The sequence below is a fragment of the Schistocerca serialis genome, unplaced genomic scaffold (assembly GCF_023864345.2).
Source record: "Schistocerca serialis cubense isolate TAMUIC-IGC-003099 unplaced genomic scaffold, iqSchSeri2.2 HiC_scaffold_1451, whole genome shotgun sequence".
NCBI lineage: Eukaryota > Metazoa > Arthropoda > Insecta > Orthoptera > Acrididae > Schistocerca > Schistocerca serialis.
The window spans coordinates 769,361-913,539 of NW_026047682.1; the positions used below are offsets into that span (position 1 = coordinate 769,361).

Sequence of the window (144,179 nt, forward strand, 5' to 3'; positions counted from 1 at the left end):
AAAGCTACAAGACTCTCTCTGTGCCACGTAATCCAATAGATGTGACTTGAATTATAATGAATGTAATCCAAACAGAGATCTACAGGGCGAGTCAAAAAGGAATTTGCTACTTTAGAATGATATAGAGATGTATTGAGATAACTTATAGAATCGGTAGGTGTATGATTATGCAGCAAACAACCTGCATGTACTTGAGTCCATCAGTGCCCCATTCCACCACCAGGAACGCCAGCGTTGTGCACACTTAAGACGGCTGCTTTCACTGGTATGGAGCGTGCCCGCTGTGTGTCCTGGTACCATGAAACGAACTCTGCAAAAACTGTTCGGTGGTTTCATTAAAGACCGCGCGTATGTTCCTCCCGTAGCAAACAATTCGGCCGACCCGAAAATCGAATCTACGCTGCTGTTGCACAAGTTTCGTAATTTTTGCTACAGTGAATGTGGGAAGGGGAAGTCGACTACCAGTGGGATGTGTCCCGCATCACAGATGGTATTCACATCGAAACGAAATGAGACTTTTAGGTGAAAGTTGAGGTTCTTTGCTACAAACTAACACGTCAATCGACTCTGCAAGATATCTCAATGTATTTCTGTATTTCGAAAGCTACAAAGTCCTTTTTGACACACTCTTTATTTTTAGCGTCATCAGTACGCAGTTTTCCAGAATCCTACCTTTGACCAAAAATAAACTCCGTCCAAATGCAACATCTTTGAACCTTAGCCTCAGCCACACTCTTTGGTTTATTTACACCCTGCAGAACAAGTGGGAGTTGTTGGCTGTGCCAAAGTTTGTGTATTGCTGTGTGATCAGTCCAACTGGAGAACATGAACTACGTTCTCCAGTGTGGCTTGTGAGCAATGGGTAAATTGGTGGATGGTAATTACTGCAAGTAATACCATCAAGCCGACCTTGGAGGGTAAGTAATTTTGGATACCTTGCCACATTCTGTGCTTCTTTCTATCGTCTTTTCTGTCCTTCCTTGGACTACATTTAGACAGTAGAACAGCTATGCCAGAGATGACTGGTCCCGTGACATTCGAGGCGTGAAATATCTCATGTGGTAAACTAATAATGGGAGGCGCTGCCCAGGGAAGTCGGTCTCGAGGACACGTTCTGAGACCACATTCCTCACCAGCGTTGTTGAGGCCACAACTACCAATCATTCCCACTTTGCTTTTTTTTTCTTCTCAAGAATTAAAAATTTTATAATTTTCGATCTGTAAATTTGATGTATTGTAATTTCGAGAAGTGATTACAGCTGTATCCTATACAAAAAATGACAAAAGACCTCCACGCGGCAGTGCACGGGTAACGCTGCCCGTGACGTCAGCTGCGCAGCCAGACACCGCGGTGAGGCGGGGGCCGAGTGCACTGAGTGGAGCACCGAGGTCCTGACTGTGCAAATGCAGGCTCGGAAAAGAAAGAAAATGCAGCCTTTGCTGGAGTCACTGATAGCTCGGTTAACTCCCGCCGGTCTTCCAGGACGCTTAGCACGATGCCGCAGCCGTGGCGGCTACCTCGGCAGTGAGCGGTCAGCCCCCACTGCCTGAGAGGACAGCGCCGGCCGCCACCGTCAGCTGCCGTCAGCCTCCGAGGCACCCACTACGTGTTTTCACGCGGCTGCACAGACAAGTTGTTGTACTGCATTTGCGGCATTCTTAGTGGCCTTCCCTGCGCGGAAAGCGAGCTGCCAGTAGTTTGTACCGCTCAGAAGCCGGTGAGACGACTTCTGGTGCCACCCAGCTTTTCAGATGCTTTTTACAGAACAGCCAGCAACCAACTAGATCTATCGGAGTTCCTTGATTATAACTACCTCCGCGATTTTCCGTGGCCACTTTATAGACATCGATTATAAACGAGACATAAACATGGAGTTACCTTTGGCGCCAAAAGTTATATAATTTCTTCTGATAATCCGTTAGGACATTGACCTGTGCCTCAAACAAGACTATTTAAGAGTATGGCGACAACCTTATGAATACATGTCAGCAGGGGACCGACCGTTCGAGGGGCTGGAGGCTCAGGAATGGTGTGGAGCGTTTTCAGTTGCAGTGACATGGGACTCCTGATATGTCTATATACAATTCTGATAGCTGACATGTACATAAGCATCCTGTTTCATCATCTGCATCCATTCATGTCCATTGTAAAGTCGGACTGATTCGGGCAATTCCAGCGTGGGGCAATGCGGCAACCCACATGTCCAGAATTATTACAGAGCGACTCCAGGAAGTTTCTTCTGAATTTAAAAAATTCCGCTAGTCACCAAACTCCCCAGACGTGAGCATTATTGAGCATATCTTGGACGCCTTGCAACGTGCTGTTCAGAAGAGATGTCCACCCTCTGGTTCTCTTACGGATTTATGGACAGTCCTGCAGGATTGAAGGTGTCAGCTCCCTCCAGCACTACTTCAGACATTAGTCAAGTCTGTGGCACATGAACCAATTTCTTTTACTCTTCAGTGCCTACATGTGTGCACGTGTATATGTGTGGTTCTTTTTTCACCTACGCATATTATGTACAGGCAAAAACGAATTACAAACGAAAAATTGGTTGACTGGCAAAACAGAGTGCTTATTATTAGTTTTCAATTTGTACATGGAATTAAATGCAAATGTGGCACATAATTAAACGGAAAAAGCAGATAGTTTATTAATTTAAAAATGTATATGGAATTAAATGTGAAATTATATATGTGATTAAATGGTATAAATGGTTCAAATCGCTCTGAGCACTATGGGACTTAACATCTGTGGACATCAGTCCCCTAGAACTTAGAACTACCTAAACCTAACTAACCTAAGGACATCACACACATCCATGCCCGAGGCAGGACTGGAACCTGCGACCATAGCGGTCGCGCGGTTTCAGACTGAAGCGCCAGAACCGTTCGGCCACACCGGCTGGCTTAAATGGTATAGAAATTGAATATAGTAAAAAATACACATCGATCTTTTTTTTTTACAAAAAAAGATTCTTAACAATATCATTGTTATTTCATAGAAAAGAACCTAATCACTACAAATGACTAGCCAGATGTAAATGGTGAAAAAGGAGGATTTCCTAAAATCAATATTGTAAGATGTGGCTACTTATTTACAGTGTGCTGCATTACACATGTCTTTTCTTCAAAAATAGACAGCTTACATATCAGCACAAAGTAAACTTCAAGGTAAAACAATAGGAATTAATAATATCATGTACAGTCACAGCTGCTTCATAAAACACTGCCGCTGAGTTACAGTAACTACACGTAATTCATCATGAACATTAAAGTGCTGACTGCTGCGGGCCACACGCTGTGGCGTGCGACCCCTCTGGCTGCCCTCCTGCGTGGACCACCAGCTGCGGCGCCAGCACTGCTGTGGAGGCCGTGGCTGGCTGGCTGCGGCCCCGCCCCTGCAGGTCTCCTCTGGAGGCGGGCTGGTAGGCGGGCTGGCGGCTCCCCTCCCAGCCAGCCAGTGGCCACGTGGGGCCCGCGGCGGCAGCTGCCACAGCACTGCCCGGCCGACACGTGCGCCACAGAGGCGTCTCGCGCACACTGCTGGAGACTCCCGAGTAAGCACTGGCTCATGGCACGTTTATGTGCAGTACAATGGTGCGGACTGGGATGCGGTGGGACAGAGAGAACAATTTATTTTGTATTTTCTTTATTTATACATTGTTGTGTTGAGCATTGTTTTCCGGGAAATTGCTTTATATTAGCGTTAAATTCAGCTTGTACAGTGTTCAGTCCAGAAAGTAGCACATATATGAGTAGATATACCATCCCTAAATTCTGCTTCAATGGACTTGATACTAATGGCCTCTCCTGGCACAGGGAGAATACATGAAGTTATAACCTGCTCCTCCCACATTCAGATACCAGCATGTTAGCCCGTCTGTAGCAGTCGCTAACACGTATTATAAAGCACCCAAATTCCCCACACCCAAATGTTTTGTTTAAATTCGCATATCCCCTGAAGTTGATTCAGTCATAGCTTCCTATTATATATCCACTATTAAAACTCTCCTCCCACACATTTCAATGTCGGTTGGTGGTTTAAATGCACCACACTCTGTTGTCATCTACTTCTTCGAATACTCCCTCATGCTTCACAGATAGTCTTTTCGTGCCAAAAACACTTGGAAAGTTTTCTACTTCTACAGCCATCCCAAAGTCACTGCCGGGTTCTGGATCTACATTCACGGGTTTAGATAGACTAACAGTCAAATTATATGTGTTGGTGAAAAGCGATACACTTCTTCAACTTAACCGAGACTTGGTGAGTTGAGGAAGCTCTGATGTCTGAGTATAATAATAGAAAGACTGCCGGCCGCTGTGGCCGAGCGGTTCTAGCTAATAGTCTTAGGCATAGTATAGGAGATGTTAAAAACAAGATGCTTCCTAAATCAGGAATTTATAAGTTGACTTGTAAAGACTGTAGCAAAATTTACATCGGGCAAACAAGGAGAAGTTTTAATACCAGATTTAAAGAACATACTACTGGAACAGCACGTAATAAGTCACTCTTTGGACAGCATTTAGATATGGAAAAACATGCAGAAATCAATATAAGGGATAATCTGAAGATACTGCATGTAACTCGAAAAGGTCCTATGAAGGATATTCTAGAGAGTCTGGAAATTTTTATACATAATAAACGGAATCCGGAGCGATGCTGAAAGAAAAAATAGAGCCACGATAAAAAAAATTTCGAGCTATTCGAAAACAGTATTTGTACACAATGATGATACTTTTCCTTTTATTATTTCAATAATTTAATTCCTTTGATCGGTACTACAAACGTACCATAAACTTTTATCCTATCTTTAGATTTTTTAGGTTATCCTTGATTGTCGATATTTCCATAATCTCAAATAGGTGACAACTTCTCTGTGAATGAAGAGCCATGACATACCTCTACCATGGCAACGGACGCCGTGACCAGGGCGAAGATAACACCATATATGCACACCCGCTGCTACCATGACGACGGCGTCCTCGCTGCACAGACTAGAGGGTGCCTGATGTACGCTTTGTAATCCATGGCAACGGCGTCCTCACCACAAGGAGTAGAGGGCTCTGTAGCCCATCCGTATTGGCCGTTTTAGTAATTGACTCAAATGCTTTCTACGCACATCTACGAATAGATATATTATAATACAAGACGACACCAGTTTTTGTGTGTCACAAATTGTTTTACATTATATTATGGCACATAATGTAATATAGTTTTACGAATTTTACGAGTTGGCTACTGAACATACGTTATTATTTTATGATTAACAGTATAATTGTAATTCTTTTTAAATGCAATGGTTCCGTTTTCTGTTATTTACTGTCACATTTATGTTAAACCAAGGTGACTAGTATTTACATATAATAAACTGTATTTATTGCCGTTGGTCGCCGCTGGGGGTGTTACCATCTATTCACGTGACCTCAGCACGCTATTTAAGCCCATACGAAGGGTTAGTCTCGCATAGTTTCCTCAGTTATGTAGACAGGAGTGACACCACCAGCAGTCGACCAATGGGTAACGTGTTAAAATTTACGTAATTTCAGTTGTTGTATAATGGAGTCTTTCTGACGGATATCTATAATTTCACGGTGTAGACGCCCAGAAGATGACCCCTACGTCAGCTTGAAACCGATTGGCGATATAATAATAATAAATGCTATTAAGACTGTTTTTGAATAATTGCTTCAGTCTGGAATCGCGCGACCGCTACGGTCGCAGGTTCGAATCCTGCCTCGGGCATGGATGTGTGTGATCTCCTTAGGTTAGTTAGGTTTCAGTGATTTTAAGTTATAGGGGATTGATGACCTCAGATGTTAAGTCCCATAGTACCCAGAGCCATTTGAACCATTTTGAATAGAAAGACTGCAGGTCTGATAAATCTGGAAGGTAGTCTGTGGCCTGCTGATACATTTCAGCTGGAGTTTGTTACCCTGCTGAAAAAACACATAGGTGTAATCGAATATATTTGGTTTTTGGCCCATCCCTGATGATAGCACTTCGCAACGTTCTTTTCACTACTGTATACAGACCTGAAGCGATCCTTAATGGGGCGAGAGCAGTGTGGCGGAGGGGAATGGAGGGGGATTGGGGTGGGGAGGGAAAGGTGAGCGCACGTCTGCTGTAATACGACACCGGAAGAAAACTACTGACAGATCCTGAGGCAGCGATTTGGCTCGCAGTCCACAGTGATTAAATGCTAAGGTGCCTCAGTACAGTCTGTTAACGAATGGACGAGCGTATACAATAGGTTTCTAGATATGTGAGTGGTAGAAAAATTTCTTGATAACAGAACCTCTTACATTGCACTCGAGACAGCTTGGCGTGCTGCAGAACATAATCTGACAGACAGAATGAACTGATGATGCTGTGGTGTACGGGGAGATGTAATTCTTGAGTGACTGTGGGACGGTACAAGTTGACTTACACAAAATTTCTAGATGGTGAGATGAATGGTAGTTGGATCTAAGCGTAGAAATAGTGGAATACAGCATTAGCAGTCACATCGATGAAATATCTCTGTGTAAGGTTGCAAAGCGAGATGAAATGGAATGAGCATTTAAGAATGGAGCAGAGAAGGTGAATGCACGACTTCGAGTGGGAGAATTTTAGGAACGTAGTGTTAATCTGTAGAAGACAGAATATAGGACAATAGTACAACCCATTCTTGAGTGCTGTTTGAGTGTTTTGGATCCGCACCAGGTCCTATTAAAGAAAGACATCGAAGCAATTGATAGGTGTGCAGCTAGATTTGTTACCTGTAGATTCGAACAACACTCACATGTTGTAGAGATGGTTTGTGAACCCAAATAGGGACCCCTGTAAGGAAGACAATGTTATTTTCGAGGAACACTGCAGAAAAAATTTAGAGAACCGATATTCGTAGCTGACTGCAGAATGATTTCACGGGCATCAACGTCCATTTGGCGCAAGAAGCACTAATACAGAGAAATTAGGGTGTCCGTGGGGGCAAATATACAGTCGTTTTTCGCTTGCCGTATTTAAGAGCGTAACAGGAGAGGAAATGACTAGTAGTGGTGGAAGGCAGCTTCCGTCATGCACCATATTGTGACTTATTGCGAGTATAGGGAGATGTTCATGTAAATCTACAACAATGCTCAGCATGCCAGCAAGTGGTGTGTGACGGAGCGTGCTTCTAGCACCCCTAGCTGACAGTCTCTTTAGTGGACTTGTTGCATCTTCTACGTGTCCTGCAAACAAAACACAGACTTTGGCTCGTCTTCCACTCAAGATTTTCTGCTTGATCGTTCCTATATAAGTTGGTCCTAATTCTAATCCCTTGGCATTAGCTGAAATGGCTCCCTTTGAATTTGTGTGACTCATCGAGCAAAAGAAATATAACGGAGTCCTTCTAGTTCGTATGTGGGTGACACAAGACTTTTCATTGTTTAGAATCAGCTGCCACTGCCGCGCGGGGTTGCTGCACGGTCTGTGGCGCCTTGTCACGGTTCGCGCGGCTCCCCCTGTCGGAGGTTCGAGTCCTCCCTCGGGCATTGTTGTGTGTGTTGTCCTTATCATAAGTTAGTTTAAGTTGGGTTAAGTAGTTTGTAAACTTAGGGACCGATGACATCAGCAGTTTGATCGCATAAGCTCTTACCACAAATTTAATTAAAAAAGTTAATGTTGAACTGCCTCTTTGCGTACCGCACCGATAAATTCTCTAAATCATTTTGCTATTGCTTTGCTCTTCTGATGACTTTACTAGATGCTAAAAGACAGCATCACCTGCACACAATGGCTGCTCAGATTGCCTCCTAAATCGTTTTTATAGATTAGGAACAGCACAATGACTACAACACTTCCTTGTTTTACTCGACGACTTTCGCGAACTCTCACCAGGCAGACAGGAATACGGCGGTCATCCGGAGGAGAGGCGTTACGCCACGCTTCCCGTGGTTTGGCCGTCCTGCGGCAGACTTCCGCTGCGCCCGCCGTCATATTGAGCGCGCGCTCCCTGCGGCGCGCACTGCTTCTGTTTGCTCCCCAGTGTCGACAGCGGACAATGCAGCCGGCGGGCGTAATTGCCACAGTGGCAGCTCTGCTTGCAGGAAATGCGACATCGGTGATGGATTGCCTCTGCTGGCACCTCATCAATGGCAGAATCTATCAAGTCAGGCCCGTTGAAGATTTGGTGCGATCGAACTACTGTGCTGATAAAGGTAAGTGCTTTTTCGTGCAGTACAGACTGACAAGACGTTATGCACAGGGCAGTTTTCACTCACGCACAGGCGCCTTGGCTTACATATGCTCTTATCAAAGGTTATACGTTTTCTCCCTGACAGTGAAGGACCGCCTTGGGGACAAATTGCACTTCATTTTCACCCTTTTCGGTCAATGTACTTTGTAATAACCTTTTGCATGTGAAAAATATCATAAAGTACGATTTGGAAAGACGGTAAATTAAGCATCTATATTTGCGAATTGAGCCCAAAACGTTTTTCATATGTGTGAGAATAGATAGAAGTAAGATGTTGTGAAATACAACGAGTAGATTCTTTAAAACCAAAGCACCTTCTTGCATAATTTCTGCTGTACCTCGTCATAATAGCACCCTTTACGTATTTTCCATAGTTCTGTATTCTACATAATCGTGGACATTGATATTACAATAAAAAGCAATTCACAATGAATATAGTGATGTCAAACGGATCTTAACTACTTAACGTACAGCGATACATCGATAAGGAAGAGAATAAAATACAAACCAAGAACAAAATTTCGATCGTTGCTAAGCACAGTGAGGAGTGGAAAGTTCCGAGTGATAAGAGAAAACGGTGGGCTGTATTCTGCGCTTCAGAAATTAACATTCGCCATTGTGTCATCGCGGTGCAGAGGACGTATCCCTAGCGGCACAGCACAGACATCGGTGGCTGACGCCTGACGTGGCTGGCACGGAGTTCACTTCCTTCACTGCAATGTTTAATTTCCTAAATTAAGTAAAATATTTTTGTAGTTCTAAAATTACCCTACAATGAGCCTGACAACGATCGTAGGGTTGAATCGCCTGTAGACGTATAGAAAAAGACCATCCTCCTTTCCTTTTTCGTGATGGATCTATGACTCTGTCGTTGAAATTTGGAAACCTGTGAATCGTTTTCTTTGCAATAGATAGCATGGCAAGATGAGACAGCCTATCTTCATCTCTGGTACTTCTAAGAAACTGTTTGATCCGCGACAACGTGCGGAAACACGTCTCTGCTTCACAGCTTCTCATGGGACAGCAGCCGCTGATTTCAGCAGATTCCTGACGTCGCCAAAAGGTTCTTGCAGATTGTTTTCAATGACAAACTTTATAAGGGCTCCTGCGCTTTTTTTTTCTTGAAACCTATTTCGAGAATAAATGGTCTGTAGCTCTGTTTTTAACTCAGCTTTACTTAAAAAATTGATAGGACTGCGTAACAGCAGATAGCACATTTTCAGGACACTAATTTTTCAATGAAAGAAAGAAGCGGTGTTTCAGTAAATTAGAGGGCAACAAGTGGCTGCAGAATTCAAACCTCTGTTTCTTCTGTGATATCATTAACATTGTCTCTAATTTTAAAAATTTCGTTTCGGAATGATGCTGCTGCTTGCTTTATTGAGACGCGACCAGTGGTATATTTTTGGAATTGGCTGTACTAGATGTTCACGTAGGGCATACATACATATTATAAAAATGGATGTGTGTGTGTGTGTGTGTGTGTGTGGTTTGCAGATGTACCACATCCCCTCCTGAACCGATTTCAACCAAACTTCTTACACACATCTCTTACCGCCAAAAATGAATTGCTGTGGGCGTAATAACTACTCATCTATCATAGTTCAGGACACATAACGTCGTAAACAGTGAGATGCACGACAGATTGCCTCATAGTGCATGACGTCTAAATTTACTGCTTCTTCCCTACCACCTCTGTTCGCAGCACATTCTGCACACAGTACCGTCGTACACCAGCGAATGTACCTGCAAAGTCGTGTCATTGCATGACGCAAGGATCAGGAGATGTGGCGTCATGTATGAATTTTTAATACATTTATTCGTTAGAGCTGAGACACACACAGAGTCGAGTCCACTTAAGAGAAATCCCCGATACCTGGCAGAGATTTCATCATCTTTCAGCTGCGAAGCGCAAACGGCTGTAGGCGAAAACAGCCACCTGTAGGGCTGTGAAGAGTCTATGCAGACGTTTACAGAATCGCGGTCCAGACATGAAAATAAGCTGTGCTTACACTTCTGGAAATTATACATATTTCGTTTCGTAATTTTAAGTGTTTTCATGAATACATATAAATGAATTTCTTTCGATATTACAGAAAAACGCAGTTCAATTTTTGTTTTCATTTCTCATAGAAAATTGCCAAATGAATAGCTGTACGTTGCTGGGTTTGTCAGCTATTTATTTTTATAAGATATCCCTAACCGAAAGGAAATTTTTGTGTTATAGAGTTTTATCCTTAGGCGACATGTTTGATTTACATTTGTTGTCTGGCTGCTGGTATCTTCAACGTGTTTAAGACATTCTGGAGTGTCCTCTCTATTCACATTAACTGTGAGCACTTTTCACGATTTAAAGTTCTATGTAATGGCTGATCCATGTGGGATTGTTTGTTTCACAACTGCGTCTGGAACAGCCACTTTTCGAGGTGAATGACAGAAAAGTATTGCTACCTCCGCAGTAGTTCTGAAAAACGGTTTCATTTTTTTGTTTCGACTTGTCACTTGCGCAAAAATTAAGTTCAGTGAGTGTTCATAACAATGTACGTAATACACGAAATTATGTCCTTATATTACAGTTGATTGTATTTCTGTATGATGGTCATGCATGACGCTGGCGCCATCATAAATTTCAGATATTACGTTTTCTTTCGTTTCTTGGACAACATGGGCGAATACATCTTTAATTGAATCAGCCAAGGAGGTACCACTGATACGCGATTGATTTGAAAACACGCAAAATCTTTCAACCGGCTCTTCAGCAGATAACAGAAAACGAAATACTACCAGTAACTGAAATTTAGAAGCTACATCAGATGTTTCATCTGCTAACAGAGACACAAAATCTGTCTTCGTCCTGACACACATGTAACGTACAGTCCAATAAATTCTTCTGTATACCACTGGGTGCACCTAAAGACAGCAGAATTGTTCACGTGCTCTTTCACATCCGCAGCTGACGCGGAAGTGAAATTTACCCGTTCCCTAAGTATTCTAGGACTGTTAGATTCTACTGTTTCATCATGTACACGTAGCGCAAGTTCAGACTCACTGCAGAACTTTATCTTGGAAAGAACATAGCGAGTTTGTGTTATATCGCCGTTCTGTCTTTCTGTATTTTGCCTGAAAGCTAGGATGTTGCATAATTTGTGTTTTTCCAACGACTGATAATGCTAAAAAATCATTCTTATGTCCAATAGATTCCCCACGCTTCTTAACCTTCTCTGTTAGATGACTTACAAGGAAACTGTTAAGTCCGACGTCCCAGGAACAGTCTTTAGTAAGGCTTATTCGAAAGTGAAAATTATGACCAGAAAAATATTAACTGGTGATGACGCACCATGTCCACAGAAAACGAGAGTCTGGGATGCGCAGAGATCAACCTTCTATGGGGTGCATGTATTACACCTCACAAAATGGACATCGTCGACATCCAAGAAATGTTAGAAACAAACCATTAACTTGGACCATGGAAACCGAATAAAAATGGCGCGTCTCAATGATCACAAAGATTCGCACCATCGAGATCAAAGACGAGCTCCTTGGCAGCTACGAAGCGTGCAAGGCATCCACTCTTGAAGAATGCATACAGAAATCACATTGGAGTAACAGGGTGACGGGAACTGATGGAAAGTGATGGCGTGCAACCGAATGCAAAACAGCTTACCGTGAAACTGGCTGTCCTTTAAGGCGTTGATGCAGATAGTGCAATAATTTGTACGCACAGAAAAGACAAACATGTGGAGGTTGAATTAATCTGGTGGTTCCAGGTGGTATGAACTGCAATGTCCAGGAGCGATAGTTTGTTCTTTAGGAGTATGACTTATATACGCAGACTACGAATGAAACAAAAGCAACTTATTTTGACGAGCTATTAGCCAAATGCAGTGTTCATACCATAGTTGCAGTTATCTAACGACCGTTCTCCCACTCTTGCTTGCTATGATGTAAATATCCCCTACTGCCCTTACCAAAGTCACTCACATGAGAAAGAATCGAGGGGCGCAGAGCAACTCTTAGTTCTTGCAGAGCAATGAATAGCGTTCCAGCATATTTACCATCCGGTTAAAGAGTCAGTTAATTGTATACGAATTGATGTTCCATGATCTTGACAGAATTCTCTTGATACCTTTAATTTCCAGGGTCCCTTTCATATGTGTTTCCTCTTCAAATGCAGATTGGTTGCAATTGAAAACAAATTCCTTACTCAACGATAGGGTAAGTTTGAATACCGCCCCTACAAATTTCTGGGCCGATTCCGTAGTATGCTGTGCATCGTCAAGCTTCGTTTGAAATTTCATTGTCCTACAATTCTGTAGCACAGTTTGACGTTAAGCAAGCATCCACTGCTTCTTTTGAAATCACTATATGTATGTCGCGCGCAGTTTGATGTGGATGACGTAGTAGGTCACCAGCATCTTCATCCCGTAAATTGTATCGAGCATCCTTGAAACGCGAAAACATCAGTTTTTGTGACAAGTGCGTCTTGTCTGTTCAATAACCGTAGTTTTTCTTATGCACTAACGGTCATATTTCTGCGAACTTCTTCAAAATATACTACGGGCCATTAAAATTGCTACACCGCGAAGATGGCGTGCTACAGACGCGAAATTTAACCGGCAGGAAGAAGATGTTGTGATATGCAAATGATTAGCTTTTCAGAGCATTCACACAAGGTTGGCGCCGGTGGCGACACCTACAACGTGCTGACATGAGGAAAGATTCCAACCGATTTTCATACACAAACCGCAGTTGACTGGCGTTGCCTGGTGAAACGTTGTTATGATGCCTCGTGTAAGGAGGAGAAATGCGTACCATCACGTTTCCAACTTTGATAAAGGTCGGATTGTAGCCTACCGCAATTGCGGTTTATCGTATCGCGACATTGTTGCTCGCGTTGGTAGAGATCCAATGACTGTTAGCAGAATATGGAATCGGTGGGTTCCGGAGGGTTATACGGAACGCCGTGCTGGATCCCAACGGCCTCGAGTCACTAGCAGTCGATATGACAGGCATGGCTGTAACGGATCGTGCAGCCACGTCTCCATCCCTGAGACAACAGGTGGGGACGTTTGCAATACAACAACCATATGCACGAACAAATCGACGACGTTTGCAGCAGCATGGACTATCAGCTCGGAGACCATGGCTGCGGTTACCCTTGACGCTGCATCACAGACAGGAGCACCTGCTATGGTGTACTCGACGACGAACCAGGGTGCACGAATGGCAAAACGTAATTTTTTCGGATGAATCCAGGTTCTGTTTACAGCATCATGATGGTCGCATACGTGTTTGGCGACATCGCGCTGAACGCACACTGGAAGTGTGTATTCGTCACGACCATACTGGCGTATCACCTGGCGTGATGGTATGGGCTGCCATTGGTTACACGTCTCAGTCACCTCTTGTTCGCATTGACGGCAGTTTGAAAAGTGGACGTTACATTTGAGATGTGTTACGACCCGTGGCTCTACCCTTCATTCGATGCCTGTGAAACTCTACATTTCAGCAGGATAATGCACGACCGTATGTTGCTGGTCCCATATGGGCCTTTCTGGATACAAAAAATGTTCGACTGCTGCCCTGGCCAGCACATTCTCCTGATCTCTCACCAATTGAAAACGTCTGGTGAATGGTGGCCGAGCAACTGGCTCGTCACAATACTCCAGTCACTACTCTCGATGAACTGTGGCATCGTGTTGAAGCTGCATGGGCAGCTGTACCTGTACACGCCATCCACGCTCTGTTTGACTCAATGCCCAGGCGTATCGAGGTCGTTATTACGGCCAGAGGTGGTTTTTCTGGGTACTGATTTCTCAGGATCTATGCACAGAGATTCCGTGAAAATGTAATCACTGTCAGTTCTAGTATAATCTATTTGTCCAGTGAATACCCGTTTATCATCTGCATTTCTTCTTGGTGTAGCAATTTTAATGGCCAGTAGTGTATATTCGTGATTGTTGTTTTCGTATGCCACGGATGATTTTCCAAATACAAAATTACGTTTAGTACCAACTCCTAGGACAGCGACTGTCCTTCAGTACGTTTCACTGGAAACGGCAACTGGGGCTCCCTGTCCGACAGTGTCGATGAAGTGCCCCACACCTGTTTCAGTAACACTTTCTTTCTATTGCCGTGCACGTATCATCAACACTATATGCCTTTTGTACATTGTTCGTACGACACCACCTATTCCACTGACTCATTTGCAGAAAGGCTAATCCCTCATCCGCCACTTCTTTCTCACTCAGCGAAATTTCTTGGGTTTCTTTCTGACGGAATCTCAACTTCGGCTACTGTTACTGAAGATATAACGCAATGTTTACTTTGTTTATCGTTGCCATTGCTCTGCTTTGTATCAACACCATTAGCACTGTAGCACTACCGTGAGTTACTCGTCAACTAAGCAGTTCAGCTACGCTCCGTAGCCTCGTGCTGTCGACAGCATTTGATAGCTCCAGTCCCTCCCTCTGTTGGCATCTGCAGCCAGTGTTGTGTTAGCACGGTAGGCAAAATGTGGGGCGTCGAATGACGTTAGATCTGACATGCCAACGCATGTACAGCTCGTGCCTTTACCCTTAGCTAACAGCAAACACGGAAAACAAAATGGGCTATTGGTAGGAGTGAAGCAGGCAATGCAAATGTTGCTTTTACGTCCATTTACATTAACACGGCTGGAGGATGCCTTACCTCGGCTTGTTTACGGTTGCCTTAACTCGAGCTGAGGCGGCGGCCTCTGAATTTCATAATTCCCTTCGAAGCTTTAAGGTGTTTCATCTAGAGATATGTACTCCCGCAATTTCATTACTTCACACTAATTATATTTCTTGCGCTGCTATTCTTTTCCGCCAGTATATTACTGGCGATCTTTCCCATCACTCCTGTCTGCTGTAGGAATGCCCATAAACTTCCTCGCGGAGGTTCAGAAGACAAAGTGAACCTTAACAGTCCCCGCGTAATGGTTTCAGTCATACACTTGCTATTTGAACAAGATAAAATATCACACGATAAAAACTAAATATGAAGAAAAAATGATCACGTACGAGGCAGAATCGAAGTACGATTGTTTCATTACATATATTTATAATCTGCACAACCAGCGCTTTTCTGGGGCATGTAGAGTTTCCAGACTTTAGAGGTTCCTGGCTGTGGCTGGAGTGTGTTCCCACGGCCGGAGAACGCGAGCGGCCCGCGGCGCGAGTCGTCCAGTGCGGGGGTGGGGGCCGTGGCCCGCTGCGTGGGAGGCCGGCCTGCCTGCAGCCAGACACACAGGTCGTGGAGTACGTGGAGGAGGCGCGCCAGTCGGCCGTAAACACACTTAATGGTAACAGGGGTAGTTTCCTTTGGTTACAGTGATTGTCGGGGAAAGTCCCTGAAGCATTGGCCGTAACTGAGGCATTATTCCAGTACGGGAAGCTTCAAGTATCGTTACGCAGTTGACGGGGACAAGCTCTCGCGAGAATACATCGCAGGTTACGGAGAGCGCAGTGGTTAATTACAAGTGGCATACCGCAATGGCATCCCGATTTTTCGGTTAACAGTAGCAGCTGCCCACAGTCCCATCAGAAGCCACTGTTTGTATGTTTACAGCCCGGTAGCCACACCGACAGCGAGAGACGTGATCAGAATTAGCAGTCTCACTAGGCGGGTACGGAACTTTCAGAATGTTTACCGTCGAGGTCAGCTCACCGCCGAGGTAGCCTCAGCTGGACTCCCTTAGCGAAGCGGATCTGACGAGTGTAGCTGCGCGGGCTAACCGTCTGTTCCTTCACAGAGACATTACGCTTTCTTCTTTCCTTTTGCTTCATTTTGAACTCACTGAGGGTTTTGTCACGCACTTGCTCAAAAAGACGTGAGTCCCTCGTGAGGGAATGAGCAGGCAGAATATCTTTTGTGTGTCCAGAGATTCTGCCGTAACCTTTCTGGCAGGTGAGAACAGATCAGCGCTTTTTAGTGCAAAGCCACTCTCCGCCACTCAGTGCCTTCATTGTTGCTTTATCTGCGGCGAGGAACCGTATGTCAACCGCACTCGCATATCGGTCGACAATTTCTGTTCGATTATTTCTAAAAGGATCTCAACATCTGATGAGTACTTAGCTATTACATTTGTTTTCTCCCTGCTCCGTAAGCGCTGAACGTTCCCACATAAGTACAAAGGGACAGAAGTGCAACTACTGGCTCGGAAGTGTACAGATGTTCAAATGGCTCTGAGCACTATGGGACTTAACATCTATGGTCATCACTGCCCTAGAACTTAGAACTATTTAAACCTAACTAACCTAAGGACAGCACACAACACCCAGTCACCACGAGGCAGAGAAAATCCCTGACCCCGCTGGGAATCGAACCCGGGAACCCGGGCGTGGGAAGCGAGAACGCTACCGCACGACCACGAGCTGCGGACGGAAGTTTACAGAACAACGAATGGCAGCGCCTCTGCTGCTTACCTAACGAGATACCCTGGGTAAACTCGGCTACAGCTAAGAGGAAAATACAGCTCAGAGGCGGATCCCAGAGATTAAAGCGAGAGGAGAGTGGTATGCCGATTACTTCATTGGGAATTCCAGCTTTTCCGGCTGCAGTTACTTGACAGTGATGCAGTACTTGGCGGGTAGACTGTGATGAGACAGGCCAAGTGTGCGGCGCTCCACGAGATGAGAGTACAGAATGCCCGGGGTCGTCATTCACGGCCCAGCCTGGACTGGAGATCTGAAGTCGCCAGGAAAGGCTCCCACCGGCTGCCGCTCCAATCTGGAGCGCCCTGCCGCCTGCAGCCCAGCTGCGTCTCGGCCAGCCTGGAGTCTCCTCTCCAGCCCCGCACTGCCAGCTCTGACACCAACGTGAGACCATATGTCTTATTCCCAATCTCGCCAATCAAACCAGTTAACGATAAGTGTGATTTTGTCTTAAATAATACTGTCTACGCCTAGCCAGGTACATCGCACGTTCCTGTGGTAGCGGTGCTAACTCTGTCAAGCTGGGGCATAACAGCATGGCTGACATGCGACATTAAATTATTTTGTTGAAAGGATGTCGAAAATATCGCAAGCGAGCTGTCTCAAGGACTCAGAAATGTAACAGCTGCGACCAGTGTAACCAATCACGTATTGTATACCGAGTGGCTCCCCGTGAGATGGGCGAGAGTGCAACGTGGCATTCTCCGCTCTGCTCAGGGCGTCGATGCACGGACCGCCCACACCGATGCTGCAGTCAGAACTTGGGCTCATACGGAATGACGGCACAGTGTCCAGTGTTGTACTGTCGGCGCAGCTCTTCCCGCTTCCTCGTCAAGGGGAGCCGCAGCAGTGGCCGCCGTGCTGACAGTCAGCTGACTTGTTGACCTTTTGCTTGTAGAAGTGTGCAGCACACCTCACGCCGTGTCGATTATCGTTGGCTGCAGCTCTCTTAGTGTTTCACTTTCAGTAGCTGCTGGTACTGATGAGCATATGAGTAGCCCGTGGAAGCTCGTGAGTCAGAGTGCAGACCTCGAGGTGACTGAAGAACGTTTTGCAGATTGGCCACCGCGGTTCGCAACGTGCGACAGCCCGGAGCAGCCCCCCGCGCTCTCAGCTGCGCGGCGCCTGGCAGCCCGCCTCTGGGCCTACGGACTGCCGCCGCCGCCAGCAGCTCGAGCGGGGGAGGGAGGGGGGTGCGCCGGCGCCCTGGCGCAGCTCCGCCGCCTCACGTTGGTCGAATACTTGCAACTCGTCGAGGAGCTCGAGTGCCAAATTGCTGACGACTGTATCGACTCCTGCTCTGTACCGAGGTATGTAGACCACTCGACGCCATTACTACTGACCGTACAACTAATTCTTTCTTTAAATTTATTCTCAATGCTGTCACCTACTTTTCCTATTTTGCGATACTAACTATCTGTCAATAAGGGCACATTTATGAGACCCAAAGACGAAGCGCGCTAATACCTTCTGCCGCCGCCTCTTCTGTTGACACTTTCCACCGAGCAGTCAATGGAATGTGCCTCGTGGCACACGTCTCTCTCCGCTCTCTGTCTCCGCATGTCGCTACAGCAGACAGTAAATGATCTGATGATGACAGTCACAGACTGAAAGCGGTAACGAACAAAAAAAGCTTTTCATCGAGACTGCTTGCCTTACTAAAATTGAATTTATATTCCTATTTCCGAACCGTATTATCAAAAATCAATAACAGTACAGCGTCGTTTGAGATGACAACAGCTGTAGCCCGGTATCGTTGTTAGTTGTAAATTAGTTCAAAAGTGAACAATAAACACTGCAAGTGGCTAAATTAATTACTTTTCGAAAGAAGGAATTATAGAGCCGACACCCTGCACCACCAGATTACAGTAATACTCCACAACATTTGCTGTACATACGTAGTTAAAATCTCTAACATGGCAGCAGTCAGAAACAGTAAAACTATGGAAGCCATAGGAATCGAACAGCCAACCAGTGGCACGTCAGATGTTTATTCACTCTTTTACCTTGCTTTACTGTTCATTAAGCCATCTGGCTATACGTTAGCATTTATATGGGTCATTTTAGTGTTGACTGAGCTTTATGACCTGTTTTCTCTTTTCACACAATAAGTTTACACACGTTACTACTTCTTCCAAGGAAGAAAGGCTTATATCTGTTTAAACCTAGGTAAGGATTCGAATAAACTTGTCAAGTACAAGTAGCTGGTGCATGATTCCCATTCATTCCGTACGTCATTAACTTATAGTAAGACAGTCACATTCAAGCCAACTTTTGCTTCAAGGATCATGAAATGGCATCACGGTATTACCGCCTCTACCCTCGAAGACTTCGTCAACGCGGCGGGGAAGAGAGTTCCGGAAGTTTCTTCAGATACGCAGCATCTGCCCGAGGCCTCCCACTGACGCATCAGATCCCGCAGAGCTACCAGTGTGTGGGGATGTCGGCTGCCACGCCTCAGCCGCTGTTCCAGACAGTACCGTGCAACGTCTGCGGCTCTGAGACCGGGTTGTCTAGAGGTCGCCTCGAGGTGCTGTAGGGCGCCCGAGTGTTCGTGAAACCGGGAGTGTATGCACGCAGCCCTGGGAACACGACTGTGTGTGTCATCTTCTACAACGCAAGTGTCCAGAGAATGGGGCAATACTTCGTCACCGACAATGTTGAAATAAACGTGCTGCTTCAGGTTCACATTAACCTTGGTGACTGAATCCAAGTCACGGCGACAGAAACACCCCTATGACACCATGCAACCACCAGTGGCTTGAACTGCATCCTCTATAGGCCGTCGGTCCCATCGCCACCTCCATAATTTCAGAAGAGGCGAAATCGCGCGACTCGTGTGACGCACCTCCACCCAGCCACTCTCCGTCTCTGTGTGGTTTGGCCCACTCAAGACTCGCAGCTGTGTGTGTCTGTGTGAACGACGGCCGCCGACTCCAAATGTCGAGTCTGTGCAGCCGCCTTCCGAACAATTGCTAGGCAGCTGGTTCAGATGGAGCTGCTTTGCCAGGCATCGGCAATTTGCGTCTGGTTTGAAACCGATCGCCAGTCACTTGGAGTGACACTCGTCAACAGCCCTGTCAGCTAGAATCTTTTTACGCCACTGCCTCACATCACTACGAGTGGTTCACCATTCGTTGCAGATACTTGGACAGTCCACATTGGTAGACCAACAGATCGTGTAAGCCAGCAGTCTGGCTTTAGCTGTCGCCGCGGTCGCACGCTCCTCGAGTTTGCTCCGTGAACGTTCAGTGTTTACGCCAGTGTTTTCGTGTTTCGTGACTGTTTATTGGCTATTGGTCTTCGTTCATGTTGTCTTTCTACGTAGTGCTGTTGGGATTTCGGCGTTGTCCGAAATTTCTTCGCTGCAGAACACCGTGGCAAACTGCGTGAGAAAAAACACCGTGATTTTCACCTTCGACAAGTGCACCCGTCGAGTACAGCCCTCTGCACTGGAAATACACGACTAGATTACCGAGGTATTTGGGCTTCATCCTGAATCTGCTCATACCATGCTGCTAGACTCTGATGAATACTGCATGTTTGTAAAGTTTAACGATTCCGTGAGTGTAGACCGCTTTCTGGAAAAATTTGGTTATGAAACGGAATTTATACACCGTGATGGTACTACAAGTACTGTAAAACTCAGGAATTCCGAGTTTGTAATTACAAATGTTAGGGTTTTGAATATTCCGGTAGAAGTAGACAACTCGAAAATTAAAGATGTCCTTTGAAAGTGTAGGGTTGTCAGGCAAATAGTCAACGAAAGGTGGGCTTCGCATTTCAAGCTGCAGTGCTTTAACGGCATTCGCTCCGTGGAGATGGAAGTGAAGGCAAACATTCCCTCCCACATCGTTGTTGACGGGCACAAGGCGCATGTTATGTACTCCGGGCAAACCCCTACATGTCATGTATGTAACGAGTCTGGTCACCTCCGTCAGGACTGCCCTCGCCGTGTATTTGTGCTAACAAATAACCTTACGTAACGCCGGAAATTGACACTCAACGATTTGTTGCCAGCCAGTAATACAACAGAGGCGACGGCTGTCGTGGATCCTGTTACTACCTCTGAAAATGTTGCACTTAATGTTAATGACTTTCCGCCTTCAAAACCTGCATTATCTGCTGAAATTCCGTCCCGTGACAGCGAGACTCCCACTAAAAAGCGTCCTCTAGAGGACACTGAAAAAAATGTTGATGAGGACTCTTCCTGTGAAACACCCGTTGCCAGGAAGCCGAAACCAAGTCCTGTTGGAAGTGGTAAAAGGAGATGAAATGCAGGTCGATTTGGCTCCCACTTCCGCACAAGGAGTTATACCGCCACGAGCAGATAGTGACGCAGCTGGTAGTGGCCTTTCACAGAAATGTGACCCTGAGCCTGAGGTCACAGCTGCAATAACTGCATCGAGTGCACAGCCCATACAGTGCGAACAGTACGAGGAAGTACCAAGTAAACAACCTGCTGGCTCCGAAGCGCAACGCCGCGCCGAAGGAGGAAATAAACAAGCATCACCGCCTCGCCAGCAAGACAACGCAACTGACAACACCCCGGAGCCAAATATTGACGACTCGCAAGCCACAGCCGTTGCGCAAGACGGCCACCGTCGGAGGCTGCGACCGAAACAAGGTCTTGCTGTCACGCGTCATCGAGCGAAAGCCGCACCAGAGAAGAAAGACGTCAAGAAAAAGAATATTAAATATGAAGTCATCAGGGCCACCACTGACGAGGAGAAAGAGAAAGACCACAGTGACTTATAGCAATGCATTGTCAGGATTTCAGGATAATTTTCTTTTCAAGCACTTTGTTTAAAAGCAGTAAAATTTTTTCTATGAAGTTAGTGCATGTAATGGGCACACAGCTTCTAAGGATCGTGACTTGTAGAGAAGGTCGTTGCTGCTATAATCATACCGATCCTCATCCCAAATAGCTTCTTCTGGTATGTCTGTGATGCAAGTTTATAGCACTACTACTATTAACATTAATAAATACAGTCACCCTTCAAATTGGCAATATCAGAAGAATTCTTGTACTAGTCTGGGACAGATATCGCGTTGCTACAAGAAGTTGCGATGACGGCATTTCGGATCCCAGGCTTTTTTGGAATTGTTAGTGTTTCTACGGAAGCCATATCGGTACAGCCGTTCTTATAAGGGAAGGCATTCCGGTGACTGAAATCGAACGACTAGAATCAGGAAGAGCCGTAGGCATAAAAATTTTCGATATGACCGTGCTTAACCTTCACGCCCCATCAGGAAATTCCCATAAATTGGATGGTGCGATGTTTTTTCAAGATGAACTAATTTATTTATTGAGGAAAAATCCGTGTTCTCTTATATTAGGTGGACATATTAACTGTGTTTTAAACCAGAAAGATCAACAACCCAATTTCAACTACTCGCCACAGTTAAAAAAGTTAGTAAGTGATCTACAACTCAGAGATGTATAGGAACTTCAGCACCCGACATCAGTCGACTCCACGTATATAACCAGCCACTCCCGCAGCAGACTAGATAGAATTTACGTGTCACCAAATTTGCAAAATTTTTTATTAAACGTTGAAACTGTTCCCGTGTATTTTAGCGATCACAGTACACTTTTAACTTGCTTTAATTTAAGTGTACAGCCAACCCGTCGATTCAGAGGGCAATGGAATTTGAATATGTCTGTTTTAACTGACGAAGAACTGGAACAGGAAATAAGAGTAGCGTGGACTATGTGCCTCCGCACAGCAGACAAGCACCCAACAGTCACTGACTGGTGGACTAGGAGGGCTAAACCAAGGTTGCTGAAAGTTGTCGTGCAGTATAGTGTAGCGAGGCGCAGGGAGCTGAGGAATACAATGGAGTTTTATTATAAAGTTTTAAGAGACTTTTATCAAGAGGCAAATGATGACGTAATTCGTCTGAATGATATCAAAAAACAAAAGCCAAGTTATTAAGCATTAAACAGCAACAGATGGAGGGACTAAAAATTAAATAGAAAGCCACATCAGTAGCAGCTGGTGAAACTGCTTCTCTGTATCACTTGGTGCGGCATGCTGAAAACAGACGTCAAACTTTTATTGATGAAGTCCAGACGCACACTGGTACAAGGTTCACATACCAGAAAGAAATACTGGACCAAGTCCACAGGTACTATGACAACTTATATGCCCCTACCACAGTGGACGATGCAGCTCTGGACGACTTTCTCACTATTTTAGGTCCACAGTTGTCGGGAACAGGAAACGCTGACATCCTGTCACCTATTACTACAGATGAAGTGCATGAGGCAGTGCGTAACTCACCTCTCAAAAAATCTCCGGGACTTGATGGCCTCCCTGTGGATTTTTATGCCCGCTACTGGTCTGTAATTGGGGACAAGATCACTTCCATGGCGAATGTGGTCCTGACCGGAAAAGCGGTCCCTGCAGAGTTTAAGGAAAGTAAAATAGTACTGATTCCTAAGAGTAAAGGCAAAACCAACTTAAACAATTTTCGGCCGCTTTCGCTACTAAATTCTAATTACAAAATAATTTCGCGTATTATCAACAAAAGATTCCCTGCCTTTTCCAACAAAATATTGAGTCATCATTAATCTTGTTCTCCAACCAGAACGATATTCGAAAGTCTATCTGCATACAGAGACGTCATTGCAATTAAGTCAGTGGTAAGTATAAAATGTGCTTTAATCTTTATAGGTTTCAACAAAGCTTTTGACCGCGTTAGTCATAGATACCTCTTTGCGACGCTGTCAAGAATGGCTTTCCACCCTCAGATTGTCAACATGCTAAGAAATATTGCAACAGGTATAAATGCGAAAATAGCAATCAATGGCCAAACATCTAAACCCATACAGATAAGGCGAGGGGTTCCACAGGGCAGTCCCTTATCTATGTTTTTATTTTCCGTACGTTTAGAGTCCTTTCTCCGCAGTGTCCACGCAAGACTAACAGGCATAACATTGAGTGGTGAGAAAACCGTCATACGAGCTTATGCTGATGACGTGGGTGTTGTAATAAGAATAAGGAGGAGACAGTTACACTGGAAAGAGAAATCCAAAAGTATTGTCTAGCGTCGGGAGCGACAACCAATGAAAACAAAAGTAAAATATTGAATCTGCGGGGCCTAGATCACCTCCGACTGTCATGGGCAAAACAAGACAACAAACACAAAACTTTGGGAATAACCTTAATGACATGTCCGATGAGGATGGCTGCTTTTAACTGGACGGAAGCTAGGAGGAAAGTTCATGGTGCTGTAATGGAGAACATCCATCGAACTGTGGACCAGGTGCGAAAAGTCAGATTCATGAACTCCTGCATTTTGTCTAAAACGTATTTCACTGCACAGGTATTTCCAATCCCCAAACTAGTATCGAAAGGGATCATGTCCACTGTTACCAATTATTTATGGCGAGGAGATATATTCAGGCTCGGTGCGACTACCGTTATACTGGATGTCAGAAACGGGGGCCTCGGTTTGGAGGACATTCGAAATAAAGCGTCTGCTCTGTTCCTCAAACGGACTTTCCATGTACTCCGAGAACTTACACAATGTATAACCGCAAAGCTCTTTGAGGCTGTGACACCCCATAGCCTGCAAGCACCGATTGATGTGCGAAGGATTAATGCCCGTCTGCAGTATGTGAGGAACTTTTTCCTCGAAGCAAGTTACCTTAGTGACGAAATCAGAAGCAACACATGTATCACAACGCGCGACATCATACTTGAAAGGAAGTTAAATGAGGGCACAAACAAAACTGAAAAGAAATTCCCTAATTGTGACTGGAAAGCTGTATGGCGGAACATCAACTATGCCGGGCTATCTGCAGACGCTATTTCCGCATGGTACAAAACAGTTAACAATGTCATCAGCACCAACGAGAGACTATATGGGATCTGTTTAAACCAGACACACCTTTGTGGAAAACGCAATCTGGCGGATACACTCATCCACAGATTCACCTGTGGCGGCAGTGTGAATAACAGGAATTGGATCAGGCAACAAATCGCCTTTGTCGCCAAATCCTCGGCCGAATATATAACGCAATCGCTCCTCCTGAGACCAGACATGACATACTTTCCGAAATTAAAAACCAACGCCATTAGCTGCTTACCGGGAAAATATGTTAGTTATGTCATCAACAAACTTGGGTCGGACAACGAGATAGAATTCCGCGTTTACATGGAGTGTGAATACGCAGAAATCAGCACGTATCGCAACCACAAGAAGCACTACGGCAACATGCTGGAGATCATTTTTGAAAGAATGGGTGTCGGTTAAATATGTGGAACTACAACACCTTGGACGAGAACGAACAGAAGAAAATTAAAAGTCAGTTGTGTTATTATTATTTACTATTACCTTGCTTCCGAATCTTCTATGTTACACGAAGAGTTTTCTCAAAACATTTTGTTCAGAATTACTCGTGTTCGACTTCCAAAGTATTTGTGTGATTCAAGAAGAATTGTTAAGTTTTTATAAGTGTTCAGTTTCTACTCAGAGAAGAGGTTGCTTTGTGTTTCTTACATCGGAGAATGGGAATTTTCTGTTAAGATTTCTGCACACTTAGTGCTATGACCCAACTGGGGACATGAGAAAAGGGGTGGGAGGAGTGCCGTGGAGAGACCCCACTGCTAGTGCGGCGTGCACCACGCCCTGTGACATTCCTTAAAAAAAAAAAAGAAGTAGTTAGCGCGCGGGAATAGGATACGGAAGCTCATGGGTTCGCGCGTGGGTGGATGCGAAAAATTCTTTTCCTCTTCATGAAAAAAGAAAATAAAAAAAGTTGGTAGAGCTCTTGCCCGCAAAAGGAAAAAGTCTTGAGATCGAGTCTCGGTGCGGCACACAGTTTTAATCTGCCAGGAAGTTTCATATCAGCGCACACTCCGCTGTAGAGAGAAAATTTCATTGTTGTTGTTGTGGTCTTCAGTCCTGAGACTGGTTTGATGCAGCTCTCCATGCTACTCTATCCTGTGCAAGCTTTTTCATCTCCCAGTACCTACTGCAACCTACATCCTTCTGAATCTGCTTAGTGTATTCATCTCTTGGTCTCCCTCTACGATTTTTACCCTCCACGCTGCCCTCCAATACTAAATTGGTGATCCCTTGATGCCTCAGAACATGTCCTACCAACCGATCCCTTCTTCTGGTCAAGTTGTGCCACAAACTTCTCTTCTCCCCAATCCTATTCAATACTTCCTCATTAGTTATGTGATCTACCCATCTAATCTTCAGCATTCTTCTGTAGCACCACATTTCGAAAGCTTCTATTCTCTTCTTGTCCAAACTATTTATCGTCCATGTTTCACTTCCATACATGGCTACACTCCATACGAATACTTTCAGAAATGACTTCCTGACACTTAAATCAATACTGGATGTTAACAAATTTCTCTTCTTCAGAAACGCTTTCCTTGCCATTGCCAGCCTACATTTTATATCCTCTCTACTTCGACCATCATCAGTTATTTTGCTCCCCAAATAGCAAAACTCCTTTACTACTTTAAGTGCCTCATTTCCTAATCTAATTCCCTCAGCATCACCCGACTTAATTAGACTACATTCCATTATCCTTGTTTTGCTTTTGTTGATGTTCATCTTATATCCTCCTTTCAAGACACTGTCCATTCCATTCAACTGCTCTTCCAAGTCCTTTGCTGTCTCTGACAGAATTACAATGTCATCGGCGAACCTCAAAGTTTTTATTTTTTCTCCATGAATTTTAATACCTACTCCGAATTTTTCTTTTGTTTCCTTTACTGCTTGCTCAATATACAGATTGAACAACATCGGGGAGAGGCTACAACCCTGTCTTACTCCCTTCCCAACCACTGCTTCCCTTTCATGTCCCTCGACTCTTATAACTGCCATCTGGTTTCTGTACAAATTGTAAATAGCCTTTCGCTCCCTGTATTTTACCCCTGCCACCTTTAGAATTTTAAAGAGAGTATTCCAGTCAACATTGTCAAAAGCTTTCTCTAAGTCTACAAATGCCAGAAACGTAGGTTTGCCTTTCCTTAATCTTTCTTCTAAGATAAGTCGTAATGTCAGTATTGCCTCACGTGTTCCAGTGTTTCTACGGAATCCAAACTGATCTTCCCCGAGGTTGGCTTCTACTAGTTTTTCCATTCGTCTGTAAAGAATTCCTGTTAGTATTTTGCAGCTGTGACTTATTAAGCTGATAGTTCGGTAATTTTCACATCTGTCAACACCTGCTTTCTTTGGGATTGGAATTATTATATTCTTCTTGAAGTCTGAGGGTATTTCGCCTGTTTCATACATCTTGCTCACCAGATGGTAGAGTTTTGTCAGGACTGGCTCTCCCACAGCCGTCAGTAGTTCCAATGGAATATTGTCTACTCCGGAGGCCTTGTTTCGACTCAGGTCTTTCAGTGCTCTGTCAAACTCTTCACGCAGTATCATATCTCCCATTTCATCTTCATCTACATCCTCTTCCATTTCCATAATATTGTCCTCAAGTACATCGCCCTTGTATAGACCCTCTATATACTCCTTCCACCTTTCTGCTTTCCCTTCTTTGCTTAGAACTGGGTTTCCATCTGAGCTCTTGATATTCATACAAGTCGTTCTCTTATCTCCAAAGGTCTCTTTAATTTTCCGAAAATTTCATACTAGAAAGAATATATTGTTACAATGGGAAACGTATAATTTTAGAATTGTACATTTGCATTCAAAACGCTCTCAGAAAGATGTATGCGTTAATGGCACAAGCTGTTGCTGATGTCCCTGTCTGCTATTTCCAGTTTGGTTGGTATCTCGGTATTGCAGATGACGTCCATGTGTTACTATGGTTTACATGTCTGTTATAACGTTCTGAGCAAAAATAACACATTCCCAAAAATATGCGTATCCCAATGCGATAGATTACTCTTTACTCTGCAAAAGAATAAAGGAGACCCGCTGGTGATAATGTAATATGGCCGAAATACGTATCGGTAAGAAGGGAAGAAACCGTGTTTGTTCAAGGTTGAATCTTTTCAAATTTTTGTTCTTAAATCAAAGACGAGATAAAAAGTGAGATTTCATGTCGAGAAATCACCTCAAGATGAATACCTACTCACAACATTCCAAGAAGTTGTATGAAGCGAAGAACCTGAGGATACAAGACGGATGCCTGGCTGTCGCTCTCGTAGGGCCGGCATGTAGTATCTGAACTATCGTTGTCGGAGTTGGTTTGCTGTCGATTGTGATAAGCGTAACTGTATCACTGAACTGTTCACTGTAACACACTCTCTGCTCTACCTTCCTAAAGAATCCGACTCCCGTTATACGGTTTTCTGCTACTGTTGATATTACCATAAAAGCAGGCCAAAATACGACAGTCCCGCCCCGCAGCAGAACCCGTGGATAGAGAGAGACCTGCACCGGTGCCTGGTCACCTACACAGCCTTGTACGCGGATCCCCAGTCGACGTTCGAAACCTGTACTCGCCGGTGAACACAAGCCCACTCCACTGATCCAGGTTCCGTTTCACGTGTCCCCTTAGGCAATTTCTTCGCACTCCAAGGTCCCAGGTAGTTTGTTATTGTTGTTCGTAGTGGTCGCCTAGTGACCAAATTCATCGAGTGAAACTGGCTACTTACTGATTGTGCCGACGAGCCTCCGAGTTGACACCAAACTGAGGGAGTACTTTTACAGATAGAGACTCGAGCAAAACACAAGCGGAACTGAGACCACAGAGTTCTACCTCCATGATACAGAGGCACACAGGCAGTCATATGTGCCCCTGGATAGGACCAAAATTTCCTGCAGCTACTTCCTTAATTACCTTGGTGTCTCCCTCTTCCTGTCACTGTCATTTATGCAGCACTGCGCGGACGTGTGAAAGTCGTTTGGTTCTATTCTAAATCAACTGCACTACATTCCTGCAAAAAAACTTGGGAGCAAATATAGACAAACAAAACAACGCTGCAATTTCTGTTGGTTATTGAGCTGTTGTATATTGTGCTAAAGCGTTAAGGAGCCATGTTGACTCTTAATGACATTGCTACAACAGCTCCCACTTAGGGGTTGCATGTTCTGTCAAATTTTGTCCCTGCTAATCTCACAATCAAGGATGCCAAGGTGCTAATTCCTAAGACAGGGTTCAATAAATATTCAGTCCAACTGAGTAAGGTAGAGCAGAATGGGCTTTCTTGTCACGAAAGATCAAGATTCAACCTCATCCAAACGGCACAAGGGAGACATGGCAGCGTCTTGAAAACGTGGTCTTATAGTGGAAGTGCTGCTCGTGACTATGGCGTCAAGGAGCAGACGGTGAGCCATGTTGTGGGGGAGCGCCCACTACATGCCTTTGAAGGCGGTCTGCCGTGCTTGTCCAATCATAGTTCTGGCTGCATGTTTGTATGCGAATTCTTGTATTTCATCAGAAACGATCAGTTCACCAGAATATGTTAGCAGACTCGCATACCAGCCGTAATTTACGCCAGAATTCCTGTCTGACACCTCGATTCGTCTCTAAGGGGCTGGCGACCTCTATCAATGGGAAACGTAAAAGCTGGAGAGGGGAAAGTTCAGTTTAGTTTTCACTATTCTAGTCTACAAAATACAGTCAAGTTTCAGAATATCATCTGTCACATAAGCTGACTCCATTTTATTTTGAAAGGTTGAACAACATGGAATGGAACATGACAACGCTGCAAGCGGATGATCTGAGGCATCATATCCTGTCCCAGTCAGTGCGTGCTGTTCGGCGCATCACAATAGCCACGGTCAGCAGGGTGAATTGTGAGGAGCGGCGTCGTGTTCAGTTAGTGTGGTTGGATAAACCTGGTGAGTATATTATTTGGAAGTTCGTTATTGTTAAATAAAGCGTAATGTGCTCATTTAGGTTTTCTATAAAAACTCTCGTCGAAGTTAATCAACGCATGGTGATGGAGCTTCACCACATTTGAAAATTCTGTCCTAATTAAAGTGCACAGAAATAAAAACATAAGAACTAAATAATAATCACACTGAAGAAAAGAAGCAGTTATCTAATCACAACCGATTGCATCTAACAAGAGAAGATCACCAACCTGGTCTCACATACAAAACGCTCACTTGCAAGGTGTGAGCCCCAGCTGTCTATGTCGCGCGGAGATTTGGACGATTGTACGCAGTTAAGACCTTCTCAACACATAGCTTTTCAACGCTCGTGTACCACTTGTTTCTGGCACGCTCCGCTGCGTTCGCCCATCGTCGGAGCTCGAACTACTGTACGGTACGGTGAGTAAGAGGTTCGCGTTTATAGTGCCGGTGAACCGACAAGCGACAGTGTGGCACCTCCAGGAGCAGTATACAGTGACGGTCAAATTGCCACGTTTAAACGTCAAAGCTCGCGACAGTTGTGACCGGTAAGCGTCGTTATATGTGGCTATTCGACTAACTCTTACACGAGGCAAAAGAAACTCTATGAGCGTTTCTTTGTGCTACTATTTGTACCTTGCGATTTAGTTGCGGCAGTCATAGAGAAGACCCGTTAAATGGAGAGAAGAATAGTTGATTGACGTTAGACTATTCTTTATGAGAGGATGGTGGTGACAATGATGACGATACCCTTTCACCACGATCATTTTCGTCAAACAACTTCATTGGCACAATGCGACGGAGACGTAAAATCACGAACTGACTGTTTAGGAAGCTTGCTTTGAAGAGGTAATATTGTCAGATTTCACCTTGCCTCTGCCCGTAACAGAGATCTGTGTGTGTGTGTGTGTGTGTGTGTGTGTGTGTGTGTGTGTGTGCGCGTGTGTTTTATAAAAAACTGCTGCAGAATATGTCCTAAAATATTGCCAAACAGTGTTAACCATACATGCGCATGGCATTGAAATACTATCTGCTCATATTGCTTACCCGTTTTTCATGTTAAATAACATGTGTTCTACTTGAAGAACAAAGTTTCGAAGCACATGGGGCAGACGTGACCGGCTCCACGCACGTCTTCCCACACTTGCGACATGAAGCGGGTCTGAGGGCTCTGGACGTCACCCCGCTGCACAGTACTCTGCACTCGTGCATCAGGCAGCTGCAGTGGGGCGCAGGCAGTGGCAGGCAACCTGCACCTACAGAACTCTAAAAACTCTGCATTCAAGACGTCTAAAATGAGTATTATCTTAAGTATGGCCATTTATTTTAAGAGAGGGCGGGTGTTTGGCATCTAGGATTGAGATCTCGCAAGTGTACGTTTTTCTCGTTACAAAAGAAGGTCGAGTTAGTTATGTTTACGTGGAAGGTTACAAGTAATAAACATGAAGGTTGAGGACAGATTTCATTCGATGTCAGATAAAGAGAGATCATGCTGACACAGGAGTAGAGCACACCGCCTCTAGCCTCGACAAGGGCCTAAGTTGGCCGACAAAGAGAGTCCACGAGTCTCTCGTGTCGTGTTCATCTGACGTCACTCAACAGGTCCCGTAGAGCCGCCAGATCGCAGCGACGTTGAGACCGCCGCTGCCCACACGCTGGTCGCAGACATTTGCTGTAAGGCTGAGACCGGATGGCTTAGCGGGCATGTCGGGATGCGGCAGGACGGCCGAGTGTTCGGCCGTCCAGCCAGGAGCGTGTCCACGTGGCCCTGTGAACACGGCTGCTGTCTTGGGAGCGTCCCCAGGGCACTCAGCATGAAGGTAGCGCACAGGTCCCGATTAAAAAATCACTATGCGATGTGATGCGATCTAGACTGCTCGCTCACTAAACTTCAGCACAGATCTCTGACACGTGACGTTTTAAGACTCCCGTTCATTGTCGTTGCGATAAAAGTGACAATGCAGGAAGGTACAGTAACTTTTCCGAAATTTTTGGACCTTTAATGCTACACGCTACAGAGCGTACGGGGATCCACTAAACGATGCGGACCCCAGCAGAACAAACAATACGAGTCGCAAGAAACGACAGAGCCCGTGTCCTTAGAAATAGTGTAAAGTGCGTTATAAAAAGTAGCGGAATTTGGCACATTGTGTACATTTATTTACTTCTTTATGCGTGTATTCCACCTGATAAAATTAAGGCATTAGTGCACTCTCTTACATATAACCTGACATCTCAATGAGTCAACATTACGGCATGCGAAGTACACTGGCAGCACACGGTAGTGATAACTATACTACTTCTGCTAATAACAACAACAACAATGGAGACACATTAGAATACACGTTTCTCTTGATGGGACATGCAGAACTGTTGATACACATCCCCAGTGATAAAATCAACTGCTGATGTAAAATGTTGCAACCGTAGCAGGTATTATCACTGATGACAGAAATTAATATATGGGGTTTCATAAATTCCACATGCTATGCTTTATATCAGAATACACATACTACAAAAATTGTAGCTCTGCATCTTTAAGTTCACTTAAATGTAAAACAGTGTAACTGTTTCAAACTGTGGATGCATTACTTTTACATGTTTGTTCGCCTTTCTTTTAACAAATTACATAATGATAAAAATATCAAAACTTTACCTACTGCAATTACATAACATTATTGCTTCAGTACAAACAGTCATGATTGCACACGACGTTTGGCCTTGGAGCGGAGTGGAAGAGGGGGGAGTCCCTTTCTCTCTCCCTCTGTCGCTCTTTGTTTTAACTCGCAACCGTCGGTAGCTACAGAAAACTCTCGCTTCCCCACGGGAGGTATGCTTCGAAAAGGATCGAGGCACAGGAAAGTTCCATCTGAGGTTACGTCCTGGTGAGGCTCTTGTTAATACTCGTACTTCTGTATTTATGGGAAGAATTTTCCGATTATCTACGTCTAGAAGTCGAAATCTATCGTTTTCTAAATCCTGCTCTTAGATTGTGTGGCTCGCCTAGGGCCAGATATAAGCTCAGATCTCAATTGAATTGCGATGAAGAGTGGATAGGAGTTTAAGAGAATTGTCTGGCAGGATAAATGCGGGAAGGAGTGGGACACTGAAGTGGAGAGCATTCATGAAATGCCTCTGAATTTCTCTTGGGCTGTAGATACTACGTTGATGAATACCACACAGGCAGTTCATTTGAAGAGGAATGGACGTCTATGAAAAGGGCATCACAGAAGTTGGACAAACAAAGTTAATAACTGGCAACCAATGCTCTACAATCGCTATAAAGTTAAGAGATGTTCACTTGACTCTTTTATTAGAACATGTTACGCGTTTCAGGTTTAACACCCATCTTCAGATATATGTTACAAACACGTACAAAACATAAGCGAACAGCACACTCAACGCGTCTCAACGTTACAGAAAGTGAGATGTAGTCATATGAGTTACATACCACAAACTTAAACTCCTTCCTACCCAACCAGGCGTACAGCCTTGACAACTCAAAGAAAGTGTCGAATAACATATGACTGCGGCTCGAGCAGTCTTGAAGCAGAGCGTATACTGACGCTAAACAAGTCAACCAGCAGCGAAGCGCCCTCAGTAGGGGGTGCTGTATGGTTTACATGTAATTTAAGAATAATATACTCAACATATAAATCTAACAGGGTGTAATTACGACTAGCAGTCGGAATAGTACTTCTGTACACGTTAACACTAAAAGTTTTAAAATTTTTTTCTAAACTCCAAATTTTTTTACATTGCCATACTATGCCTATAGCCAGTAGTGGCACTAAACACTACTCAAAACATATGTCAATATAAAATAAATAATAGGGAGAGGGGGTCGGAGTTCCTTGGCGAATAAACCTTTCAACCTCTCAAATCTCTAAAAGAATACCACCAAATTAAATATAACCAACATTATCCATCATAAACTAAATCCCTGTGATCAGCTCGCGTACACAAACGTCTTAGGCGCCATCTGTTATAGCCAACGGCAACCACATCGGCGGAAGCCATCCGCTTATCGAGTTACAGCCAAGTGATACTCATGGGCCATGATTGCCCAAACAGAAGCCTTCAAACAGCAACTTACACCCCTCTACCACATGGAAAAAGTTTAATGGTGAGAGGAAGAGCATTTTCATAAAATCCCAAAAGATACGTGGGCTATACCTCATTCATTCCTTATATAAACTAGTGGCACGACAATTGCCCGAGTCCTACCTATGCTGTCTGGATACCGGAGAGCTATAGATTTTTAAAAAACAAATACAAAACATTAAAAGTGTTAAAACCTTAGTCTAAAATCAATAAAATAAACCATGGTGTCACCAAAGAGCACCCAAAGGGCACGGTGGTGAACAAATCTGTAAATGCTAACCTATACGCCCATCTAACGTTCCCTGTATGACGTTAAACTAGCCAACCACTCGGCAAAAAACCTAGCTTATCATAACGCTACGTGGACAGAACACCACCAACTCCTATAAAATACACAATCATACTTCTAATGAGGGGATAATAGATACCAAGTTCAAAACAGTATCCGTTCAAACAAGTCAGAAAACCAGTTGTTCCCACCGGAAGCCTGTTTATTAAATACTGGGTGTGCAGCGTGCTGTATACGCGCGTAGATCTCCATATCTTCAAAGTTATCTAAAATCTTCCCTTTAGGTTATAAATGCTGAATTCTTAGGCTATCTTCTATCAGGGCCCGCTTTTGGCCAGTCTCCCTCATATGACACCCCAGCCCACTATTATTACTATAGTTATGTTCTGTAAACCTTGTGGCAAAATCCCTATCCGTCTGGCCAATGTATGTCCCAGCACATCCCCCACACTTAATTTCGTATACACCGGATTGCTTAAACTTATCTGTTTTCCCTTCGTCCGTATGTACTAATATTCCTCCCAACTACTTCCTTGTATGGAAGCCTAGCGAACGCCAGCCTTCCTAAAGGCTCTAGTTGTTTTTTTGGCAACATGGTCCAACATATTCCATTGACACAATATTACTATTTAATTTTTGGCGGCCTGACTGCCGCGTCTTGTTAAGAATTTTAGCTCCAAACTGTCGTATAAATTTTTCCGAGTACCCGTTAGCCCGTCGTAATTACACCCTGTTAGATTTATATTCTGAGTATATTATTATTGAATTACATGTGAATGCATGGAGCACATGACCATGCAGCGCCCCGACACCTTCTTTGAGTTGTCAAGACTGTACGCCTGGTAGGGTAGGAAGGAGTTCAGGTTTGTGGTATGTAACTCATATGGCCAGATCTCATTTTCTGTAACGTTGAGACGTGTTGAGTGTGCTGTTCACTTATGTTTTGTACTTGCTTGTAACATATGTCTGAAGATGGGTGTAATCCCGAAACGCATAATATGTTATAATAAAAGATTCAATTGAACATCTCATGCGATTGTACAGCATCGATGGCCAATTATTAACATAAAAATGATTGCAGGCCTCAGACGGGATTTTATGTTCCATATATCAAACAAAGTTAGATATAAGGAGCTAAAGGAAAAGAAACCTTGGCAAACAGAAAAAAACACTGCAACTGATCGGTAAATGTAGAAGGTGCAAAAACGTTCAGAGGAACACAGGAATACAGCAGTATAAGTCCCTTGGGAACGGAGTAGCTAGGGGTAGATGTGAAACCAAAGCGAAATGGCTGTTGGAAAAATGTGAAGAGAAATAATAACACATGGTCGTCTGAAAGATTTATTCATTGTACAGATTACTCAAAAGAACATTTGACGTAATTAAAAGTGAAGACGTCATCTTTAAGAGAGCATTGGGAATTCCACTGTCAAATGCAGAGGAGAGTGTAGGTAGGTGGAGAGAGTAAACTGAAGGCATCAACGAGGGGAAAGACCCGTCTGATGACTTGACAGGAGAAGAAATGAGAATCACAACGGAAGACACTGGAGATCCCACATAAGAGTTGAGTTGAGTTGTTTGGGGAAGGAGACCAGACAGCGAGGTCATCGGTCTCATCGGATTAGGGAAGGATGGGGAAGGAAGTCTGACGTGCCCTTTGAAAGGAACCATCCCGGCATTTGCCTGGAGCGATTTAGGGAAATCACGGAAAACCTAAATCAGGATGGCCGGACGCGGGATTTAACCGTCGTCCTCCCGAATGCGAGTCCAGTGTCTAACCACTGCGCCACCTCGCTCGGTGACCCCACATAAGAGTCAGAGCTTAACACAGCTTTGGAAGGCAGAAGCGATAGGTAACATACCTTCGGAGTTTCCGAAATCATTGGCGAAAGTGTCAACCAAGAACTACTGAAGTTGGCGTCTAGAATATACGAGAATGGCGCTATACCATTAGATACAACCCTGAAGATATATGCAGATACTTGCGAGGCCTGTCGCACAATCAGCTTAACACCTCATGTATGGAATTTGTCGACAGGAATAATATATACAGAGGAATGGAAAAGATAATAGAGGATATGATAGATGACGATCATTTTGACTGTCAGAAGGCTAATAGCACAAGAGGGCGGCACGTCTGACATTGTAACTGATGCGGGAAGCAAAACTTGGAAAATAAAATGGACACATTCATAGGCCCTGTAGACCTAGAAAAAGCATCCGGAAATGTAAAAGTCTGCAAAATGTTCGAAATATTGAGAAAAATAAGAGTAAGTTGCAAAGAAAGACGGGTAACACGTACAAGAACCAAGAGGGAACAATAAGGTTGCATGACCAAGAACAAAATGCAGTCCCATCGTCCTACCAAAGTATTTGGTATGTTCCATTCTTCACCGATTCTGATGAGAAACTCATCATTTCTTTTCTTATCAGTCAATCTAATTTTCGACATTCTTCTCCAGCACCACATATCAAACGCTTCAGTTACCTTCTGTCCCGGTTTTCCCACTGTCCATGATTCACTTTCATAGACTTCTGTGCTCCAAACTTACACTATGAGTTACTCGTATTCCAGCTAAAACCGACATTTAATTGGATAGATAAAAAAAAAACTACTCACCAAGCGGCAGCAGAGCACACACATAAAAGACTGTTGTGATTGGCAAGCTTTCTGGCCAGTGGCTCCTTCTTTAGGTAGGAGGGTTGAAAGGGAAGGAAGAAGGGTGAAGGAAAAGGACTGGAGAGGTCTAGGAAAAGGGGTAGATTTTGGAAAAGTCACCCAGAACCGCAGGTCAGGGGAGACTTACCGTACGAGATGAGAAGGGAAGACTAATTGTTGGGGACTGCATCGGACGAGATTTGAAAACCTAAGAGCTTAAAGGTAGAAGACGAGGTGATATGTACGACAGAGATTACTGGTAAGACATTTATCACAAGTTATAAAGAGTGAGAAGCTAAGTGCATTGTACATAACAGAGGTGGGATGGGGCGGTGAAAAACAGATGGAAAAGACAATGAAAGATGCAGGAAACTGAAACGGAGTGAAGCAAAGAGTAGTAACAGTGATAAAAAGCTGGGTGGCGAGAACGAAGGACATGTTGTAGAGGTAGTCCCCACCTACAGAGTTCTGGGAAACTGGTGTCTGGGGGAAGAATCCAGATGGTGAAACAGGCACCGAGGTCACGAATGTCATGCTGTAGAGCACGCTCTGCCACAGGATATTGTGAGTTGGCAGTGTATTCCCTCACCCTATACCCATTCATGCTAACTGATAATCTGATGGTAGTCATGCCTATGTAGAAGGCTGAACAGTGTTATAATAGCTGGTATACGACTTGTGTCGTTTCGCAACTGGCTCTCCCTTTGATAGAATATGTTTTCCTAGTTACGGGGCTATTATAGGTGGTCATAGGAGGACACACTCTTATTAACTTGTGATCACTGTTTTAGCAGTAATCTCTGTCTTGCATGTTACCCTGTGTTCTTTAAGCTCTCAGGTTTCCAAATCCTGTCCGATGCAGTCCCCAACAATCAGTCTTTCATTCTCATCTTGTACGGTAAGACTACCTGACCCGCTGTTCTGGGTGACTTTCCCAAAATCTACCCCTTTTCCTAGACTTCTTCAGTCCTTTTCCTTCACCCTTCTTCTTTCCCCTTCAACCCTTCTGTCTGAAGAAGGTGCCACTGGTTCCAAAAGCCTGCCAATCACAACAGTCTTTCATGTGTGTTCTGCCGCTGCTTCGTGAGTAGATTCTTTTATCTATCCTATTAAATACTTTTATCAATAATTGTTTGTTTTCGTTGTTACAAAACTGACATTTGATGTTAGTTGACTTCGTTTGGCCAGGAACATCCTCTTTGGATGTTCTTCTCTGCTTTTCATGTTCTCTTTAACTTGGCCATTATGAGTTACTTTATTCTCAAGGTAGCAGAATCTTTCAGTTGGTCTAGATCCTCGTCTACAGTTCTGACCTTAAGTTCAACACTGATCCCATTTCTGCTAGACTTCATTCATTTAGTCTTTCTTCGGTTTAGTCTTAATTCACAGAGTGTACACATTAGATTGTTCATTCTATTCAACACTTCCTACAGTTACCTCTCCCTTCCACTGAGAACTGCAATGACATCAGCTATTCCTGTCATTGATAGCCTTTCAACACGAATTTTAATTCCATTTCTGAACCCCTCGTTTATGTCTGTCATTGCTTCTTCGATATACAAATTGAATGGTAGGGGCGATTACATGTATGTCTTCCACCTTTCCTAATCTGAGCAGTTATTGGTCTTCCTATTTTTTCCTCTTGTTTGATGTACATATTGCACGTAACCCTTCTTTTGCTAGGGGTTACACTCATTTTTATGAGAGTTTCGGAAATCCTGCATCATTTTAAATTATCGTACGATTTTTATCTAACTACAAATCCTACGGACGCTTCTAGATTTTCCTTAAGTCTCGCTTTAATCATCAATCGCCAACCCAGAAATCCTTCTCTGATGGCTTTACCTTTCCTAAAACCAAATTAATCGTAATCTAGCACTTCCTCAATCTACTTTTTCCTCTTATATACATATTCTTGTGAGCAACTTGAGTGTGAGAGCTCTTTAGGTAATTGTGCGGATGTCCTCGCACTTATGTGTCCTTGAACATACAGAACTATGTGAATGATATTTTCAAGAGATACTGATTGTTTATCTGGAGAACCAGTTCGAATAATAATTTGGCTTCCAAATTTCTGAACAATTTTCGAAATTCCTAAGAACTCTTCCACATGCCTTCCATATGATTTGATCGCGAGTCTTCCTGACCCCTGTTTGTTTCTGTGGACTGGGGAGGTAGGCCCCTCGACGGCCGCTGCTTCCCGTGACGTCTCACGAGGCCACCTGAGGACAGAGCAGCGTCGACCTGACCGCCACAGGCAAAAGCGACTCCCGCCGCTGAACACCACAGAACGCCCTACACTATGCTGCTTGTGGTGTGGTGTCAGTGGTAGCCACAGATCTCAACCCAGGTTACAACGGTCTGTCTGTGATGGCTGGCGAACTTCTCCCAACCCGTTGCTATACATTCTGCAGTCGTTGCCCTACAGCCAGATGCCAGTGTAATGTGTCGGTACGATGCTCTCAAGTCCCTCATGCCGATGATTCGTTTTTTTTTACAAAGTCGTAAAGATGCACGTTCCTTGGACTTTCTCTTTTGCGATTTGCCGCTGAGTAATTCCAATAGCATTAGGAACGCAATAAACATCGTGTACACACATCATTCTCCATCTTTAGCAATGTCTTTTCTGTACTGAAAATAAGCTCGCATAAGGATGAAATGCGAAAAATAATGCAGTATTTTTCTTAAAGACGTCGTATCTGCCATTAACTGTAACATTATTTGTTTTCACGACTACATTTTCAATCCTATGCACTTTATACAGGTATACAGCAATAACCGAAAAGTGAAGTGCACATGGCATGTATAGAACGCCACTATCCTCCCATACATGAGGCAGTTATATTACAAAAAATGCTAAAAACACCACATCACTTGCATCGGGCCACTGGAGGTGTCAAAATTTACGAATCTTCTGACGTGTGTATATCTCACTGTTGTCTCTGTATGTTGAGCCTCCTAACTCCGAGTGTACATCAACTTTAGATGAGCGTAAGGATCATAGCAATGGCATCAGGTAAATTTATTGTTACTGATGTTAACATCACTAACATGAATCTCCTCAAATCACTGTTCATGATGTTTATACGACAACTGAGGTGGTTGGTGGGGAACATATTCACAAGTCGTTTCTTCTTTGCATTGATTGTACATGCCACAGTAAACGTTTTATACCAGAGTATCTTAATATCGTGTTTACATTTGTTAACAAAATTTGGCATTCTGTTTACGATACAAGCATTTGGTGTAAAGAAATAAGATAAGACATTTCTTTATTGTGATAGTGCGTAATAGTACATATGGTATCCATCGTCAAAGGCTTACAGTAGCTTGGCTGCTCATAAAAACATGGCAGTAATAATCATATATATATATATATATATATATATATATATATATATATATATATATACATGTGTATTCTTTGTACCATATTAACATCACAAAGGCATAAATCGCCTTCACAACAAATTTCGTACATGAATTGATCCACTGGACAAATAAAAAGAAAAAGGAGTACAAAAATGACGTAAAGACATGTGATGAGATATTTCTCACAAATTACAGAACATTATATGTATCACCATGTAATTGCAAAATGTACTGTTAATATGTAAGGTACTGTACCAGTACAAATGTGGCCATACATTTCCATGGCCCTTAGAACGTTTAGGCCGAGAATGGCTTTTTCAGCTACACTTGCAAAACACATTATTCATTTTTTTACTGAATTATTCAAATATATTACTTATGTTAAAATAAATACACCCTAATTATAAAAACGTGTATGAGTGGACATAATTCATTCTCATTTCCATACATATCATACAACTCACAGGAAACGTCGTAAAGACTACTCATATTATAAAACCAGCATAGACACGATCCTGTGCAAATCGTTACGTCCTATGCTTGTCAGTAAGTCAAAGTCAAATAGCTAAACTATACATACTCATTTATGTTGCTTTCTATTATTAGCACGTAAAACTGACTGGAATTTATCTCGAGGTCTCTTATTTCTTAAATCTATCTTATTGTTGGGCAAGCCGTGTGGGTGATTTTTGAAATAGTTGTATATTTCCACTTCTTCAGATATTTTGATACTTCTACCCTTAGGTTAATTTTTATTACTGGATCTACGTTAGGTGATGGTACTCCTCTCTCTTTGCTTGATGTGCTCTTTAAATTTGTCGCTGGAATATGAGCTTTGTAACGTCCGGTCAAGGTGTCCGTGCTGTAACTCATACGATTACTGACATTGTATATTGATCTAGTTTCAAAAGGTAAATGCTACCTGCTTACACTTTGTGGGGGCAGAAAGCGAAAGCTGTGCTTCCTACAGAAGTCTGATCCACTGGCTTGTTCACCAGTCCGTCGTCTCCCGTCTTGTGCAGAACTGCAGGCCCAGGCGGCTGTTTTGCGGGAACGCCTCTCCAGCTACTGGCGGGACGTTGCGCAGCTGCTCTCACTCAGTGCGACGCACGCCTCACAGCTGTTGGTTCCCCTCGCATTCAAAAGTATGGTAAGTGGAGTTTTTTTCTCCTCTTATAAACTGTATTATACGTACAGGGGGTGAGAAAATGACACACACCACCTGGTCAGTTCTTGGGGAGTGTTTCCCAGTTTACCTTCTTCACACTGTAGCTATCTTTGGCTCTCCAGTTCTAATACTAACCATCTGGAAAAATTCTGAACCAACCTCTACTTCTGTGAGCCTTTTGGGGCCATGATACAAGGAGGCTAAGCTCGAAATGGTTAGAGATCGAAGAAAATCTTCTGTATCTTTCTTTTCTCGTATTTGCTAGCTACTTCTCTTACAGATTCAGATAACTTTGCATCCAATCCTGCTTTACAAGCTGAAGCATGTTAGCTTCATATTTAGTGGAGAGTGGTCTAGAGTCTCAGTGTGGCATTTAAAGTCTCCATCAGCATCAACCTGCAGTTGAGGTCCACCAGTTAGCGCGTGTTGCGCCAGCGAGTGGCTTTGTTAAAGGCACTGTGCTGCTACAGTCACAAGCGGAATATCTGGTGAATGCGTCAAGGCCAATGAAAATCTGTGCCAGACTAACCTGAAACCGGATGCTGCTTTCTGAGAGCATCCATCTCAGTCGTTAGCCTTTCTGCACGTGTCTCGTGGCCTAACTCGAACCATTATCGTGTCTGAATTCTCTGTCTGTGATTTATGAACACCACCACCAGTGATTTTCCCACTACCGAGGATAAAAGCTATGTGAACACATACACTGGACTCGCATTTCGTGAGGACGACGGTTCAATCCCGTGTCCGGCCATTCTGATTTAGGGCACGGCCGACTTCCTTCCCCATCTTTCCCTAATCCGATGAGGCCGATGACCTTGCTGTCTGGTCTCCTTCCCCAAACAACCCAACCTTAACACATAGAATGGCCACTGCACATTATGACTGTTTGGATTCTGAAAGTAGTATACATGGAAAGCAAAAGGACGCAATATGATCTGTGTCTTTGTGTAACTTTTGGTGGCGTATGTAGCAACGTGCCAGTCCCTACAGTATCGTGTGAGCCTCAATTTCGATCGTTTGAGAAGAGAATTAGGCGATACCTGTTTTAGTGAACTGAAAAGGTTCTGAGTAGATTAAATCTTTTTCCTATAAATATTACGGATGTTTGCTGGATGGTAATTTCAAAGATTGATAGTTGCGGGTTCCGCATTTAAGGATGGTTTCTGCCGACATCGTGTCATGTCCTGTCATTGCATCTTGTTTTCGTTACCATCATCTATGCATTTCACTGCAGGAAAGGCAATTTACCTGATACGTATCCAATATTTTGTAGAGTTAGTACCTCACAGCTTGCGAGAATGTTTAAAGGACGACTTCTTTATTACATTTGCGGTGCAGATACGCTTCGTTGATCATACACTGCACCTGCTTAGGAAAAGTGTAATTGCGAAAAGTTATTCCGTGAAACCAATGTTGTACAGATAGTTTCGATTTAAAGACACACTTTGCTTTCTGAATGAAACTTGAGTCTTCAGACAGCTGCAGCAGTCTTGAGGTATTCGTATTCGAGATAATTCCTCTCGTGGTTCTTCACTACAGCCCTGCAGAGTAGTTCGGCAAAGCGTGCTGTGGCCCAGGTAAGGACGCAGCTCACGATTTTGACCCTGTGCCCGTGCTAACTGGGCTCTCACATAATACTGTGTACAAATATGTATGTATGTATGTATGGTCAGAATAGTTCAAATGGCTCTGGGCACTATGGGACTTAACTTCTGAGGTCATCAGTCCCCTAGAACTTAAAACTACTTAAACCTAACTAACCTAAGGACATGACACACATCCATGCCAGAGGCAGGATTCGAACCTGCGACCGTAGCAGTCGCGCGGTTCCAGACTGAAGCGTTTAGAACCGCTCGGCCACACCGGCCGGCATAGTTTAGGTCTAGATGGCAGAAAGCGCAGTGGCGCCATGGCAAGGACGACGGATTCAACGTTTTGGAAGGTGCCGATACAAAAGTGTGCAGCACCTTCCAATTCACTGCTCCTGCACAACGATGGAAATTCTGCATTTTATTTTTCGTTTTCTGTACTGCTTATCGACGTACGGGTAAGAGTCGACTGCAGCCACGTGCCACCACTACAGTGATTTTGGGTTTGTCCGTACGCCGGGCCCGCTACTGGGTGGACTCGGCCCGTGTCGCTCGCTGGCCTCCCTCGCCCTGTGTTGTTGTGACGCCCACAGCCGGGCTGTCGGAAGCGCGAAGCGGCTCAGAACACAGATGGGATGTTAGCTGCCCGCTGACCGCTAACCGCATGCTCTCACAGCGAGGACGTGACGCACGTCCCGCACACACACGCGCGTAAACGCGTGCAGTATTCCTGGCGCACATCCGCAAAGCTCTACTTACGCAAATACGAATTGGAGGCGATAAATCGCGATCCCGTCTAGAACCGGTCGGCCATGTATGTATGTATGTAAATTTAAAAAATATTGTATTCGAAAAGGATTTATTTTTCTCTGGCGCCTGCCATCAATATAAAACTGATAAAGGAGGTATTTCATTCAAAAAATATGAAAAAGAAGAACAACTGTATTGTGAAAACAACTGAAAGCTTTTTAATTTCCATTTTTTCTCGTATTTGTTATATACGTAACAGTTTTGTTATTTCGTAATTGATTCATTACAATATACACATTCTTTTGTGAATAAGGTAATTTTTTAATTTCCTGTAGAGACAGTTTACATCCAGGTAAAGGATGATACTGAAATCGTCAGACAACCTGTACTCCACCTCGATCATTTGCAGGTTATTTGCCTTGGCATACCTGCGCACACGTTGGCATGTTCCAGGAAGACAAGCATGTCAACGTTGGTCAAGAATTCGATGCTGGCTTGTGTCTTTCTTAACATGGCATCCCACGAAATCTCATCCCCATGCTACAGAACTTCTCGATGTTGTCGGTCAGATGTACATTGGTGTTCATCATTTTACATGTTCTGATAAATCAGAGATGCCGTCCTCCCATTCATTCACCAAGTGCCCGTTCTTTGCATTCATTATGGAAATGCCTCTTATTTTACTAGAGAGTCCAGATTTCGTTTGGAAAGACCCCTTCTCCATCACAAGCTGAAACTCTACATCATAGAGATAAGTGGCTCCCTTTGCTACGAATATCTTCAGGACGCGTTGGTTCAGCAAATTTCTAAAGAGACGTGAGCATGAAGCGTTGTGAATCCAGGAAGTGGTGTGATCCTCTTTGAAGCGGCATGTATTTGTCATCCTACAACCCAGACTCGTCAAAGTGCTGAACTAGAAAGTGGGCATCATGCTCGCTGAAATTGTGGAAAAGATGGCTGTGTGCTGTGGCAGTTGGTACTTACAGTTACATGGGTTGTCAGCTGCACTCTGGGACTTCCCCGTTACGTGGCCACAGTCTCTACAGGGAGCTTCCTCACCTCTGTCCAGTCACAGTCCCCAGGTATAACGATCAGCTGCCTGCTTGTACAGTGCATCATGCTCCTACACGTTGGTCATGAGGACGTTTTCACTATAAATGTTATAAACATCCCGTACAAGACTTTCAAGCTCAGTGAGCAGCCATCTCGCACTATTCCCTTGACATAAGATTTTAATTTTAGAGTTATACGTGCTCAGAACTTGATGGGTAGCCACATATCGTATGCATCATTTTGTGACAGTGATATGGGAGGCAGAGGCACCACGTTCACACTGTACCACAGGAGCTAGGAGGCGCTCTAAATCGACGTAAACGACGAAGGGACAGAAGTGTTGGTGGGAGGCGTTCTTAAACTTCGGGAACCGTTTATCCTTGATAAGCATTTCCACACGTATTGTTTCCTGGCTCTAGCAGTCAATCAGGTGTCTTTCAAGATACATGCTCTTGGTAAACGAGACATCCACAGCAAAAATGTCTTGCACCTTTTCTGTTTTCATTTCAGAGGAACGTAGGTGGGACATGCATTTGATCCAAACGCTGTGTTGCTTATCGCCTTCAGAGATTAGCAGCAGGTCTACACTTTTTGGATCTTTCTCAGCTAATATGGACAAGAAGAGGGGACCACCTAATTTACGCTTGACTTCTTTGTTGATGTGCCACACAGTGTGTTAATGTTTGTCTTCTCCTTATGGCTTTCCAACTTCCGGCCATATACGAGAAATTAGATCGTCAGTCGATATCTGGTGTTTGTTGTGTATCTGTATGCCCTGAATTTTTTGGTTAATTTCTATCGCTAGTGAGAAGCAACCATGGAAATCAATTTAAATTCCTCTCATCATGATTCTGGGCATTAGGACATGCTTTTTGTTAGCAGTATATACTTTTGAAGAGAGATGCAACTGGACCCCACAATAAGTTGATCAAAATCTTATGAACATAAATCAAGGCAGAGCATACAGCTGAGTGTCTTACAGGACTCCCTTTCCTGCACCTCAGAAAAGTGACTCAGCATGACCACTCTGGTATCGACTCACCCCATGATGTCACGACAGCTCTCCCCCTAACTTGGACAATGCTCTTCCCCTCAACAACACGCTGAACTCCTAATAATTCTGCACACGAGAAGGAGAAAGAGACGCAGTTGTTAAGTATCTAAGGAAGGAGAAATAAAAATCCGTATTCGTATAATAATAATAAATTCTGAGTACTTACACACAGAACTGTTGTTGTGTTCATTACTGGAATACACTTCCAGCAACTCATCATCAGCAGGCATGTTTGTCATTAAGGGCATATCCAGCATGGGTACTAGAGGAGCTGCATGACGTCGGCAGGGGAATGTGTCTGAAAGAATATGGACAAGCCCAAACGAAAACACAGGTGCAAAAGAACTAGTAGCTGGTGGTCGCGTCAAAACAGCGATAATCGCATTGAGTACAAACTAGAGCATCTCAAAAATAACAAACAAAAAATTTAATACTGTAGAATAAGCGATATCTGCCTCTGAACAATCAAAGTCGTTCCCCAGAGATCATCATCATCGTCATCATCATTATCAGCTGCTGGGTTCAGATCCCACAGCGAGTAACGCCTGCTCACACCTAGAAAAGGAGAAGTGGAACCCATAAGAATCACTTACACTACTAGCCATTAAAATTGCTACACCAAGAAGAAATGCAGATGATAAACGGGTATTCATTGGACAAATATATTATTCTAGAACTGACAGTGATTACATTTCATGGAATTTCGGTGCGTAGATCCTGAGAAATCAGTACCCAGAACAACCACCTCTGGCTGTAATAACGGCCTTGATACGTCTGGGCATTGAGTCAAACAGAGCTTTGATGGCGTGTACAGGTACAGCTGCCCATGCAGCTTCAACACGATGCCACAGTTCATCAAGAGTAGTGACTGGCGTATTGTGACGAGCCAGTTGCTCGGCCACCATTGACCAGACGAATTCAATTGGTGAGAGATCTGGAGAATGTGCTGGCCAGGGCAGCAGTCGAACATTTTCTGTATCCAGAAAGGCCCGTACAGGGCCTGCAACATGCGGTCACGAATTGGCCTGCTGAAATGTAGGATTTCGCAGGGATCGAATGAAGGTAGAGCCACGGGTCGTAAGACATCTGCAATGTAACGTCGACTGTTCAAAGTGCCGTCATTGCGAACAAGAGATGACCGAGACGTGTAATCAATGGCACCCAATACCATCACGCCGGGTGATACGCCAGTATGGCGATGAAGAATACGCGCTTCCAATGTGCGTTCACCGCGATGTCGTCAAACACGAATGCGACCATCGTGATGCTGTAAACAGAACCTGGATTCATCCGAAAAAATGACGTTTTGCCATTCGTGCACCCAGGTTCGTCTTTGACTACACCATTGCAGGCGCTCCTGTCTGTGATGCAGCGTCAAGGGTAACCGCAACCACGGTGTCCGAGCTGATAGTCCATACTGCTGCAAACGTCATCGAACTGTTCGTGCAGATGATTGTTGTCTTGCGAACGTCCCCATCTGGACATGGCTGCACGATCCATTACAGCCATACGGATAAGATGCCTGTCATCTCGGCCGGCCGCCGTGGCCGTGCGGTTCTGGCGCTGCAGTCCGGAACCGCGGGACTGCTACGGTCGCAGGTTCTAATCCTGCCTCTGGCATGGGTGTGTGTGATGTCCTTAGGTTAGTTAGGTTTAAGTAGTTCTACGTTCTAGGGGACTTATGACCTAAGATGTTGAGCCCCATAGTGCTCAGAGCCATTTATACCATTTGAACCTGTCATCTCGACTGCTAGTGATACGAGACCGTTGGGATGCAGCACGGCGTTCCGTATTACCCTCCTGAACCCACCGATTCCATATTCTGCTAACAGTCATTGGATCTCGACCAACGCGAGCAGCAATGGCACGATACGATAAACCGCAATCGTGATAGGCTACAATCCGACCTTTATCAAAGTCGGAAACGTGATGGTACGCATTTCTCCTCCTTACACAAGGCATCATAACATCGCGTCACCAGGCAACGCTGGTCAACTGCTGTTTGCGTATGAGAAATCGGTTGGAAACTTTCCTCGTGTCAGCACGTTGTAGGTGTCGCCACCGGCGCCAACATTGTGTGAATGCTCTGAAAAGCTAATCATTTGCATATCACAGCATCTTCTTCCTGTCGGTTAAATTTCGCGTCTGTAGCACGTAATCTTCGTGGTGTGGCAATTTTAATGGCCAGTAGTGTATAAACAAAAACACTATAGAAAATATGTATACTTGCTTTCATCCTCAGCCAAGGTGACCATGATGAGTGACATCACAGCGTCGTCGGTAAACAGTGACAGCAGTGCGGCGTCGTCATTGTTGTCCAACGTGCGTGGCCATGACTGCAGTCACCATCGTCGTCACGGATACCGCACGAGCGCTTGACTCCGATATCAGGGCTGGCTGGCAGTCGGAGAGGGAGAAAGACTCGGGTCGCCCTCCGCAGGGCTGTTTACAAACCCCTTCGGCCACGCAGCGTGCGCTGATCAGTAATTCAAGTCGCAGTCCATCACGCTTCTTCTCTCCCCACTAACATTACTTACACATAGCGCATTGCGACACTGCCCAGCGTGTTGGTACACATTTGAACATGCCTCTCTCAACTTGCTACTACTCTCACTACTTACCAACCGTGGACGCAAGGCAGCACAAACGGGTTTATTTCTCGTAAGAAGAAGAACTTCCACATATTAAACGAGTGGGTTTGTGCTGTGACAGAAACGCACGAAATGGAATATGCTGGCTGCAAGTAGCTGCTGATCGGCTACTTTTGAGCGACACATTGCAGAAACTTGGGAAATCATCTCGACAGTTCTCCAAAAAGAGTGTAGATGTCACCTGCTAAATAAACGTAGCTGACAAAAGAACTGTAAAAAATGAGCTCGGGAGTATCTAAATAAATACAAAAATTTTATTAAGAAAATAATATTTGCACATATCTGCAACACAAGTAAATCCGTCTTTCTCTCCACCACCATACACTTGCCTAAGGTGTCTGACTGACATACAGTTGAGTGATTCCAAATTCAGGATGGCAGTGTTCTTGAAAATTTCCCATATTCATACCACCACCTCTCGACCTTTGACTGCATGACGCTCTCTCTGTGATCACAGTTTCGGAGTGATGTCAGCATATCCTCACAGGTCATTCCTGTATCGTGGCTGCTACTGCGATAGTGGAAGCGAGTCAATCACGCTACTGTCTTCCAAGACATGTAACACTTCGTTGTTCTGAGCAGCTCGGCAGAAGTGACAACTGTGTAGAAACTTGTCGAAACACTGACTGAGTCGATGTGTGTGACAACAGCTACATCTTTAATCATCTTTAAACATGAAGCGGCCGCACTCGTCGTGGAGGCCTCGCCCGTGAGCAACAATGTTGTACCAGGAGGCAGGCAGCTTGGACCCTGGCAAGCAGGTCTTCAGCTGTATCTACAGGTGTTTCGTACACCTACATCTAGGCATCACCTCAGAGAATGAAGTCGAGCGTTGTAAGATCCAGCGATCGCAATGGCCATCAGAGAGGACCCCCCCCCCCCCCTTTCCAGCCCTACAATGAGTGTGAGTATTCTTCAGGTGCTTGGTGCTTGCAGACATTAACATCAAAGTGGAATGATCTTGGATAATGTCCTAAAATACCTTGACTGAGAATCTTTGCTATTGGCCTCCGATATGGGTGGCGTGGGTGTTGTCCTCATTCTAGATCTGCCTGTTTGGCTTTTGAAAACAACATCACGGATGAATGAGGCCTCATCCACAAACAATACAAACTGTATGAAGTTGGACAGTACAGCGCAGTGAACGATACTGGATTGACACAAGCAGACATAGGGCTCAAAATCCGTTTGTCGCAGTGCTTGCACATTTCATCTTTGATTACTCATTGTGCACTGTACACAGCAACACACCTCACCATGAACACGACACAAGCTATCTGATGCAATGGACAGCTGACAGCAGGGGCAGTGGTGTGCTTGCGGCACAGGTTAATACGCCACTGCGATGCTTGAGTGCTACGAGCCTAGTTGTGCACAGTAGGTCCGTTTGGTGGTCAGGTGTCTGTCTACACTGTTTATCAGCTGCTACTGTTCGAGTGCACAACGGACACCCGAGATCTTTGCCAGAGTGTGAAGAACATCAGGCATCATTGCAATACATGCATTCAGACTGACAGTCGTTGCTTTGAAGAATTACTATGAGCTACATTGTTGTTCGGTGGTGTATGCTGTGTATGTCCTTAACACAATAAATATGCACTTTCGAGTATTGGTTCCCTATCTCAATTTAATTTATTGTGCAATCACTGTCACCTGTTTCAGTGTGACCCAAAAGGATTGGGGACCCCACGTACAGAGAACAAGAGCAGTTCTGTCCCACTTCCCTCAGACTCTCCCGACGGCACCCATGTCTGTGGTGAGCACTCACCTTCCAGAACAACATACTGGGTGATGCTAGGGTAGATACAAGAAAGGAAAACAGAATGGGCAAGTGCGAGAGGGACTCACGCACTAAGGGTTCTGTACAAACTCTACATCCTGGGAATCAAGATTCCCAATAATTTTTGCCTGTTATCGACACTTTGTAACTTTACTAGCAAGATTCTGGTCCCAGGAACACCAAGATCGGTTCAGATATTCTACGTTATTTCCTCAGCCCAGCCCAAACAAACAAGAACAAGCAAGCAGAGGACTTTAGTTTATGTATGTAGGGAGAGAAGATTTAATAACACATTTCTGTTTACGTACTAAATCATGAATACAACATACAATTTATTTTTGGATGCAGTAATGTTCGTATGTTATACTTTCAACAGGTGATGAATACAATGTATGTCCAAATTGAAAACGACATTTTCGTGCGATATAATTACAAGTTAACAAGTTTCAGATTTTTTGCTTTACTTGTACCGGAAAACTTAGTTGTTGCCAAATCTCATGATTCCAGGTCAACGTAGGGCACCCTATAGGTTTCGACGAGTGAGTTTTCGATTATCAAAACACGAGACATAAACGGCCGTCCGTATCTGATGACTGGAGTCAGTTATAAGCTTACAGCTTTTACGCCGCCAAGGGTCGATATACCTTTGTATGTGACATAATTTGAGCATGATACCCAGAACTGATCCAGAGAAAAAGATTCCCAACAGATGGACAGACAAATAGACTGATAAAAAATAATACGAAAAGTATTTTATAGAGTTATATAGTTACCAATTATGGATTTTATGATTTTTTTCCTTTATTTGCACGGTGAAATCTGGCTTCTTCCAAAATGTCATGATTCTAAATCAACAGGGAGCACCTTATAGATTTTTGTGAGTGATTTTTCGTGTATGAAAATGTGTAATTAAATGGCCATATCTTTACTGCATTGACTTAGAAACCTACAATTTGTACAACGCCAAAGGAGCATAGACCTTAATATGTGACATAAATGCGAACTTCGTACCCGAAAATGGTCCAGAAAAAATGATCTTAACACTAGGGCAGTCAATACATTCCTTCAAATCTGCAATATTCGAGACATGTTCAGATACAGACGACATCGTGTTAGATGACGAGCATCAAACGCAAATTTTTGGCAAAAGCGATCAGCCAGGCAACAGACAAACGCTACAAAATTTTGAGTCAAACTGACATTTCGTGTGTGCACAATTAACTCAGATAATGTTTCAGATATGGAGCGGCTGATGTCTATCATTGCGTTTGTAGACGGTCATAACATGTGTTCAGGTTTCTCACAGCGTTGGTAACGAGTAGGATTTTGACGGATTTGTCAACAGTCTGGCTATTCTATTTTCGAAAATCGTTCAAAAGTTTGAATAGAATCTCGTCAGAGCTCCAGCCACGCCATGTGGCTTTACACGTAGGAACTCGACGCTGCTGGCAGCTCCAGAACATTTCAGTTGGATACATCGTCACGGGAGTATACACTCATACATTCAGACGTCTGTAATGTCAACTACCAAGAAATATCTGCACCTGTCTTATCGGATGTCACAGTTTGAGAAATGTACTTATTTAATAAAACCCCACTAGGCATCTGCTGTGCATTAATGTTTTTATGCCTGTACAAAACTGAATGTACTACACTCATGCGCTGGCAGTAATTTCAGTGTCATGTAATAGTGCTACGTGTTACTGTATATTAAGACAGGCTGCTGCTTGTGGATGTTACGAAAGTAATTTGAACTATTTTCTGTGTGTCTCAGGGTAACCACGCAAGTGATCAGCAACTCCACGGTTGGATTAAGGACATGGAACGTGTGAAAGACATGCTGCGCACGAAATTAACCGGATGGGTACATGACATGCAATTAGCCGGCAAACAGGTGGAGCACTACGAGGTGGAAGAAGACAAGGACCACCCAGGGCACTTGATACTCAGGTATAGACCAGTGTACACTCAAATGTCTGTCGTACTCACTATGGTTATTTGGAGTTTATCTCATTTTTATCCATGGAAGTATTCATTAAAGTTATAGAAAACACAGGGATCATTTAATTCAGAATGGAGTAAAGAACTAGCACTAATAGACAGTAGTGAAGGACATGGTTACAGAAACTCGTGATTTACAAAGTTTTTTGACTCCGCTAAGCCTTCGATTTTTTGATTCGTATTGTGTCTTAAAATGTGCCACGTATTACGTAACAGACCAGCGGAGAAAACTGACACAAAAAACGATGCTACTGCATTTACTAGAGAAAGCATTGATCGTTACAGACACTTCCGAAGTTTTCATAATTTGTGGAAACAATGATGTGGAACCTGACACGAAAAGTGAGCGTGTTCTCGTCTTATTCGGGACAAAAAAAAAAAAACACTTCGGGAGAAATTACGGTAATACCGTCTAGTTGCGACCCTAGTCCAGATAATGGCATCCAGTCGGTGAGGGAAAGAGGCCACAAGTCATGTTCATCTCAATACATGGAGGAAAAATCTAAGCAGCGATGAGGGAAGATGGGAAGACGTCAGCAGAGGGCAGGAAGCGGATAGCCATCGTTCTTATATTTTGTCCTGTGGTTGGTGTGTTTAAATCAGTCCGTAGTATAGAGCGTAAATAGTGGAGGTTGTGAGCGGGAGGAAAGCGGAATAGTGTCTCGAGTGTTTGACATATGGGGCCGTGGAATGGAGTGTTGTAGGAGATATGTTGGCACTATGGAGGGTGACCAGGTGGCTTCCTGTGTGGGAATGGGCAAGCTCCCAGCAGGCACCCCAGGTCTTGTGGCGGTGTTGTTGGACTCTTTCCGGTGGCTTATTGTGGAATAGCTATGGAGATGGAGAACATGGATTAGGATGGACAGTTAGACTCAGTCGTGATTGCTCTCAATTAGATGAAAGACTTTTGCAGTTATATCTGAAGATGTCGGTAGGGGAGCTACTTTGGGATGAGTGTGTCTGGGAAATGGACTAGGTCTTTTGAAACGAAGGTGATCATCCGACATCTACAGTTAAGTTCATCATGGGAACTGATGTGGGTAAACAGCTGTGGAGAGGCAGTGGTCAGTGTGAGGAACGAAATTATGTGCTATAGGATTTCTCGGACAGAGACAGGCAGTAGGACAGATCACGGTCAGGGTGGTAAAATACACACTCAGGATAAAGTATTATGCAGGATGATTGAACATGATTTGCAGCCACCTGGAGCTGTTTTTGAGGAACGGTATTGTTACTCCACAATGTTTATGGTGTGGGGATTTTTGGTTTGCTACTCCACATCTGTCATCAGAACTGTGAGTGGGTTACTGATTCACTGTGTACGGACACATGCAGATAGTGTGACGGGATAAAACTATCGATATTGTGTCAGGCAGTGGGAATGAAGGTAACAGTGATTGGGAAGGTGAACTGAAAATCGGAGATGGGTAGATTTGAAGACAGGGGTGCACTACACAAAGGAAGCAGCTGATCGGATAGCAGAGTACTTGTGGAGTGCACGTGGGGGGTTTCAGGCTGGCCAGTAGTTTGAGGTAGTCTCATGAACACTCGCCAGTTGGTACACATGTAGGGAAATCAGATAGCTTTCAGAGTAAAATCAGTTCGACTCTGAAACTTTTATCAGTCAACTGTCGAAGTATTTGTAACATAGTTCCCAAATTTGCTCTCCTCCATGAACGCTCTCAACCTCAAATTATTCTTGAATTGAGAGCTGGCTAAGACCCAAAGTAAAAAAACTCTGAGATATTTAGCGAGTCTTGGAATGTTTATCGGAAAGACATTCGACGCCGTAGGAGGGGAAGTGTTCATTGCAGTTGACAAAAAATATTCTCTTTACTGAGGTTGCATTTGAGTGCAATAGTGAAGTTACGTGGTCGCACATAACAGGACTAGGTGAAACCATATCAGTTGTTGGATGTTTTTACCACCCACCCGACTCCGCTGGGACAGATGTGGAGCCATTCAAAGAATCAGCATTGCATAAATATCCAGATCACGCGACACTAGCTGGCGGTGACCTTAACCTACCGAGTATAGGCTGGGACGTCTATGGATTCACTGCAGGTCGTGCTCACAGACAGTCTTGTGAAGGACTTTGGAACACATTTTCCGAAAACTGTGTTGAGCAGCTAGTTCGGCAGCCAGCACAAACAGGCAGGACCTTATCGATGGCGTCAGCATAGAGATGGGGATTAGTGGTGGTGATTTCATCATAGCGACTATGGTTACGAAAGTCAGTAAATCAGTCAAGAACGCTAGGAGAGTTGATATGCAGTTGTCAGCTCTCACTTAGACAATAAAATACAATCATTTAATTCCAGAATTATCGTCATAGAGGAATTATGGCTAAAGTTTAAAGAGATTGTAAATCGTGATCCGGAAAAGTATGCGCCTACTAAGTGGATCAAGGGCGGAGAAGACTCATCGTGCTTTAATAACAAAATTCGGAAAATGCTGAGGAACGAAAGGCTGTTACATTCTCGGTTCAAAAGAGAACGCCCAAATGAGGACAGCAAGGTTTGTATATTCGTGCGTCTGTGAAAAGATCTGTGCGCGAATCATACAACAGCTACCACCGGAGAACCGGAAAAAGTTTTCGTCCTCTGCAAAATCGTTAAGCGGATCTAACGCTTCTATTCAGTCACACGTTGACCAGTCTGCTTTGGCGCTAGAATATTCCAAAAGGAAGGCCGAAGTTAAAAATTCCTCGTTTAAGGAATCGTTCACGCAGGAGAATGGTACAAACGTGCCATCGTTTGACCATCGCAAAGTGTCCTGTATGGAAATCATAGTAATGAGTACCTCTGGCGTAGAGAAACAGCTGAAACAGCTGAAAATAAATAAGTGGCAATGCCTAGGTGGAATGCCAGTTTGGTTTTATAAAGAGTAGTGTATGGCATTGGCCCCTTACTTAGCTTGCATTTACCGCGAATCTTGCGATCAGCTCTAAGAACCAAGCGAATGGAAAAAAAGTGCAAGTGAAGAAAGGTAAAAGAACGGACCCACAAAATTACAGACCAATATCCCTAACACTTGTTTGCTGCAGAATGCTTGAACATATTCTCAGTTCGAACATAATCAACTTTCTTCAGACTAAGGAGCTTATGTGCACAAATCAACACGGTTTTGGTAAGCATCGCTTCTGTGTAACTCACCTTTTCCTTTTCTCGCATGATGCACTGAAAGCTATGGATGAAGGGCAACAGGCAGATCCCATACTTCTAGATTTCTCGAAAGCATTTGTCACGGTGTCCCATTGCGGGGTGATAACGGAAGAACGAGCATATGGAATAAGTTGAGAGACTGCAGGTTGACACAAGATGACAAAATTTCTAGTTGGTGTGATGAATGGCAGGTGGCTCTTGCTGTAGACGAAAGCGGATGAGTAGCAAAAACGAACCCGCAATATCCGGATACGGCACTCCAAGTGTCCTGCTTACCACAGTCACTTCGTTGAAATATCTGGACGTAATGTTGCGAAGCGAGATGAAATTGAATAAACGTGTGAGGATTCTGGTAGGAAAGGCGAACGGTCGACTTGGGTTTATTGGGAGAGTTTTGCGAAAGTGTGGTTCGTATGTAAGGGAAACCCCGCGTAGGACGCCAGAGCGACTTCTTGTTCAGCATTGCTCGAGTGTTTGGGATCTGCTCCAGGTCGGATAGAAAGAAGACATCGAAACAATTCACGGGGAGCAGGTAGATTTCTTACCGGAGTTTCGATCAGCATGCAAGTGTTACGTATATGCTTCTGGAGCTCAGCGGGGAAGAAGACACTCATTTCGAAGAAAACAACAGAGAAAATGTAGAGAACCTGGCTGCAGAACGATCCTAATAATGCCAGCATACATTTCTGGTAGGGACCACGAAGACAAGATACGAGGAATTACGGCTCCTAAGGAGGCATATAGACAGGCGTCTGTCCCTCGCTCTGTCAGCGAGCGGAACAGGAAAGGAAACGACTAGTTGTGGAACAGGGTACCCTCCGCCACGCACCGCACCGTGGCTTGCAGATTATGTAGGTAGATGTAGACACAAAGGACGATAGTTGAGAGGAATTATTGGTTTCATGTCCGAAAATTTAGTGAAATCATTTTTGGCTTGGTTTCATTTGGAATCGTGAGGTTTTATCTATTCTATTTCATTTGTTTGGTCTTATGACTGCATGCATGAGGGTTGTGGTGTAATAGGTGGCCCCAGTTGGGTGTAGATAAGGACATTGACAGGAGTTTATGACGGCGGTGACGAATGTGGATGTGGTTGGAACTTCTGGCTCCGGCAGTGGTGCGGGCGTTGGGGCGGGCCGCGGTTTGGGGCTGGCGACTGTGTTGGCGACAGAGCCAGCGGCAGAGGCTGCTGGAGAGGGAGTCGACGGTGGCGCAGGTGGCGGCGACGGTGGTGGAGCATTTGACGGAGGCAGTGGCGAAGGGGCTGCCAGACTACGGCTCTCTGTGAGAGGTGAAGCAGTGAAGACGACGACGAAGGGTGGGAGATTGTCGGTGAAGAACCACTGGGAGAGTCCAGCTGAGAGCTGAGGTGCTGGCGAAGTGTAGTGGGGCGTGTCTGTAAAACGGAGGATATACTTCGTACTGGAAATTTTGGGAGGACATTTTGAGGTTAACATGAGTAAAGCGAGTCAGAGAATATACTCCAGCCGAGAATGTGCTCATCGCGAGTAAAAGGGTGAGGGATGTTGCTTTCGTGTTAACAAAACTAGAGGAGCTTCTCACAACCGGAAAATATTGAAGCGAGAACTGTAGCAGTCTTCGGGCTGAGTAAGTTCTGTTAAGTTTTACCTACATTTTGGCAATGATGGCAGAATTCATATTGCTTGGGAGGCAAAAAAAGAAATATATAGCCCAACGAAGTGCTGAATTGAGGAGCTGTAGAAGTTTATATCGCTTTGACAATAAGAACATCATCTACGGACGACCTCTCAAAAGAAGTGAAAATTGAAACATTTTTATTGCTATTTAGTAGACCCAAGTTTTCAGACTGACGTAAGAGAACATTTAGCTGTAGGCCTACACCAAACAACCGTGTCGCTGACTTTTCCAGACGTTCACCATCATGTATTCTCACAGCATAAGTCTTATATAGTGTGATGTTAGAAATAAGTAGGGTTACCAGAAAAATTAATAACTGGTTTATCGCAAACCTAGCTACCTGTTACTCGTAAGGAACGCATGGTGGGGCGCTTACGTGCTTTCCAAGCGAGCAGACAGTTGTGGGCCGTATTTAACCAAAATTATCTCGTGTTAGTGAACTCTGACAGAGTTCCAGCTTGGAGTAGATAAAAAGTCATGTAATCTTAAGATTTCGTTCGCATAATGTTCGCCTAACTTCTATAACTGAAAAGTTTTCCGCATGTTGTAAATTCGGTAACCTCAAGAAAATGCATTTTCATAAGCTGTACGTAATTGTCTTCATAATTTGTTGCCGCACATAAAATAAACAAAATGAAACGTAGTGCAACTCTGCCTGAACACACTGGTGCCGGTTCCAGACATGTCGCCCGTTTGAGCGAGCTGAATGACACGTGACACTGCACGTGCTTTCTGTGCCGGACACGGCAGACCACACACACCGAGAACTCAGCAGGGAGCAGAGGTAGTGAGAAAAAGGAAGACTCTCGTCAGAGATTATGGCTTCGAATGTTTTGCTCGTAAGAACTTTCCCTGAGAATGTTCTTTTGCTCGGAGAATCTTCTCCAGAGAACGTCGTCTTGTTTATTCATACGACCCAGCGTGTTTACCTTCTGTTGGATGTCAGTACAAAGGCGATAACCAAAGACGCATGAGGGGCCACAGCGGCAGTGGTGCAGCTTAGGTAGCGCCCTCCTAGTCCAGGCAGCGCACCATTTCGTGTCTCTTCTGTAGTTCACGTATCGCCATTTACAGTCGGTCATTTCTAAATTCCGTCAATCCACTTCGTTACTGGACTCGCATGGTACGTCCAGTAATGGCTCCAGCACTACAGGCCAAAGCCGCCTATAGCACACAGACCCTGCCTCAGTACCCTAATTGACGACGATTGCCTTCCGTGGCAGCGGTCTGCCCCGCTTGTCGACACTCCAGCTCCATGTGGCGAGCATTTATTTCGTCCTCTGTTGATTTGCCAATTTGCGTTGCAACGCACTTGCTCCTAAACTGAATATGGCAGTCAGTGTTGTATCATTATAGCTGTGTAGTACATTCGCAACTGTCCAGAAGTTTCGAGATTTTCTTTAGAGCTTGTTTCACTGGATATTGTTTGTTCACTACCTTGCTGCATTTAAATCCGTTCTTTCGTTGCCTTATGGAATGAACGGCTCCATTACGTTAAAACAGCCCTTTCCCGAAATTCTTCCACAACCAAATCTCCGTATAATGTTTATTCAGATCATTGTCAGTACGCACGTACATCCTGCATCTGGGGCGTAGAAATGATGATTTTCATCACGCCACGGGTTCTGAGTCCCAGCTTGTCAGTGTTGCAGGTGTGGTACTGTAACTCCAAGCAGAACAGCGTGCTGGTGTACGTGGCGTGGAAATGATTTGTGAGCCTTAGCACCATGGCACCACATGTCTTACGGGAGGGACAGCTTTCCGGTCAAACTGAGGACCCAGACATCACACGGAACTCATTATGATGCAGCTTCATGCTTTAATTGGCAATGACGTTGTCAATTAAAAGTGATAACCAAGGACCATACTACAAGGAGTACACGGAGTACGGATTGTTCTGCATTGTATGGAAACTTTCCATCGTTGATGGGCTATAGGGAATGTAGTCGTAGATTAATCAGGAAAAAATTGTCTCATACCCGATTCTGAGGGCTCCATTCTCATCATAATATGTACCTGACACATATGCATCGAATCGATGTACCGAACACTGACCTTAGGACAGAGTTTTACGGCCAACAATTTCTGTATGATAATTTTCACTGCCAAACTAGACACCCGCACCAACCAATCACGAAGCGAGACGGAGCGAATGCTTGAGAGCCAAGTAAACAAACATTTTTATGCAATAGTGAAGCGTCATTTTGTCAAGTTTTACGTCAGCAGACATGTACTTCTGCACGTCAAGCATAGCAGTGTGAGATGGTGGGATGCACACTGCCGGATGTAAGCGGAAACATTGTAAAAATGCCACAGCTGATAAGGGTATAATGAGTAAAACGAAAGACCTATTGTGAAATGAAAACACATGTTTGGTATTTGCAAAGACGGATTTGAAATAGTGTAAGTCATCGTATCGCGCTGTCCTTAGCCGTTGGATTAGTTGAAAGGGACTGAGTAAGTGGACCTGCTTGACGGTACACTCACGTTTGTCCATAGAGCTCTTCTTCCTGTGGGAGTTCTGCTTTCAGCTGTCATACAGTCTTTACGGAAAATTATCGCAGATGCCACATCACCTAAAGCAGATAGGAAACTCCCTGGCAGGTCAGAGCCGTGTGTCGGATTCCCGACGTTTCAAGTGACTGCACTCTCCACTGCAGAGTGAGGATTCGCCCAGGAAGCAACTCCCGAGGCCTCTGGTCACTGCAGTGCCCATCCTTCCGGGAGCGCTGGTCCCGCCAGCCGTGCAGGGGAGCTTCTGTGACGGCTGGAAGGCAGCGGCTGAGCTACTGGCGGAAGTAAGGCTGTGACGGCGGCTCTCGGTTCCTGCCTGCCCAGCTCTAAGTCTATTTTTTTAAGGACGTCATATTCGCCATTGACTTTAGAAATTGTTTTACAATTGCAGTTTCGACCTTATGAGCCATTTTCAAGTGGTAATGTGGAAGATTTTGCTTCAGCTAATGACAGACATGTCTACATGTCAGCGTCTAAAATCATCTATAACAAATTCGAACAAGTCATTCATATCCTTAACATAAATATCACATGTTCACTCTCTTGCAATGCATACGAAATTCTTCTTTAAAGAAAAGAGGTATTCTGCAGGAAGCGCTGGAGTTCTGCTGTTTGATGTGCCTGAAACCTGTTAAAACGATATAGCAGCACAGAACGGAGTGGATGATCTGCAAGAAATAGTTACAATTGGTATCTCACTCAAGTGCTCTGAAATCTAAAGATGAAATCTCGATGCGCTAAAATGCTAAGAAGATTTGCGATTGTTTGCTTTGTTACTATGCATCCTTTAAAGAATGAAAAAGTTCCAGGTTTGTGTCCCAGTCTGGCACACAGTACTCATCTGCCAGGAAGTTTCTAATCCACTGGTGAGTGGAAATCCGTTCTGGATACTTTTAGCCGCGCGGGATTAGCTGAGCGGTCTCAGGCGCTGCAGTCATGGTGTGCGCGGCTGGTCCCGGCGGAGGTGCGAGCCTTCCCTCGGGCATGTGTGTGTGTGTGTGTGTGTGTGTGTGTGTGTGTGTGTGTGTGTGTGTCCTTAGGATAATGTAGGTTAAGTAGTGTGTGAGCTTAGGGACTGATGACCTTAGCAGTTAAGTCCCGTAAGATTTCACACACATTTTTGGATACTTGTACGTTCTTGCATAAACTATACATGCTAGGTTTTCAACTTTTAACCTGGCAGCTTGTGTGCTACAGGCGGCCGCTGTTGAGTGAACGCCTGCTGCGCTATCAGCCGTGGAACCCCTCCTTTGACGACGACTTCAGTGCGCTGTGCAAGGAGCGGCAGCCAGAGGCGTCGCAAATGTTCAGCCTCGCTCACGAACTGTACGCCTTCCATCGTTTCTACTGGTACCATACAGCTGAGAGCGTCGGTTCATCCTACGGAGATGATGTCAAGATTGTAGGTAAGTTTAATACTGGGACCCGGCCACTTCACGGTTATGCGCTGAACACTGTTCAGTTGTTCGAGGAATGAGATTTTCTGATTTGTAGTTTTAGATATTGCGTGATTTTCCACGCCACGCAAGATAATCTCTGGTGCTCTTTCCAAAGTCAGTTTTTAGATTCCTCGGCAACTCTCCGTCTGGATCTATGACAAGCTAACTACTTCATTTCGATATATTATTGACTTCTTCATTATGCAGGGACTAAAAAAAGACTACGTACACAAAATTTTGGATTGTTTAGAGGAGATTAAAAAGAACAAATTTTATGTGAGACAGATGTCGCAGGTGTACCCTCCACCTGCTCGTGGCCGGTGAAGGTTTCGACGCCAGCGATGTACAGAGGCTGTGTGATGTTTTAGAGACGTTACTCAAGTGCCAGCTGGCTGCTAATGGTTGTGTAACACACTCGAAACAAGTGGGTGTCTCACAAATAATGTTTGCAGCCTCAGCCTAACAGGCAACCACCTCACCTGGGGTGTCTGCCAGTGTCTGGTACACTCAACAACTCCCTCCCGTAGGAGGCACGCAACACCTCTAAAACAGGGCCCATCCCACAGCACTTTGAACTCTGCCTCTGAACGCCAGTGCAGATAAGACCTTCATACGTGTGCGACACGTGCCTCATATAAAAATGTGTTCCTTCTTATCTTCTATAAACGCTCTAAAATTCTGTACATGTAGTTTTTTTCAGACCTGGTCTAAGGCTTTTTAAAAATGGCGAATGGTTTCTGCAACTTAACGGCTACAGACAAGCTAATGTTTTGTCAGTACTGTAACTTGTGTAGTGTTCTACATTTCTCATCTATGATCCTGGCATGATACTGTTCGTATTTACTAATTTTCTTTGACGAATAATATTTCCATTTGTAACTGAACACTTAATTGTATGAAATACACTGTTAATATTATCCTTAGAAGTGTTAATACTATGAACTGTAGTAGGACTGAGGAAACACTGCATTTTCAGGTATCGCACCTGTCTGCTAAACAACTCTATTTGTTCAAATCACTATATTCTTTAAATTTATTATTTTATTCTCGTTGCTGGATCATCTATCGATCATCTATCTATCGTGCACCAGACATGAAACGAGTTGTAATCGTTTAATTCTCTCTTTGTACCTCCCTGATAGCTACTTGTTGGGTAGGGAGTAACTCCATTTAAATGAGAGGAAAGTAGGACAGTGGGCTTGTGCTCTCTCAGCGGAAAAATTATTTATGCCTGCCGTTATCAATCTTGACCGCTTCAGGCAATCGAACTTGCAGGGTTTTCATTGGTAGTAAGCCGACTAATTAAGAAACTAAGGTGGTCGCAAAGGGTTACAACAGATAAGGAAGTAAGTTATCATAAGAATATCCGTATACTAGAACCAGGAACTGTAATACTGAGAAGAAAGGCCTTTCCAAAATTTCGGCTGTCGCCGATAATTTACTGCAGACACTCATACAAATAATACTGGCACATAAAAGGAAATACGCATTGTTAGCAAGTTACTAAACAAGCAGACTCTTACCCATCTGTTGCCAGACTGAGCTGCACTCTGCAGCATGTCTATAATTATGATTGTAACTGTTATGGACACCGAGAACAAACGTGTGAGCTTTAGTTGATGTTTCAATTCCTCAAGAGTGGCGACAAGATATTAAAGAATGGGCAGCGACAAGACCTTACGGAGTTGTGGACCACTAGCCGTTTGTCTGGAAGCTAAATTTAAGCCCGACCTTAAAGATATCTTCAGGCGCTGGGCGGTGTGGCCGTACGGTTCTAGGCGCTTCAGTCTGGAACTGCGTGACCTCTACGGTCGCAGGTTCGAATCCTGCCTGGGGCATGGATGTGTGTGATGTCCTTAGGTTAGTTAGGTTTAATTAGTTCTAACTTCTAGGGGACTGATGACCCCATCGTGCTCAGAGCCATTTTATCTTCAGGGGAAAGTTGTCGTGATAATCCAGAGAGATCGGAGAGGTTGTGGCAGTACGGTCGAGATAAGGGGGGGGGGGGGGGAGGGGGAGAGAAAGAAGAAACCGGTGCGAACCTCTTCTGAGCACGTGGCGATGTTCTAAATGGTTTGCACCATCCAGCAGGCTGCTGCAACGCCCCTGTCTGAAAGAGTTGCCCTCGCCACTATTAAAACCGTGGCGCTTCTCTGCCGGCTTCTTTATGCATCACTGTCCAGCAGAACTAGATGCTTGCCCACAACAGACCAACGTATCAAGAACTGAGCCCTGATCTGTTGTCGCTGCCATTGTGTAACATCACCTAAATCGCAAATCCAAGCCTACAGATGTCACAAATACTTCCTGTGTGACGACTATCTGACCCAGTATCGCAGAACCACCTGGCCTATCCCAGTTACAAACACGACCACCCATCAGTAGGACGAAAAACCAGTCCAAGTTGCAAATTTTTATTTTTTATTCATTCGATGACTTGATTCGGACCGAGACCCATTTTCAAATCACCATAACATAGTCGAAAATGGCATTTCCGAAGATGTCAATAACGTGCAATGAATATTTACAGCGCATACAGATAACTCGTCGAAAGAACAAAACCTTGGAACGGTTTTTCGTTCACTGATTACCAGAAGCTGCTGACCCAAACTACTGCAGCATATTGGAAGTTTGGAAAACCACCCATGTTAACTGTGCCCAAATATACAATCCTTGCACAACTGCATCATCTATACAGCCTCAACTCGAATGATCTAATAAATATAAAGTAAACGCATTATTCACGACACTAAACTTACATTCCGCATCCCAACAACTACGTGCATTGCATCCTCACCATCAAATATATTGAGTTCAGATCCACAGTGTTCTACACCATCAGTCGAGCTCACCGTCATCATCTCAACAGTTTTTTGTGTCGCATCCCTAACATGAAAGACATCCAGTTTTTCAACAACATTCACTCGCCTTCTACTCTCGTCCAACAGATGACGACAACACCAACAGTCACCTTCCACTTTTAACATCCAAGTCACCTATTCCAAAAAGCAATCCAACTTTACCTTCAGCCACACCAAAACATCGGCTTAAAACCTATACCTAACCTTGTTTCACCACATAAAACATCAAGACAATGCAGCAGCATAGCATTCCACCCATATGTCTGTTCCCTCACCTCCAACGAGATCTTCATCACTCACATGTTATCTCAATGCTACAACTATGCTTTAATGAAAATTGTTACAGTCTCGTAACACAGTCCCAGTCACTCTACACTCTACAAAGCACAGATAATTGCTACAACATAGAATCAGATGGTATTGCCAATGGGTGCTTTTGAGATATTCTGGTACCAGCACCTCATTCTGCAGATCAGAAACCCTGGGATTGGTGATACACATGAACAAAAACACTGCCACATTTTCCATAAACTGAACAATCTATTGAAAAAGGATTCATTCTCCTCTCCTCCATAACAACCACACGTTACCAAACAACCTCAACAAGCCAGACTCAGTGCTTCATATCTTAAAGATATGCTCACTGTATCTAATGACTGCTCGACAATTCGGCACATACAATGTCACACAAATACGACCACCATATCTCTTGGTCCCAGTTTAAAATACCTGTCTATAACGCCACAATATGAATTAAATATAGCATTTACAACACAAGACTATAAAGCCACACATTTTGTGAGCGTGTGGGTTGGTGCTATTCTGTCATTCTGCGCAACAGATTAATCTGAGATGTACCCTTTACCCTTTGGCCCCTGCAAGATGAAATTTCCACCCCCACACTACTACAGAAGTCAGACGGACAGTCTTAACGTTCTAAAGAGAAATGCCTGAAAAACTTTCAGCAATAAGTACCTTCTGGAGTCGTCCACTGTAAGGAAATGACACAAAAATTCACAAAATTTCTTACGTAACTAGTGGGATACTTGGGTACTGGAGTAGTGCTAGTTAGTGTAAGAAAAACATGAAAGTAACGAAAATTATTATTTATTTTGCAAAAATTCTGAGAAATCACAATAGCACTTTTAGTTATGAATTGAACACGTTATTTGCGGGTTCTTTTCAGAATGTGAAGTTACCTCTTAAGGAAGTTTAAGATTGTTATTGACTTGGCAGAATGGCTGAGAGCCGCACCTACTCGACTTGAATATTTATCGGTTAGAATGTTGCTAGGTACAGTCGAGGCTGTCACGTGTGATATGCAGTGAAGGGCAATGTTGTGGAGGAAATGTTGGGGTCGTAAGAGCTGTAGCTGTGATGACTGCTGTCTGCGCCGCTCGCTGCCGACAAATAAGATAACTCTCGTTCTATCTGGATTGACCTTCGCCAATCAAACTCTCCCTACGCCTTGATGAAGTCATGGACTCCTATTCGCCCCTAGTCTATTGGCGTGGTACACCGGTCAGATAACCAGTCCACCGCGATGCCACTCAGAAATTCGCTCGCAGGCGTTTAACTATTACTCAGTCCGTTCACACCGCACAATAAGTGTGGCGGCCAACACAGTGAACAACGCTTAATCGCAAGGACTCAATATACAGTTGCACTTCAATTCGCTCTCGACAGAGGTGCTCTCCCAGTGAAGTACTGAGGAGAGACTTGTTCCTCACTCTTTGAGTACGTGTGCGAGCGCGCACGCTCTCGTTACGTGTTCTCGCTCCAAGAGCGACAACGGAACAGCCCCTCTGCGCGCCAGACGTGAATGGGTATATCTTTCGATCTCTTCCATTACTCTTTCAGCTCAAGGCGTCAGAAATATCGTCTGCCAGTCAGCATTGCTCTTCTAAAACAGGAGAATGACGTTTTGTTTAAGGTGACCAATCCGGAAATCTGTAGTATGGGTGTTTGGCGTTTGCTGTCTCCCTGTGAAAATCTCTGAAACTGCGTTGTATGTGTAAAGAATGCGTAGGCTAACCGCTCCCACACAATGTAGCGGAATTTGCTTTTAAGCCGAACATGGGGTCGCCCTTTCACTCGGGCTAACGCTGTCTGCTCTACAGGCGGTCACTGGCCGACGTAGATAGCTTGTGACCGGCCTCCTGGGGTGCAGTTGCCTCTCTCCAGCTAAAAGCTCCTGTGACCGTCGTGTCTGGAATGTATGTGTGTACGCCAGCCTCGAGTATTTCAACCACGGTGCGCACTTGCGATTTATTAGTTATCTGCGTATCGTTTACATGAATTCATACAATACTGACTTTATCTTATCGAGTTTGGGCTCGAATGAAGCGTCTTGATGTGCAGAATATGATTGTGAGGGCGGAATATGTAAGCAATGAAGGAGACCACGACGTCTTACAATTCCAGGAAATTCTTATTAGAGGCTGCTCATGACTCCATTACTTTCGACCTTCTTAAAAAAAAAAAAAAAAACCTATTATTTCCAACTAGCTCTAGTCAAGTTGTGTGATATCATACTGTACGCAAGTTTATATCCCACGGCTCACCTATGATTTAAGGGTAGTGTCTTTGTATACTAATCAAAACGTCATGGAACCCAGGCTCGAACCTCGCTACTGCTTAAATTTAGAATAAAAATCATCAGTAATGATGGATGGGCGGATAGAGCTTCAAGGCACTTTTTTCCACTGCTCCTAAAACCCTGAAGAGTCAGCAGTGCTCAAAGGCATGAGAATGCAGAAGGTAATGGGAACCACTGGTGTCTGTCCACAGGACATGTGGCCTATAATTGAAAAGTGGTATGATGACTCCTCCACTGGCGAAATATTCCGCAATAGTCGCACATTCGGATCTGTGGGAGGGAACTGGCAAGTGCCAGGTGTCCCAATGAATTATGTTTACTGTATAGCTCCTTGTCTGGCACACCATGCTTCTTTTGTCACTGTAAATCTTACTCAACAGCATATCTCCTTCTGCCTCGGTAACTTCACCTCTTAGTGTAGCCTCTGCTACATCAAAATCACTTATGTTAAAAGCCCAAGGAATCATTACAAGAAATACCACCAATCATTTCTCTCTCCCTAACTTCCACCATGGCACACATAAACATGACTGTGTGGTGGTACTCTCTTCAAAGGTAAGCTGGTTCGAATCCAGGTGATGGAAGAAATTTGCATTGCTGGTATTTCCCCAGTAATGGGAGGGGGAATTGAAGCATAAAGTTTCTCATCACCAGACCTCGTGTCAGTGTTCTACATTACATTACCTCTCCTCAGTGTATCATGATACACTGATGCCTGTGACACTGTTGAAGGTGACACATGTGGTGTCGACGATACTCGCCTGCAGCAAATCGACAATCGACCACCGCAGAGATGCTGTACACGTAAGCAGCATCGCCACCGCCTATGAGAAAGAAGTAGTAAGCCACGCCTCCTGTAGCTTCGAGGCGTCACACACAAGTATTTCCAGCTCTGCCAGTGCCTGGTACGAGTTCTGCCAGAGTCCAGCCTCTGTTCTGTCTACGAGGGTATCAACAGTTCCATGACGACTGCAGAGAAGCGACGAATTTCTGCCTTCAGAGTGCAGTGTCGGCGTAACGTCACTCAGTCAAGCCTAGGCCAAGCATGCACGTACAGAGAGTCGAGGGCCAACAACAGACACATATTTGGCACAGTTGTAGTAAACGTTCAGTGCTCATCATCTGCAGACTTGCACTGTAATGCCGCTCAGTGTTTTCAGCAGCTCCTGTGTATTTGGACCCCAATTAATACCACACGTGCTCACGCAGCCACAGCCACGAGGAGCTAAAGATAAGTGTATTGCTTTCCAAACAATAAGGCGTTCTGATCATTGACTCATTTATCGTAAATTTATTAAAACCATGACACAACAACATGTGTGTCAGATGTGGATGTTAAGCTCTTAACGCATCCATTACAGTCATGTACACTCAACAGATAACTTCGAGTCACAGTTCTCTCACAATGCAAGGACGTGGAGGAAGATAAGCGCTTGCAGTAAGGCGGTGGACCTGCTGCTCCATTTCTCTCTGCTGACATGGGCAGAGGACTCTCACTTTCTCATATCTCGGAATAATCACGGAACACCAGTCTACAACAAACTCAAATTAAGAAAACAGCAAACTCGACAATGTGGGAATTCCATCATCCAGCCATCCTCTGTACTTGGAAAAAAACCACTGAACGAGGCGATGCTGTGATAAGCTGGTGGCTACAAACTTGATTTTCGACCAAATTTAGTTTCTCTGCGATGTCCCTACTCAGCGTAGGGTGAATGACACGACGGTTCCTATGGATGGACGCAGCTGTCCTGCTTCCCCGTTCTTCCCAATTCTGGGTTATGCTCTAATAGCTGTTTCACCAACAGGACGTTAACCCCCGATCTTGTTTCTTCCTTCGTCTTTCCAAAAGCCTTAGTGGCCCCAGTGTTACTTTCGCCAATATAGCTTGGATCTCAGCACTCTCAAAAATTTACCATTCCTTACAGTCTTAGAACACCTTGCATTCTGTATCATATTTGCAGTCGCAGACGCAACCTCTGCCAGCTGATTACATTGCCCTCTCTTCTGAGGTTCCTCAGACTTTGTCACAAATTGCAAACGTTCCATCAACGTGGGAAACAAAAACAATTTTTCTCGCCTATCCTCTGGATACCTAGGCTTCTGGTGCGCCCTCCACTTGCCACCCTTCTGTATCCTATTCGAGCGGAACTTCAGCTGGCTGGTTCTTCCTATTACAGAATAGTATGTAGACACTTACTCCTCCAACCAGCTATAATCCTAGCGTCTACGCCTCTTCAATATGTAGATGATCCCGCTTCCAGCCTCCTGACCACTGTCATCCCTCCCTCACACCTCTCTCTACCCACATCAACTTGTCAATCATACTTCCCAGCCCACTCCAACACCTTGAATACATACACCCTTTCTGGCCGGCACCTGCATCATACTGTATTACCCTCGTAGTAGTTATTGGGAACTGACTGCCAGTGACTTGCCAGAAGCAAGAGCCTTATCTTCCCCATAGCACCATCATCAACTTCAATGTACATGTGTTTATGTAGAGACGCTATGGCTTTTATTTTTTTGAAACCTATCATTTTATTCATTCTCCCCAAAAAGCAGCAAAGTGTCCGAACCTTGCGCACCACACGATAATGTGGTGGGAGTGGAATGAATAACAAAGAAAATGGAGTGTTTACGACAAAGTCGTGCATTCGGCCTTCCACAGGATGTGCCTGTGTATAAGAATCTTTCAGAACTTATTCGTCTTACTGGGTATACATTTGCGCTCAACACGCCAATGAGGTATACATTGGATGACGTGTAGCATATATAACTCTCCTTTGATTTGTACTCTGAACAGGAATAGTGCTCGAGGACAACGACCATCAGGACTTCTCAGAATGCAGTAGGTAAAGCCGTCATCAAGCTGAAGCCTGGTTTGGTCACCACAGTGCTTCGCGAGCCATTGTCCTACTGCAGGTTGTGGTCACTCGCCGTCTTCCTACTTCTGAGCTAACTTACCCAGTTAATAATTGTGGGACACAGTTAATTATTGGGTCTCCGAACAATTCTACAGTTCCAACATTTTCGATTTCCATAAATCAATGTCAGAGGTGAAAGAAGAGATAAGTGACAGAAGGAATCTCGGGAGCAATGCCTGAATCCCAAATCTCTGGAGTTGTAATCCCACATTCATCCACTCAGCAGCTGAGGCATATATGTCCCAATTGCATTTATTGCTGCATCATTATCATTACACAAGGTACAAGTGAGACGAAGTAATTACATTTTTCTGCGTGTTTTGAATGTATGCAAACAGAGTATTAACAGTAAATCGTTCATTGTGGTAAAGCTACTTCCAAAATTGTCATTTACTGTATTTTGTTGTGCTTTTTCTCGACAATCTCGTGCTAACGAAACAAACTGGTGACAAATATGCTCCATCACTTTTTTTACGCTGCGTGATGGTGTCACTGAGTTCATGGTGGAAAGTGAAATATCACAAAGACGAGAATTCAGCCTGCATCCTATTTCTTTGTACAGGACGCCTATGGAGTTATGTCAAAAGAGTATATTCTATATGGAGGTAGTTAGATATAAAAAAAAAATACGTATCCAGCGGATCAGTGTATGGACGATCACACCTTCCTCAGATATCTATGTGTCTCGCTGTCCCCCTTGCTTTATTGCGGATCGTTCTAGTAATTCTGCTTAGAAAGACTTCTTCAACACTTGTGTCAATTTTCCATTAATCTTTCAACGTTGAGCCACATGAGGCTTTATTATTCTTCATATTCAGTTATTTGCGTGGTAAGATCAAAAGTTTGTCATGACGATTTCAAAAGGTTGTTGAGGTGGTAATGTTGGGATTTCGTGGTAACCACTTTAATGTGGCTTTAAATGCTGCAGAACCAAATAATCCGAGAATAAGTTGTTCATTAAGAAACAAACACATCTGAACAACAAAACGAGACTCAAGCTCCTTCCTTCTACAACCACACAAGATCCGTGATTGCCTTGTCATGGAGCTGAGATACTGAAAACTTCTGTTGTACAGAGAAATGGAAGTTCCCATTCATGTAAGCTTCGAAAGAATGTGGTCCTAACAGGTATTCTGATCACACAATGGCCCACATAAGGTGAGGTAGGTTCCTTTCCAACTCTTGCTGATAATGGGTACTTTCCTTAGACAATAAAACAATATTTTTCCTGAGCAAACAGTGGTATATGGCACATTTATACGTAAACAACACTCTTGAGCGAGACATGGCACAAGTCGCCACAAGGAAGTACGGTAGGTTACAAATCGTTGCTCCACACCATTGTCAGATAATTCAGTAACAAACATGGGCCTAAATCCTTTCGTATTCATATTTTTTCAGTGTGGTCGTGCATTGTTGAAGAAGATGCTTGAAGTCCAACTACTCTTTTGCAAATTATTTTCATTGGAGACTGCTCATCTGATTAAGAGTGGGTGACACACGTTTCCTGTCACTTTTTATTGCTTCCAATACGTGGCCTGTCTTTGAGACAGCCTGAAAATACAGGACATTTATCTCAATCAGGCATGGCTACTTTACGAGGGGGACTGAGGCAAATGGTCTCATCATGCGTTACATAGTTTTTCCTATCTGCGGACGTTCATGAACTCACGAATCCTCCACTAATCCCTCCTTTACAAGATGGATTCGGAACTCAAAGACTGCAGTGCTGAAACAAAAATATAATTCTGATAACGTTGTTTTTTTCCATGCAGGACTATCAATAAAACCTATTTACTTCCTTATCTTTAGTATGTCAAGAGCGATACAGGGACTTCTTGGGCACCCTGTAGATGAAATAGACGTGCATAGTAACAATGATACCTGTCTTTGTTAATACTCTTACTTTGTGTTGACATGCCGCCTTACATAGTTCTGGGTAACTGAACCAGGGTAATGTGGGTAAACGACGCCCAGGCTCGTCACCCAGAGAAGACTTTGGATTCAGCTGCCTGCAGTGTACGGCCACCACCTACTTGCTGTCGTTTTCTTGCAGACGAGGAGTGGCAGCTGGAGGACAGAAGCCACGATACGCTCTCCGTGGGCACTGACTGCGTGCAGCTGTTGGTGAACGCCCTGGACCACCCCACGTGTCCGCTGGAAGACCTGCCTCTGGAAGCCGTGAAGCAGCGCGAGCGTTGCCGCGAGCAGCTGTGGGACGACGTGGTGCAGAGGTCGCCCCACATACCCGTCACCAGCTACCTGGCCTACACGCAGAGGGCAAACGTCAACCTCTGTCTGCTGGCCTGGATGGCTGTCAACTCGTACGGCATTTGTCAGGACGTCCCGTTCAGTGTGATACAGTGCGTGCACGATGCTCGCTGTTATTTCGATAGTCCTGATGATCAATCATGTCTGCAGTCGAACGCTACAGAAGCAATCTGCTCTGTTTCCAGAGCTATTCTGTTGCTAAAGTGTCGCGACTTTTCCTCCATTAAGACTTCCCATAATTGTACGTACACTACGTTGGGATCTCTATGGGTCTATAGTACGAGTAGTATACTGGATCAAAAGCTAACAGAACAAACACTGAACTACAAAATCAGTTTAACCAACGCCACCTTGAAATACAAGGATTTTAAAATCGACAGCTTGAAGCCTTTAGAAATCTCATTTATAATGATAAATATCATTTTCCGTTTTTCGACTGCCGGAGTATACATGTACCTTCCCCAGTTACGCAACTTGCCTGGAAAGATACTCTTGTCCTTTCAGATCACGTGCATAGTCCAGATCCTGTGTTCTGAGGTCGTGTATCGTATGGCAGGCGTCCCTGACTTACCTACAGCAGTGCTGATAGACAGCGCCCTCACACTTCTCAGCTGTATCTGGCTGAACTCATTCTGCTACCACATGTATGCTTGTGTTCGCCATCTCAGGCTTCCTAACCAGCTACTACCTGCTGAAGTAAGCCAGTTATTCCGTCGTGAGGTGCTGTGTGTGCTTATACCGTGGAGTATAGTATGTGTGGCAGCTGTTGCTTTGGAAAAGACGAGTAAATATTACCTGATCTACAGTCGCATGGTAGTCTTTGCAGGGATTTCAGTGTCTGTGGCATTCAATTTGGTTTGTCTCGGACTGCTTGGATACATGTACCTACGTAATCGGTGCTCCATGCGGCGACTCGAAATTGTTGATAACAAGAAATTTGCCTCAAAGAAGGAATGTCTTTTTATGTCAGTTAAGGCCATTATATTAAGTGGAACAGGAATTATTATTAGAATTGGGTTCCACCAGGCTCAGGGAATAGCGCAGGTAGTGTACTATATGCATCTAGTTACGATGGTGCAAGGACCAGTGCTCTTCGTCTGTTTCGTTTGCAATGGAACGACGCTCCCCATACTGAAGAACAGGATACTTCTTTGGTGGAACCCAACCAACATCCCTGCAGGTCTAGAGCTGTGTTCGGCAGCCGAGAGGAATCTGGCCAGGAGAAACAATGAACAGTCTCCCTTTTCAGAATCCTCGCTGTAGCCTCCTTCAGTATTTTTCGCAAATAACTGTCTCCACACTACACTGCATTAAACCCAGCAATAAAATGGACTCTACCTGGTATGACAATATTAAATGTCATTAAATCTGATATCGTACAGCCAGTACTTCTCTTTCCTAACGTCTCCTACATTTATAACTGTGTGCTTATTTGTGAGTGGTAGCCTCTGTCTACCTATTCTAATGCACTGAGACTACTCACTAAAATTGTTGGGAAATGCCTCGTGTATACAATAGGCTGCGTTAATCACACGGCCTGTTATATACAAGGAAAACGCAGCACGTTGTCGGAGGAATTCCCTTCGTCAGTGTCATCTACCGTGGCGATGATGCATTTCTGGACGTATGTTCGTATGACGTTTTTTCTCCGTTTTCCGTCGAGGATCTCTCTTTGCAGTTTGTCGATTTTATTAATGTATAATGTATGATATTAGTATATATCATATTATGTCTGAAACAGAGAAATTTTCCATATGTGTGTGAAAGATGCACTTTTACATGATTTGTAATTCAAGTAGCATGACAAGAGACATTCAGATACTTATAAAATCAAAAGAGAAGGGCCAATGACTGAAGTGGCGTGTGCATGAAAGTGTAAATGGGTTTGTTGAGCTTATTAGTGGTTTGATTACATAGAGTGGCTCAAACAGGTATAGTAAGAAAGTAACACATGACTTGTTGTGCGCAATGTGGCTTGAAGTGAACGCAAAATGTCGAATGGCAGAGTTATATGAGATTAGCATTATTGGGTTTGTGAGACAAGACGGTGATTTGTTAAGCTAGAGGTTTGTAAGGGTACTATGGCAGATGTTAAAAGTTAATGTTCCACGTGCCACTCTTGGGCAAGGAAGAACATTACTTAAAGGCGTATTTACAGAAACAGTACTGTGGAAGGATAAACTTGTGCTAGTACTGTGAGTCCTGGAAAACATGTGCCATAGTAGCTTCACTAGAAGCGCACAGTACGCCGAAATTGTTGTGATTCGTAATCAATAGACGATCTCCCATTTGTTCAAATAAAACCTGAGTGAGCAAAGTAAAGGAGTGTCTGTGTGAATTTAGTATCCAGCCCAACTGAAAATCCTGTGATAAATAGTACTACCTGGAGTGATTTTCGTGAATTTCGCACTTAGCAGGCACCCGCAGTGTTAACCGCGATTTCCGTTTGGACGCAGTGGAACCAGAGGGAGGCAGGTGCCGGGTGCAGCCCGGCTGGCCGCAGGGGGGCGCCGGCAGCTCAACACATTCTGTAAAACCGTTTGACGAAGATTTGCAGGCCGTGCGCCTCGATTCTGTCAGCGCAGCGCCAAGCCAACCCCGGCCCGCTCTGCGTGACGTCACAAGAGCGCGCCGCGGTCTTCTCTTTAGGTGGTGGCGGCCAGAGCCGACACGGGGCGCACTGGGGGCGCTTAGCGGCCCACCCACACAAGCGTCCTGCACCACCGGGACACGCGTAAAGTCGGTCCGACACAGTGGTCGCCAGCCGAGCCTCGACCCGCTGGAAAGTATCGAACCTCATCGCTCGAAAGCCAGTAGGGAACGGCCCTCGTGCTACCTACTTACCCCCAGGCAACATCCCGAGTTACGACCGCAGTACTGGGAACATTCACAGCCGAGTCCAGGAAATTACTTTGGACTGGCTGTACGAAATACACAGTTCAAACTCAACAGGAACACGGTCACTCAAAAAACATTACTCCCAGATTTGGATAACAAACTGAGATTATCGCTATCCAATTATTCCAGCCAAGTCAGTCATTTGAGTCGGAGCACCACTGCCACTTCGCTAACATCACGGAGTTTTCCCTGAGCTACAATTCGCCGTAAACGCCCACACTAATTACTATTTCAACATTCGCAGATAACAACTGCCGCCACAAACACGATACTGCAATTACAAAAACTTTACACTCATCCAAATACATCTCACGAAGAACAAGGTTTACAACTGGTTGGATGCAGATTGAATTAAAGCACATCTAACACAACTTATGGCACTTTAGCAAACCCTGCAATAAACTATAAACTAAGAAGGTGGCAAAGAAACCGCCAAATCGTTGTAACCTGCACTAAAACAGTTGCCTGGGCCACCAAGTCGTTCACAAAAAAATCCGAAAAAATTTACCAACATCACAACACACCCATAAGATATCGAAACCCGAGAGAACAGTTTGAGTTACTTACCGATCTGAAGCAACAGTAACAGAAATCACATCGCACGCCAAACAGTAAGCAAAAGAGAAACCACACAGACCCACGCTCGCCTTTGTGATAACCAATTTTGACCGTGATACAACAAACGAAAAAACTGAAGGGGACCTAAAGGTACCGGGAAACTAAATCAAAATTCCCCGCTGTTGCTTCCAGTCATCTATAGTTACAAAGAACCAACTAACAAGCTACTTGTTCACCATTTCAGAATGCACTGTGTACCTCACAAGGTTGGACTATTTAAACACTACCTCCTCAATAACAGCTACGTCCATATTGCAACGCTTTCCAATAAGCTGCGATGTAAAGAGAAATGTGAAGAACGGAGTTGAGCACATCGAATTTTTAATGGCAAAATAGACCCGAAACAAGAAGCACCAAAATACAGGAGCTGCAACACTGATAACGTTAATAGTGATGAGAGTCGCAAAGAAAGACCAAAACAGCCTGTCTCAGCAAACAAAACTGAAAACATTAAGCGCATTGATGAAACTATCACGGTCTTCGTCCAAGAATGTCACGAAAACAATCAAACGGAAAACATACTCTGAGTCCTCACTACAGCCCTTCACAACCTGATATTTGTAAGAAGGGAAATAATAACAGCAGCTTCTAAAAAGCTCCTACTACGTTCTTTGGCGAACACGGATCCACGTCTATATCGCCATATTGATAGACAAGGAGGCCAATGCCCAACCTGGCATGAGACACCAGGAAACAAGAGTTAACCTTCACATTCAAGCCTAAGACAGATATTGCCACTATCTGCATTGTCAACACACTGGGTTTCTGCTCTAAAAACAAACTCCCTAAAGGTATAGTAAGAGAAAAAGAAGTTGGTATTATAGTCGCAGCACGTACCCCATGAGCAGGTAGAGAAATCAATCTAGATAACTGTATCTGTCACGCAAACCAGACCGTAGTACGGGCTGAGATAGATGCTTCAGAGTCTTTCATATAAAACACCACAACGATGTATCCTGCCGCGGTACTGCCAACTGATCTCGTTAATTATATACCCTCATTGTGCCCAGCTAAGGGAACAGGAGACTCAGTACTAGATCTGCGATATCTGCTGAAAAATTGAACAAGAAAGATATTAAACTTGTTGTAGCCATTTTGAATCACGCAAGACTCAGAAATGACTCGCCGCCTTTTATCAATCACTATGGCACTTCTATCTTAGAACATATACCACGTACAACATAGCTACCTAGATTCTGAAGCTATACTGAATTTGGCGACTGCATAGCTAAGGAATACCTCACATTTATTATGCTGTGAAGCACAAAAACTAGGAAAAAACTTAAAACGATCATAAACTCACGAAATCGGATAGTCGAAAAATTCAGATTGATAAGTTTTAACACAAAAACTAACGAATCAACTATTCAAACCACTCCTTATAACGTACTGTAATTACCAAATACAAGTGGAAGCAATACAACCTGCTATACAGAAAACTACCCTAAGAAGAAAATAACATAACAAAGAGGAAGACTCCTGACGTACATAAGAAACAAAATTAAACAGTAGGGAAATTCTGTAGACCATACGGCACTAACCAAATGGATATGCTACGATTGGCTTGAACGTTTTCAATGACCTAATAAGAAGAGAAACCCACCAAAGGATGCGCGAGGTAATCACAAGAATTAGGTCCCACAATAGCAGTAGTTTTTGGAAAAAAGTTCCAACAGGTCATAGCACACCATTTGCTAACAGCCATCCTTAATAGCAGATGAGAATGTCATTCATTACTGACGACCTCAAAAAAGTTCCTCAAAGTGCTACAAAAACATTCACGGTCATCCACGGTATCCAAAATTCGATGAAACCGACGAGGAAATAATACTCGAAAATCCGAACGCAACCGCTTAACATCCGCTACTTTATAAGATTGACGAATATGAAATGGAAAGAAAGCAGCTCAGAGACTGGACGCACTGGAAGATAACAAAATAAATCACTCCTTTCACAGGACACCTGCCTCAAACACATCAGACGTTTCTTCATCGCGGCCATGAAACTGAAAATAGTCTCTCTAAAATAGAAGCAAGCTAAAATCAAGATGATTTCCCAACCCGAAAGACCAAAAAACAACACCAAATCACAGGTTACCGTGCTCTCAGTGACAGGGAAAGCTTTCGAGACAGACCAAAATTATTCCAGGAATAGAGCAACATAATGGCACAAGAACAAGCCGGGTTCAGCGGCAACCACAGCACAGGTGACCCGGTCCCAGGACTGAGCAGCAGAGCGACGCAGGCTGAACGCAACACGGCAGGCGCGACGCCGGCACGCTTTCTCGTGGACGGCGAACGCGCCTTCCATTGGTTGTGGCATGCTGGGCTGCTCTTTGAAACGTTACTTTTGAACTTCGCATACCAAAGTGTGCAGTTTACTAAAAACGTTGCTGGAAACAGGTAAGTACAAGCGCTGCTTGGCGATCACCATTCGACAAGTATTACGCCAGCCGCAGAGTCGCCACGTGGGACAGTCACGTCTCCACTGCTACACACCAACAACACGGCTGACATCGCTAAAGGTCGAGGATCGAAACAACAGCCCTGTACACAGACGACACTGCGTACTGTTGTCAGGGCCCGACATGCGGCAGAATTAACGAGCAGGTCAGCCCCTTCACAAACAAGCAGGAATCATCGCTAAGCAAGTCGAGTAGATTAAAATACAGTGGATCCACGAAATCTATTCTTCAGCACCAACCTCTGATCTTCAAAAACCCCTACTTTTAATAAATACGTATTCCTCACGTCATCTTCAGAGGTACTCTGACAGTCAGTTATCAACAATGCAGAAATACACCAACTGGAAAATAAGATGTTATAACACAGAGAGATGTTGTTCCGCCCCTCAGTGTGAAGACTAGTTTTAAAAATAGCTCTACATTCTAGTGTATAACTTGCAGGCCTCTTCATCTCCAAGTACATACTGCAGCCCACATCCATCCCAATCCCCTTGCTGTATTCACCACCTGGTCTTCCTCTACGATTTTTACCCTCCACACTTCACTTCAAAACTAAATTGGTTACCTGTCGACGTCTCAGAACGTGTCCTACCAACCGCCCCTCCATTTGGTCAAGTTGCGCCTCGCATGTTCCCACGTTTCTCGGGAATCCAAACTTATCTTCCCTGAGGTCGGCGTCTACCAGTTTTTTCATTCTTCTGTAAAGAATTTGTGTTAGTATTTTACAACGACGAATTATTAAACCGATAGTTCAGTAATTTTCACACCTGCCAGCAACTGCTTTCTCTGGAATTGATAACATTACATTCTTCTTAAAGCCTGTGGGTACTTCGACTATCTCATACGCCTGGCACAACAGGTGGGAGAGCTCCGCCGTGGCCGGCTCTCCCGAGGCTGCCTGTAATCCTGCCAGAAGACTGTTTACTCCCTGGGCCTCGTTTCGACTTAGATATCTCAGAACACTGTCAAATTTGATCTCGCACAGTTACATCTTCCACCTCATTTACATCCATGACCACTTCCCTATCTGTAATATTACCTTCAGTAAGATATATATCTGACATAACTACATTTGCTGAAAACAAAACCTATGTAATGTCATGACAGCAGAAATTATAAATATGATGTAGTTATGCTATTGACTATACAAAGACATAGATCACTACACCATTCAGACAGCAGTTTCTCCTACATAACATAGCACTTACCTCCGACCTACAAAGTTATCTTACAAATCCCTTCGTATCATACTAGAGTTTAGTTCCTAAGCATTTGTCTTAAAGACTACCAATACAATGTAACAGGAAACAAAATGCCTTAACGATGGACAAATAAACGCAGGTGCTGCTTTTTTAAAGTAAGGTTTTAACCCACTCATAAGGCGAATGCCAGGACTCAGCTGTAAGAATAACATCGTTCTCCAATCCGCCAGGATTACACGCTGCGTCAAAACCAAAGAAGAGCGTCAGATTAAAGATGAACACCGTCACCACATCTTTAAGTGCATTTCCGTTCAAAGAGTAACACGTTTGGTAAGGCACATTGCTGCTTGTACTAAACTTAAACATTTTCATTTTCACCTCTCCCCTGTCAACAGTGACTGTAATTGGGATCAGCAATTGAGAAACAGACATTCTTCAACAAAGTCAATCTGAAGTAGTCGACGAATGATCTTGACATTAATGACATGTTATTAAGACCTGACTTATCAGGTGCTGCAGATAAGTGATCTTATGTATTTCTGAAACATTAAAACTTAATTACGAAACCTTTGAATTTTCTTGTTCGCAAAACCACATTGCTTTACCAATCATTACACGTTTTGGTTGCCAATCAACTATTGTTAGCTTGTAAAAGAAACAATAAACAGGGAATTGCCTTAGATTTAACCAAATTTAAGGAAGTTACGTAGTATTGCGTAATGATATGCCAATCATGGTAAATGCAATGTGGCTATGAATTCTGTAGGCTTGAACGCCATCATCTAATAGCATATCTTGGAACTGTGTAAGTAATTGGAAAGTACCTATCGGGTGAATGTGAATAGTAAACTGTTTTCAGATATTAAAGAATTAAGCAAATAGAAATAATGAAAACATACCATGCTGACTAATGAACCACATTTTCCATAGACTATTGGTTACACCAACGAAGATACAGAGTGCAACTCTCAACATATAGTAACAATTGAAACACACTCTTTCGTTAAGAATAAAGGCGCTAGCCCAGCTTAAGAAGCGAAAGTAATTTAAGAAAGAGACACTCTCTCTAGTTACTTATATCGGAAATGAGTATGAGCAGAAATCAGTAAGTGTAGCTGCCTTTTTGGCCCTATCAGCTGTTCTCGACACTGCTTGGTGAGAAGCACTTCTTTAGAAATTCACGATTGTGTCGTAAATTTAAGGACTTACTTAACAACATGCTAAACAATAGAGCATTTCATATCCATTCTCACAATGACAGATGCAGGGTAATTAAACCAAATGATAGTTTACTTCAAATGTCTGTTCTGAGTCCACTACCACTTTGGTCTGTACATGCACAGCTTACCAAAAGTCTTCAAAAAAATTGATTTATACTGATGACATTTGCTTGGTGGCCCAGAGCCTCAACGTTTATGATGCTGAAACCTCTTTATCCACTGATATGTAAGTCTTAGATGCATACATCAAGAAATAGTGGCTCCACCTAAATCCACAGAAAATAATTGTATCTACATCACATCTATGCAGAAGACAGTCAGAGTGCACACCAGAAGACCGATTCAGAGACCAGGTCTCGTTGTACTGCATTACACCATAATACATAGGAACAGCGCTAGATAGAACTCTTGACTTACAAATAGCACCTAAAGTCAAAACGAGAAACAACAGTCTTAAAAATTTGGTGGTATCTTATGGGGAGCTAATGCTCGTGTTTTGAGATCCATAGCTCTAACCCTATCATAGGTGCTCTGTTGCTGAAGCTTACTGCTCGACCAGAATCAATAGTGCTCATACTAAGAAGATAGATGTCCAACTGAATCAGGTATTACGGGATGTATTCAAAGTACAATCGCTCTAACACTTCCTGTTCTCAGCATCATCCCACCCCCAGCTCTAAGAAACCAGCTCTCCTAAAGGTCTGGAAGAACATTCTGAAGAATCCTCAGCTGGCCAGTCATCAAGATGAGTCAACAATTGTTTTTTTTTATTTTGTGAATGTAAAAAAGTTAATAAACGAAGTTATTTAAAATGTGTATTTGTCTTTCATTGAAAGAGCACCAGTGCAAAACAAATATTATGCAAGATATTTACAGATATGATAAACACGTCATACTATTCTGCAAACCCTCAATCATACATACAGCAAATATATTCACTCATTGAGTGAATAGGGGCAGTATGGTACAGTGTGAAAAAATTTTGACGATATAAACATACATTTAAAACAGCTTAAGAAGGGTTCAAGTTACTTGCAAATACCTACATACTTAAAACAGAGATATGAGCAACTGAAGACGGTATTGACTTTGTAAGTGGAGGTCCAATAGTACTACCTTCAGGCTTTCTGTTAGGACAATGCTTAGCATTTGATGCTAAAAAGGTTTGCAAATCCTGTCTGCCTATAGAAACACACATCAAAATGTATTACATCACATCGGTTCCGAGAGATCCAGAACCTGTACAGAAACCTGGAATAGAATCAAGATAATCATCATTTCCGCCCTTTTTATTGGTCATGAAAACCACACACTGCATATTGTTCCACCATACAGCGAGACCTTCAGAGGTGGTGGTCTACATTGCTGTACACAACGGTATCTCAAATACGCAGTAGCACGTCCTCTTGCAATGATGCATGCCTGTATTCATCGTGGCATGCTATCCACAAGTTCATCAAGGCACTGTTGCTCCAGATTGTCCCACTCCTCAACAGCGAATCGGCGTAGATCCCTCAGAGTGGTTGGTGTGACACGTCGCACATTAACAGCCCTTTTCAATCTGTCCCAGCCATGTTCGATAGGGCTTATGTCTGCAGAACATGCTGGCCGAGAGATACAGGAGGATTCCAGTTACATTACGTTATAGTCAGGCAGAGGTTCCGAAATCAGGTATTGGATTGTAACGCATACCCAGGGAGTAGTTATACACTCAGCTCACAATTTAATAGTGGTGAAGAGTAGATTGAGTTTGAAACATTAGTCAGGAAGAAACGATACGGAAAAAAGTGGAATACGTAAGTACTAAGTAATGGAGAGGCAAGCTTAAATGTCTCCGAAGCTACTGATACTGCAATACAGCGCATTATCCAGTTCAGTAGAATAAGAAGGACACTTCTATAAAGGGCGATCAGAGAGAAAGGGTCCAGTAAACGAAGTTCTAAAATGCATACCTTATGAGCTATGAGCACTTTTTCACGTTCGATACTGTGGAACGAGCACTAAATAATTTACCTCTCACTCTTTTTGACGTGTCAGTCCTTTTGTATTTCGTTCTTTGTACCTTACGAATATGTCTATAGTAGTGGAAAAGGCCAGTTACTCGTGTGCTGATAGCAAAGTTTAAGCATCCTCCACTCGACCGTCATTTCAGCATCGTCAGAGTTCTGAGGTGCAGCGATCATGGTTCATTAAGTTACTTTCTCAGTTTGCACACATACCTGCAAATCCATCGCTATCCTCCGGTGGAAATGATGAAAGTAACTGTGACTGTTCACATGTATGAGTTACGCGTGGGCATTATCGAGGCATTTCGAGCCATGGAACAGAGAATAATTTTAGGAACTGGAAAATATATTTTATAAAATGCTGCTTGTTCCAGATATAGGCACAGAAGCTCAGGACGACTCGCGAGAAATATGCACAGACAGTCCAGTTACGCTGGATTCCCTGAAAAATTACAGCAATCTTAGATAAATAAGGGCATAAATGAGTACTGCACAAGGGGGAGTGGCACCTCATCTTGGAATGATCAGAAGTAAAAGTCTGCAGTCCTGTGAATGAATCAGGACACAAGCCGGCCAAAGAGCGGGCCCGAGAAAGTGCAACAGGAAACTAGAGCGGAAATTTTGCCTCAGTGAGGAAATGACAGATGCAGCGCGAAAGAGAAGTGAGAAAGAGTGGTCTGAAACCATGAAAGAGACTATGGCAAAAAAATTTTTTTCAGCTGTTCAACATCGCCATTCTCCCATTTACCACTGTCGCCTAGTCTTACAGCTGTGTCGGCTGTGCAGGGGAGATTAAAGGCTCTCTCCAGCTTGCTGAGACCGTTGAGTCTGGTGGGCCTGGCGGAGGGGCGCGAGCCCGGAAACCGAGGCGTCACTCGACGAATTCTCCTCGGGTTATCAGCCGAGTGGCGGCGTCGTCTCGTCCCAACACTCTCTTATACTATGGCTAGCAACTCGCGATCGCGTAAAAGCAGTGGAACTTGGGGTTTCTTCGCCGATTTAGGTGATGGGAAATCAAAGTGCAGCTGTCGTTCTAAGTGTGTTTCATATAAAGGAGGAAATACGTGTAATCTAGCGCGTCATGTTCGAGTGCTGCATCCGACAGTGTCATGTCAGTCAGGCGCTTAGCGCCCCCTGCTCCTGAATCTTCCGATATTTCTTGCACAAATAACGCGGACAATCCGGAACAAACACCAGCAATTGTCAGAAGCGAACAGCAGTCGGTGCCAGAAAATAACAGTATCACTTCATTATCAGACAGCAGGCATCAATAACACACGACATTACCGACGTATTTTTCGAAACCTCTTTCTAACAGAAGAAATCAAGAGATAGATTTCACACTTCAGGAGATTGTTGCAAAGGATTATTTGCCCTTCAACATAGTGGAAAGCAAACATTTCCAAAGTTTTGTAGGCAAACTAAATGGTGCGTACAGAATGCCAGCTCGGAGGACAATTTCCAATACACTACTAAAACAACAGTACGCCATGATGAAAGAAATTGTAAGAGTCAAAATAAATTCTGCGGTAGCGGTTGTGCTGACAATGGATGGGTGGACCTCAACCACAAATGAGAGTTATTTGTTGGTGACAGCACTCTACGTTAAAGACCTGGAGCTGGCATCTACCCTCCTAGAGTGCTTTAAATACGACGAAAGGCACACGTCAGGAAAACTCTCCGAAGAACTGCGACATGTCACAAGGGAATGGGGCATTCCAGAAAAAGTCGTGTGTGTTGTTAGCGACAATGCTGCTAATATTGTGGCAGCTATAATACTCACAGCCTGGAAACACATCCCCTGCTTTGCGCACACACTCAATTTAATTGTTCAGAATGGGCTTCTGCACATTCAACCCATTCTGAATAAAGTAAAAAAAAAAAAAAATATTGTTCAATTTTTTAAAAGAATTTCATAGGCCTGCACGAAACTGAAAATGATGCAGGAATTTTAAACATAAAACGTGTTATGCTATAGTTGCCCTCTTTTATGCTACCTTTTTGTATTTTAGATCTGAAGAAGTCTGGCCAATTATCTGAAACTAGTAATCAGTAAAGGAGCTTTAGCGATCTTGAAATACGACTTTTATCCACACATTTTAACATAACAGATCGCCCATCATCCCTTTTGAAAATGGGAAATAATAACGAAAAAAAACTTTAACTTTTGTGCCCAAGGGCATATTTTGCACTGGGTTGACGCCACCTGCGACCGCAATTCTAATTCGGTCTAAATTTCTTTTGGCAACCCACAACGCAAGTTTGATGGCGCATTGTTGAATGTCTAGTTGCTTAGTTTCATTTTCATGGTTGATTTATAGACTAACCATTATTATTAGCAGTTTGTCACAGTTGAGCAAACGTGTTTCTTTTGTGGAAGATTTTCTACAATGAGTCATAGAGACCTGAACGAGGCGGAAATTTTCGCTTAACATCTAACAGACGAACAAGTATCAGAGTTAAGGGATTTCGAGTCGAATTATATAGACATTGAAGAGAATAAAAATAAAGAAGATACGGGGAGGGGTGGGGGCAATGAAGAAACAATGCACACGACAACACTCCCAATATGCTACGAGTTCTGGTAGAGTGTATCCAGAAGCAGCTCCAAGAATACGTAAAAGTGGTTGTGCGAACTTGGCCCATAAACCTCAGCGAAGAAGTCCAGCTGGGAAAGAAGTATCTGAATCAATCAAAAAAATTTTCGCTCCTGAAATGGTTAGGAAAGTAACTGACGATACAATTGTGTCATGTGAATGCAAAAAATGGATCTCTTGTTAGCGATTCTGAACTACACGCTGTACAGTAACACATACTACAATATACTGCCCTACTTAACGTACTCTGTTATATTAGTTTGCTTTTAGCATCTAAGGTGTACGTACTCACTTTGCATTTGACGATGTATTCGTTGTGACGCCTGATTTGAAACCAACAATCTGCAGAAATCGAATGTTTGAAAATAAGAGTTACCTCCCCAAATAAGCGACAAAAAAAACTAACATTGGATCTTACAGCCGATACATTTGTCCGAAAATGGAACAAAAATACGTAGTTTTATTCGGTAAGTCGCAAAAAGAGACGTCCTAAGGGACTTTATAAATACAGCGTTCATATAGGGTTTAGATGAGACCATTAGATTCCTGTATTATAGCCTAAATGCAGCATTCATGTACGGTTTAGATAGAACCATTAGATTTCGATGTTATAGCCAATAAGTCGTTAAAAGTGATGTCGCTACGAACGGTCTCGACTGAATGTATCCACAGGACGTGTGGCCTGTAATTGAAAAAGTGGCGTGCCAACGCGTCTCCTCGAGGCTTTCAGGCTTGCAGCGAAATGGCCACGACGAGAAAAAATGAGGAATTGCAGCCAATATAAGAGGCCCTGCCGACGATCGCCCCAACCACGCGACATTCGCGAGCGGAACAGGAGTAGACGGGTAATAGTATGAGGAGAAATGTTGTTGAGAATAGGTTCTGAGTTCGAACCCCAGTCCAACACAAAGCTTCACGTCACGGCATTTCAAATAAGTTACATGTGAAGAAGCAATATTTAACATCTCTCGTAGTTCCTTAACAAGGACAACAGATGCTGGGTAGGAATCCGCGCCCGTTAAAAATGTTTACGTTATGTAATTTATAGTTGATATTTGCTAACTGATACTGTCTAAAATCGAGGTATATCACTCTCTGTACGCCTAGTCAGGAATGACTGTAGGTTTCCGTCAGTCACGAAATCTTTGCTTAGTCTAGATGAGCTGGGTTTGAATCCATATGCAGAACGAGACAGTTCGTCGTGTCATTTGAAGTCTATAGATATTCTCAACTAGCTGCTCGTGAATAACTTAAATTTTTAATGGCATTTTGCGTTAAATAATAAGTACGGTATGTTACTTTCAAGAAAAAATCATGAATATGACGAACTTACTACGTGCATTACCTATCCGACGTAACAATGAGAGTGGTAACATTTGAGGTATGTCATTTATTGTAATAAATGTGAGCTTACAAGCGTTAAGGACAGTTTATATGTGATAAGGGGTTTCCTGATATTTGTAGTGTCGTGGTATTACTTTACATCTTGAGTTACTGCGATACAGAGCAGTGTTTCCTAGTGATGACTTGTTGGAACCATTTTAAATAGTCAAAGGACTGTACTGAGGGGCGATTAGAGGACCTGCTAAACAGCTGCGTTATGTGGGTTGCATGCGATTCAGGCAAAATGCAATTCGATTCGTTCGGATACTTTTGAGCATGACTGTACGTACATAAGTTGTGTACCAGAAAGGAGTATTGTGGGTCCGATACAAGTAGACTATTCTCACCATTTACGTACGTAATCGTTCATTGCTTACGGAAAGATTCCGGACAGTAACGTACACAGTGTAAGTACTGGCATCAGAGGCGGTACCTTCAGTGTCGGCGCTGTGTGGTCAGGAAGGGGCAAAGTGCCAGCACGTTCTGTGAAAGAAATATTAGGCGCTGCAGTCATTAATAGTAAGGGCACAGAAGTATTTTGTTTGTAAACATTTTCGGGGGTGTTGTTGGAGGCAGATTATCTGTAAAAATATTCCTACGTTACTAAAAGAATTCGTAAATACAATATTGTCAACCGATCTGACTAAAAATTGAACTAACTTTGGGCATAACATAAAACCAGCAAGCGGATCGAAAGCATGAGTTGAGTCGCTCAGTGACCATACTGTTACAGAAACGGAAGATGACAGACAGAACGCGAAATACAGAGCTGCCATGAATCATTCACTCGTTTCCAGAATTCTAAATTTTCCGAAATATTGCTTGTACAAATATGATTGGAGCATGAATATAACAGCAAACTCAGCGAGTTTAAACTGTGCTGACCACCTCACATTAACAATGCAGCGCCTTGCCAAAATGCCGACAAAGCGAGATAACACTTTTCTCGTGTTGTAATATGCGGCATATTTGACCAAATGTGGCAGCTGCAACCGTGTAGGGGGGTGAACGAGATTTCTGTACGCGGTCCACAGAAGTCAACAGCAGGCGCAAGCCGCGAACTCTAAGATACCGGAGCAAAGTGTGTGGAACACCGTGCGTCGGTGCTCACACATCGAACCGCGCCGTCTGCATTTCTCACAACTATTAAAAGCAGAAGGTTGCAGCCGGCGCCTTCAGATTTGCGCCACAATGCACGGACCGGTTGATGGACATTTTGTGCCCATGCTCATACTTAGCAACGAAGCAACTTTGCATTTATCCGAAAATGTTTATCTCCGCCATGTGAGAGTGTGGCGTACTGAGGATCGTCCTAGTTCCTTCACAGAGTAACAACGGCCCATTCAAGCTTTGTCTGTGACACTGGACAGAAAACATTAACCATCTGTGAATCTGGTTCGTGCGCCGCAATTTCATGAGGATTTTCAGTAGCCCACACTCATATTGCGGAGATTAAGTTTTTCAGATAAATTCTAGGTTGCTTCGTCGCTGAAGATCAGGATGGAGGTTCAGCATGGAGGTTCACCCTCCAGTGCTCCCTCCGTTGTGGTGCGAATCTGAAGGCGCCGGCCGCAACCTTCCGGGCTGCAGACGGCACGGTTCGAAGTGTAACAGCCGACGCACGGTCTTCCACACACCTTGCTGCGGTATTCAGAGTTCGCGGCTTGTCGCTGCTGTTGACTTCTTTGTACAAAAATCTCGCTCACCCTCCTCCACGGCCGCAGCTGCAACATTTGGTCAAACATCCCGCACATTCCAACACACGAAAACTCTTCTCTCGCTTTGTCGGCATTTTCGCAAGGCGCTGCATTGTTAATATGAGGAGGTCGGCACAGTCTAAACTCGCTGAGGCGGATAATATTTCGGAATATGTAGAGTTCTGGAAACCAGTGAATGATTTATTGGTAGCCCTGTATTTCGCCTCCTGTGTCGTCTTCCATTGCTGTGACGGTATGGTCACTGAGCGACTCAACTCATGATTTCGATCCCATTGTTGTTTTCATGTGACGCTAAAAGTTCTCTTAATTAATAGTCGGAAAGGTTGACAATGTTGTATTTACAAATTCTTTTAATAATATAGATAATATTTGCACACAAAACCTGCCTCCAAGGATTCTCCTGATAATGTTAGGAATCAAAGTACTTCTGTGCATTTCCAATTAATCACCGCAGCGACTAATATTTCATTCACAGAATGTACTAGCACTTCTGTACTAACTAATCACATACTGCCAAAACTATGTAGTGACTTCAATGCTACTACCTATACTGCGGACATTACCATCTGCCATCTTGCCGTAAGCAGTCAACGATGACGTACGTAAATGGTGAGTATATGCCTACTTGCATCCGACTTTTATTACTCCTTTCCAGTACACTATTCAGTAAGTACGAACATGCAAGCCAACGCAATTTCGCACCTGACTGACGTACTCATAGACCAAGACACAGGTATCGTTAATAGGTAGCGTGTGTTTGAATTCCGTAATTAAATCTAGAACTTCTTTCTGTGCAGCCTCAAGAATGAAAAATTAATACCCCAATGGCTTTATTCTTCCTGCAAAACAATGATGAGAAATTTATGTATCATAGTGTTTTCTAACACGTATGGTGAGCTGTCAGTGCTGCTATTCATTAACTTTTAATTTACTTATAGAATCAGTGACGAGTGGCTCCTTTCCTTACCTGAAATAGCGATTACAAGATACGAAGTGCCACAGTAACTGACCTAACGTTCTTTAAAGGGCAGATGGACCTGTACTGTATCACTGGCTTGTACCGATAATGTACATCATTTTCGTTACCGCTCACGAATGATCCTGCGTCCTGTTTGTTTTTCAATTAAGGCATACTGATTCTGTAGCTGATTTCACTGTTGCCTTTCATCTAGTAAGGTAGTGCCCGAACACAAAGCTCGGACGTCATTTGCATGGGAAAATTTAGTCGATAATTTCACATCTCCAGACAAAAACCGATCGTGAAGGTTTGACATTTTGCGCAGAAACGAATATTCTTTTAAATGGCGGTTAACGCAAGTACTGATCAGCTTTTGAAAGCCACCTAACAACTTTTTTTTTTGAAAATCGGAAACCGGCAATGGTTTTGTGTAAATAAACTTTGCATATCATATTCGTGGTTGACTGCTCTAATTAAGTTATAATCCTTATAATTTTACTACAGCCTAGTTTCTCATGCTGTTTCTTTTCGAGAATGCAGCGATAGATAGGAGGCACTATATAGTGTGTCTCAAATCAACATGAATATTATTCAGAAGGCCATTAGTAATTGATACGCGTTATCACTGCATTGGAAAGCACGTTTCCTCATAACATTAGCACTAAAAAGTTCAACTCGGTTATCCATTATACCATTCAGAAGACACACTAGATGTTACCGATAACTCGCGCCATAAGTATGCACGATAATATTCTTCAGATCCGTTTCTTCCTTTTTAGGCCACTCGGCCAATGGGTTAACAAAAATTTGAAAGTGCACGAAAGACTGGAACTTAATAGTGCGACGCAGCAAAACGGAGCAAACGAAACAAAACCGTGGACGGGACAGCACGGCCTGTATTCGCCTGGGACGTGTCGACTGCCCGCGCCCACGTGTCAACAGGCGTACGAGGCTGGCTGCACCGATGCCTCTTTGTGCGAAGGCTGCGTCCGTCTTGTGCACACGCAAATTTACACAGGTGTAAACATACGTTTACGCTAGCTACGAACTGTGCCCAATGCTGAAAAATTCTGAAACTTTCCAACTGTGTTTCGATCCATGACGACATCAAAACGGACGTAAAACACTCATCGAAATCTAACGTGCATAAATATCTGACACAGCAATAATTATCATTACTGTAACACTCCATTTCTTTGGCTCCGCTAACTGAACCGTACTGTAACCTGTCAACCCAGCCTAGACCTCGGGCTATGCAACACGTCACTTTTCCACCACAACCTATATTAGAAAAAGTACGTAATATAGCAGTCATGTAAACATCACCGCGTTCTGTTGTATCCGTAAGTATATATGACGTCACAGAGTACATCATTACGCCACGGGGCAATGTTGACGCCCCCTATTGGTAGCTGCGACCTGCTCCAGTTTAGACAGTCGCCTGTACTGGGAAGACGGGTATTTGCAGAAACTAACGAGTGTTGACGCTTCAAAAAGGTGAAACAAGACGAAAGTCAGACAACTGCAAACTTTTTTTAACTGGCTAACTACTAAATGGTTTATGACCAAATGGGTCAGAAATGCGACAGCGAAATCTTCGCGAATCGCTTTTTTCTTCAGCAGAGCCATAGAAGTACCGGGTGGTCGTAAGTAAAATGCAGCCACTCACCGAGGTCCATTGTGGTCTGTAATTACCGTATGGCAACGAAACTTGGCACGTATGCTAAGGCGTTAATGCGGAATCAGTTTGCGCCGGAGGAAATCAGTTCCGATTTTGGTTACCAGGTGCGAATCTGTCGCTGTGCAACCTCTCGCCGAAGTCTTCGGTTCTCATACTGAACAAGTTGTTCAACTAACAAGATCAACATTCTGCCTTTCTCACTTGTTTGACCCTTCCTGCCCACGTTCCGTTGCCAATCCATTACATATGAAAACATTTCTATACGTCTTTCTTCCGTTGATAGAGCCATTTGGTGGCCAAAATCGGAAATAATTTCTTTCCAGTGTAAATCGGTTCCGCAAGGGGGCTTTAGTATACCAAGTTTCGCTGCCATACAATAGTTGCAGTCCACACTGGACCCCTGTGAGTGGCTCAACTTCAGATTATGAGCACCCAGTGGTACAGTGCCGTTACTGCCAGCCCAAGTATCGTGTGAGACACCACACTGTCAAAGATTCTGCTGGTGGACAGAACACGTGAAGAATTAAAAGCACCCAGAAACATTGTACACATTCGTAAGTCACCAGCGATCTTACTCCGATATTATGGGCAATCGATGTGTGCCTCAGAGAGCGAATTCCACACATTCTCGATTAAATGGCGGCCTTTTTCTGAAACTGTTTTGGCTGCGGCCACTCTTCATCCGTCAACGTCAGATTTCCCGACCATTCAGCCAACTGATCTCGCTACTCACGAGACGTTTTGGACAGGTCTTCAATACGGTGCTTCAATTGCGTTGCATATTTTTTGATAGCCGGGTATAAAAACGGAAACCACCACACACACACACACTTCAGTGTCACGAAAGTAAGAGCCATTTGGAGCTCAGATTTCGGGTTACGCATTATTCATAAAATTCGTGGAACTTTTATTTAATCATCCTGTCCCTCACGTGTGAAGACAGTCACTTTTATGTGACATCACGCGTCCTGTGCTGCGATTGGATGCGGGGAGCAAACTGGACAGTTGCCGTGCTGATCTACCTGTTTGCGAAGTTAAAGTTAGCAATTTCATAGTTTTGGTACTCAAATTTGCGTTTTATGACGATATGTAGTCTAAATGATACACGACATTTCAGAAGTCTTCAAGATTTTCAGTACTTTATCATGCTAAAGTGTGGGTAAATCTGGCGTCAGTGGCTACCGATAATTCCCAAACAGTGACTTACCATCAGTAAAGGGTAAGGCTTCTGTAGCAGTATTTGCCTAAACGAAATAATATTTGCTATAGGTTTCAGTCAAATATAATTAGCAAATGCCTCCACAAATGTAATTCCGACGTGATTCAGTGCTCTGACGGAAACTAATAAGAAATCTACCACGATTCTCGCAAATATTGCACAGGAAATGGCACAAATTAAATCTAGATGCTGCCGTCGTTATAGGCCGCATATAAAAATTTACACTGCACTTTAATTGTGTCATTTGAACGTCAGATAAAGAAGTTGCCAAGTGACAGTCAATCACCATCATTCATTCTTTGGTCACGTTAAGATACGACTAATGCGCGAGCACGATTGCGACAACTTTTCTGCACAACAAGCCGCACAGAACACGACGCGTCTCAAAGACCTCTCATGCGTTGCTTTGTCTCTTATAAGGCAAATAATAACACGTGACAGCCAGACAAAGCAGTGCAGAGTTGGGTTCAAATGGCTCTGCGCACTATGGGATTTAACTTCTGTGGTCATCAGTCCCCTAGAACTTAGAACTACTTAAACCTAGCTAACCTAAGGACATCAGACACATCCATGCCTGAGGGAGGATTCGAACCTGCGACCGCAGCGGTCGCGCGGTTTCAGACTGTAGCACCTAGAACCGCTCGGCCACTCCGGCCGGCGCTGCAGACTTGTACAGAGCAAAAAAATTGTGGTGTGTGATCGCTTCTCTTTTATCAGCAAATCACAAACGAAAGGTGACGTCACAGAACGATAAAAAAGAATATGGAAGTTTTATTTCATGAAACGCAAACATTACGATAAATTCTCAAGAATTCGCCAACAACCAAGCAAATCTTCGCCTCAGTCTAACGTAGGTTGGGGAAAACAACAGATCCCTCGTGCATCACAACCTAAATTCCAGAAAATTGTAAAAATACTGAAATAAACACAAGTGCTGCGTTTCATCGTCAGAAACATGTCGGCATGACGCCACGAGTTCTGATCCGCGAGTGCAGTACAGGATTCGGAATGCCTACGCACTAAACAACTTCGGACGTCTGACTACTTTGCAGACGAGTTAACGTCTGTAATACCTGACGTTAAGCATGTAAGCGAGAAAAAGTTTAGGAACGCTTTGAAATTATTCTTAACGTGTGTTCGAAGTCGCCAAGTGCTCAAAACTGGGTGAATAACGTTCGCGTATTTCAGCGCCGTGCGTTACGTTACCTCGCGACACGCCTTGAGTTTACAACTGTGATACTTTTCTTACTGTGTGAAAGCCGTAACGGCAGGTTATACCTTAGAATGAGTACTTTACAACATTTTAGATGTTCAAATTCGGCCAAATTAAGCGAAATATTGAGAAATAAACTGCTGTCAGCCCTGCAAGGCGCAACAGAGGCAACCTGCTGTCACTCTCGGCTGGCGGTCCAGAATTACAGACAACGACGGCTGCTGGAGTCAGTGGCAGAAGACGCCGTGTCGCACTGAAACTCACTCAGTCCGAAGTGCTGTTTGGTGGTTTTCGCATACTTGCGTCCTCTACGAACATTGGTTATTTCGTTGCAGTGACGTAGCCAGGAACGCGTGGTTTTCGTTTTCAACAACTGTGGTACGAGAAATCTGCAGGAATCGACACTGATACATCGAAACACGGCCCGACTGCATGTGGCACTATTTTCTGTTCGTTGCACGTTATTCTCGCTCAAGGTATCAGCGATTAAACGACTGTAACAAGGCGATAAATAATAAATTATTAAACACTCGACGCGCTAATTTAACACACTATTCGCCATCCCTAATGTTCGTATCGATCTTAATTGTTAAAGAGAATGTATTAAACACGAGCAGTTCCGCCGTGAGTTACGCGACAAGACACACAAAAGCGAGCAAAACGACAGTCCCAGCTTCCAAGTACCCCAGTGGAGGCCGGCTGCCCGCCTCACCTGCCTCTGGTGTTCTCGCCGAGAGGCGGGACTGCGCCGCGCGCCGCCACACGCCTGGCCGCTCCGCCACAGCTGGGCCGCACAGACGCACACGCAGACGCACCAGACCGAGGGCTGAACCCTCTGGGGGGCTGAACCCTCTGGGGGGGCGAAGTACTAGCGCTTTGTGCGCTTCACCTTCTTAAATGATGGGGTGAAAATGTGGGATGACATGGTGGGTGTTTTTGTTACTTGGCTTTTGTGCTGGTGGGTTATTTTTTTTTTTCCATATAGATAAAAGAAAGATTAAAGGATAGTGAGAGGGACAGTGACAGAAAGGGAAAACGAACGGCCTAAGTGACTGGCCGGTGGTTATAGTACGAGTCTCCGCTACAGCTGGTGGTTGCCTAGTGTGTGATCATTTCTGAACTTGGCTCATTGATTTCATTTTTTTCCTAACAAATATGTCATCGGGAATCTTCTTCTCTCTCCTACCCGACCAGGCCTCTTCCCACACCCACGATTCAATGACATCGACCAGGTTGTCCCATTGGGAGGGCGTGAATATTGGGTAAGAGTTAATGATGGCTAACTCTTGGTTTGTGGCTGCTTCCGCTAATATAGTACGCCATCTATATGCCCGTAGGTCGAGCGGTTGATGAGGGAGGGGAGGCTTAGGCTGGCCGGGTGGGGTGTAGGGGTATGGGAGGTGTGACTGGGGGTACGACCCGCTCTTCAGTGACGCGGCAGTGTACTTGAGGATTTCCTGCACATCGTCCACTCTTGGAAATGGTAGCCGCTCCTTCCTCTTCTTCTTTGGTTGCTCGACTTGCGAGCAGTCAGGAGGCGCGGTAGCACCCTTGCTTGTGGCTGCCACCTTGGAGGGGGGCAGCCAGCGCGGCTGCCCCATTTCTCTCCCCCCCCCCCCCCAAACAACTCGCTGATGTCACGGGGCGGCGTTGCTAGCTCGGTCCGCGGCGTGCGAGGGAACGGCTGCAGCAGCGAGAGCGAGGCGTCTACGTCCGTGTCGGCACTGCCGGACCGACTGCGTCCACCTACGCCACAGTCCGTTCATCTCGTTCCGTGCTATGCAGCTGGTAACAACCCCCCCCCCCCCCCCTCCTACATTTGGCTCCCAAAATCGGATTTCGTAAACCGATTTCCCAAAACCACTTCTGGTGATCGCAACAATGGAACCAAGACGCTGCATTTTCGTCACGGGACCAGGAGAGGTGTGAACAAGATTGTATTCGTAGTTACGCATTAGCCATTCACTGTCGTAGGACCGATTTGTAGTAGATGCAACCGAGGTGGTAGTGTTAGGTCCCTATGGGAACAAACTGCTGACGTCATCGGTCCCTAGGATTGCACACTACTTAATCCAAGTTAAACTAACTTACACTAAGGACACCACACAGTCCCATGCCCTACAGAGGACTCGAACCTCCAAAGGGCTGAGCCGTGCAGATGCCACCGGCGCGATGTCTCCGGACTGTTACAGACAACAGTGAGAGGCAGGCGGCAGATGCCACACAGATTTTGGCGAGCTCGCTTTAGCGCGCCCCATTGTCTGTTGGCTGCCGTGTGTAAAACTAACTCTCGTCCCTTAATACGAGGAGAAGAAAATGTGATTCCTCTAAAACGATGAAAAAAGAGTTCCCTTTCTTGAAGTACACCACGACTATACAAACATACGCTGTGTCGTTCGGTGTTTCTCATTGAACAATGGCGGACGTGTCGATAAAACACAACTCACAAAGAAAAACAAGCAGCTGTTGCCAGTTTTTGCAAGAATTTCTAGCAGCGTAACTTTCTTTTCAAGTACGAATAAACTACAAACAGAGGAGTACTTTGGCGTGTCAGGTTGAAAATTATGTCACATTCTAGCGTCGATGGCGAGATGGCAGTGGAAAAGTTTTGTGCTTGTGGCTGAAGCCAGGGAAAAGTTACGGCCACTTATGTGACACGCTTGAACAGTCGAAACGACGAGCGGTGAAGAATCTCTTTTAAATCTGACGACCAACATGCATCCATACATTAAACGCATTCAAGGATTTTTAAACAGGTTTGTACAGTCATTTGTTTCTTTTGAAAGAGAGTGTTCAAGCATTCCTCATTGCTCCGTCACTGGGCAAACTATAACGACTTTTGTTCCACGTGTCAGTCTGCAACCACTTGCATATTAAGCACTCCCGATAATTCACTGCCGTCCATCCAGCCCGGGAAACGCATAATGTGCAGATGTAGACACCTACTTTAGAAAATGTACACATATTCTGCACTCATCGCGGCCGGCCACGTTCCATGATACACAGCCGTGACGTCATAACATGGACACATTCGTCCTGTTTATTACGACCGACTCTGCAGCACCACATATACAGCCCCTACCATCGACAAAGCTTGCCCTTACGGTCTTCTTACTCACGACGATACGCTTAGCATTGCAAAAGATTTGTCCTACCGACTAAGGTCCAAAGCGAGGGGAAAGATCCACCGTGGTACAACAATCATGTACGAAAGGTACTACGGAAACAAAGAAAGCTTCATCATAGGTTTAAGAGTAGTCGAATCATAGCTGATAAGGAAAAGCTGAACGAAGCGAAAAAGAGCGTAAAGAGAGCAATGAGAGAAGCATTCAACGAATTCGAACATAAAACATTGGCAAACAATCTAAACAAGAACCCTAAAAAGTTTTGGTCATATGTAAAATCGGTAAGCGGATCTAAATCCCCTATTCAGTCACTCGTTGACCACGATGGCACCGAAACAGAGGACGACCGAAGAAAGGCAGAAATACTGAATTCAGTGTTCCGAAACTGTTTCACTGCGGAAAATCGTAACACGGTCCCTGACTTCAGCCGTCGCACGGACGCCAAAATGGAAAATGTTGAAATAAACGATATCGGAATTGAAAAACAACTGCTATCACTTAGTAGCGGAAAAGCATCCGGACCAGACGAGATACCCTTAAGATTCTACAGTGATTATGCTAAAGAACTTGCCCCCTTTCTATCAGCAATTTATCGTAGATCGCTGGAAGAACGTAAAGTACCTAGCGACTGGAAGAAAGCGCAGGTCGTTCCCATTTTCAAGAAGGGTCATAAATCAGATGCGAATAATTATAGGCCTATTTCGCTTACGTCAATCTGTTGTAGAATAATGGAACATGTTTTGTGTTCTCGTATTATGACGTTCTTTGATAATACAAATCTCCTTCATCATAACCAACATGGATTCCGCAAACAGAGATCATGTGAAACTCAGCTCGCCCTATTTGCCCAAGAAATTCACAGTGCCGTAGACACTGGCGAGCAGATTGATGCCGTATTCCTGGACTTCAGGAAGGCATTTGATACGGTTCCGCACTTACGTTTAGTGAAGAAAATACGAGCTTACGGAATATCGGACCAGGTTTGTGATTGGATTCAGGATTTCCTAGAAGAAAGAACACAACATGTCATTCTTAACGGTTCAAAATCTGCAGATGTAGAGGTAATTTCGGGAGTACCGCAGGGAAGCGTGATAGGACCTTTATTGTTTACAATATACATAAATGACTTAGTTGACAACATCGGTAGCTCCGTGAGGCTATTTGCAGATGACAAGAAAGTAGCAACATCAGAAGACTCGTACGTACTCCAGGAGGACCTGCAGAGGATTAATGCATGGTGCGACAGCTGGCAGCTTTCCCTAAACGTAGATAAATGTAATATAATGCGCATACATAGGGGCAGAAATCCATTCCAGTACGATTATGCCATAGGTGGTAAATCATTGGAAGCGGTAACGACCGTAAAATACTCAGGAGTTACTATCCGGAGCGATCTGAAGTGGAATGATCACATAAAACAAATAGTGGGAAAAGCAGGCGCCAGGTTGAGATTCATAGGAAGAATTCTAAGAAAATGTGACTCATCGACGAAAGAAGTAGCTTACAAAACGCTTGTTCGTCCGATTCTTGAGTATTGCTCATCAGTATGGGACCCTTACCAGGTTGGATTAATAGAAGAGATAGACATGATCCAGCGAAAAGCAGCGCGATTCGTCATGGGGACATTTAGTCAGCGCGAGAGCGTTACGGAGATGCTGAACAAGCTCCAGTGGCGGACACTTCAAGAAAGGCGTTACGCAATACGGAGAGGTTTATTATCGAAATTACGAGAGAGCACATTCCGGGAAGAGATGGGCAACATATTACTACCGCCCACATATATCTCGCGTAATGATCACAACGAAAAGATCCGAGAAATTAGAGCAAATACGGAGACTTACAAGCAGTCGTTCTTCCCACGCACAATTCGTGAATGGAACAGGGAAGGGGGGATCAGATAGTGGTACAATAAGTACCCTCCGCCACACACCGTAAGGTGGCTCGCGGAGTATAGATGTAGATGTAGATGTAGATTAAGTTTTACCATTTAAATCGTGTAATTTTTGTGCTGCTACAGTTTTAATATACTCTCAAAACATATAAATGGCGTACATCTAATCGATCGTTACGAAAACGGTGATCAGAAGTGGCAAATGCACAAATTTCCATCACTTTATTTTCTGCATCGACAATCGAATCGTACAACCTTTGTTGTCAAAGGGTTTTTGTTGCAGTTTGCTTCCTCCTCAGCGATTTCTTACACATAACAGCCACGTATCAAATCGGTATGAAAGTTGCCTAGATGGCAATAGAGAAGAAATTTATCATTACTAGGTGTTCGTACCAAGTATGGTGTCCGCTCTCCGACGTGTCCGCAAAGTCCATAATAGAAAACTGTACTACAAACTGGCACGCACCGTTCATGTACCTAATCACTGAAAACCATGTCCCAACTAGGGCAAACACAATTGCTAAGGTAAAACTAGTGTGTGCTATTAGAATCTTGTCTTTAATATACTGAGTTTACATAGGAAAGCGACTCAGGTGCTCAGAACATTTCTGTGAATGACGCATACTTGTTTTGTTTCGATCAGACCGATGCTTCGAAGTAAGTATCAAAAATTGCAGTTTCTGTTTTGGAGTTTATATGCATACGGTTCTGGAGGCAATATGTAGCAGCTTTCCGTCTAATCAAGATTGCTAACAAATGATGCTACGTTGTCTTCTCTTCTTAAGAAACTTATAGGCTCTCTGTTCCGACAGAGTATACTTAATCATTCCTCCACGTGGACTACAACGTCACACACGCTATGTTAGTCTTGTGGTGCAGGTATATACTGAGACTACAAAGAAAAAAAAAAGAAGAAGTCATTATAAATAAGTTCCTTACATTGATTTCTGTGTATGTTATTCAGCTCTCTGTGTATGCAATGCTTTATTTGGGAAGTAAGGATGCATCTCTAGTTAGTAAGGGTAGCAAACTTTTGCCCACAGCTGAAACTCCGGTGCCAAACCAGAGACGCCATGAAATGAGGTCGCCCTTACTAACTAGGCGATGAAGCGAGTTGATCAACTATGGGTAAATTTTCTGTTTTTTACTTTCATCACTTGCGGGAATAGACTGAAAGATCATTGGGTTGTCTCCCTCAACCCACAGAAAACGCGATAAGAAATTTTACGCTCTCCCGATTAAACTACAACTAAGAAAAGCCTTCACTACCGATATGTCGACAGGTAACCATCATTGTCATTTTTGAGCCCTGTCCAGTAAGTGCCTTGAAAATGACAGAGGTTTACAATACGGTGGGAGAAGCTTAACTTCTTCTTGGGCAATACATTTGTAGTCTGCATAATTGAAAGGATACAAGTCCTAATCAGAAAGGCTAGGAATTTCTCATTATTATGTATGCAACTGATCTGTTGACAAACACATTTTAAAGCCATGAGTCTTTAAAACTAAGAAATATTACTTTGTTCCAAAGTCTACATTGAAATACCATCTTCACTTGTGTTTGAGTCTGTTTCTGAACAATCTGGTATTAAATTTATGATGATAGGTTCAAGTCTTATATCAATCATCGTTTCCCTGTCAATTTCTTCTTCCTAGCATGCCACACAGACTATGCCCACAGTACAGGTGGGATGTTGTCTGTTGCCTCGTTGCTTATTGCCTCATGTACAAGCGATTCACTGTATGGTACCTTGAATGTTTTGTTTCTTTTTCTTCCACATAGTCTTAACACCCTTTGCCCAAATTAATTCCATGTGGCTACAATGACAGTGACACGTGAGTAAACGCAAAATGGTGTGACCACATTCATGTGCAAGGAAGTCGTGTGTGAACGTTCTGTCACGTGACTGGTACAGTATAAATTAACGAGCTGCAGAAGATCGACACGAGTCTAGATTATACGATGCTTACTATTTTTATTTTTAAGCTGGGGAAAAATATCCACATTTCAGGTGTTTGTACTTGATGTTTTTTCTATAACAGTTTAACTATAATTGGCAATGACCGACTTCGAAGCGAGCTATGACAAGAATTGTGAATCACATCACGAGGCTGGCAGCGTTCATCCAGAATGGTAATCACTGCTGTTTTACTTGCACGTAAATACAAGTTTATTCTCAGAAATAAAACGAGAAGAATCAGCCTGCATAGTAATTGTCCGAAAACCTATCCCTATGAGAAATTTAAAACCGCCAGTACCATCAATAATTTTCCAGCATATCTTCTTGGAATCATTATAATTGACCCATGTTTCATCAAGGTAATACACTGCTGACCTACCTGCTTCGCTTGTATCGTGAATCTTTATATGGGATGTAGTTCGTGCTGCACCTATATCATTTGTCTGAACTAAAAACTCTCTTCTTAACGTATCTGGAACCAATGTCTTTGAAAATTCTTTACCTTGACGAAGCGCTTACCATTGAAGCCTGCGTAATTGTAACACGTTTTTGTTATGTCAGGCATTCATCATTCACACGGATCTCTTTAAAACATCATTGTTAAAACTATCCATTTGTGTTACAGGTTCTTTGCGATTTCGATGCTTTCCGGCGACACGAAACCAACTGTTTCTACAGTTCCGACAGTCTTGACACTTCCCTTTACAATTCGCTTTAACAGTTCTTTGCCGACTCCACATGGTTCTGGGGGCCATTGTTGTGCTTTCAAATATCAACCGTAGGAGACGCGCTTTTAAATTCACGTTTGAAAAAGTTATAAATGAGTTAAATAATCCGCCTCGCCTGCTTGTGATGCACTTCACGCTTATTGCCGTCATATGACTTTTTTTTTTTTTTAATCGCTCTTAAACATTTACGAGATACACATTCACAGCTGTACTGCTGCAAGAAAATAAAGGAAAGAAAAAAATTGATAGTTGGATGGACAGTTCGGTTGTGGCGAAGTGCGGCAACAGTGCTGCACGTAGGAGCGAGATTCTCGCTCTCTGCTGGAACTCGCTGCTAGCCGCTCGGAAAGAGCATGAATATTAGTGGCCGCCAGTGTCTAGTGGAGGGGATGAGGAGAACAGCTGAAAATTGGGACGCCTTCTTACATGACACAGACAATAGGACTCTTCTGATTCGTCCAGACCGATGCTTCGACGTAAATATTGAAATTTCCTGCTACTATTAAAGTTTTGGAGCCAGTGCAGATACGGTTCTGGAGGAAGTACTTAGGTGCTTTCAGTTTACTCAGAATCGGTAACGTATTTGTAGTATATGAAGCTACGATGTCTTCTGGTCAGAAGAAACTGATAGCACCTCTTTGTTTCGACAGATTATACTTCACCGTACCTGCACGTACCACCACCGTCCCACACAGAGTATGTTACTCTTGTGCCGTAGGTTTATAGAGAGACCAGAAAAAAAAGAAACCTGATATCAGTATATTTAACGAAGTCATTCATTACCGTGTATGTTACTCACCTCTAGGTGTGTGCACTGCTCTATTTGGGAGCTGAGGAAGCGTCGATAGCAGACTCTTGTCAACGGCTGAACCTGGAGGTCGTCCGTACTAGCGATACGACGAAGCGATTTCTCCACTCGGGGCAAATCTGTCTTTTAGTTTCATTGCTTAGGGGACAGACTGAAACGGCATAGCGTTGTCTCCCTTAATCCACAGAAAACACGATAAGAAATGTTACGTTCTTTCGATTAAATTACTGCTAAGAAAAGCCTTGGGATTATCGTCGTAATCGCAGTTCTTTCTACTTCACCGCGCTGTAATTCGTCACGGTCACGTAAACGGACAATTAAAATGGCCCGGTGTTTACAATAAATTGCTGTGAAAACAGCTGTAGGCCGGGAAATTCCGTTACAGCTGGGAACGGTGTTTCTCGCGACGGCATTCTTGTGCCAGGTCCGTGCTCTTGTCGAGATGAACTTTAGTAGCACTTCAGCATTAATTCAGATAGGTCCATCGCCTTTTTTTTTCGTCTCCGCATCACTATCGCCGTGCTGCCAGACAAGGTGTCGACGTCTGCGACGCTGTTCCCCAAAGTCGGGAAGCAGATGATTCGACGAACTGCTCTGCAGAACAGCCACTGTACAGGTTGAAATCATGTTTGCGAAATCTGATCTGTGCGGCCTCTATGATGACAGAAAAAGTAAAGCCCTTTCCTTATAGAAAGAAATCTGTCTATTCCTCGATATTTCGTTTTAAACAGTGCTCCAAATAGTTTTCCGTACAACGCCTAGCGAAATATTACGCTCAGATTAGGCAAGTATCAAACGAGGGAAGATGTTAGAAATATGGCGGGCTTCCCAGAATCAACTGTTCCCTTCGCTTCAGAGGTGTTACATATATTCAGATCTCGGGAGGGCGTCTATCGCTGACAGTATGGTGACGTCATAACATCTTAGTCACATTGACGAATAAGTCACACGCAACACAGATTCACCCTCAGGGAGCCCACTGTCATACATGGACATACTCACACAGTCATACAAATGTTGAACACATGCCAGAAGGCTAAGTTCGAAGCTGCAGTAAAATGTTGACCTAATGGACCTGCAAGCTTCTCATTAAAGTAACATTTGAGAATTAGCTACTGGTGCCCAACTCAAACACACACATACTTCTGCATGAAGCCAAAAAGACAAACAATATCTCTATGCTTCACGGTTGAGACGTTTAACCACTCTCACGCCGTTTCCCTGAACAGAAAGGATGATAAATATTTTACAGTGATCGATTGGCTGATGGTCCATTCACCATTAACCAGAATTGTAACCACAGATATTCCGCTCACATAGACAAACAAAAATACTCTCGTGTAACAGTAGCATATTATTGTATATAACATTTTGTAACTATTGAAATTTGTACACATAGTGACAATTGACAGGCATGAACATAAGTGAGATAGAGAGATATAGTGTACATAAAAAGACAGAAATTTCGTAAGTGTACCTGTGTGATCGAAGATCATGTAACATAGTGTGCATCACCAAAAAAAATTGTTCCAAACTGACATCATGATAGGGAACCAGGATATCTTTAACATGAACATGTACATATAAAAAAAGAAGACTGAAAGCTATAAAGCAGAAAAATATACATGTATTTGACATTGAATTTCCAATCTCTAGTGTCTGAAATAAAGTTTGGGGGGCAAAAAAAAACAACAAAAAAAAAACAGTGTTTTCACTAAAAGCACGAATGTTACTGTGTTCACGCAGTTGTGTGAGCAAGAAAAGAAAAAAAAAAGAAAACAGTTACCGTAACGTCCTTCGCATGCTAACGTCACACAACGAATCACTCAACACACGAATATTGCGACACTCGCCTGTGGAGCGGGATGGTGGTTCCTGGCGTGGAGAAAGCGGCGCCAGCTGGAAGCAGTGCGACTGGTGGTGTGGGCCACCAATCTAATGTTTCTGGGAACCAGGCGCGGCACCCGGAAGTTGCTCCAGTCATCCTGCACTCTCTGTGGCGGCACTGTCCATCGACAAGAATCTCGTGGGGTGGTACGACAGCCTATTGTTGATGTGCAGCACAGCGCGGTACGGTGGCAAGCACACGTACGGGCTCTGATTGTATTGAGGACCGCAAGAATCGGGACAGAGCCGCAGGACAGGTAGTTGGACGTCCTAAGACAGTACACTTGGTCTTATCTAGAACGAAAAATTGCAATACGGGATTCTACTCTCAGAGTGACTGCAACACTCGTGGATTCATCTGATGGAGGCTGAAACCAGGGTAGCAGATCGATCAACGTGGCCGATTGCTCGGAACTGCTCTCTGTAGGAGAGAACATAATCACGACAAACTGCAGTCCATCAATACCCGGCACAGAACTGCTTTGGGCGTGCAGTCCGGCCTATTATTGTGATTTATGCGAATTCGTGCAGGAACGGTAAACGGCGTCCGCCATAAGTGCGCCTCAAGAGATCTCTCCGACTCTTCGTGCTACCACTGTCAGAGTACGCCCTCGTCGTCTGGCACCTCTCCTGCAGTGGAGTCCCCTTATCTAGTGGAGTCCCCATTTCTAGTGGAGTCCCCATTTCTGCGTCACCGCTGAGCGGTGCCGTGCTGTCTCCTCGGCCAGCCGCCAACGGGGTCGCCCGTCCCGGTGGGATCCCGGGGTTGTGTCCGCCTTCAGCTGACCGGAGGCTGTCGGCCAGGTGGGCCGCCGCCTCGCTCAGCAGGTGGGCGGCACTCGCCTCTGAGCCGTCGCGGAGGGGCGGGGCGTGTCGTGACTGACAGCCGCCTCGCTCGGGCGTCTGCCTGCCGCTCGGCCTCCATTTACTCCACACCGACCACCGTGTAGCGTCACTTCTCGTCCAGCAGTCACTCGCTGTTCGCAGTACCTGCGCAATACTTACGACCTTTCATAAAGAGTGCCTCCTCAAAACTTTTTACTAAAACAGCATTCGGAATTTGTAAAGATCGTATTTTGTACATTCCATAAAACAAATTAATAGAGACGAATATTTACATGAATACAACTGTTACACTAATACAACACAAAACTCTTATACTCTGCTGAGAGACTTTATAATTAATGCTTATTGTAAAGAATAGTGACTTAACCTATGGGCCCATTGTTAATACCAGGGTACGATTCATTAAGATACAGAGAGGCTCAAGTACTCCACCCGTAACTCTAAAATACTGTACGTAATCCCACCTGTGACATACCCGTCACTGGAGCATGTTCACAACTACTGCCGACTCTTTAACTTCACTAACTACGCTATCTACAGGCGCCACTGCACGTCCCTCGCCGTCTCGGATCCCAGAGGCCTCGATCGATCCCTGAAACTGCTCAAGACACGGCGGACGCACACAAATAAACAATGAACACATATTAGACGAGATATAATTAGCTGCAATCGCCTTAGTAATGGAAATTAATAAAAATACTGTATGCAACTTATCGGCTACACCCGTTTACCATACGTACTCCCCCGTCCTGCCCCGCTGAGACAACTCGCTGGATGTTGCTGTCTCTGCCGTGCCCGATCGCTGAGTCGGTCGCTACTCATCTGACATGGAACTGGATGTACACAAACTTACGGTGGAAAATTTACACACACAAAAAAAAAAAACACGGCAGACTTGGCAAGTTACAACGCAAGGACTCTAACCTCTGTACACAATTTCTTGTGAATATCATACTTTTAGACTTCTCGTGTGTGCTAGGTCTCACACCGAGACACCAGTTACCGGACTTGTTGAGGAATTCCATACGTTCGGCATTACACCGCTCACACGGTAAATCCCGACGACCGCTGACGCTCAGAGACGTGACGTACCACCGTACGAGAAACTCGCCACACTCCAGAAAGGTGCAACGCGCTGTGGCGTGCCCAACACGCCAACGAAGAGAAAAGCCTCACTGAAAGTAGGTGCAGCACCGCAGCTGTGTGCCCACGACAGCAGTGACAAATACCGCGCAAACAAACAAGTGGTGCAGCGCTGTAAGGCGTGCCCGGAACACTGTCGGTATGCACCCAGTAGCTCTTCCTCAACAAAGACTCAGTAATTGGTACGGTGTAAAGACAAAACACACGGGAAGGTGCACTCTGTGTTACCAATGACTCGGAAGAGTGGAGGCTCCCGCATCACATGGAAAGTACAGAACAGTCAGTTAGACCGACCCTTCGTTTTCGGAGTTAACAAAGAATGCGGAAGGTCCACATGTCGCCTCGTAGCCCCTACAAGTTACACATGTACATGTTAAACAATATAAATAAAATCAAAGTACCACACTTAATGTCTAATACGTACACATCAGAAAGATGTCTATTTTACAAATGTTTCCCTTTTGTTTCACACACAGGCAACACTTTTTTTCTGTACAAAAACTACGTTCTTGCGCTCCTCACATTTCAACATATGTAAACGGCTCTGTCCGAGTATTTGTGCGGATTTTCCACCCCGAGTCCAAACCGCACGGTCCTGGCTACAAGCTCGCCCTCCATTTCTGTTTCGGTGATTGGAACTCGGGTTAGGACCACGTATTTCGATTCACTCGTCCCGCTCTTCATGTGAATCTCTGCGCCTCCAGCTCGTGTCGTACTGGCGGGTATCGTTTTGTCTCTGCAAGTTACTCTGCCGCCCCAATTTTGTCTCTTATAGTCCTGCCTCCCTCATGTTCCACCACGCTGATGGATGTTGTTATTGCGCGGTGCTCCACGAAAGTCGCCATTGTAATAGTTATTTTGCCCTTTCCTTCCAGCATGCGCTGCTTCTTTTTCGAAAATTAACTCCAACTCGCTGAGAAGGCTTTTCAATGTTTCGATATTCGCTCCGTACTTTCCTACAAGCGCTAGCTGGTAGTTGCTCGGCAGTTTCGCGAAACAGAACTTCATTATTTCACCATCTCTATGTGGCACATCAAGAAACTGATTCTTTCTAATTAAAGCCTCGAAGAGGCCTGACGCCTGCGGATATGGACACAAAATGATTTCTTGTTTTATTCGGTCTTGCACTTGGCGCGATCAATGCTTTCCCAGTAACGCGTCGGTGAATTCTGGGTACATTCGGCATGTACCTGCAACACTACGCATTTTCTCAGCTGCCGTGCCCTCGATGTGCCCGCAGATAAATTCTAATTTTGTTGTCAATGGCCAAGATATTAGTAGCGTGTTAGAAAATTGTGACAGCAAAATTTTTGGGTGAAGTGAGCCTCCATTTTCCCGGAAATTTTGGAATTTGAGGACCGATAAAATGTGTTTGTAATCAAAGTCTGGTACCTCTTGAACATTTCTATTGGGCGTAGTATGACACGCGCCCGTCTCTTTGACGCGAACTGACACCTCCTGGTTCTGCCCCACAATGATACTGGAACTGAGCGTCAGTTGTGGCGGCCGGGCTGCGGTTTTGCAGCCGTGCGCTCCCTGGGCTGCAGAGCGCGATTCGTACTCGACTGCGTCGCGCCGAGCCGGCCGTCGCCTCTGCACGCTGTGTACCAATTTGTACTCGGCGTTCCCGGCGTGCCACATCTTTTTCTACGCTTCCACACCTTTGGGTGGTACCCGCAACGCGTTCTTCAACGCTTTCCATTCTTTGCGTTGTGCTCGCAAGTGCTTCCTTCCACTGGGCTTTCATTGCATCGATTCCTATTGCATTCATGTGTCCAATTCGCCTAGCGATTCTTGCACGGTTATTTGCGGTTTTGGCCAATGTTTTGGCGCCAGCTGCCTCTACCCTTACTAATTCAGCATGTCTCTTCGCTTCGGTGGCCCTTTTCTTGGCTTCGACACTCGTCTTACCGACCTCTGCTATTTCATACCACATAATCGGTACTGTTTAGTTATGCGGCTCTGATGCTGCTGTCGCGATTTTGTATGTCGCGTGCTGGCGTTCCAGTGACGTGGTGGAATATAGGCGGATGATCGGGCTTGGGACTCATTCAATGACATACGTGTAGCGTACATAAAAAGAGTATAATTTAAGCAGTGCTGGTTGAGCAAGGTTTCCCACCGAGCAACGTTATACCGGGTGCGGAACAACAATTTGACCAAAAGTGCAGGGCGGAAAGACAGTATGAAACGTAAGAATGTGAGTGTCGTAACTAAGGGTCGCACATGCGTATTTTCGGCGCTATAGGAACGTAATTAAAATCTGACATAGGGACGTCTTTATTCAAAATGAAAGGTAATCCACAGAAAATGTACGCGTGAACACAGTCTTTCGACTAATCAGTCTTCAGGACGAGAAAAAGCAAAACGTAGATCATCGCATACACGTTTATCATACTTAGCCGACGTACGAGACAGTACTTCTATAGAAATGAAGACAATCACATGTCCATGTTTCATGTAGTAGTAAATGTATAAATGTCGTGACACAAGCGTTTGTTACGTTATTATGGGGCAACATACGAGACCCTACACCATCGGTATTAATGAAAAGAGAGACAGTGCGCCGTTGCTCAATTCCCAATGCACGGAAAATGAAACACAACTTTTAATGGCGTTCTGCACCTGAAAAGATTAGGCGTTTACATATGGGCAGGAGACTTCGAGTAAATTCACATTCCCACCGCTGTACACAGGGTTAGGGGACTTTTTTGTCACCATCCTCTGTTGTGTGGCGGAGCCTTTGCCACTAAGCGAGAGGCGGCTGTGGTTGTAGGGACACATCCAGCATCGACATCGCAGATGTGGAATGTAGTAGCAGTCCTACTATTTTACTGTCACAAAACGATTTGAAGGCCGCATACACCTCCCCAAATATGTATATAACCGACAAATCAGAGATTCGAATAGTAGATAATAATTGTATCATAACGAATTTCCCGCAGATGTGCTTGTCCCATACTGGGGAATGATTTACGTAGAAAGAGTATGTAGACATACAAACCGCACTGGCTCGTGGGACAACTTTGCGATGTCGACTATTGAAACACGAGTGATAGCACGTTTAATAAGAGACAATCAATATATAATAACTTTAGTTTTACGTGATAACAATAGGACACTACGGCAGAGTTTCGAGATTGGCCGAAGGTACGGAACACGGTTTGTGTCCAAAATTTTGCAGAGGCCGGCGTGCAGCTTGTAACGCATTCAGGCACCGTGAACAAAGCTCTTGTGGCGTTGGTTCTCGCGACCGGCTCTGCCCAGCAACAGGACAGAAGAATATGGATGAGACAAGTTTTTTGTTTTAATTTTCTACTGCCTTGTGAGTGAATTACTGTTTGACTTGAACGTGTTCTTTGTCCTCACAGGTGCAGTGTGTAAAGGTTCTGGGTAGATATATTTTAATCTGTTTCCAGTTACGAATGGAATCCGTCGAAACAGAGAAGCAACTGATGGAGTCTCTGCGTTTATATTCCGCATCGGCACAAAGATGATGACATTGTCGACAATTTTTTATGCATCTTCACAATCGATGTCAGTTGACAATATAGACGCTGATAATGTGTATATGATTAAGACTTGGCCGTGACTCAAGACGAATCTTTCTAGCCGTTACAAATCTTCGTAACCTTGGAGGGTAAATACGTAACTACTCTTAACACACAAAGCGTGTTATCCAGGTGAGCGCAATAAAACAGAATCTCATGCATTAACTGACCCGAATAAAAATGTTATGATGGTGTTTTTTGACGATTTCTATGTTTTCTGGAAGATTTTCTGACGCAACCTCCTTCCCCTCCTCCTCCTCCTCAGAAATTTGGGACAGCATCAGCTGGAGGCAGCTGTGACAGAAGGCCAGCCATGAATGTGCGGACTGCGAGACAGCAGTGTTCGAATGCTTTAAAATGGAGCAGCTGGCCAGCGGCTAGGCGTGTGATTCGCATGCTGGAACGGACGCGCATCTCGTGAATGGCGGGCGACGCGATGTGCTGCTGTGGCCAGTAGCAGAACGATCGATTAGATGTACGGCATTTATTTGTTTTGATAACATATTGAAGCAGCAGCAGAACAAACAGCACACCATTTAAATGCTAAAACTTAATAATAGGACAAATCTTTCGCAATACTAAACGCATCGTCTTAGTGAGAAGACTGTAAGGCCGATCTCTGCCGATGGCAGGGGCTGCACGTGTGGCGCTGCAGAGTCGGCCGTAATAAACAGGGCCGAGTGTGTCCGTGTTGTGACGTCACGGTTGTGTACCACGTAACGAGGCCTGCCGCGATGGAGACAGAATGTGCGAACACTTTCCAAAGTACGTGTCTCTACATCTGCGTATTTTGCGTTTCCCGGGCTGCGTGGGCGGCAGTGAATTATCAGCACTGCTTACTATGCAAGTGCTTGCAGACCGGCACAAACACACGTGAAACAAAAGTCGTTACAGTCTGCCCGGTGGCGGAGCACTGAGGAATGTTTGGACACTCTTCTTTCAAAAGGAAGAATTTTAACCCAACTGACACCACAAGCTGCGCACCAAACCTGATTCAAAATCCTTGCACGGGTTGAAAGCAGGGATGCGTGTCGGTCGTCAGGTGTAAAACGCTACGAATGGCGAGGATTTTGAGACGACAGGATGTTAATTTCTAACTCAGTATACGGGCGTCCTCCATCAGTAACGTATTCTGTTCTTCACGCTTCATCTCTCGATACCGTGTCGGTATCTCTACTGGAGTATGCAGAGATCGTAGCCTCTTATTCTGTGTAAATTCGGACACCACGGATGTTATTTCTTAAAGCATAACAACACACGTCACACGTACTCCTGAGGAAACGGCCAGAAAACTGTTTGCTTCCCGCCAGGCCGATATTTGCTCTTCTGTAGAAGCGGCCAGCTAAATGAGCCACAGTCCAACATGAACAGGAATTCTGTCGTTTGTGTGTGTGTGTGTGTGTGTGTGTGTGTGTGTGTGTTGGGGCTTATAGGCGCTCAAGATCGAGGTGATCAGCGCCCTGACACACATTAAAAGGAACGAATGTGGACACACCTAAGAAAACTGAAAAACACACTCAAAGAAAGCAGGAAAAGAAGGAAAATACTATATAAGAAAGTAAAACCGAAGGAAAGGGAAAACATAGCAACAAGAATGCCACAGGAAATTGTCATTGGCTGGCCACTGACATAAAATATGGGCGAGCTTGTCACACGGTGAACAAGTTAAAATCCACTCCCTAAAATCTTTGTAAAAACATTTGACATGGCACAGAACTGTAAAACTTTAACCACGATGGTCCGAGTGTTGCCTAAAAGAGATGGCAGGTCCGCCGGCAAGTCAGCCGCGGCCCGCTGGTCAGAAAATAAAACACAATCCAATAAAACGTGGCGCACAGTGGCCTGGACGCCGCAAGCACCACACACTGGAGGGTCCTCCCGCCGGAGCAGGAAGCCGTGCGTCATAGGGCTGTGGCCTATTCGAAGCCGCGTGAGGAGAACCTCGTCCCGTCGACGGGGCTGAAAGGAAGTACACCACACACGCGTTGTGGGCTTGACTATACGGAGCTTACTGTCAGTCACTTCCAGCCACTCACCCTCCCACCGACGCATGACTCGTGAGCTCAACAGCGAGGTGAGTGCGTGCAAGGGGATAGCACACTGAGATACTTGTGGATCGGGACACGCCCCCTCGGCTGCGAGATCTGCCCTTTAATTCCCAGCAATGCCGTCGAGCCCCGGAACCCAGCAGAAAGCTACAACCTTCCCCAGTCGCTGTAGTCGGAGGAGGGCATCCTGCATGGTCTGGACAATTTTGTCTGCCGGAGACAAACGTTGCAATGAGTAAAGGGCACTGAGTGAATCGGAACAGACAAGAAATTTAGGAGAGGAAGAAAGTCTCATCTGCTCCAGTGCCCGCAAGATCGCAGACAATTCTGCATCTTCCGCGGAAGCGGCCAGCTAAATGAGGCGCAGTGCAGCAAGAACAGGAATTCCTCGAATTGTTGCAGTTTTGTCGTTTGTTAAAATAAAAAGTTGTCAGGACAGTGTTTGAAAAGTTTGCTGTCGTTCCACCTGGCCAAATGTAACAAGGATAGTTATCGCATTAACACTGCGAATCTTGGGAAAATTAGGTTAACTGAAATACAACAAGAGGAGATGTTGAAGTCAGTGTTTGATTGCAGGCACTGATAATGTAATTGTCTAGTCCACTGGGTTTCGAACATCAGCACAGCAGGGGTAGAGGCAGGCGCCGTGCATATGTGTATCTGTATGGTCGAACGTATGAAACGTGGTGTGTGTCCACAGCTTCACACTCGCCAGCGAGGAGCGGACGGCGCAGTCGAGCACCGTAAAATGAAGCTTTCACTGTCTGCGGTCTCGCGATCGGCGCTGATCAGCGGCAAGACACAACAATATCGCTGACGCAAGCTTTTTCCTGTTTGCCGCCTCTTCGGTGGATTGACTGTTGACTTGAATGCGCTGTGTCTCCTCTCAGTTGCAGTGTGTAAAGGCCCTCAGCGGACCGTTTTCCATCTGTTACCATTTAACGAATGCAGTTTGTGGGAACAGAAGGTGAACAGCTGGACACATTGCGACGAAGTAACACAGATTCTCACACTGGGTTTAAATTTCACACTGATAAAAAACAAACGATGCTGTCAACTGTTTACAAGCCAGTGGCTGGTAACATATCCGATAATTCTACGTACATGATTAAGAGTTCGCCTTGACTCTAGAGGAATTCTTCTAGGCATTACGCGTCTTCAAAATCATGGAGTGTAGACACGTTCCACCCCTTTCCGCTACGCCTATTCCGCAAAACGCATATCCAGGTGAGCATAATAAAACAGCATCACATGAGTTAACTGGCTTGGATAAAAACGTTTCGACGGTATTTTTAGACGATTTCTATGCGTGTTTTCCGGAAGTATTTCTCATACAATCGCCTCCTTCTCAGTAGTGTAGGGTAACATCAACTGGAGGGAGCTGTGGCAAGAAGGCCAGGCCATCTATGAATGTGCGGAGTCCGAAACAACACAGTCCGGATGCTTACAATGGTACAACTGGCCAGCGACCAGGAGAGCGATTCACACGTGGGAAAGGACACGTGTCTCTCGCAACTGGAGGGATACGCGAGGTTCTGCTGTGGGTAGAAATTGAAAATTAAATCGGTGCATCAACTACGCATTCACTCTGATTTCGACGATGAACATTTTTTTCCCGTTTTCATTTACTTCAGAAACCGTCAAATCTCGCGGGAGAGCTGAAACCGCCAACGTCCCGCGATGCTGACAGTAACAGCAACAGTCGCTCGGGCGGCGCCAAAGCTCTCTCAGTTGCAGGAGGCGGAAGATTAGCGAAAAAATAAATGCAGCTTGAACATTACCACTATCTGCATTTGTGATTAACGTCGAAATGTGGTTCAAAAATGGTTCAAATGGCTCTGAGCACTATGGGACTTCTGTGGTCATCAGTCCCCTAGAACATAGAACTACTTAAACCTAACTATCCTAAGGACATGACACACATCCATGCCCGAGGCAGGATTCGAACCTGCGACCGTCGCGGTCGCGCGGTTCCAGACTGAAGCGCCTAGAACCGCACGGCCACGCAGGCCGGCCGTCGAAATGTGCTCGTAATCAGTACAGTTAAGTTACGCGGATCTGACGCTGGTTTCGTGATTTTATGTGTCGCGTGGTTGCGTTCCAGTGACGTGGCGGAATGTAGGCGGACGATGGGCGTTGGAGTCGCTCAATGACATATGTGTAGCGTATGTGAAAAAGTGAATAATTTAAGCGGTGCTGGCTGAGCGACGTTTGCCTTCCAGCAACGTTATACGGGGTGAAAGAAAACAATTTGACCAAACGTGCAGCGTGGAGTGACAGTGGGAAACATAGAAATTTGAGTAACGCAACTAAGGGTCGCAAGTGTGTATTTTCGGCGCTACAGGAACGTAATAAAAATCTGACATAGGGACGTCTTCACTGAAAATGAATGGTAATTGGCAGAAAATCTACCTGGAACACAGACTTTCGACTAACCAGTCTTCAGGATGAGGACAAGAAAAAGTTAAAACACCACATATACGTTTATCATACTTAGCCGCCCTACCAGACAGTACTTTAGAAATGAAGACAGTAATATGTCCATGTTTAATGTTTCAAGATGTCTAAGAAAGGTCAAAGTAAATGAGAAATGAGCCACTACTTAATTAACGTAAGTATGTCGTAGCAAATAACGATAGTCGACTTCTCACGAGTCCATAGAACGCGCCGGAAACGGCAAAATGGCGGAATGCGTTGGTAGCGATATACAACTTTAAAATTTAGTACACGGTAAGTACGTGAAAGAAAATGCGGTACGTTTAACCAAGGTGCTACTATGTAAGATGTAAAGTACGTTTCTTGATTACAAAAAGTCCTCGACCGAAGTAGTGAATGTATAAATGTCGTGACAAAAGCGTCTGTCACATTATTATGGGGCAACATATTATGAGCCCCCACAGCATCGGTATTAATGAAACGAGAGCCAATGCACGACTGGGCACTTCCCAATGCACTGACAATGAAACACAACTTTTAATGGCGCGGTTGCATTGCTCCTATCATCGTGACTAGAGACGAAATAATTTCATAGCGTGTGTAATGTGAAAGTGAAGACTCAGAGACCGATGAATACTGTGATACCGACTGCTCTCTGTACCTCGATGTATACCTGCGACACAGTAACCTATGGAACCCAGCTGCCCTCATTTGTTCTATTTCTGTGCGGTTTTGATTGTACTGAAATTTGGCTGAAGTCCTCTATGTAGGTATCTAATACCAGCTGCAAGTTTCCATGTTTGTACTGAGCAGTCAAAACGAACGGTACGGCAAACGCGGATCTCAACATTCAGATGAAATTTTGGAAACCGTTTTTGGCTAATCATGTACTTACATGTTGAACATTAATCGTCTTTGCTAGGGTCAACTAACGTCGACGTCCGGAGCTTCATAATTTTTACACGCATGTTTTCTGCAATCCAGCTGTCCTTGACGAAGCGAACTTATCAGTCTCTGTGTAATATGAACAGGAGACATCAACAAATAGTGCAGAGTACGGATTACTGACAGACGCGCGATGGGCACTGCTGCAAACACATTTCACCAAAAGGCGTTAGGCGTTTAGGCACGGCGACAAAACTTCTCAAAGACTAAAGACCCATCCAGACCGCTGTGCACAGAGTCAGGGGGTGTCTTGTCACCGGCCACTGTTTGCCGTGGCCCTTGGCCCTAAGCGAGAGGCAGGCTGTGGTTATAAGCACATTTCCAGGATCGATATCACAGAGTTTGCGTAATAAGACACAACAGCTATTGGCAGATCGGTTTGCTAAGACGGCCCTATGTACTACGCACTAGCAGTCCTACTATTTGACGTTCACAGAAACAGACTGAGTACCAGATACGCTTCCCTACGTCATTATTTTACTGAGAAAACGGAGATTCGAATACTAGATAACAATTCTATCATCGCAAATGTCCCGCAGATGGGTTTCTCTCATATTGGGCAATGACTTCGAGATAGTAGCGTAGGTATACAAATCGCGCCGATTTGTGATACAGCTTTGCGATGTCGACTGTTGAAACACGACGGATAGCACGTTTAATAAGAGGAAATAAAAATGACAACTTTGTTTTCTTAGTTATCAAAAAAATTGCGGGTTTGTTTTAACATATAGCAAGAATGTGAAACCGACAACGGTAGAATATCGAGACGTGAGACGCTGCAGGAATAATACTAGCATGTTGCCAACAGAGAGCACGTGATCCGTTCGTCGAGGCGAACACAAAGCCACGAGGAGCGTAAAGTTTTGCGCTTGTAGGCCGGTGAGTTAAAACACGATCGGACAGATATCTACCATTTACACGCTTTCAAAGTGTGTTTATATCTATACTAACAAAAAGAGTCGTGTTAAATGGGGAAAAAAATAATCTGTCCAGAAAAGCGTGATCTTTTTAGTGTACTTAATGTATTATTCTAGTGAGAAGCTAAAAGGCCCTGCTCACTCGATTCCAGGGCTACCATACCTGGCAGTGCAGAACTGTTCGTAATGAATGAGACGCGAGTCTGGATGTTAGGACGTCACCATAGGGCATCAGCAAGAGACGCCTGCCGTTGCCTTTAGTTAATGAAGTACCATCCAAGAAAATATAAATAAAAATAAACTGCACAGATGCTCACTAAACTCTTGATAGTACGAGAGAAAATATTAAAAACTTTTTCTTTTCGCGTCGGAATGGAAAACGCCATAATAAGGACAACATATCAAGCAGTCAGCTCCTAGAAAACGAGTAAGGCCAGAATAATTACATGTAGGCGACAGAGTTGGAAACGGTTACATACAAACCGCTGAGATGTTTTTAGAGTGTATCGAAGCTAGAGCCAGACGGAAAGTAAGCCCTCGAAATTCCTTAACTTCCTACAACGACGGAGCTGCTCGGGTGCTGAATGTATTGTCTTAGTGTGGCCAATAATAGACCAAGCTCTGTCGCTTCCAGAATACTTGCAAACTATAATAACCAGTTTTCTAGGCTAGCAAATTCGTCTCAGATGCTGGTCTGACGGCGGTGAGTTTTCTGCACTGCTAATGGTGCATTTGCTTGCCGAAGGCCAAAAAAACACATGAGAAAACAGTGAAGATATTACGAAACCTGAATATGTTTAGGACGACAATGCGAGAAAACAGTTAGTGTTTAGGCAGTGTTTTAGGCAAAATTAATTACGTTATTTATATTCAGGTACAACCGAGGGACATCAGTTCCGTGAAAAGACAGGCCGCAGAGATGACAATGTGCGGCAGCGACTTCTACCGCCACGCCGGCTGTTGTCTTAGCGTCGAGGAGCTACAAAGGATCTTCGAAACCTGATGACGTTTCAAGCATGGTGCAAGCAGCGTCGCAGACATCGTCACCTTGTTTACCGTTTTAGTGAGTTTGATGGGGGAGGGAACCAAACAGCCAGGTCGTCGCATTAGGGAAGGACGGGGAAGGAAGTCGGCAGTGCCCTTTCAAAGAAACCATCTCGGCATTGACCTGAAGCGATGCAGGGAAATACGGGGAACCTAAATGAGGATGGCCGCATGCGGGTTTTAACCGTGGTCCTCCAGAATGCGAGTCCAGTGTGCTAACCGGTGCACCACCTCATTCTGTCTACCGTTTTAAGCACATTCATTTTATCGAGGAATGAGTGCGGAGCTCTTGAGATTGCGGGCAGCACGTCATGTGTAACGGTGCCGGATGACAAAACATCGCTCCAACAACACTGCTCACGTTTGCTTTTTTTCACATACGTCACTGAATGACTTGTAGAAGAGATGTCCGCCTATGTTACTCCACGCCACTCGAACGCCAGCACGGGTTCCACAAAATCATAAAAGCAGCGTCGGATTCACAATGACACGGTACTGACTTTGAACGCATTTAATCGCGATCGCAGACCGTAGAAATATAGAAGGTTGAGTTTCTTTTTCCGGTAATTCTCCATCTCCTGCGGCCCACAGAGCTTTGTCGCCGCTTCAGCGACTGATTGTTGCTGCTGGCGCTCCACGATATCGGCAGTTCATAACATTCTCGCGAATGATGGCGGTTTTATGGAGAAAATGAAAACGGGAAAAAAATTATAACAAATGCACAATCACCAGTCAAACATTACGTTTATCCAAGTTGTAAGCGAGTAAAGTTTTAAACTGTAAACGACTTCGGTGGGGCATGCCTAACTGTATGTAGTCTATACAAACCAGCATTTAGAGTTAGGTCTTCTACACACAAACTCGAAAAGGTATCGTTCCGTCCAATCGAAATTACGCGTCGTATTCTTCAATGTAAAATGCTACTGACTTCTACCAATGACTTGCGGTGTCTTGCTTGCATAACACTTCCACCTTTCGACAGCAAACGATTGTGTACTACTTTACACACTCTGTCCGCACATAAAAGCACTTCAATATTTCGCAGTAATAATGGCCGAACTATAAAGATTTATCGCTTCTTAATTATCATGTCGGCATTCTCATACGTAATGTGAGCTTCGAGCACCGGTTTGTTAGCATGCAGTGATAACGTTTTATTGCTGTGAAATAGCGGTTAAAACTCGATTGCAGACGTGGAAAGTGAATCGCAAAAGCCGTCGTTCGTTCCAACAGAAACTACCTACCGTATTGATCACTAGAAAATGATATTAACTGATATAAGCCACAATAATCTACATAATCGTTCTCTTCCCAAAGCTAATTGGTTTGTAGGCTCATCATCGTAGAAAGAGGAAAGACAGGAACTAACGAATAAGTACCCGACAAAAATTGAATGTAAAATTGTTAATAATCATTGTGGTCGTAACAAGGTATTATAAAGATTGTTTAAATTGATTATATTGATACCTACAAAATATACTGGTGTTCGAATGTGATGATATGCTCGGTAAGGCGAAATAAATGATTAGATACAGCGAAACACGTCGCGCGTGCTCCAGGGAGACAGGGGTGCCATGTGACGTCACACGTCCGCCTGGGCTGCCGCTACGTCTGTAACGGACATCAGCCGCTGTGGCCGCCATTAAGACTTGACGGACGTCTCAGCTGCCACTGCGGCTCTATGGTGGCAGTCATCTGCAGCCGAGTCTTAGTATTTTGTGCTCGTTGTTCTTTGTTGCCGCCAAAATTGCAGCATTCATTCACACTATGCAGTACGTAATTCGGTTCGCCCTTTTACTAAATGTTCAGTTTATAAAGTTCAATATGAAATACATGCACAGGTAATTGTAAAATCATTCCTGTGTCGCAAAAGGAATTGCTGTGGCTGGAGGAATTATTTCCTGGATGATTGCATGACAGACGCAAGACTGCTGTCTCGTGTGAGCATTCTGCTCATTCCGTACCTAAGAAAAATAGGAGAGTGGTAGTAGAAATAGTCAGCTTCGTCATGAATTACTGGCTCGGTTATGTGTAGTTCGTAAGAAATAGTGTAATTTAGTTGCGTGTGACATGAAGCTTGGCAAGGACGATAACTTTAGTGAGTTTGTCTGTGGAGGGCCCAACTTAAAACCTGGGTTTGTGTAATTGCTGTTAACTCAATCGCTTCACAAAGCTCATCGTTCAAAATTGTCACCGCATTAAACTAACAGAAACGTACTGTTTCATTCCTAGTGGCCCCGTCCGTTACTTCTTTGTTTTCATTGCTTTAACAGAATCCCAGTTACTCCGGAGTAACTCTGGACGTAACTGCCTTCATTCTGTGGCGCCAACAGCAACAATCGACCGCTGATGCAGCGACAGAGCTCTGTGGACTGCAGTAGACGGAGAATTAACGGAAAGATAAACTCGGCTTCTACATTACTATCATATGCATTTGCGATTAATGTCTGAACGTGCTTACAATCAGTACAGTGTCACTATGCGAATCTGGTACTGGTTTCGTGATTTTGTGGATCGCGTGCTGGCTTTCCAGTGACGTGGCGGAATATAGGCGGACAACCTGGCTGGGTGTCATTCAGTGACATACGTATAACGAACACATGATGCGAATAACTTATACAGTGCCGTTTGAGCGAGGTTTGCCAGCGAGTTTCTTGTTTGAATATATCTCAAAAAGGTCAAAATTAGTGATTGATGAGGCACCACTTAGTTAACATGAGTATGTATAGAAAATGTTCAAACTGACCACCGTTTTCATGCTGGCATAGTGGTTCAAAGATTTAATTGCGACCTGTATTTTCTCTACCCAGATTCCTTCATTTGATACTGTCTTCGTCAGATTGGTTTTCCGCGCCCTGTGTACGCCAGACGATGCATTACACTCTGTTGTTCGAATTCTCACGAGTCCAGTGCACTTAATCTTTGGTAGAAAGTGCTAAGAACGGCAAAATGGCGGGAATACGTTGGTAGCGACTAGTAATTTTAAAATTCAGTAGACAGTAACTACGTAAAACGAAATGTGACACTTATAACGAAGCACTAAATTAGACGTGAAATACGTTTCTTGATTACAAAAAGTCCTGTAGTAGAGTGGTGGACGCAGAAATGTCGGACAAGAGTGTCTGTCACGCTATTGTAGGGCAACGCATGAGGCCCCACATAACAGGTATTAGTGAAAGCAAGCACCGTTGGTCGGTTGCCAAAGCGTTTAAAATTAAAGACGAAATAAATTTATACCGTCTATGATGTTGAAATAATGTTTCGGAGCAGCATGAATACGGTGAAATTGATTACTCTTTCTTAGTTCGATATATATCTACGACACAAGGACGATACTCTATGGAACCAAGTAGTCCCTACTTCTTCTCCTGACCAGAGGCAAACACTATTCTACTTATTAACTGTTTTGATTATACTGAAATGTTGTGAATATTGCTTCTAGCCCTGCATCAAGGTGGGCTAACAGAATCGGATACCTGCTGCGAGTTTCCATGTTTGTACTGAGCAGTCAAGACGAACGGCGCGACACAGACGGCGTCCACGCGGGACACAACATTGGGATGACCAAAATTTCGGAAACTACTCTTCTGTAGTCATGTTTACATGTTAAACCTTAATCGATTCTACTAGCCGGAACGAACGTCTGCAGCACGTTCCAAGATTCATACGTTTCAGAACCATGGTCTCCGCTGAGCAAACTATCGACAATGAAACGAACTTAGTGTTGTTTTCGTATTGTGAAAGGAAGACGTCAACATGTAATGTAGAGTACGAATTCCTTACGGACGCCAGTGAAAATATAAGGTGGAGAAGTGTGGGGAGCAGATCACACGTAAAGGGATGTCCAGAAGTCTTATCCAGGCCCATTAAAGCGTTCGTGGCTGCTTTATTAATACACCGGAATTACGCTCGTTGTCGAAAGAAATACGAGGCGGGCACTGGTGGAAGCGTTTTGCACCTGAAAAGATTAGGCGTTTGGATGTGGGCAGGAGACTTGTGATCGAGTAATCAATCAGTTTTGTGTGATGGAGCCTATGCCCCTAAGCGAGAGGTTGGCTGTGGTTATAAGGACATTTGCAGCATCGATATTGCAGTGTTACCGTGATAAGACAGAACTGCTATTGGCAGATCGATTTGCAATGACGGCCCTATGTGGAATGTATTAACAGTCCTACTATTTTACTGTCAAAGAGACGATTTGAAGACCTCACGCACATCCCTAAATATGTATATTACCAACAAATCAGAGATTCAAACAGTAGATAATAAATGTATGATAACAAATTTCTTGCAGATGTGCTTGTCCCACACTGGGGAATGATTTAGAAAGAGTACATAGATATAGAAATCGCACTGACTTGTGGGACAACTCTGCGATGCGACACGAGGGACAGCTCATTCAATAAGAGGAAATCAAAATGATAACTTTTGTTTCATGTGATAATAAAAAAAAATTCAGAGTGCTTTAATAAATGGCAGGAATATGAAGGACACTACGGCAGAATTTCGAGGTCGGTCGAAGGTACGAAAAATAGTGTGAGTCCAAAGTTTTACACCGGCCAACGAGCGGGAAATAACGCATTCAGGCACTGTGAAGGAAGCTATGGTGGCGTTCGATCACGCGACCGGCTCTGCCCAGCAAAAGGACAAAAGAATGTGGATGACACAAAGTTTTTATTCTAATTTTCTACCGCCGTTTGTCTAGAATGTGATCCTTGTTCTCATAAATGCAGTGTGTGAAGGTCCTGGATAGATCTTTTTCTTCAGTTGCCAGTTACTAGTGGAACATGTATAAGCAGAGAAGCAACTGCTGGACACATTGCCCCCAGAAAGGAAACAGTTTCTCACACGGCGTTTAAATTCTGCATCGGCACAAAACAGATGATATTGCCGACTGTTTTTATTACATTTTCACAATCGATGCCTGTTGACAAAATACACGTTGATAATACATATATGATTAAGATTTCGCCTTGACTCAAGACGAATCTTTTTAGCCGTTGCAAGTCTTCATAACCTTGGAGCGTAAAAATACGTTACACCTTTTACCACGCATCGCGTGTCATCCAGGTCAGCACAATAAAGCAGAATCAAATGCGTTACCTGGCAGGGATAAATATGTTTTGACGGTATTTTTGGACGATTTCTATCCGTGTTTTCTTGAAGTTTTTCTCACAAAACCTCCTCCTCAGAAGTTTAGGATACCATCAGCTGGAGGCAGCTCTGACAGAAGGCCAACCATGAATGTGCGGACTGCGAAATAGCAGTGTCCGGATGCACTAAAACAGTGCAACTGGCCAGCGACTAGGAGTGTGATTATGACATGTGGGAATGGTTAAGCATCTCGTAAATGGCAGGCGACGCGACGTTCTTCTGTGGGCATATTCGAAAAAGTTTTCACGCTTTCATTTACGCCAGGAAACCGTCGTCACTCGCGAGAGAGTTGATCCACCGACCTTTCGGAGCGCCAGCAGCGACAGTCAGCAGCTGAGGCAGTGGCAAAGCTCTGTCGGCCGCAGGGACGGAGAACTGCCGGAAAAATGTATTCGGCTTAACTATGTATAGAAGAGTAGCAGGGGTAAAATACAGGGAGCGAAAGGCTATTTACAATTTGTACAGAAACCAGATGGCAGTTATAAGAGTCGAGGGGAATGAAAGGGAAGCAGTGGTTGGGAAGGGAGTGAGACAGGGTTGTAGCATCTCCCCGATGTTATTCAATCTGTATATTGAGCAAGTAGTGAAGGAAACAAAAGAATAATTCGGAGTAGGTATTAAAATCCATGGAGAAGAAATAAAAACTTTGAGGTTCGCCGATGACATTGTAATTCCGTCAGAGACAGCAAAGTACTTGAAAGAGCACTTGAGCGGAGTGGACAGTGTCTTGAAAGGAGAATATAAGATGAATGTCAACAAAAGCAAAACGAGGGTAATGGAATGTAGTCGAATTAAGTCGGGTGATGCTGAGGGAATTAGATTAGGAAATGAGACACTTAAAGTAGTAAAGGAGTTTTGCTATTTAGGGAGCAAAATAACTGATGATGGTCTAAGTAGACAAGATATAAAATGTAGACTGGCAATGGCAAGGAAAGCGTTTCTGAAGAAGAGAAATTTGTTAACATCGAGTTTAGATTTAAATGTCAGGAAGTCGTTTCTGAAAGTATTTGTGTGGAGTGTAGCCATGTATGGAAGTGAAACATGGACGAAAGATAGTTTGGAGAAGAAGAGGATAGAAGCTTTCGAAATGTGGTGCTACAGAAGAATGCTGAAGATTAGATGGGTAGATCACATAACTAATGAGGAGGTACTGAATAGAATTGGGGAGAAGAGGAATTTGTGGCATAACTTGACAAGAAGAAGGGACCGGTTGGTAGGACATATTCTGAGGCATCAAGGGATCACAAATTTAGCATTGGAGGGCAGCGTGGAGGGTAAAAATCGTAGAGGGAGACCAAGAGATGAATACACTAAACAGATTCAGAAGGATGTAGGTTGCAGTAAGTACTGGGAGATGAAGAAGCTTGCCCAGGATAGGGTAGCATGGAGAGCTGCATGAAACCAGTCTCATGAGTGAAGACCACAACAACAACAACTTTGTACAATATTTCGCACTTGTGTTTTAGGCAGAAATATTTAAAGTACTGTTATCAACGCTAAACTGAGGGATGCAAACTTTTTTATTTCATACAAAGGCTTTACGTATTCTGCCATCAAAGGGGCCGCACAGATCAGATTTTGCGACAGTAATTACAACCTGGACGGCAGCTGTAGTCCAGAGCAACTCGTCGAATCATTTACGTCCCGGCGCGGGGAAACAGAGTCGGAGACATCGGCACGTTCCATGGCAGCACGACGGCAGTGATACGGTACCCAAAAAAAGGGGCGATGGACCTTTATGAAATAATCGTGAATTGCCACTAAAGTTTAACTCGGCATGAACACGGACAGCGTCCGACGCAGGAATGCCGTGCGAGCAACTCCTTTCCCAGTTGTAACGAAATTCTCGGCCCTCAGGAGGTTTCACGGCAATTTATAAACACCGCATCATTTTGGTTGTTCGTTTATCTCGTACTGACGAATTACAGAGGTGTGACGCGGAGAGAAATGCGACTACGATGATGAGCTGCAGGCTTCTCTTAGCTGCGGCGTAATCGGAGGAGCGTAACATTGCTTATCGTGTTTTCTGTGGATTAGGGAGGACAACACTGTGCTCTTTCATCCTGCAAGTTTTGATATTTACTTCGAAGCATCGTTCTGAACGAAACAAAAGTAGTAGGCGAGGTTCACTGAAATGTTCAGAGTACCTGTGACGCTAGCTAGGTAGAGTCAGGCAGATGAAAGATTCTAACAGTGCACAGTAGTTTCGACTCAGTGACTCCGTTTGCCCTAATTGGGACATGGTTTCCAAAGAATTGCATTATATATACGGCGTGTGCCAATTTGTAGTACAGATTCCTAGTAGTATGGACTTTTCGGACACGTCGAGCAGCGGATACCAAATTTCGTACGAGAACCTTGAAATGATAAATTTCTTCTCTATTGTCATCGAGGCAACTTTCATACTGAGCTGATACGTGGCTGGAATGTGTAAGAAATCACAGTACTATTTCGCAGAGGAGGAAGCGAACCACAACGAAAACTCTTTGGCAACAAAGGCTGTGCGATTCGATTGTCGATGCAGAAAACAAAGCGCCGGAAATTTGTGCGTTTGGAACTTGTAATCCCTGTTTTCCTTGCGATCGATTAGATGTACGCCATTTATATGTTTTGATAGTATATTAAAGCAGTAGCAGTACACCATTTAGACGCTAAAACTTAATAACAGGACAAATCTTTTGCAATACTAAACGTATCGTCTTAGTGAGAAGACTGTAAGGCCGAGCTCTGTGGAAGGCAGGGGCTGCACGTGCGGCGCTGCAGAGTCGGCCGAGATAAACAGGGCGAGTGTGTCCGTGTTGTGACGTCACGGTTGTGTACCACGTAACGAGGCCTGCCGCGATGGGTACAGAATGTGCGTCCACTTTCCAAAGTACGTGTCTCTACATCTGCTTATTGTGCGTTTCCCGGGATGAATGAGCGGCAGTGAATTACCAGCACTGCTTACTATGCAAGTGCTTGCAGACCGGCACAAGCGCACGCGGAACAAAAGTCGTTACAGTCTGCCCAGTGACGGAGCACTGAGGAATGGTTGGACACTCTTCTTTCAAAAGGGAGGATTTTAACCCAACTGACACCACAAGCTACGCACCAAACCTGATTCAAAATCGTTGCATAGGTAGAAAGTAGGGATGCGTGTCGGTCGTCAGGTGTAAAACGCTACGAATGGCGAAGATTTTGAGACGACAGGATGTTGATCTCTAACTCGGTATGTTAATGTCTTCCATGAGTGACGTATTCTGTACATCACGCTTCATATCTCGATACTGTGTCGCTACCTGTACTGGATTATGCATGGATCATAGCCTTATAGGTGATATGTTGAGTTCAATAAGTTTTTCGTTCCAAATTGTTACTGTTTTCCCTAACACACTATTAAAAAGAATTGGTGACAGGCCGTCACCTTGGATTACGCCTGTTTTTATTTTGAGAGGCTGTGAAATTTCTCCCATAAATTTTACCTTACTCACTGTATCTTTAATTGTTTCACGGATTAGGTTTGCCAGTTTAGATTTAACGCCGAATTCTCGAATTATTTTATCTATAGTTTCTCTGTCAAGAGAATCAAAAGCCTTTTTGAAATCCAAGAACATACCTACAATATCTTTTGAATTAAGTGATCTGGAGCGCCCCCCATGAGCCATGGAGCTTGCTGCTGCCGTTGGTGGGGAGGCTTGCGTGCCTCAGTGCTACAGACAGGTGTACCATAGGTGCAACCACAACTGAGGGGTATCTGTTGAGAGGTCGGACAAACGTGTGGTTCCTGAAGACGGGCAGCAGCCTTTTCAGTAGGTCCAGGGGCAACAGTCTGGATGATTGACTCATCTGGCCTTGTAACACTAACCAAAACGGCCTTGCTGTGCTGGTACTGCCAACAGCTGAAACCAAAGGGAAACTACAGCCGTAATTTTTCACAAGGGCATGCAGCATTACTGTATGGTTAAATGATGATGCGGTCCTCTTGGGTAAAATATTCTGGAGGTAAAAAAGTCCCCTGTCCGGCCTACAAAAGAGGTCGCTGTTATCAGGATAAAGAAAACTGGCTTTCTACCGATCAGGGTGTGGAATGTCAGATTCCTTAATCGGGCTGGTAGGTTAGAAAATTTAAAAAGGGAAATGGATAGGTTAAAGTTAGATATAGCGGGCATTAGTGAAGTTCAGTGGCAGGAGGAACAAGACTTTGGCTCAAGTGAATACAAGATTATAAGTACAAAATTAAGTAGGGGTAATGCAGGAGTAGGTTTAATAATGAATAAAAAGTATGAGTCCGAGTAAGCTACTATGAACAGCATATTGAACACATTATTGTAGCCAAGATAGACATGAGGCCCTTTGCCTACCACAGTAGTACAGGTTTATATGCCAACTAGCTCCGCAGATGACGAAGAGGTTGAAGAAATGTAATGTGAGATAAAGGAAATCGTTCAGATATTGAAATGAAACGAAAATTTAACAGTCATGGGGGACTGGAATTCAGTAGTAGTAAAAGGAAGAGAAGGAAAAGTAGTAGGTGAATATGGAATGGGGGTAAGGAATGAAAGAGGGATTTTGCACAGAGCATAACTTCGGTTCAAGAATCATGAAAGAAGGTTGTATACATGGTAGAGGCCTGGAGATACGGGAAGGTTTTAGATACATTATATAATGGTAAGACAAAGATTTAGGAACCAGGTTTTAAACTGTAATACATTTCCAGGGGCAGATGTGGACTCTAACCACAATTTATTGGTTATGAGCTGTAGATTAAAACTGAAGAAACAGCAAAAAGGTAGGAATTTAAGGAGATGGGACCTGGATAAACTGAAAGAACCAGAGGTTGTAGAGAGTTTCAGGGAGAGCTTTAGGGAACGATTGACAAGAATGGGGGGAAAATACAGTAGAAGAAGAATGGGCAGCTTTGAGGGATGAAATAGTAAAGACAGCAGAGGATCAAGTAGGTAAAAAGACGAGGGCTAATAGAAATCCTTGGGTAACAGAAGAAATATTGAATTTAATTGATGAAAGGAGAAAATATAAAAATGCAGTAAATAAAGCAGGCAAAAAGGAATACAAACGTCTCAAAAATGAGATCGACGGGAAGTTCAAAGTTGCTGAGCAAGGATGGCCATAGGACATCTGTAAGGATGTAGAGGCATATATCACTAGGGGTAAGATAGATACTGCCTACAGGAAGAGACCTTTGAAGAAAACAGAACCACTTGTATGAATATCAAGAGCTCAGATGGAAAATCAGTTCCAAGCAAAGATGGGAAAGCAGAAAGGTGGAAAGAGTACATAGAGGGTCTATACAAGGGCGATGTACTGGAGGCAATATTATGGAAATGGGAGAGCACGTGGATGAAGATGAAATTGGAGATATGATAGTGCGGGATGAGTTTGACAGAGCACTGAAAGATCTGAGTTGAAACAAGGCCCCAGGAGTAGAAAACATTCCATTAGAACTACTGATAGCCTGGGGAGAGCCAGCCCTGACAAAACTCTACCATCTGGTGAGCAGGATGTACGAGACAGGCGACATACCCTCAGGCTTCAAGAAGAATATAATAATCCCAAAGAAGGTAGGTGTTGACATGTATGAAAATTATCGAATTATTAGTTTAATAAGTCACAGGTGCAAAATACTAACACGAGTTCTTTACAGACGAATGGAAAAACTGGTAGAAGCCAACCTTGGGAAGATCAGTTTGGATGCCATAGAAGTGTTGGAACACGTGAGGCTATACTGACCCTACGACTTACCTTAGATTGAGGAAAGGCGAAGCTATGATTCTAGCATATGTGGACTTAGAGAAAAGGACCTGGAAAAGCAGTTGAATGAAATGGACAGTGTCTTGAAAGGAGGATATAAGATGAACATTAACAAAAGCAAAGCGAGGATAAAGGAATGTAGTAGAATTAAATCAGAGGTTGTTGAGGGAATTAGATTAGGGAACGAGACACTTAGAGTTGTAAATGAGTTTTGCTATTTGGGGAGCAAAATAACTGATGATGGATATCAAATGTGTACTAGCAATGGCAAGGAAAGCGTTTCTGAAGAAGAGAAATTTGTCAACATCGAGTATAGATTTAAGTGTCAGGAAGTCGTTTCTGAAAGTATTTGGATGGAGATTAGCCATGTATGGAAGTGAAACTTGGACGATAAGTAGTTTAGAGAAGAAGAGAATAGAAGCTTTCGAAATGTGGTGCTACAGAAGAATGCTGAAGATTAGATGGGTAGATCACATAACTAATGATGAAGTATTGGATAGGACTGGGGAGAAGAGAAGTTTGTGGCACAACTTGACAAGAAGAAGGGATTAGTTGGTAGGACATGTTCTGAGGCATCAAGGGATCACAAATTTAACAGTGGAGGGTAAAAGTCGTAGAGGGAGACCAAGAGATAAATACACTAAACAGATTCAGAAGGACGTAGGTTGCAGTAGGTACTGGGAGATGAAGAAGCTTGCACAGGATAGAGTAGCATGGAGAGCTGCATGAAACTAGTCTCTGGACTGAAGAACAAAGCAACAAGAACAACAACAACAACAGTTTTTAATTGATTCTTTCGTTATAGTAAGCCTGTCTGTATTATATATTATTAATCTTTGTGACTTTCTATGATCTTAATTCGGTTGGAGTTTGCCTGATTTTGGAGAGGTACTGATCAGAATCAGATTCACTATTCGGCACTGTTTTCACATTCACAGTTTCCATTGCACTTTTTTGCGAAATAGCCACATGATCTAATTGAAATAGTCCTAACATTGGGTTAGGAGATATCCACGTTTCACCTTTTCTTGGGAGTTTCCTAAATAAGGTTGGTGTTAGCTTCTGATGAGACCTTTAACACGAGCTGATTAGCCTCATAACATTTGTGTTGGTTATTCTATGAGTTGGGCAGTGTCCTACTACATTTCTAAATTTCTTTCCTCTGCGTATTTGTGTACTGATGTCGGGTAATAGTAATACGACGTTCATGTCTGGAATTTTAGATATTTCAGTTTCTAAAAGACAACAGAATTCCTCTGTTTTCTGTGGATTTTTCTGGTTGTTTTCATTTATTGTATATCTTGTTTTTGCATCTAACTGACAAGAGAGATTGTGTGTCTGAGGTGGATCTAAATTCTGTAACTATTCTAATTACGTTTTTATGAACACAGAAAGCTGTACACCATAATGGCATCGGATTCGTAATTTTTATTGCTGGTTTGCCTTTGAAGATTTTGTAGTTACAAGAATGTACTACATTTTCTTCCAGGAACCTTTGTTTCTTGAATTGCTAAAATCTGAATTTGGTTTTTTTAGGTATTTCCAGTTCTTTTTGTTTGCCATTCTTGATTAGAGAATTCGTTTTTCCGTGAACAGACTGTTTATCACGGTGAGGTATGAATGGCATCTCTATTTCGGCACTGATAAGTGAGCAGCATTATGGAGGGTTTCAATGAGAAACTGCGTGACGCAACTGTAGTTGTTTCTTAAAAACTGGAAACGTACATACGTCTGTAACAGTATACTCAAGACCCATCTGACGCACCAGGAGTCGGCGTTCAGCGTAGTTCCGTACACAGAGCTGACAGCTGGCCCTGTGTCTGCATGGCTACGTGAGGTTTCCTACCGTGGGGTTTCCTACAAGGGTGCAGCAGGTAGCGAAGCTGTCCCGAGCAACCGGTTCCGTAACGAGGTGTTTGCGAACTGAGCCTCCCCCACTGATTGCCTACCCCAGTCGCTCACCCTCAGTGCAGGAGTTGTCACCATTTCTCAGACAGTGTCGTCCTCGATAGCTTTCATTCCGTGCGTTTTCCTATACGACTTCTGTTCTACGCAGTGTACACGATGGAATTGATAACAACAACTAAAGGCAGGCCGTATCTTATCAAGGATAGTCATCGCTACCGTATTCACAGGAAAAGTGAAGAATATACGAACTGGATGTGCGTCAATTATGAACGGAGTAGGTGCAAAAGTTCGTTTAAAAATTGGAAATGGTGAAATCGTTGCTCAACAGCAACATTCTTGTCCACCTGACAAAACGGATGTGGAGATAAAGAAAAGACTACATAATTGCAGAAAAAAAATTCGTGAAGAAAAGACAGTGCCTGTAGCCCACATTTTTAAGCAGGAATTTCAAGATTTGAAAGATAAAGGGTTAGAATTCGTGGCAAATATGCCGAATTATGACAGCTCCAAGACTCAATTGTGTAAGGCGAGAAGAGGAGCTATTGGGACAACCCAGAACCCTGGCTCTAGTTCGGAAATTCACTTTAGCGAAGACCTTTTGAAATTAACGGAAGATTGATGATGGCTCTGTTCCAGGCAAGAGACTTTTAGTATTTGCTTGTGAAGAAGCAGAGAAAATCCTTTGTGACAATGGAACTGTGCTTATGGATGGGACATTTGACAGCTGTTCGAAACAGTTCAAACAATTGTACACAATCCATGTCGACATCGGAAGTACAGAAGAGGCAACTAAGATATTTCCTGTTTTATTTGCTTTGCTGGCAGACAAAAGTCAAAATTTATACGAAAGACTTTTTTCTGGATTGAAATCTAAGATGCCTGGGTGGCCACCAAAAACTGCAGTGCTAGATTTTGAAATGGCTACAATTAAAGCAATGAATTCAGTGTTCCCTAAAACACAACTTTCCGGCTGTAATTTTCACTTTAACCAGTGTCTCTGGAAAAAGATACAGGAACTGGGATTAACGGAAGACTACAGGGATAGGGAGGAAATCCGGTTGTTTTGTCTCATGTGTGCTGCAATGGCACATCTTCCACTGTCGATGAAGCATGGATTTTAATAATGGAACAAATGCCCAGTGGAGAGAAGATCACAGCATTTGCACACTATATGGTTGATCAGTGGATGGAAAATCCTAATATATCTATTGAAATGTGGAATGTTTATAACCAACGTCACAGAACGACGAATGCTGTCAAAGATTGGCATAGAAAACTGAACTCCTCAATAAATCAGAAACACCCAAATGTATACTTTCTGATTCAGAAGCTGAAGGAGGAGGCAGTGAATGCTATTTTTGAAATTAAAAAAGATTCCATTGGCCTACCTCTTCAAAAAAGATAGAAAAGGTACATAGATCTTGACAAAAGATTAAAAGACATTATGAAAACATATGAAGACTCTGGAGATTTAAAAAGGCGTTTAAAATGTCTAGCCTTTTTACAAAAAATTGAATAAGGAATTACGATTGATAAGAAAAAAAGGTCTTTAATTTGCTACTGTAATTCTGAACAATAACAACAAAAACAAGAAGAAATAAATAAAAAGAAATAAAATGAAAAAAAAATTAAACATGCCTATGTACTACGTGCATAGCCAGTCCTAAGCCTGCATAAAATGTGAAGGGATGTTCTTATTTTCATGTCAGTCGGAAAGTTCACTGTTACGACATTTATTTGTAGTCGGAAATACGAGCGTCACCACAGAGGGGGTCTGGAGACTAGAAAAGTTGGATAATAAAAAATTTACCGTGATGTTCTGTGTGAAAAATTATGGAGCTTGGTGTGGGCCTTAAAAATATTGTTGTTTCAAAACGGTATGTGTAAATAAAGCACACATTTTACCAGCATAAATAATTTCGCAAAGTTAACTTGCCGATTCTGGAGTTCCGTCATATATGTCATACGAAACTAATTATTTGTATTTGGTGGATTTCATTCACAAAAGTACGCTTTTAACGGTATTTCTGAAGTTCTAATACAAAATCTGCTATTTATTGAATTTTTAACTCAACAAAACTGAAATTTTACTTTGTAAATTTCTTACATAACATGGTCACTCGTCCTGCGAAGCTTACAGAATTTTTGGTGAGGAAGGCGGAATGAGGACAGCTGGTTGCCCACTTTTCTGTCAGAGTCTTTTAAACACGAACATATTTGCCTTTATTGTGCTCCAGCAGGAGCATTGTTCAGCTGATTATTATGTAGTTCATTTTATAAAGATGAAATTCCAACTGAATGAACTTTGGTGGAGTCATCGGTATTGAGCAACGAATTTTATCATCTGTAGACATCAAGAACAACACTCTAGTTATCGAGACTTTAAACGCCTCATCGAACCATAGGAAAATATTCTGTAATTTCTTTCAGATGAACACGTCCATTGTCGCGTAAATCTTTATCTAATTACTAACAGAAACCCGGCGTTGCCCAGATATTTATTCATCCCAGTTTTATGTCAGTTCATCCCCTCTTCCCTCATCTCTCTTGTCCACTTAGTCCTGCCTCGTCTCTCTATCCACCTCTTCCTTCCGCCCATCCGTCTCCCTTTCCATCTCCTCCATCTGCCCCCTCTCTCACAACACATCCTCCTCCTCTCCATCCTCCTCTCCTTTTCCATCCATCTTCCCGTCTCTATCCACCTCCTCTTCCGCTTTTTCTAATAGGACATCGACTTCACAATAACACCCCTAATTTATGTATTTATTACAGTGTTCCATTAGTCATTCACCAGCTTCCCCCTTTCTCTGTTCACCTGCTGCTCCCTCTCTCTTTTAATCTGCTTCTCTCACTTCTCCGGATGCACCTCCTCCCCCCTCCCTGCCCCCATCACGTTCTCCTCACTCCATATATCTCCTCCTCCGCCTGATATGCCATCTCCTCTTTCCCTGTCTATGAAAAAATACGTATATCTGCCAACTTTCATGCTGATTGACGAAACGATGTTGAATTTTTTTAAAGGTAGGCCAACCCTCCGCCATCCAGCATACGTTGGCTTTTATAAATGCCTTCACCACGAAAACATACTTACATGAGCCAACTCCCAAGCCGATCAGTCAAACGGTGTGTAATTATGTTGTAAGGTACCCTCCATCCACCATACACCGTATGAAATTTCACGTAGACGGTGAGGTTCCCCTTGTTTTGAAGATCAAATGTACAAAATTTCATCAAGATCGGAGCAACACTGTGGTTTTTGTTGAAATCCGTAAGTAAAGTACCCTCCACTATGCACTGAACGAAGTTTTATGTAGACAGTGACCTTCCTCTTGGTTTGGGAAATAGGGATTCACTTTTATACGCCCCGCTCGCTCTATGCCGACTTAGTTGCGAAACATAAATAATAGACTCGAACAACAGAAATCATGTAATGAATTCTGTCGTATAAGGGGCAATATAGCTATTAAATAATAGCAACGAGATTACGAGAGCAGTCACTTTCAGTGTTACGTAGAATAACGTTATACATTGTAAATTATCATGACACAAAATGAAGATGATAAGCAATGTGGGACTTCCTTCCGTTTGCGTTTGAAACTCTCGGAGAACTCATGTGTGGTGAGGAGGGTGGGAGGGGAAAGCAAGGGGAGCCTCAATTTGTTTTGCCGGCCCGGGCCTCTGACAGGTTTAGTGCGAAACTGCTCCTAGGAAACCCCACGGTAGGAAACCCTACGACACCGCCTGTACGACGTCCGCAGCTCGTGGTCTAGTAGCTGACGTTGCTACCTCTGGCTCACGGGCCCCGGGTTCGATTCCAGGCCGGGTTGGTGATTTTCTCTGTCCGGGGACTGGGTGTTTGTGTTCTCCTCATCATTCCATCATCATTCGTGAAAGTGGATAGACTGGACTGTGTACAGATTGGGAATGCGTACGGGCGCTGATGGCCGTGCAGTTGAGCGCCCCCCAAACCAAACACCATCATCATGTCTGTGCGACACGCGGGACGAAGAGTATAAAAACAAAGACAACAAGAGAGAGTCGTGGCGAGCAGTTACTGCAGCCGTTTTGGCAGAAAGGGGGATGGTCTAGATGACAAGCAGAAATCAGATCTTGGCGAGTACTAACAGTAAAATGTTTTTTTAGTATCTATAAACAGTGTACAGATTCATGAATAAAATGCCAACAAGTGAATTGCAACACTAATAAAACTACGTCTTTGTTCGAGGATGTTACCGCAACGATCTTGCAGCGGTACAGATCGAAGCCATGATACAGAAGTAATCAGCAAAACGATCTGTGATACTTTTCCCATTATTATTCCCTTTTGTCTCATGTGCAGGAATACTTTCCATACTGCATGTCAGTATGTCACCGAAACTGTAGCCATCATGTTTGCGAAGTGCGCAACGTGCTTGAATGACAGTATCTGCCACATTCACATTAACTTCGGTTGGACGATGAAAAATTCTCCATTTATTGACTAAAGTGCCAAATGCACATTCTACATAGCGACGTCATCTTGACATCCTCTAACTGAAGACTTTTTGTTTATTAGTCAGGTTTTTTGTGGGATATGGTCTCATTAAGTTGTTCCTCACCGCGAAAACCTCATCAGCTACAAACACGTGACGTATTTTCGGCCACAACGATCACTGAGAAGTGGTGAAGCAGCTGGCAAATTCAAAGTTTGATTCTAATTTTTTTTAGCTAATGCAGTAGCTTTGAATATGTTAGAGTCTCCTTGATGACCAAATGACCCAGCGTTTATGAATCTGAAACAATAATCGCTGTCTGATATGGCCGTCAGTACAACAGAAAAGTACTTCTTGCAATTGTAATAACCGCTGCCTGATCTGCACGGTTTAACGACTGTGACGTGTTGTCCGTCTATGGATCCCGTAAACTGACGGAAGTTTGCTGTCTTCTCATGTTGGTCGCTAATATTCTTCCACTCTTCTGTGGTGAGTTGTTTCATGTATTCCTCTTTTAACATCTGCCAAATGATCGTGCATGTTTGTCTAATAATGCCAGCAACTGTAAATCGGCCGAGCAGAAATTTAAAATGTAGAGAACGCTTCGAATTCCCATGCCCTAGATACCTGTAAAATTTGACTTGATGCATTATAAATGGTTGGCGAAAGCCTGCGGATTTTCTTTTTACTAATTTTTTGCACTTTGGGTTGCGGGACATCATTCCCATTTTAAAGTGTGTTTTCTGTGCGCTATGCCATTTATTTGTGATGATTTACATGTGTGATGTGCTAAGTGATTTGTTGTCTTTACTGTAATGCATAAAAGCACATGAAATTTTTAATTAATGATCGATCTGAATATAAAGACCAATTAAAAATTGCACTTATTTTTATACGACACAGTAAAGACAACAGAACAATGGAGTGCTTCACACATGCGAAACATCACGAATGACTGGCGTATCACAGAGAAAAAGCAACTGAAAATAAGAACCGTTCCCCGAAACACGTTGCGGAGAATATAAATAATGAGAACATTGTGTTTCAAGAAAGGGCGTAAGGGAGAATTACACATTATTGTTGTTGGATGTACAACTGCACTGGTTGAGCTGTAGTAGCTCGTTCAGTTAACATACGAGGTGTACAACCTAGCTTCCGCTGTTTGCCGATAGGTGGCGACAACGGTAAGTAGCGGTCGGAAGAAACAGATCACATACGTCAGGCAGTTAGCTTGAAACTCGGTCAACATTAGTCGATTTGTGTCTGCATCATAAAGTTGTTCTTGATTGAAAATGTCAGTTTACCAGCCTAATCCTCGTCATTTGCGGGAGGTGTTACTGTTTGTTTCAATATGAAGGAAACAGCGGCTGAGTCTCATCGAATGCTCTCAAGTAGGTACGGTGAGGGCGCTGTTAGTGAAAGAACGGGTCGCGAGTGGTTTCAACGGCTCAAGAAGGGCGATTGTAACGTCGTGGACCGGCATAGTGGTGGAAGAGAGAATGTTTTCGAAGATGCAGAATTGGAGGCGTTGCTGAGTGAAGACTCGCGTCAAACTGAAGAAGAACTGGCACGATTAGTGGGAGTGACACAGCAAGTCATTTCAAAACGTCTCATGGTTATGAGCACGATTCAGAAAGAAGGAACTTGAGTCCCGTATGAGCTGAAACCGAGAGACGTTGAAAGGCGTTTGTGTGTTGGTGAACAGTTGCTTCAGAGGCAAAAACGGAAGGGATTTCTGCATCGCATTGTGACCGGGGACGAAAAATGGGTTCATTACGTTAACCCTAAACGCAAACAATCACGGGGATATCCCGGCCATGCTTCCACAACGACGGCCAAACCGAATATTCACGGCTCCAAGATCATGCCCTGCATCTGGTGGGACCAGCTCGGCGTCGTGTACTGTGAGGTTTGAAAACCAAGTGAAACAATGACAGGTGCTCGATATGGAACGCAATCAATGTGTTAGAGCAGAGCATTAAAAGACAAACGGCCGCAATACAGCGAGAGGCACGATAAGGTGATTTTGCAGTACGGCAACGCTCGACCCCACGTTGCAAAAGAAGTCAAAACGTACTTGGAAACGTTAAAATGGGAAGTCCTACCCCAGCCGCCGTATTCTCCAGACATTGCTCCCTCTGACTATCACCTGTTTAAATCAATGGCGCATGGCCTGGCTGACCAACACTTCCGGTCTCATGAAGAAGTCACAAACTGGATCGGTTCGTGGATCGCTTCAAAAGATGAACAATTTTTTCTACGTGGGATTCGTTCACTGCCCGAAAGATGGGAGAAAGTAGTGGCCAGCGATGGAAAATACTTTGAATGATACATGCGTGACTAATTTGTTTGATGAAAGCCTCAAATGTTGTGGAAAAAGACGGCGGAAACAAAAGTTGTACACCTTGTAGTTTACGTGGTGACTTTAATATTAATTTTACAAGTGACTGTGCAACAAAAAGAATGCTGAAAGATATGCTAAATTCACATCACCTAATGCAGATTATATTCTTTGTGACAAGAGTGCAGGGGAACGGTAGCACAACCAAAGACAACATTCTGGTTCATTCTTCATTGGTAGAGAGGCATTCTGTTTGTGAAAGGGTGAATTGCCTTCAAAACATGACACACAAATGTTAATAGTAAAAGAATCTGTGCTTTCACTAATGTTAAATATAATCGCAAACTATTTAGAGATGTTAATCCAGCGCCAACAGAGGGTTTTTTCGAACCTCATTAAAACACAAGAGTGGCAGGACGTTTATACTGCTGGTAACATAGACGACTGACAAATGTAACGCTTTCCTTAACGCATTTCTCATGCTGTTTGGAAGTCGCTTTCCATTAGAACACTGAAAACAGGATGCTAGCACTAACAGGCAATCTAGGTGGCTGACTAGTGGGAATTTATAATGTTAGAAACAGCCACAATCGAGTTGCAGTAGCCCGTTACGAACAGAACTGTAAACTGCTTAAAAGTGTTATTAGGGAGGCAAAAAGCGTGAAATGCAAATACAATACCTAATCCTCTGCATAACATTAAAACCATTTGAGCAATGTAGAAGGTGAATTAAAGAAAAATTTAGTTTGTAGGGGGAATCACATAACTCTCACAGAAGACGGCTTTTCGAGACTGCTTTCTGAAACACGCTTCAGTTATACTGACAGAGGGGGGACTGAGTGAACAATCAGATCGCTGCAGACTAAGGGCTGTCGTAGATGTGACGTGGTACGTAGCGGAATACTAAAGCACTGTGATGCGTATGTTATACTAGTAATTTTTCCTTTAAAAATGGTCGGTTTCCTGAACGATTTAAGTACTCAGAAGTGAGACCACTTTATAAAAAAGGAGAAAGGGGTAATGTCGACAATTTTAGACCTTTTCTGTGCCATCGATGTATGCTGAAGTTATCGAAAAGACTGTACATATAAGCTTAATAGATCATTTTAGTTCACAAAATTTGCTGCCAAGCCATCAGCTTCATGTGCTTTAACAACTGAAAATGCTGTATCCTTTTTTCTCTGTGACTCATTCGAAGCACTAAACAAAAATAGGCGAACACCGGGGATATTTTTTGATTTAAATAAGGTGTTTGATTGCGTTGGTCACAAAATGGAAAAAAAATGGAAATGCCGTGTGGCTAGTGCCTCCCGTCGGGTAGACCGTTCGCCTGGTGCAAGTCTTCCCAGTGGACGCCACTCCGGCGACTTGCGTGTCGATGGGGATGAAATGACGATGACATCGGCAAGACAATACCCAGTCCCTGAGCGGAGGAAATCTCCGACCTAGCCGGGAACCGAACCCAGGCCGTTAGGTATGACATTTCGTCGCGGTGACCACTCAGTTACCGGGGGAGGACGGTGACAAAATGTTATTACAGAAGTTGGGCCGTTATGAAATAATACGAATAAAACCCAACTGGTTCACTCATATCTTAAGAACATACAGCGAAAGATGGTGTGTCCACCGTAATAAGAACGGGCATAACATGGACTCTGACTGGGAGACGGTTATGTAAAGCAGGGGCGGAGGGGGGGGGGGGGGGGGGGAGCTGAGAAGTCGGTGCTGGGAACGTTCCTGTTCCTTATATATGTGAATGATATATGTTTATATATGACAGGTGATTATGAGATATTTCTGTATACTGATGACAATAACTTCATAGAGAAGTTTGTTGAGTGCAACATAAGCAAAGTATCAAATGCTGCAGTTCAAGACTTGTAGAAATAAAATTTAAGCTGAATTACATTAAGTTTTACAGTTTCTATCACTCAGTTTAATCAAAACTGTCGTTCTGATTTACACAGAATGGGCAAATGATTAGGGAATCTGAACACTCCAAATTCCTAAGAGATACGTTGTCATGGAAAGCCCGTCTTCAAAAAGGTGATGCTGCTTTATTTACTATTAGTACAGTATCTGCAGTAAGTGGTAGTCGAACGTGGAAATTAGTCTACTTTTTTTATTTTCATTCATTTATGCCATATGTTATTACTTTCTCTGGGGTAACTCCTCCCGTTCTCAAAGCGTATTTTTGGCTCAGAAATGGGCAGTTCGAGCAAAACGTGGTACACGATCGCGAACCTCTTCTCGACCCCTGGGATTCTGACACTGGCCTCTCAACAGGCATTTTCTTCAGTTCCGTTCGCTGTTAACAATAGGAACCAACTCCCGAGAAGCAGCAGCTTTCCGCCTAGTTAATACCAGGCAGGGATCCAGTCTGCACTTGGTCCGCAACTCCTTTACTACTGTGCAGAAAGGCATGTTGTACTCCGGTGCATCCATTTTCAGTAGGCTGCCGCGAAGAAAATAGCTCACTCCTTCTAGTGTGTCAGCGAGTTGCCGGATAAAAGAAAGAAAATTAGTGTGTTATATTGTTGATTACGCTAGTTTTTGCTCATCATCGTGTAGAGGTTATCTGTTGTCAACGTTCCTGGTGTTAATTTCATGTACTGTCTCGTTTCATGACCACGGACATTTGCTCGTAAATTTGGTCCTAATGAACTAGACGTGTAAAATAAAAATAAAAAATGAATAAACTACTTACCAGAATGAAATTTTCACTCTGAGCAGAGGGAGCGTTGATGTGAAATTCCTGGCAGATTAAAACTGTGTGCCAGACCGAGAATCGAACTCGGCACCTTTGCCATTTTCGGGCGAGTGGTCTACCAGCTGAGCTACCCAAGTAGGACTGGCGCCCCGCCCTCACAGCCGTACTTCTGCCAGTACCTCGGCTCCTGCCTTCCAAACTCCACAGAGGCTCTCCTGCGAAACGTGCAAGGCCGGCGCTCCTGGAAGAAAGAAACTTGCGGAGGCGTTGCTTGGCTTCAGCCTGGAGCTACGCCGTATCTCCGCAATATCCTTTCCTTCAGGACTCCCGGTCTTGCATGTTTTGCAGGAGAGCCTCTGTGATGTTCGGAAAGTGTTAGACGGGGCAGGAAGTAAGGCTGTGCGGGCGTTGTTTTCGGCGAAATTGCCCCGGACACCACAGCCCATATACGCCTCCTACAATTACACGGCGGTAATTGTCCTCATACCCTCTTAGAGTAAACAACAGCAATCGCGACGTGACGCAGTTTTCAACAATACAGGAGTCTCTTCGACGTCCCGTGTCGTGTCTTAGCAACAGTCTGAGATGACGAGTCGAATGGCGAGCATCACGAATGGTTCTGTCCGCGTTCAGCAAAACCTTAAAAAACCGTGAAATGCTGTAGCGGCACGGGCAACGCCAATAGCCGTCTCTGGTAAGTCTTGAACCAGCATCTGTTTTCCGCCAATCCTTGGCAGCCAAAACACAGGCGTTAAATCGCTGCACGATTCCGCGGACACATAACATTACTTCTCACATCACGTATGTTGGGTGAATACGGTCTTCGACACAGCAGTTATATTCGAGGTAATTTAGTTTTGCAAAACAGGCGTCCGGACTGTTTATTACAGTTCGTCTAAAGCAATTTGTGTTGGAGAACCGTTAACTTCATAAATCTTGTAACCAGAGTAAGCTCGGAATTACTACAAATTGTACATGGTGCCACGAAGATGCCCATCCGAAGTGCTTGCTGTATTCCCTCGCGTAGACAACGTGACGTGTTCAGTACATCACCGTGCTGCCGTGAAACACACATTTTCCAGGGCAATATCGTAAGAAGTAACGTGTTTTAAACACTTCCTAACTTACTTTAAATGAATTTCAGGCATTAAGTTCTATGTTGAAACAAATCTAGTGTCCGTTTCTACCTGTCAGCTTTGACCAATGACATCCCGAGTGAAGGACGCCGTGAGTTTACGATGTTCGAGTGGCTTGTTATCAAATTTTATCTGTGGTTGTCTTAGTGTCTGACGTAAACTACGCTGTTTATTACAAACATATCTCTATTTACCAGGTTGCGGTTAGTCAAGAACCTAAGTGCACAGCTTAAGTTGCTGCGTGTCAATCAAGTAGCAATCGTATTTATAATCGTATTCTCGTAAATATATATGGCTATTTTTTCCTAATACGGCATGATTTCCGAAGGCGGGGTTGGACAGGAACTTAAAGAGTGTAGCTGGAATTGCTGCGTGTGAGGCGATCCTCAGTCGTATCTATAATCTTGCTCCTCACAAATATTTGGCCGTTTTCTTCCGAATGTGCCACTATTGCCGAGGGTGAGGTGTGGCAGCAACCAAAGACGACAGTTACATAGGTCAATTCTAGTTCTCCATCCCTCGGTTCGTTATTTTTCAAAAGTGTTTGTTACTTCTTCTAGGATTATTTACTTATTTATTGTCTGATATACGCTAGGTTAAGTGTAGTTGTCGATTCCAAAGCTAGTAATTTTTTTCGTGCTTCCAAGAGCATAGCAAGCGATACGAAAAAGTTAAACCCTTGACGAAATAATTAACAGCCAATAAAAATCATGAAAAATAATAGAACGTGGAATCAACAAATGAAATGATACCATACATGGCAATACTCAAAGAATGGATAGTACACAGCTACAGCAACAATAGTAGTACCGAAAGCAACACCAAAACAGATGTTGTTGTAGTCTACAGTCCAGAGACTGGTATCGCATAACAAACCATTGCACACTCCTGCTATGCACTCTTTTAGAATTTTCAAGTTGGTGTCGCTCTAATTATTGACTCCACGTTCATTTATTACGTCATTTTCAGGAGGCGTGAGTCCCTAGTTCTTTTAGGATTTACCTGTACTCCGTCAATTCTCTCTGGTAAGCATCCCACACCGGGCAACACTATTCTAAAAGACGGCGGACAAGCGTAGTGTAGGCAGTCTCTTTAGTAGATCTGTTACATTTTGTGTCCTGCCAATAAAACGCAGTCTTTGGTTAGCCTTCCCCACTACATTTTGTGTGTATTCCTTCCAATTTAAGTTGTTTGTAATTGCAATTCCCAGGTATTTTGTTGAATTTACGGCCCTTGGATTCGACTGATCTATCGTGTAACCGAAGTTTAACGGTTTTCCTTTAGCACTCATGTGGATGACGTCACACTTTTCGCTATTCAGGGTCAATTGCCAATTTTCGCACCATACAGTCATACACCATGATGACTTCGCACGGCGCCGTTAATGTTTCAGGCTGCCCTATATTGCACTTCTTGTTCTTCAACCGTTCACTGTACCTATTTTGCTCTTTTTCCACAGTCCAGTACAGCGTCATCCTGTTTTCATGCTTGGTCTGTGTTCAGTTTTTGACGGGCTATCCTATCCACCGGGCCATCTTACCACTAAATGTGACGGGGGTGCGATGGGGAGTTAACGTTGTAAGTAGCGACCTTGACTTGGTATGACGTCATTGGTGGAAGCCGACAGTTGGAAACGGAAGCGAGAATTTATCCTCTATTTTCGACAGAACGCTTATTTGCCATTTCAATCATAGCTGTCTAGTTTATGGAACGAAATGCCTTTCGAAAATGTTTTTCTGTTCAAGGGGACCACACCCTGCCTATCTAACCCACGTTACTTTAGGCAAGTATTTGACCCATTTCTGAAATAAATTATTTGATGCAAGACGCTAATATTTTGACTGTATGTTACATGATGCTAATAGAGTCATCTGTACTAAAATCTACTTTATCCATTTTATAGTCTTCAAGATATACTTTTTAAATTTATTAACAAAAAATACTAACCAGAATGAGATTTTCACTCTGCAGCGGAGTGTGCGCTGATATGAAACTTCCTGGCAGATTAAAATTGTGTGCTTCTGTTAAGTTTGGAAGGTAGGAGACGAGATACTGGCAGAAGTAAAGCTGTGAGACTGGGCGTGAGTCGTGCTTCGGTAGCTCAGATGGTGGAGCACTTGCCCGCGAAAGGCAAAGGTCACGAGTTGCGGAGTCTCGGTCGGGCACACAGTTTTAATCTGCCAGGAAGTTTCTAAAAATATTAAGTTTTTTCAGCAGAAAATATTTTTTGTTAACTTTCTAATGAGGAAATATTAATGAATGTAGTACCAGCGGTGGCTTTTTATGTTATGCAGAGTCTCTGAAAATTTCATTCATTTATCTATGACAGTTTCAGATATAAGGGGCATATGTACTGAAAATTTTAGTTTGAGGAAAATTGACTTTAAAGAAAAAACGTTTTAACTTTGTTACTTACAGCTAGTTAAAACTGTGCTACTGCATATGATGGCCCTTCTTTGGCCTCTAGCAGGTCTTCCAGCTTCTTTTTCACCTTGTTGGATGTCTGTCTAGCTTTCTTGGCCATATTAGATGCAGACCTGTCTGCATCGGGTATCCTCATTTTATCGCAGTGTTGCAGCCCAGTGATCATATTTTCACCAGGATTAATTCCCAGCTTTTTGAGTACCCAACATTTCCCAATATTACCACAACTGAATGTAATAACAGCATCATGAACTCCTAGATTCATTGTATGCATGCCTACAAATACGGTTTTAGGAAGGTGGTTCCAAGTTATGCTGTTGAAACATTCATTTGGGTTCTGTGTCTGCCCCTGCAGACATTTCGTTAGAAGGTCAGGATGAGCCAAGTCTCTGAAAATAGGTCTAATTGCTGTAATAACAGCAGCAGGAAGAGAATGCTGGTGAGAATAAGATTCTCCAGTTGCCTGAGCCCTATTGTATTTGCACCACGAATTTTCTCCTGATGGACACAATCCATGACATGGCCTATCATCTGTAGAGGACTTACGGAAGAATGTGGCCCAAACATCTCTCTTCATTGCCTCCAGATTTTCTTTATTTCTCCTAATTGCCTGCCCATAGTATACCTGCAAGTTTTCTATAACAACTACTCGCAATCACACTTAACAAAACTAACCGCGTTTTTGAAAGTGTGTTGTTTACAAACAGCAGAAACAAAAGAACACCGACCGTTGCATTCCAAGGTTAGCCAACACACTCGGAAGTAAAAAAAAAAATCCTAACGTGCAATGTAGGGGATATAAAAATCTAAAATAAATGCAGAAAAGTGGGTGACAGAAAAGTGGGCGTGGCACATGAACACACGTGGTAGGAAAATGCTCGAAAAAAATTTTTTTCAGCACGATCCTTTTCGTATTATTTAAATAAAACCTAAATCCATCGAAATATGATGAAAACCGAAAATCGACTTTTTTCGACCTGAACCACGGTATGGTCCCTCTAAGTGCCGTTAACTAAGGTGGGGGTGCTTTATCGCCTTTGTGCTAGTGCAGTTCGCATCGTTAATAACAGTTTAGTGCTCCCACAATTCCTTGGCTTCTCGTCTCCTTTGTAATGAAGTGGTAGCGTTCGCTCAAATTCCAGCTGCTGATAGGTGATTCATTTCGCATTCAGGTCGTACTGTGCGCCATGTGCCAAACGCCATAGTCGCCATTGCTTGTAAGAAAACAGGAGCTGAAATCTGTTAAACCTTTCTTTAAAGTCAGTACCGATATTAGACTGTTGTTTATCTGGTGTTACATTTACACTTACAAGATAAATTTCGGCTTTAAAGTGCCATTATCAAGTGTTTTAAGTGTTATTAGTGCCTAAGATGGCATGCTCTCGTATTTAAAATACAGTATTAGACACATTGTCTAAGGGTCGATATTTCTGGTAAAGCCTACTGCTTTGTTTCATCACTGAGTATACCATGTTGCAAATAAACGACAGTCTAATGGCGGTACTGACTTTAAGGAAATATATTATGACTGTGGCCCCGCATTATGGAAAAAAAAAATCGGTTAAACATGCTTTGGAATGTCTCCGGTTAGAGACCGTAAAATATCAACTATGATGGTATTCAAATTTAAGTTATTTACTCTTCTTTCTCCTGACCTGTGTCCTATATCTTCACACGGTCAGTGTATTAATATGTTAGTGGATTGTCATTGGTTAATTTTTCTCAAAACTGCCAGAACGAAGTGCTCACGACAAGTCAAACCTCTTCGTGCAAAATATGTGTTTCTGCTAACTCTTTCCCTGGTCCCCAGAACTCCTGAAGGTAGACGTTGACTGTGGATATTGTATCACAGACACAGTCCTTTTGACTAAACGCGCCCAAAGGTGTAAACAACCATGCCTATTAGACGTCGGGGGGCCGACAGCCGATCAGTTCCAGACATTCCATCAAGAAGAAGGTACACGGCTCGTGTTGTCTGTAGTTCAACCGTGCCTAGACGGTCAATACCGCGGTTCGATCGCGTCCGCATTGTTACTTTGTGCCAGGAAGCGCTCCCAACAAGGGAAGTGTCCAGGCCTCTCGGAATGAACCAAAGCGATGTTGTTCGGACATGGAGGAGATACAGAGAGACAGGAACTGTCGGTGTCTTGCCTCGCTCAGGCCGGCCAAGGGCTACTACTGCAGTGGGTGACCGCTACCTACGGATTATGGCTCGGAGGAACCCTGACAGCAACGCCACCATGTTGAACAATGCTTTTCGTGCAGTCACAGGACGTCGTGTTACCACTCAAACTGTGCGCAATAGGCTGCATGATGCGCAACTTCACTCGCGATGTTCATGGCGAGATCCACCTTTGCAACCACGGCACCGTGCAGTGCGGTAGGGATGGGCCCAACAACATGCC

At 43.9% G+C, this 144,179-nt stretch overlaps 1 protein-coding gene across 1 annotated transcript; it reads left to right on the forward strand.

Moving 5' to 3' along the window:
• The first annotated feature begins 8,024 nt into the window (after positions 1-8,024).
• LOC126443322 (uncharacterized) lies at positions 8,025-73,696 on the forward strand. The gene is made up of 7 exons (XM_050090915.1): positions 8,025-8,184; positions 17,736-17,988; positions 29,289-29,455; positions 40,917-41,044; positions 51,714-51,889; positions 60,475-60,683; positions 71,160-73,696. The coding sequence occupies exons 1-7, from the start codon at positions 8,028-8,030 to the stop codon at positions 72,635-72,637; spliced, it is 2,568 nt and encodes an 855-aa protein (XP_049946872.1). The 5' UTR covers positions 8,025-8,027; the 3' UTR covers positions 72,638-73,696.
• The last annotated feature ends 70,483 nt before the right edge of the window (positions 73,697-144,179 follow it).

Coding starts and splice junctions, on each gene's coding strand:
- LOC126443322 (XM_050090915.1), top strand. CDS start 8,028: ATGCAGCCGGCGGGCGTAATTGCCACAGTGGCAGCTCTGCTTGCAGGA. Junction 8,185..17,735: donor GAACTACTGTGCTGATAAAG/GTAAGTGCTTTT, acceptor AACGTTTTGCAG/ATTGGCCACCGCGGTTCGCA. Junction 60,684..71,159: donor AGATGATGTCAAGATTGTAG/GTAAGTTTAATA, acceptor GTTTTCTTGCAG/ACGAGGAGTGGCAGCTGGAG.